Source organism: Plecotus auritus (assembly GCF_963455305.1).
Source record: "Plecotus auritus genome assembly, chromosome: X".
In the NCBI taxonomy this organism is placed as follows: Eukaryota; Metazoa; Chordata; class Mammalia; order Chiroptera; family Vespertilionidae; genus Plecotus; species Plecotus auritus.
Genome location: NC_137784.1, coordinates 73,645,097 through 73,789,275, shown reverse-complemented (window position 1 = coordinate 73,789,275; position 144,179 = coordinate 73,645,097). Strand labels below are relative to the sequence as shown.

At 40.4% G+C, this 144,179-nt stretch overlaps 2 pseudogenes across 2 annotated transcripts; both read left to right on the top strand.

The window, feature by feature from the left end:
* Positions 1-30,959: 30,959 nt before the first annotated feature.
* On the top strand, positions 30,960-31,281 carry LOC308239720 (uridine-cytidine kinase 2-like; annotated as a pseudogene). The gene has a single exon. The product of its transcript is annotated as a uridine-cytidine kinase 2-like (transcript).
* A 15,421-nt stretch (positions 31,282-46,702) lies between these two features.
* LOC308240165 (ATP synthase subunit O, mitochondrial-like) lies at positions 46,703-135,935 on the top strand (annotated as a pseudogene). Its single transcript has 5 exons — positions 46,703-46,715; positions 47,873-48,459; positions 48,711-48,819; positions 94,901-95,075; positions 135,589-135,935. The product of its transcript is annotated as an ATP synthase subunit O, mitochondrial-like (transcript).
* The last annotated feature ends 8,244 nt before the right edge of the window (positions 135,936-144,179 follow it).

The window sequence follows — 144,179 nt, the reverse complement described above, 5'->3', positions numbered from 1 at the left end:
CCCCTGCTTTGAATACTTACCTTTTAGTAAAAAAATATATATCTAATGTATCTTCAAGTTCTACAAGTCCTTAAGTACTTTGTCACAAGATAATAAAAGAACCTCTGTAAAATACACAATAGTTTCTGAGTCACTCACCATATCTATATTTCAGAGATTCCATTATTTAATGGTCTGGTTTTTGTAAAACTATGTTGATGACATCCTGTAAATTATAAGCAAATGGTTTTTCTTCTCACATCCCAGAGAATTATTTTACACAGCACTTTGAAGGCCACTGTTATGTAGAAAAGTCAATGGCTGTACTCTCTGAGCCAGATACCATAGTAATGTCCTTAGAATTAGTTTAAATGGCCCTGGCCAGTGTGGCTCAGTTGGTTGGAGTGTTGCCCGCTGAACCACAGGGTCGTGGGTTTGATTCCCAGTCAAGGCACATACCCAGGTTGTAGGTTTGATCCCTGGTTGTGGGAGGCAACTGATGGATATTTCTTTCTCTCTTTCTCTCTTCCTCTCTTTAAAGCCAATTTAAAAAAATTAGTCTGGGTGGTCTTTGTCTTTTGAAAACTTTAAAACCTTTTCATGGTCTACTTTGTAAGTCTCTACACATTGAAAGTCATATCTTTGTGTTTTACTTGGCTTTAAAAGATTGATTCCAGTTAATCTTGCCAAGGACCTCACATACAGTTTCAGAATATCTACCTAAAGTGGATACATAATTTTATGTGCCCACATGCTTTTCCCCTTTTTCTTGGTAATGGACCTCTTTTGTTCTTAGGAATAAAAATTCATAAAAAGTTCACTAGTAGAATTGTCAATATGGGAATTTATTTTATTATTTTTAATTTTATTTTTCCCCTTCCTGCCATGGGAGTGCACACATGAGCCAGACCTGGCCAATCAGAGCATTTCATTACCATAGAAAAGGTAATTAATTCAAGGTTGGTTCCTGTGATGCAAACCAAACCAATCAGAGCCATTTATAGGGATTAGTATGAATTTTGATAGAAAATAAGGCTCTAAAATGGATCTCTAGCCTTCAATGATGGTATTATAAAAGATGTTAAGTCAGGAGCTGCAAGAGAACATCTTTGCCATATTGTGAAGAAAATCTGCCTCAAAATGAATCTAATGCAGAGCTAATCAGAGAAGAAAAAGATAGACATTGAGTCTTGATTTATTGCTGGAACACCTGGGATCCAGCCATGCCTGAAGTGAGACTTATTCTAATACATTTTAGTTATATAAGCAAGTAAATATCCTTTTTAATCTCAGCAAGATTAAACTTTTATATTGCATACAATTATAACTTGGGAGTGACTGCCCAGTTAGAAACTATAATTCCAGGCTACTCCAGTACCTAGATGGGGTCTTGGGACCAGTTATTGCCAATAGAAGGAATGAAGCAGGGCCAAAGCAGTAAAAAAAAAAAAAAAAAAAAAAACTAACAAAAAACAGAAATGCCTTCTCCGCTTGTTCTCTCTTACCTTTAGTCAGCTGGATACAGATGATTCTGGGGCCCTAGAAGATGCTAAAACTACAAAGTGAAAGGTCCCAGAGTACCTGAATTGTCATATGGAAGGCCAATACCTGCACGGGATCATTATATAAGCAGACATAATTTTGTAAAGCCAGGGAAATTGTGGAATGTGTTTGTTAGAGCAGTTAGTATGACCCTAACTAATATACCATATATTGTGTTATATTAGAAATATTTATTTGTCTCACTATTAGATTAAGATTACCCTAAGGACAAAGACTGGGACTTACTCATCTTTGTAGACCTTATAGCAGAAGCATTCAATAAATGTGCATATACCGAAATGAATGAAATCTCAGAGTGCCAAGAAAGTTTAGTTCAATATAACTCAAGAATGGCTTATGCAAGTTAATTATTATGTTTTTAATAACTGCTTTATAGATATATAATTCACATACCATACAATTCACCCATTTAATGTGTATAGTTTTTAGTATATGCTCACAGTTGTGTAACCATTACCAAATCAATATCAGAACAGTTTCATCACCAAAAAATAAACTCCTACTCAACATTTTCCTTTGACTCTCTTCTCTCATCCCTAGGCAGCCACTAATTTACTTTCTGTTATTATAGATTTGCCTATCCTGGACATTTTATTTTTTAAAAAAATTTAAAAATATATTTCTCTATTGATTTCAGAGAGGAAGGGAGAGGGAGAGATAGAAACATTAATGAGTGAGAATCATTGATCGGCTGCCTCCTGCATGCCCCCTACTGGGGATCCAGCCGCCAACCCGGACATGTGCCCCTGGCTGGAAATGAACCCAGGACCCTTCAGTCCGCAGGCTGACACTCTATCCACTAAGCTAAACCAGCCAGGGCCCTGGACATTTTATATAAATAAAATTATGTAATATGGGAACTTTTATGTCTGGTTTCTTTCAGTTAGCATAATATGTTTAAGGTTCATCCATGTACTAACATATACTGGTATCAGTATTTCATATCTTTTTATTGCAGAATACTATTCCATTTATGAATATACCAATTTTTGTTCATTCATCCATTGATGGACATTTGAGTTGCTCCTACTTTGGAGCTATTATGAATAATACTATTATGACATTTGTATACATGTTTTTGTTTTGGACATATGTCTTCTATTCTCTTGAGTATATACCTAGGAACAGAATTTCTGGGTAATATGGTAACTATATGTTTTAACTTTCAGGAGTTTCCAAACTGCTTTCCAAAGCCTCTGTGACACTTTATATTAAAAAAAAAAAAAAGAAACAAAACACACACACACACACAAAAAAAAAAACACCAAAAAAAAAAAAAACCCACTGTATAATGGTTCCAGTATTTCCAACTCTTCACCAACACTGTTGTCTTCTTCATTACAGCCATCCTGGATGGTATAAAGTGGTGTCTCATTGTGGTACTAATTTGCATTTCTCTGATAAATAATGATATTGAGCATCTTTTCATGTGTTTATTGGTTATTTAAATATCTTCTTTGAAGAAATGTCTATTCAGCTTCTTTGCCAATTTTGAAATTGAGTCATTCACCTTTATGTTTCTGAGTTGCAAGAGTTCTTATAATCTGAATACAATTCTTTTATCAGCTAAATGATATGTGAATATTTTCTCCCATTCATTTTTAAATTTTATTTATTTAATCTGTATTTTTGAGATTATTACGATATCCCTTTTCCCCCATTACCCCTCCCATTTGGTTCCAGCCCCTACACCAGGTCTTCACCATCCTAATTTTTATGTCCATGGTTAATCTTTACCAGTCCCTTCCACACTGTCCTCTGAGACTCATCAGTCTGTTTCATGTTTCCATGCCTCTGCTTCTATTTTATTCATCAGGTTTCGTTCATTAGGTTCCTTATTTTTATTTTTAGATTCAATTGTTATGTATTTATTGCCATTTTATTGTTCATTTTTTAATCTTTTTCTTCAAGAACACCCTTCACTATTTCATCTAATACTAGTTTGGTGATGCTGAACTCTTTTGCCTTTTGTCTGGGAAGCTCTTTAGCAGACCTTTAATTCAATGGTTGCTTCTTGTATTGTGCCCTGATCAGGGATCCATCCGCAACATTAGTGTATCTGGAAGATGTTCTAAGCAATTGAGCAACCCGGCCAGGGATACTTTTTCCTTTAGATGTTTCTCCAAACATTTTGATAACACACACCTAAAGAGTTTAAATCACGTGCCCCAAATATATGTATATTTGTTGATAAACTGCATAGAGGTTGTCAACCAATGGTCATTGGCGCCAATTCAAACAGGAAACTCCAACTTGCGGTGCAGTGAAGAAGGAAACATTAGTGCAAACAGCTCCATGATAATGCTGCGTGGCCATGGAAATACCACTGCTGTGGAACAGCTCCACAGTGCTCAAGATCAGCTACTATGAAAACAGCATGGATCAGCGGTCCTCAAACTGCGGCCAGCGGGCCACATGCGACCCACCGAGAACATTTATCCGGCCAGCTGGGAGCCGCTGCCTGTCCTGCTTAGCAGCAGACTCATCCCAGCCTGCAGTGTGCATAGGAATTTGTTCATAGTTTTTTTTTGTTTGTTTTTTTTTTTAACTATAGTCCGGCCCTCCAACAGTCTGAGGGACAGTGAACCGGCCCCTTGTTTAAAAAGTTTGAGGACCCCTGGCGGATGCACGGAGCAGAGTAACAGACCTCAGTGGGGTGGGATGGTTTGTGGGGAGGGGACAGGAAAAGATTACCATAAAACAAAAATGCATAACCCCTGGATACAGACAATAGCATGAAGACCTGGGGTGGGGAGGGGGTGGGCTAGAAGGGGACTAAAAAAAAATGGGAGACCTGCACTACTCTCAACAACATAAAAACAGCAAGTCTGGTTTGGAAAACAAAACAAAAACAAACAAACAAAAAAACAGCATGGCCATACTGCTTGAGCCCAGCTGCCATGAGGCTTGGAAAAAAAAATGTCCACCTTACAGCTCCTTAGTGCTTGTGCGCAGCTGCCGTGAAAACATCATGGCCGGCCTGAGGATGCCAGGTGTCAGCCTGGTCCGCTGCTCCTCAGCTCTGCTGCTCCTCAGCTAGCAGCTCTGATCTGATCTGGTCCACGCTGATCCGTTGGATCTGTTCTGCTCCGGAACATCTTCAGTGCTTCAGCTTCCACTGGAAAAACCCAGTCTTCAAGAAAACCGCAGACAGAGGAAAGCTGGCTTATATAGACAAAAGTCCCCACCCCTGGTCCCTGATTGGCCAGAAAAGGACCACTCTGATTGGTCAGAGCTGTGCAATTGTGATTGGATGGGGAAAGTCTCCATCCTATTGGTTGAAATAGAATTCTAGGCACTCCTTTATAAGATGGAAGAAACACAGTGCAGGCAGGCAGTTTAGCAGTGCACAGACAGGCAGTATAGCACAGAGGCTTCTCCATTAAGTTAAATTTGTATGAGAGGCCCCTGTGCAGAAATGGCTGGTAGGCTCTGCTTCTTTCTTTTTCTTTTTGAGCCCACTTAGCCCCCAGGAACCCTCATTAGCCCTCAGGGTTCACAGGGTATTACTATGCCAATATTTTATGCACCTATAAAACACAAAAATAGAAATATAAAAAGATAAATGAAATATAAATGAAACTTCTAAATCTTTTTTTCTTGCAACCTAATGGATTCTTTTCCATAGCCCTTGCTGAAGTATGTGTACCCCTCTTTGAACTAGTTTATAGTAAGAATAATGATAATAAAATGTTTTAATGTATAAATTACATTAATTCAACAAATATTAATAAATTCCAACTCTATGTTATAGACTCATCTAGACACTGGAGATACAGCAATGAGTAAGACATTCCTGTTCTTGAACTTACATGTGTTGGTGGGGGTAAATAAGACACTGGGTAATTGTATAACTTGATTATAAACAGTTTAAAGGGATGTACGTAGTACAGTGAGAAATAGCTAGGTTTTAGAATTAGGCATACATGGATCAAACTCACAATTGAGTATTTACAAATTCAGTGACCTGAGGCAAGTAATTTAACTCTAAACTTCTTTCCTGCAAAATGAGGATAAGTTTCATCTCAATAGCATGCTTTAATAATTAAAAATATATAATGGTTATAGTTTCTGTCAAAAAGGACTAATTGGTTGTACTTTTATAAAGCCTTTGCTGCCCCCAACAACTCTGCCTTTATTGCTAACACTGTCCCTCATATGTGTTGTGCATTCCACTTGGGAGACAAATTCTGTATTTTGCCCATATGCATCTCTAGGTCAGGAAACATATTTTGTATCTCTAGTGCCACAGTTCTTAGACTATAGTAAACATTTCTTAATTGTTTGTCAAATAAACATATAAGTACATGTTTTTAATCAATCATTAATGGGAAACTGATCCAGCCATTTCCCATCAATCCTCCCAAATATTGGTTTTAAATCATATCAGTGCCCCTTGAAATTAGGCTGGAGTATTTTTTTTTAATTTTAATTTTTTTATTTTTAAACTAGAGGCCTGGTGCACAAAATTCGTGCATGGGGGTGTGTGTCTTTCAGCCCAGCCTGCACCCTCTCCAATCTGGGATTCCTCGAGGGATGTCCGACTTCCCGTTTAGGCCCGGGCCTAAACGGGCAGTCGGACATCCCTCCAACAATCCAGGACTGCTGGCTCCCAACTGCTCGCCTGCCTGCCTTCCTGATTGCCCCTAACCGTTCTGCCTGCCAGCCTGATCACCCCCTAACCACTCCCCTGCCAGCCTGATTGATGCCTAACTGCTCCCCTGCAAGCCTGTTTGCCCCTAACTACCCTCCCCTGCAGGCCTGGTCAACCCTAACTGCCCTCCCCTGCAGGCCTGGTCAGCCCTAACTGCCCTCCCCTGCAGGCCTTGTCCCCCCCAACTGCTCTCCCCTGCAGGCCTGGGTTCCCCCCCAAGAGGCCTGGTCACCCCTACCTGCCCTCCCCTGTAGGCCTGGAACCCACCAACTGCTCTCCCCTGCAGGCCTGGGTCCATACCAACTGCCTTTCCCTGCAGGCCTGGTTGCCCCCAACTTCCCTCCTCTGCTGGCTTGGTCACCCCTAACTGCCCTCCCCTGCAGGCTTGATCACCCCCAACTGCCCTCCCCTGCAGGCCTGGTCCCTCCCAACTGCCCTCCCCTGCTGGCCATCTTGTGGTGGCCATCTTGTGTCCACATGGGGGCAGGATCTTTGACCACATGGGGGCAGCCATCTTGTGTGTTGGAGTGATGGTCAATTTGCATATTCCTCTTTTATTAGATAGGATAGAGGCCTGGTGCACGGGTGGGGGCCAGCTGGTTTGCCCTGAAGGGTGTCCTGGATCAGGGTGGAGGTTCCCTTGGGGTGTAGGACAGCCTGGGCGAGGGGCCTGTGGTGGTTTGCAGGCTGGCCACGCCCCCTCGTGCTCCAAGTGGAGGCTCTGGTATCTGGGGTTTATTTATCTTCTACAATTGAAACTTCGTAGCCTGGAACGGAGCCAAGCCTTCTGCTTGCTCCATGGCGGCAGCCATTTCTATTGGGATTTATGTATCTTCTATAATTGAAACTTTGTAGCCTTAAGCGAGGCCTGCGCCGGCCAGGGTGTGCGGAGAGCTTGGCTTCCTCCATCGCCAGGGCAACCCTAGCCTTCTGCTCTTTCCAGCTCCGTGGCTGCTGCCATTTCTGTTTGGGTTTATGTATCTTCTATCATTGAAACTTTGTAGCCTTGAGTGGAGGCCTAGGCTGGCAAGGGCAGGCGGAAAGCTTGGCTTCCTCCATTGCCAGGGAAACCCAAGCCTCCCTCCTGCTCTCTGTGGCCGTAGCCATCTTGGTTGGGTTTATTTGCATATTCGTTCCTGATTGGCTGATGGGTGTGGCTGGTGGGTGTGGCTGGTGGGTGTAGCGGAGTGATGTTAATTTGCATATTACTCTTTTATTAGATAGGATAATCTTTATTGTTGTATTACAGATATCCCTCTTTTCCCCCCTCACTCCCCCTCTCCACCTGTATGCCACCCCACCTCAGGCCTTCACCCCCTATTGTCTGTATCAATGGGTTATGCATATATGAATATGTTCTTTGGTTAATCTCTTCCAACCCACCTCCCCCTTCCCTCTGAGATTTTTCAGTCTGTTCCATCTTTCCAAGCCTCTGTTTCTATTTTATTCACCAGTTTATTTTGTTCATTAGATTCCTTGTTAGTTTATTTTTATTTTTAGATTCAATTTTTGATAGATATGTATTTATTGCCATTTTATTATTCATATTTTTTTATCTTTCTTTTTACATCTTCTTCAAGAAGACTCTTTAGTATTTCATGCAATCCTTGTTTGGTGTTGATGAACTCATTTAGCTTTTTCTTGTCTGTGACACTCTATCTGACCTTCAATTCTAAATGATAGTTTTTCTGGGTAGAATAATTTTGGTTGTAGGTCCTTGCTTTTCATCACTTTGAATATTTCATGCCACTTCCTTCTGGCCTGCTGTTTCTGTTGAGAAATCAGCTGACAGTCATATGGGCTCTCCCTTGTATATAACTAACTGCTTTTCTCTTGCTGCTTTTAAGATTATCTCTTTGTCTTTAACCTTTGTTATTTTACTTGTGATGTGTTTTGATGTGGGCCTCGTTGGATTCCTCTTGTTTGAGATTCCGTATCCTTATGCTTCCTATATTTGTTTGTCTATTTCTTTCACCCAAAAGGGGAAGTTTTCTGTTATTATTTCTTCAAATAGGTTTTCAATTTCTTGATCCCTCTCTTCTCCTTCTGGCACCCCCGTGATGAGAATGTTGGTAGGTTTGAAGTTGTCCCTGAGGCTCCTTACAATATCTTCATAGTTTTGGATTCTTTTTTTCTTTTTGCTCTTTTGATTGGGTCTTTTTTGCTTCTTCATATTCCAAATTGCTGATTTGATTCTCAGCATCCTCTACCCTATTGTTGATTTCCTGTAAATTATTCTTCATTTCAGTTAGTGTATGCTTCATTTCTTACTGGTCCTTTTTCATGTTGTTGATGTTCTCTCTAAGTTCCTTGAAGTTGTCACTAAGTTCCATAAAATTGTCACTAAGTTCCTTGAGTATTCATATAAACTTTGTTTTGAGATCTGTATCTGGTAATTTGCTTGCTTCTATTTAATTTAGGTTCATGTGAGGTTTTTTCCTGGAAATTTTTTCTGTTATTTCATTTGCAACATGTTTCTTTGTTTTTGCATTTTGGCTGTTTTTCTGTATTGTTTTTTTTTTCTATGTATTAGGTAGAGGTGCTATGCTTCCTGGAATTTTAGAGTGGCCTTGTATAGTAGGTGTCCTGTAGGGCCCAGTGGCACAGCCTCCCCACTCACCTAAGCTGGGCACTCTAGGTGTGCCCCTGTGTGGGCTGTGTGCACTGTCCTGTTGTAATTGGCATCACTGGGATGGATTGACCCCCAGGCCAATTAGCTGTGATGACCAGCTGTGACTACAGTGGAAGAGCTGCTGGGTAGGAGATACCCCTATGGAGCAGGATTTGCTTCAGTGGGCCTTTGGTGCTCTCTGAGTTGGCCCCTTGAATGCGTCACTCATGGATGTGATAGGGTTGAAATCTGGCATGGTCTGAAGCTGAACATTAAGTGTACTGGATCTTGAGTCTCCTGGTAGGTACAAAGTCAGTCACTGTCCAGGCCCTGCCTAGGACGAGCTACAAAGTGATCTGCAGATGGCTGCTACTTTTGTTGGGCTTGGAGGAGCTCAGGAAAGGCCAAGCTGTGAACCAAGGCCTGGTGCTAGTACTGAGCCTGGATCCTCTTATTGAGAGGTATGGGGCATGCTGAAGCTAACTCACCCTGAAGCCTGAGCCAGAACAGGCTATTCATATGGAGAGACCACTGCAAATAGCTTAGGTGGGGCTGCAAATTGGGTGAGGCAAGGTCTCAGGGAATCATCAGGGTGGAGCCAACAGTGTGAACCAAGTTGATGGAGACTCATATATGGCACCTGCCAGTCAACTCTGTGACAGAGGAGGTCTCAGCATAGGAACAATGACCTCAACCAGCACTTTTGTCTGGGAGAAAGCTGCCCCTCCAGTTCTTGCCATGATGCCAGACAATTTAGCTCCTCTGAGTATGTCCCTAGATCTTTTCAAACTGCTATCCTAGTGCTGGAGCTCAGAGGGAGTGAGTCTGAATAAGTCCATGCACCGGCCCTTTATAGAGGAAAATCTGGGACTCCAACAACCTCCATCTCACTCAGCCACAATTCATGCTGGTTTTTAGAGCCAGAAGTTGTGGAGGCTTCTCTTCCTGGCACTGGAACCCTGGGTTAAGGGGTCTGATATGGGGCTGGGACGCCTTGCTCATTACTTAGTCCTCTGCAGCCAAGATATCCCTCCCAATTAAAAAAAAAAAAAAAAACACATGTGAGTATCAGACAGCCCACTCTGAGCCTCTGCCCCTCCTACCAGTCTCAATGTGGCTTCTTTATCTCTCTAGTTGTACGTTTTCCATTCAGCCAGATTTCAGGCAGTTCTGAATGAAGGTTGTTATGTGGTTTAGTTGTAATTTTGATGTGGTTGTTGGAGGATGTGAGTTCTGGGTTTACCTACACTACCATCTTGACCAGAAGTCTGAAGTCTTTTTTGAAAGAAAATTTGAGGATTTTTCACTTGTATCTTTCTAAAACAGATTACATGTCAAGTTGCTTTGTAGTCACCACTAAATCAGATGCATCATGAAAGTTTAACACTTTCACTTTCTCAACTTTACTATTGACCCTTCCTGTTTCACTGACCTCAGTTTATACAAAGAATTTTTTCTCTTTCAGAAATACAGGTCTTTCTCAATAATAAAATGCTTGTTCAGAGCGTACTGGGTACTTGCTGATGGGGTGGAGGTAGCCCAGTACCGGGTCATAGAGAATGATAACCTTCTTCCTTTGTTCTCCTGCTATTTCCTTTGCGTTTCTGCCTTTTCCCTTCTTGTCATGTATTTTAGGTAGCATAAAACTGGGTATCTTCAAAACTGAAGTAAAAACTTAAAACAGTAGAAGAGTATTCCAAATACTTACATAATCAGCACCCTAATTGGTGGCCTGATGGCCAAGAGACCAGTAGCCCACTCTTAGGATAGGAGTTACTATTTCTCTGAGCACAGGGTAAATTAGGCCTCTGCTGATCCTGTTTAACAATCTCATTTCTTCAAAATATATGCAAGTTAGTGCTTCCAAAAGAGTCCAGAAATATCTATAACAACATGATTTTAAAGCATAACTGTCACAATATTAATCAGGTTCCCATTTTAGACTTTGGAGACTTTAATTTTTTTTACTTAACTTCTTATTTTGATATAATAATAGATTTAAATGCATTAGCAAGAAATAATACTGAGGAATTCCCTCCCCTTTATCAAATTTTCTCCAGTAGTACAACTTTTAAAATTGATAATATACCTTAAAACAAAATGTGGTTTAACAAAATATCAAAGGAGAATCTTACACTTGATAGCTTATTTTTGTTCTTTGTGAAAATTTAGCCACAATTTTTAAAGTGTATGCCATGAGAAGAATGAGAGCCCAATCATCTGGTCTTCTTTCATCTGTATACTCACTTTCTTATCCCCTGACCATGCCTCATAGTGTTCCAACTTTATGTCATTGCTTATACTGTCCCTATCATCATCTTTGTACCACCTCACAACTCTCTCAAATACCATGTTCTTTTCAGGGTCTAGACTAAGTTCTTTCCCCTGACTTAACAGATCTTATTAATTATAACCTTATTTTAGCCCATTCAAATCTCTTTTGGAGCAAGCAGAGTTAAATTTTATAAATGATTAAAAAGCATGTTAAAATAACTAAAAGCATTTGTCTTAGTCTGATCAGGCTACCATAACAAAATACCATAAAATGGGTTTAGACTTAACCAATAGAAATGTATTTCTCACAGTTCTTGAAGATAGATGCCCAATATCAGGGTGCCAAGATGGTCAGGTTCTGTTGAGGTCTCTCTTTCATATTTGCAGATGGCTACCTCATTACTATGTGCTCACATGACCTTTCCTCCATTAGCATGCCTTGTGAGAGAATCTCTTTCTCTCTTATAAGGCCATCAATCCTATTAAATTAGGACCTCACCACTACTAATATGACCACATTTAACCTTAATTATCTCCTAAAAACCCTATCTCCAAATACAATTACATTGAGTGTTAAGGCTTCAAGGTACGAATTTAGCGAGAGATCCAATTCAGTCCATAGCAGTATGTTTCTGATTTGAAAAGTAATCATGCCTTGTAACATCTTTCGTTCTTAGGTGCAACTTTTAAAAACAAACCATCATTTTTCCCATTACAAGAAAACTTATGTTCCTAAATATTACTTATTTAAAAATAAGTAAAAGGAAGATAAGCCAAAAGAAGAAAACAAAAACAATAATAGTCTCACCACCCAAATAGATCAACTGCTAACACCCTGTTGCACATATAAACAAGGCATTATTTTAATGTATACATTCATAGTTTTAAAAATGGAAAATATGATGTATGCTATGCCTGTTTTTATAACCTTACTTTTTATTGTTTGATATTCATATACAACTTTTAAAGGTTGCATATAAAAACCATAACTTATTGAAAAACTTTCCTACATTTTACTTTTAATTTATAATTATTATAAACATGAACATTGTTGTACATTAATTTTACCCACTTATTCAATAATATCCTTAAGATAAATTTCTAATATTTAATTATTAAAAAAAAGAGAATGCATTTTTGCAAAGTTTTTTTTTTTTTTTTTCCATAGCATTGCCAAATTGACCTACAGAAGAAATGACTAATCTCTACAAACACTAGCTGTGTAGGTGTCTAATCCAACCAATTCTAAAATTATTACTTTTAAATATTTGACAATTTACCAGGCCAACAAATACTTTCTCATTTTAGTTTTCATAGTATTGATTTCTGGTATAAATAAACTTTTTTTTTTCATATCCTACTGGGAGTTCATTTATCTCTCTTTTTTTAATTGTCACTCAATGATATGTTTTCATTGAATTTTAGAGAGAGAAGGGAGAGGAAGAGAGAGAGAGAGAGAGAAACATCAATGTGATTTGATTAGTTGCCTCTTATACATGCCCCAACTGGGTATGAGCCCTGACCAGGAATGGAACCCACCACCCTTTGGTGCATGGGACGATGATTCAAACAACTGTGCCACACCATCCAGGGCTATCTTGTTTTGAAGTTTCTTGTTTATATGCTTTGTTTATCTTTTATAAAAAACTAGAGGCCTGGTGCACGATATCGTGCATGGGTGGGGTCCCTAGGCCTGGTGGGTGATCAAGGCTGTTCAGGGCCAGGCCGATCAGGGCCTGAAGGCGCTGACGGCATTGGGAGAGGAGGTGACAGTGGCCGGGCTGGTGTGGAAGAAACAGACGCTAGACACTGACACTGCCTTCGGCACCCTGCCACCCCATAGTTCCCCGCCTCCCCCCACCTTCCCTTAATGCCGTGCTGCCAGTGGGGGCCTGCTGGCTCAGGGAGAGATGGGGGGATGGTCCAGAGAAGGTTTCAATCCCCAGTTTGGAATGTGCAGGAGGCAGCCAATCAATGATTCTCTATCATCATTGATGTTTCTATCTCTCTTTCCATCTCCGAAATCAATCAAATTTATATTTTTAAAATGCAAGGTTTTTAGAGGAAGAAAGGTAGGGCAAGGGAGCTATTGACAGGGGGGCATTTGGGATCTTGCTCACATTTCAGAAAGGATAACATAAGGTGGTCCTCAGGGGGTGACAGGTGAGGAGTGGCAGTGGGTGGAGCAGGGCACTGCGGGCTGAGGAACTGGCTGTAATGACTGGGAATGTCTGTGACAGTGACACCGAGCATGTGTTGGGGCCATCGCTGGGATCATTCATCCCCAAGAGGTTTTGATTCCGGATGGGAGGAGAAACATGGAGATCAGCGGGCCTTTCTTAGCCTAGAAGGTGAGGTGGGCAGCAGGAGCGGGCTGCCCTGCTTCCCTACAAATGTAAACATGCAGTGTAACTGCACATGGACATCAGTCACATGACCAAATCAATGCCCAGTCAGTGCTGGTGGCTGTGTCCTGCTACTCTCTGGCTGTGCTGTGGCACTATGGGTTGGGGGTAAGAGGGGGGTGAAACCACGCCCCCAAGCACACATAGTATGCGGAGGGGTGGGCAGGAAGCCAGAAGCTGGAAGCCAGAGCTGATGTGGTGCTATTGGCCAGGGAAGCCGAAGCCATACCCCCAAGCATACATAGTACAGGAAGGGGCGGGTGGGAAACCAGAATCTGGAAGTTGGAGCTGAGGCGGCCTGGCAGCACTGTCTGCCATGGACGGGGAGCAGCTGTTGGTGTGACCAGCTTTGGAGTCTGAGGGGCTGCGCTTCCTGCATATCACCAGTGAGTCCCTGTGAACCCGCAGTGCACCAGCCAGGCAAGGCGGGGAGCCTGGGGAGGCCTTTCCCTCCTGGAGCCATTCTTCCCAGGGTGGCAGCATTGGCTGCTTTTTTTTTTTTTTTTTTTTTTTGCTTTTTTTTTTTATTGAAAAGCAAGCTCTGGGATTGTGGTTCCTGGGATCCCTGGGCCATAGTGTGTGCCTCCAGGACTCACTGCACCCCCTCCTCCTCCTCTTGCATTGAGCACCTGGCCCCTGGTGGTCAGTGTGCATCATAGTGACTGGTCCACTGGTTGTTCTGGTCATTCCGCTGTTATGGTCACTGGGCTTTTATTATATAGGATGGCATATTTGTTCTTCTTTTTTGCTTTGTTAAACATTGAGTAATTTCTTTTTTTGTTTTTTTTTTTTTCTTATGGGGGCAGGATCTTTGACCACATGGGGGCAGCCATCTTGTGTGTTGGAGTGATGGTCAATCTGCATATTACTCTTTTATTTATTTATTTATTTTTTAAATAAATCTTTATTCAGATTATTACAGTTGTTTCTCCTTTTCCCCCCCATAGCTCCCCTCCACCCGGTTCCCACCCCACCTTCTGCCCTTACCTCCCCACCACTGTCCTCATCCATAGGTGTATGATTTTTGTCCAGTCTCTTCCTGAACCCCCCATACCCCTTTCCCCCTGAGAATTATCAGTCCACCCCCTTTCTATGCCCCTGATTCTATTATATTCACCAGATTATTCTGTTCCTCAGGTTTTTAATTCACTTGATTTTTAGGTTCACTTGTTGATAGATATGTATTTGTTGTTCATAATTTTTATCTTTACTTTTTTCTTCTTCCTCTTCTTTAAGAATACCTTTCAGCATTTCATATAATACTGGTTTGGTGGTGATGAACTCCTTTAGCTTTTTCTTATCTGTGAATCTCTTTATCTGCCCTTCAATTCTGAATGATAGCTTTGCTGGGTAGAGTAATCTTGGTTGTAGGTTCTTGCTATTCATCACATTGAAAATTTCTTGCCACTCCTGTCTGGCCTGCATAGTTTCTGTTGAGAAATCAGCTGACAGTCGTCTGGGTGCTCCCTTGTAGGTAATTAACTGTTTTTCTCTTGCTGCTTTTAATATTCTCTCTTTGTATTTTGCTCTTGGCATTTTAATTATGATGTGTCTTGGTGTGGTCCTCTTTGGATTCCTTTTGTTTGGGGTTCTGTGGACTTCCTGGACTTGTAAGTCTATTTCTTTCACCAGGTGGGGGAAGTTTTCAGTCATTATTTCTTCAAATAGGTTTTCAGTATCTTGCTCTCTCTCTTCTTCTGGCACCCCCATAATTCTGATGTTGATATGCTTGAAGTTGTCCCAGAGTCTTCTTACACTATCTTCAACTTTTTGGATTTTTTTTTTTTTTTTGCTTTTTGCTTTTTTGGTTGAGTGTTTTTTGCTTCTTTGTATTTCAATTCTTTGACTTGATTCTTGAATTCCTCTAGTTTGTTTTTGGGTCTCTGTATAATATTTTTTATTTCAGTCAGTGTATGTTTAATTCTAGTTGGTCCTTTTTCATATCTTCGAGGGTCTCATTATATTTATCGGCCTTTTCTAGGATATTCTTGAAAAGCCTTATAACCGTGGTTTTGAATTCTATATCCAGTCGTTTGTTTTCCTCCATTTCTTTCGTTTGTGATCTGTTTCTTTGACGCCGCATTTTCACTGCTTCCCTGAGTTGGCAGGGTAAATTTGTGTGCTAGGTTTCCTATATGGCCCAGTGGGCCGGCCTCCCCAGTTAACCTGAGGTGGACACTCTTGGTGCACCCCTTTGTGGACTGTGTGCTCAGCCTTGTTGTAGTTAAGTCTTGATTGTTATTGGTATCACTGGGAGGAATTGACCTCCAGGCCAGTTGGCTGTAAGGATCAGCTGTGTCTATGCTGGGAGAAGTTCAGTGCTGGAGACAGCCTTATAGGATTAGACTTGCCAAATTGCAATAGCCTCTGTGCTCAGCTTGGATGGGGTGGAGTCTCAGTCTTGGCTTCCCGTCAGCCTTGCCCTTGCGCCCACATGCGCGCCTTCAGACCTCTGCCTTCCCCGGCTCCCGAGTCTCCGCCCGAGAGTCCAGACTCCCCCGTAAGAGCGTGGGTCCCCAGAGGCTCGCCCGGAACTGGGGTTCAGTGCAGTCAGAACTGGGGTTCAGTGCAGTCGGGTGCTTCCTTCCCCCTTCTGCCAGAGAAAGTCAGCCAGGCTCTCAGCTGCCCTTCCTCTCTTGCGCGCACAAAGACCCTTTGCCGTACCTCCAATTCTCTGTGAGCTTTTCTCTTTCCTTCTAGTTGTAGAATTTTCACTCAGCCAGCTTTCCTGTGCTTCTGGATGGTGTCCGTTCTGTCTTTTAGTTGTAGTTTTGAAATTGTTGTGTGAGGCAGCAGTTTGGGTGCTTACCTATGCCGCCATCTTGGTTTCTCCTTGAGTAATTTCTTGAATTGCTACTAGTATTTTTATTGAGCGTTTTGGGGGAACTAAAGCCTTCCTTTCCTGACTATATGGTAAAGTCACTAATATATGTCCTTTGATTCTAAATGATAGCTTTGTTATGTAATCTTGGTTGTTGGCCCTTGCTTTTCATCACTTTGAATATTTCATACCACTCTCTTCTGGTCTGCAAAGTTTCTGTTGAGAAATTAGCTGACAGTATAATGGGAGCTCCCTTGTAAGTAACTAAGTGCTTTTCTTTTTCTACTTTTAAGATTCTCTCTATGTCTTTAGCCTTTTGCATTTTAATTATGTGCTTCATGTAAGACTCTTTGTTTCAGACTCTCTGCACTTCATGGACTTGTATGTCTATTTACTTCACCAGGCTGGGAAAGTTTTCTGTCATTTTTTCAAATAGGTTTTCAATTCCTTGATCTCTCTCTCTATTCCTTTTGGAACCCCCATGATGTGAATATTGGTAGGCTTGAAGTTATCCCAGTGGTTCCTTAAGCTATCCTCATTTGTTTGGATTCTTTTTTCTTTTTGCAGTTCTGATTGGGTGTTTTTTGCTTCCTTATATTTCAAATCATGGATTTCATCCTCTCTTATACTCTGCTGTTGATTCCCTGTAAATTATTCTTCATTTCAGTTATTGTATTTTTCATTTCTGACAGGTTCTTTTTTTTTTTTTCTATCTCCATTTTAATTTTTTTCTTTCTCTTTGTTGAAGTTCTCACTGAGTTCACTGAGCATCCTTATAACCAGTGTTTTGAACTCTGCATTGGATAGATTGCTTGTTACCATTTTGTTTAGTTTTCTTTTTCTGGATTTTTGTCCTGCTCTTTCATTTGCAATATGTTTCTTTGTCTTCTTATTTTGGCTACCTCCCTGTGTTTGTTTCCACATATTAGGTAAAACTGCTATGTCTCCTGGTCTTGGTAGAGTGGCCTTATGTAATAGGTGTTCTGTAGGGTCTAGTGGCACAGCCTTCCGGGTCATTGGATCTGGGTGCTCCAGGTGTGCCCCCCATGTGGACTGTGTGCATATCAATGGGAGTGATATTCATGCAGGCCAATAGGTAGTGAGGGCTGGCTGAGACCACCATGGAAGGATCTGTTGTGCAGGGGCTGACTGCAGGGAGCAAGACTTGCTTCAGTAGGGCTCTGGTTCTTGATGAGTTATCCCTTGAGTGTGTCACTTGTGGAGATGTTTGGGTGGTGCTTTGGCATAGTCTGAAGCTGTCTATCCAGTGCACTGGTTCTGTGACCTTATGGAAGGCTAAGGTTATCAGCTGCCTCCGCCCCGCCCAGGGCCACCAGGAATGAGCTACAAAGTGATCTGCTAATAGATTCTACTTGTACTAGGCTTAGAGGTGCTGTGGAGAAGCCAAACTAAACCAAAGCTGGCAGCTGCTAGTGCTGGGCCCGAGGCCACTTAACAAGAGATAGGGGGCACACTGAAGTCAATGCTGATTATTTGAAAGATTTTAGCAAAGTTGAAACATGGGACAAGACAGACCATTTGTATGAAAAAAAACAAAACAAAACCAAAACCTATTAGAAACAACTTGGGTTGACCAGCAATTTGGGTAAGACTGGGTCTCAGGGAATTGCCAGAGCAGGGTGAACAGTGTTAGACAGGTTGATAGAGACTCAGATATAGTGCCCACCTGATGGATCTGTGGGGTGAAGGCTTAACAAAGGAACAATGGCCTCTTCCAGCACTTCTGTCTGGGAGAAAGTTGCCTCACCAGCCCTCATCATGATGCCAGACAATTCATTTCCTCCCCATATGTCTCTGGCACATTTCATGCTGCTAGAGATCAGAGTGAGTGAGTCTGAGTAAGTTGTGGGCCCTTTAAGAAAAATGTCTAGGACTCCAGAAGCCTTCCATCTCACTCAGCCATAATCCCTGCTGAGTTTCACAGCTAGAAATTATGGGGAATTCTCTTCTTCCTGGCACTGGAATTTTGGGTTTGGGGCCTGGTGTGGGGCTGGAACCCCTCGCTTCTCAGGGAAGACCTCTGCAGCCAAGAAAACCTTTTCAATTTTTAACTGACAAATGTAGGTGTGAGACCAGCTCATTCCACATCTCTGTCCCTCCTACCAGTCTTAATGTGGCTTCTTCTTTATATCCTTAGTTGTAGGACTTCGGTCCAGCTAGATTTCAGGTGATTCTGAATGATGGTTGTTCTATAGTTTAGTCATAATTTTTATGTAGTTGTGGTAGGATGCAAGTATCACATTTACCTACTTCACCATCTTGATCAGAAGCCCTGTTACAAAAACTTTGAAGAATTATTTCTTACAGCTTTGTTGTTAAAAGTAAATTTAATTCTGAGGGAAGATATCAAAATGACAGCACTAGACACTGAAGTTCTCTATCAGTGGCTATCTAGTGAGGTAAGGCAAAGAGATTGCACATTTCTCATGCAAGGTGCTGCACAGTTATAGATCTCTAAGTATTTAAAACATTCTGAAAAATGATGGATTAGTCATTGTTGAGTATAGCATGTCTGACTCAATATTAATATACTAATAATATTACAGAATGTGGTCAAACTCGCATCCCCATAAAAGGCATATTAACTATGCTAATTTTTATAATGTGTAGAAACATATAATCACCACTTTAGTAGCAATCAAGTCAGTACCATAGAATAGTACAATTAGTTGAGTAGTTAGTATAGGAGTACAAAATGTACTTTGATAATATAGTGTACATTCCTCTCTGTAGCTTCCACAAATGAGAACAAATGAGAAAAAAGAATGACTGGAAGACCCCTTTCTGTCAGAGAGCATCTTTTTTTCTGTTAAAGGTGTTAAAGACAGCTTGCCAAGGACTATCAGGAGCACAACAGTAGTCAAATTCAGGTATATTAGGCTGATCAGCAAGAGAGAGTACATGAAAGGGGACCATGGGTGTCTTGAAAGAAAGGGTTTAGGGAGGAGGACTTAGGAGCTTTTGAAGGCTGAAGTAAGGAAAAGGATGGTTTTGGCAAGAATTGGACCAAATCTATGAACTATAAAGAGTAGTTACAACAGTCAGTGAACTTTTTAGAGCATACACATCTGTTCATGTTACATTGGTTTATCTGTGGTCTCCCCTAGAAAATATGGGTTTGAAAGAGTTCTTGTTAATGCTTCACTAGTTTGTGATTATGGTTTGGTTGGGAAGAGTTTGTTTTGTGAGTCATTGCATAGTTTTTCAGGTGTGTTTTCTGTCTTTTATTTTTCAGTTACCCCTCATAGCCTAGCAGCTAGCAGGCCCATTTTTCATTTTAATGCCCTCTTCTTCCCACCCCTCCCTGTTCATTCTTCAACCTAAACTGAAGGACAAACCATTATCTTCTGGGGACCTGATCAATCCAGATCTGTACCACTATTTGTCGGATCATGATGATGTAACGTGCTTCTGATGGTAGTTGTTTTGATCTCTATAGGCGTCAGGCCTTTTTCTTATTCTTTGAGTTGGATGATCAATTGTTGTATCATCGGGCATGACAGCAGAAGCACAATAGCATTTAAAACTCTGGATTTCACATATCTGGCCACTGCACACAGACAAACACTAAGACAAGGATTATTATTAAAGTTCGAAAGGCACTTCAATGCCACAATCCTAAACGTCCAAATACAGGCCATGGAAATATGTCCAGAATCTGTTTGAATTTTTATTAGAAAAACAAGTGCCTTATTTTTCTTTGATTTTGCTATGTATTGCTCAACTTTTCCAGTTTATTTCTCCAGAATTACTATGTGTGATGCTGAATTAGGACATGTCAAATTTGAAGAGAAGAGAATCAACTCTGAAACTTAATCTAAAAACTTTTGGCTGAATATTTTCAGTGGCCAATTTCTAATTCTTATTTTGATGTTAGTTTTAAATTTTTGTTGTTTTATTTTATGAGTGATCCAATGTCACTGAGTACATATTTATTTGAGGGCCAAACAATATTGGAACAATTTAATGTCATAGAGTGTTTGTAGAAGAAAGAAGTAAATACAGACTAGGGTTTCTTAGACCTGGTTTACTAGCTATGTGAACTTGGGCAAGTTTTTTTTTTTTTTCTGTTTTTATCTTATTTTTTTTAAGCATCTCTATGACTCAGCATCCTCCTCTGTAAAATGGAAAGATAAATAGTACCTACTTCAAAGTATTGTTGAGGAGATAAATGAGTTTGTAAAGTACTTGGTCAATGACTGGTACAAGGTAAGCAAATTAGGAATACTTGTTGAATAAGTTTTTTAAAAAATACACTGAACATGTTGTTCTGCCATAAGTCTTTTTTATCAGGTCCCTAAGTAAAAAATATATATATATATATTGAAAACTGATGGTTTTCCAATTTTAATGGCCATTAAAATTACCTGAGAAAATTTTAAAATATTCTTAAACATCAATCAGGCCTAGTATATCAGACTCTCTCAGAGTGGAGCCTAGCATCTTAAGCAAATATCTCAGGTGGTCTCTGAACCATCTAGGGCAGTGGTCAGCAAACTCATTAGTCAACAGAGCCAAATATCAACAGTACAATGACTGAAATTTCTTTTGAGAGCCAAATTTTTTAAACTTAAACTTCTTCTAATGCCACTTCTTCAAAATAGACTCGCCCAGGCCAAAAACTGACTTCTGCACATGGGCCACAAAGTTTCAATAGCACTGTATGCATGCCCACACGTGTTATTTTGTGGAAGAGCCACAGTCAAGGGGCCAAAGAGCCTCATGTGGCTCACGAGCCGCGGTTTGCCGACCACTGATCTAGGGTAAGCACTATAGGACAGCCTTGTCTGGCTAAAGGGAACCATTTAAGATTATCACAAATACATAGATATCTGGATACTAGAGGCCCAGTGCATGAAATTCATGCAAGGGGAGGAGGATGTCCCTCAGCCCGGACTGCACCCTCTCCAATCTGGGACCCCTTGGGGGATGCCTGACTGTCAGACATCCCTCTCACAATCCCAGACTACTGGCTCCTAACCACTCGCCTGCCTGCCTGCCTGATTGCCCCTAACCGCTTCTGCCTGCCTGCCTGGTCACCACCTAACTGCTCCCCTCCCCTGCCGGCCTGATCACCCCCAACTGCCCTCCCCTGCTGGCCCGATGGCCCCCAACTGCCTTTCCCTGCCAGCCAGATCACCCCCAACTGCCCTCCCCTGTGGGCCCGATCGCCCCCAACTGCCCTCCCCAGCTGGCCTGATTCCCCCCAACTGCCCTCCTGATTGCCCCCAACTGCCCTCCCCTGCATACCTGGTCACCCACAACTGCCCTCCCCTGCCGGCCATCTTGTGGCAACCATCTTGTGACGATGTGAGGCAGCCATCTTGTGGCAGCCATCTTGTGATGACGTGAGGGTGCAAGGGTGCGAGGGCCACCTAGGCTTTTATTAGTATAGACTAGTGACCTGTCGTGAGAAATCGCACGATACCCAGGACCCCGCGCCATGGAACCCCCGTTGAGTCCCAGAGTCCCGCCCCACATGGCTAGCGTACCATGGGACATCCCCGAGTCCTGGAGTGCCACCCCAATGACCCGCCTCCAGGACACATGCAGAGGTCGCTAGGAACTGCCTCCACGGTGCACACATGGGGCTACAGAAACCCCAGCAGAAGTTGCGCCAACTGGCAGCCAGGACCTCCGCGGCTTGTGCGTGGAACTGCAGAAACCCTGGCAGAAGCCACGCAAAGTGGCTGCTGGCCCCACCCCAGCTGCCCCGCCCCTGCTGTGCACACCACCATCTTGTGACGGCATTACGGTGTGAGGGCCAATTTGCATATTACCTCTCTATTATATAGGATTATGATATTTTCTCTTATGAACTAACTGAAAAAGAGGAAACTGACTATATACAGTTGACTCTTAAACAACATGGATTTGAACCATGCAAGTCCCCTTATATATGGATTTTTTTCAATAAATACATACAGTACTATAAATGTATTTCCCTTATGATTTTAGTAATGTTTTCTTTTCTCTAGCTTACTTTATTGTAAGAATGCAATATATAATATACATAACATACAAAACATGGGTTAATTGACCATATATGTTATTGGTAAGGCTTCTGGTCAACAGTTGGTTGTTAGTAGTTAAGTTTTGAGAGTGTCAAAAACTCTACCTATATTTTCAACTGCACAGGGGGCTCCTCTAACCTTAGCATTGTTCAATGGTCAACTCTACATATAATGTCAAGAAAATATGAGCAAAGTTATTTATAAAACTAAAAATAAAAGTTGTGCCTTTAAAAGAAAAGGTATATATTATGTCATATAATAACTATAACTCTAACTTAATTTTCATAGGTTCATTCCATAGATACTTATTGAGTGCTTACTATGTGCTAGGCATTGTGACTATCTCGATGAATTAAAGGGAGATGAAGATAGGACATGGTCCTAGCCTTCATAGAAGGCACTCATAGTGATAGCTATAAATAATGATAATTCCTACCTGTGATGGTTCATTTTATTGTCAGCTTGACTGGGCTAAAAAATGTCCAGACAGTGGGTAAAACATTATTTCTGGATCTGTTTGTGAGGATGTCTCCAGAAAAGATTAATTATCATTTAAATCTGTGGGCTGGGAAGATCACCCTCACCAGTGCTGGTGGGCATCATTTAATCCCTTCAGGGCCTGAACAGAACAAAAAGGCAGAAGATGGGAGAATTTGCTCTCTTGCATGAGCTGGAACATCCATCTCCTGTCCTCATAAATAAAAGCTTTGGGTTCTCAGATCTTTCAGCTTGGACTTGGACTTAGACCCTTGGCCCCATTTCTTGGGCCTTCAGACTCTGATTATGACTTACATCATTGGCTCCCTGGTCCTCAGGCCTTTGGCTTTGGACTGAAGCTACACCATTGGTTTCCTGGGCTTCCAACTGGCACATGATATGGGGCTTCTCAGCCTTTGTATCATGTGAGCCAATCCCTCATAATGAATGTCTTTCTCTATATTGGGTTATATCCTACTGGTTCTGTTTCTCTAGAGAACCCTATGACTAATATACTATTGTCCAGTAGACATATCATAAATGAAGATGATGCAATGTACTATATTTAAAGTCTTTCCAACTTTTAAGTTGTATCTTTCACTAAATGAACACATTTTGCATTTACTAAAGTACTCCGTAAAATCTTTTCATAATCTTTCTGTAATTGATTCCAGCCAAACCTGACTTTGATCCCCTCCTAAATACTATAAAAGGTATATATTTAAAATAAACAATAAAGCTGTCCTTTATTTATCTGATCTTTCCCCACTCCTTCATTGTGTCCTTTCAGATGTGTTCTATACATATACCTGCATGTATATTTCTGTGCATATGTGCCTTTCACAAAATGGCAATACAATGTACAGACTATTCTATACCCCTTTTTCCCTTTAATTCTATATCTTCTTATACTTTTAATACTATACCTTGGCCAATCTTCTATTCAGTCCTGACAGATATGCTTTATTTAATGATGGTGTCACAGTGTCCCATTACATGGATGAACAATAATTTAATTAATTTCCTACGAATAAACATTCAGTTTGTTTTAAATTATTTTGGTATCGAAAATAATGATACAATAGATATTTTAGTGTTTATATGAACAAGTGTGTGTGAGAAATAAATTTTTCAAAGTAGAACTGCTGGGTGAAAAGATATCTGCATTTGAAATTTGGATATAAATTGTCAAATGGCATTGTAAAAAATTCATACCAATTTACCCTCATTCCAAATATATGAGTGTCATACACTGATACTATGCTAATCTGAGGTGAAAATTTATATCTCTTTGAAGTTTAAATTTGCATTTACTTGTAATGAATGAAGTTGAGTATATTTTCACATCTTTAAAAGACATTTTTATTCCTCTTCGGTGATGTCTGCCTTTATAATCTTTGCCTACTTTCTATTGCATTATTGTTATTTTTTCTATTGATTTGTTCTTTATATATTAACAAAAAATTCTCTTTTTTCACATCACAAATATTTTATTACCAGCATATTTATTTGCTTTATACATTATTTGGATGCTTTATCTTGTAGAACAATTTTATTGTATCCATTCAAGTTTGCATGTTTTATTTCCTGTGGTTTTTATATTCTGTGTTGTGTTTCTAAAGTCCTTCCTTATACCAAGATTATTTTTAAAATTATACCATATTCTCTCCTAGTACTTTTATGGCTTTATTTTATTTTTAAAAATATGGCTTTATTTTAATGTTAAAAATTTTTATCTACAATTTGCAATGTCACCTTACTGTATACTAAATTTCCTTGTGTACTTGGGTCTATTTCGAGCTTCTCTATTCTGTTTCATTAATCTGTCTCTTGAGATTTATGTGTATCTCATTCTGTAATTACCATAACTATTTAATATGTAGTATTATTTGATAGTGCTAGATTCCACTCATTCATCATATTTTTTAGAATTTACCTGCCTCTTCTTTTTTTAATATATTTTATTGATTTTTTATAGAGAGGAAGGGAGAGGGATAGAGACCCAGAAACATTGATGAGAGAGAAACATCAATCAGCTGCCTCCTGCACACCCCTAAGGGTGTGCCCGCAGCCAAGGTACATGCCCTTGATCGGAATTGAACCTGGGACCGTTGAGTCCACAGGCCGACGCTTTATTCACTGAACCAAACAGGCCAGGGCTTACCTGCCTCTTCTTACACATTTATTTCTCCATATATAGTTTTGAGTCAGCATATCTAGTTTGAAAAAATTCTCTTGGAATTTTATTGGGAATTTATAGATTCATTTTTAGAGCACTGATATCTTTAAAATGTTGAGACTTCTTAGCCAAGAATATGGTGCCTTCCATTTACTAAATTCTTCTGTTAAGTCTGTCAGTGGCAAAGTGACCAACAACAAAAGTTTACTGAGATGAAGATGTCGGGCTAAATCACTAGGTAAATGACTGATTTCAACATAGAAACCAACTCAGCATTATGTGCATTTCATATTTGGGCTTTAGAAAAATTTTAAATGACTCTAGATAATGGACATGTTAAATTTGTAAATGCTAAGGCTTTATTCTAAAATCAGTCATACATTTTCCTTTTTAGCCAGGAAAGTTACTAAATCATAAATACCATAAATCATAATAATAAATAATTGCAGTGAAATGATTCACATTGCTTGTGAACATTATTTCAAATTTCATTGTCAAATACTACCAATAAAGGCTTCTCAAATTAGCTTTATAGGTGTGCTTGCCAGTTAATTAGTAATTGTTAATAAATTATATTAACAGTAGGTTGCTGATGTAAGAAACGTCCAAACCTATAGAGAATTTTTGTAAGAATTTATTTGAGTCAAAATGACAATTGCTGGGATACAAGATCTCAAACTCTCCCAAGAATGAGTTTTGCAGTTTCTTTCATACATTTGGAATTAAGAAGGGAGTGTAAGGAAGATTATATGAATGTGGGTAAAAGCAAGGTATAGGACAATTAACAAGATTATGTGATCCCTTGAGGGTGGTTATAATAAGCAGCTAGACAGATATGACTAGAGTAGGAACACTAGGCCAAGTATGGAATATCACCAGTGCAGAAAACTCTGGGTACCTAGAAGCAGGAAAAACAAGGACCTCGCCATTAGGGTGACATTTCCCTTGACCTTTCATATGGCTGGCCATGCTGTTGTACCCTTCCCTGAACTTTGCTCCCCTGGTATGTCACTAATATGTGGTAGACCCCCTTAGAAGACAAACAAGGGGGCTGGAGAATAGCCTCATATGACTCTCATACAAGCCCTTGCATGACCACTCCCTTAAGTATTTAGTCTTCAAGGCAGTGAGGTTCTGAGCCAAATAAAGTACCCACTGGAACAAAACCTCAGGTCTGTTGACCACAGAGACAGAGTTTTGGTCAAACTAGAGATAACATCTAGGCCTCAGTTGTGTTTCAGCTTCAGGCCCAGAAAAGCAGCAAGGTCAAGTGGGGTGACACATGGCTGATATTTAGACCAGCTTTGATGACTAGTGAACCCCTGCCCTGCCATAGACAAATGAGTATAGACCATGACCCTGAAAGCTGATGAATATTCTATTGAGATCCTCCCCTGGGACCACCCCTAAGATTCCCCACCTTTAGAGAGGAGATAATAACTCTTAAGACAAAGGACTCAGATCTCTCTCTCTCTCTCTCTCTCTCTCTCTCTCTCTCTCACCACCCACATTTTCTTCCTTTAAGCGTGTCTTTGTTTTCTTTCTCCTAAGCTCCAAGGGCCCTTTCTTTGTCTCTGTAACTTGTTTAATGAGCCCATACAACCCAGCTGGCTCACTTCTTCCACAGATCACTTCTTCTACCTCTGTGATTTTTTAAATAAACTTTTGCTTGTATCTGAGTCTTGCCTCTGAATTCTTTCTTAGTCAGAACTCATGTACCAAAATTGCTAAACTGAGGTTCAATCATTGGTAACATTCTGATGCCATTTTAGCACTAACAGTTACACCTTCCAAGGATCTGGGGAAAAAGAAAAGACTACTCTGGCACTTCAAAGGTGGGTAACCTGGATGCACATGAGAAATGGACATGACTTGCTTAAGGAAAAGATAAAGCTCTTACAAAAAAGTTATAAGCAGAAAAAGATGGCGACCAGCAAGAAGGTAGGGAGGGAGATTGTGTGAGAGAGTGAGGGAATGATAGAGGATTGTGTGGACATGTGGTGTGTGTGTGTGTATGTGTGTGAGCTAGGGACAGTTAGATCCTGCAGATCTTCCAGGGGGCTGCCAAACTGGTCAGTCTTAGATGGTGAAACCCCGATGCCTTCACAAACACTCCAGGGTGGTCAGCACTGGCACAGAAACCACACCATCTTGAAGAACAGAACTGCTTGAGACTAGGATCCTAGCCTCACCACCACCCAATCTGGTCTCAGATGCAAATCGGGACCCTACAGCCACTCAGGACAAAGACCTGCGACCACAGCTGCAGACCCACAGACACCAAGACTAGATATCCCGGCCACAGATTTTGTGAGTCACAGAGCCCATCCCCCTCCCTGCAGGCCCGATGCAGTGGCATAGGAACTGCTAGACCTGCTCCGTGCAAGCAGCCCTCCTTCCCACACAGGGCAGTTGCGCTACCTGACTTTGAGCCTCGGTGCGCCAAGGCGGTATTCTGTTTCCTGCAGTGTGCAGACCCCATGCCCACACAGGGCAGCTGTGCCACCTGACTTTGATTCTGGGAGAGCACACATGAAAGCCTGTTTCCTGCAACACAGGAGTGGACCTCCTGCCAACACAAGGCGGCTGTGTAATCGATCCACAAAGCAGACCGGGGACCCTGATTCTCCACGCAAGAGGCAGCACTGAGCACCAGTGACTTGACTCTGTTTCTCATCAAGCGCACATGGGATACTTGACTCCCAGCGCATGCACATTAAGAGCCAGAGACTCCAATTCTCGGCACATGCACATACAGGGACCATAATTCTCAGTGCGAGGCTGCACTAAGCAACAGAAACTCTGATACTTGATTCTCAGTGCAGGCACAGGGGGACTCTTACTCCTGGCATTTGCTAGGGGACTCTGATTTTTGGCACACACCAGTGGAGTCTCTTTTTCAGCACAGCACAGGCAGGGTCCCTGCTTCTGGGTGTGCACACAAGGCCGCACTGAGCACTAGTGACTCTGATTCTGGGTGAGCGTGGCTACCACCAACCCATGAAAGCCACACATCTTAGTGTCAGAGCTCTTCACTGACACTTGGTTGGCGTGAAGCTTCCACTGCACACAGCCCAGGCCCCTGCAACTCAGCATTTGGACCTTCTGGTGATAGTTAGAATGGGGAGACAACAAAACAATTCCCAGAAGAAAGAAAAAGAGGAATCACCAAGAAAGGAAATAAGAGAAACGGAGGCATGCAATATGACTGAAAAAGAATTCAGAGTAATGGTCGGACAGTTCATAAACTGATGGACGAGAAAATCAATAACCTATGCAAAAATCAGGAAGAAATCAAAAGTGATATAGCTACAATCAAAATACCATGGAAGGTTTCAACAGTAGACTAGAAAAAGCAGAGGACCAAATTAGTGAGTTAGAAGGTAGAGAAACAAGCCCAATCTGAACAGCAACTGGAGAAAAAAATTAAAAAGCAGGAGGAGAGCCTAAGGGAGCTTTAGGACAACATGCAATGAAGTAACATACATATAATAGGGGTACCAGAAGGACAAGAAGAGCAGCAAGGATTAGAGAATCTATTTGAAGAAATAATGACAGAAAACTTCCCTGATATGGGGAAGAAAAAAGTTACATAAGTACAGAGAGTCCTAAGCAAGATGAATCACAAGAGACCCACACCAGACACATAATGACAATGGCAAATATCATCAACAAAGAGAGAATCTTAAAGGCTGCAAGAGAAAGACAGAGTTACCTACGAAGGATCCCCCATCAGATTATCAAATGATTTCTCAACAGAAACACATCAAGCTAGAAGGGAATGGAATGAAGTATACAAAGTGATGCAAAGGACTGAATCCAAGAATACCCTATCCAGCAAGACTAACAATCAAAATTGAAGGGGAAATCAGGAGCTTCACAGCAAAAAAAAAAAAAAAAAAAAAAGCCCTAGGTAGCCCTACCAAGCCAGCAATGCAAGAAATGCTAAAAGGAATTCTGTAAAAAGAAGAAATAGAAAGGGAGGAAGGAACACAGAGATAACATACAGAAATGGCTACAAACAAGTACCTATCAATAATAACATTAAACGTAAAATGGATTAAATACTCCAATCAAAAGACATGAAGTGAATGAATGGATAAGAAAACATGACCTATATACAATATATGCTGTCTACAGGAGACCCACCTCAGAACAAGGGACTCACACAGACTGAAAGTGAAGGGATGGAAAAATATCTCTCAGGCAAATGGAAAAAAAAAAAAAAAAAGCTGGGGTAGCAATACTGATATCTGACAAAATAGACCTCAAAGTGAAGACCATAACAAGAGACAAGAAAGGCCACTTCATAATTCTAAAGGGATAGATACAACAAGAGGATAAACTCTGGTAAACATTTATGCATCCAATGCAGGAGCACCCAAATACATAAAAAAAATTTCTGGAAGATATCAGGGGAGAGATTGACAGCAACACAATCATAGTAGAGGACTTTATTACCCCATTAACATCACTGGATAAATACTCTAGACAAAAAATTAGCCAAGAAACATCAATCCTAAAAGACTCACTAGATCAGATGGACTTAATTGACATCTTTAGAATATTCCACCCCAAAACTACAGAATATACATTCTTCTCAAGCACACATGAGACATTTTCAAAGATAGACCACATATTGGGACACAGGCAAAGTCTCTCCAAATTCAAGAGGATGGAAATCATATCAAACATCTTCTCAGATCACAATGACATAAAATTAGAAATCAACTACAGTAAAAACAATCACAAAAATTCAAACACTTGGAGGATTAATAGCATACTATTAAACAATGAGTGGGTTACCAAAGAGATCAAAGAAGAAATAAAAAACATCCTGGAAACAAATGACAATGAAAACACAACATTCTAAAATGTTTGGGGCACAGTGAAAGCAGTCCTGAGAGGGAAGTTCATAGCATTACAGGCCTACCTAAAAAAAACAAGAAAAACTGGTAATAAACCATATAACTCTGAAACTTGAAGAATTAGAAAGAGAGCAACAAGAAAATACCAGTGTGAGCAGAAGGAAGGAAATAATAAAGATCAGAGTGGAAATAAATGACATAGAGACAAAAAAATAAATACAAAAGATCAATGAAATCAAAAGCTGGTTCTTTGAGAGGATAAACAAGATTGATGAACCTCTAGCCAGGCTCACCAAGAAGCAAAGAGAGAGGACCCAAATAAAAAAAAATCAGAAACAAAAGCGGTGAAATAACAACAGACCCCACAGAAATATGAAAAATCATAAAAAATACTATGAGCAACTCTGCTCCAACAAACTGGTCAACCTAGAAGAAACGTACATATTCCTAGAAAATATGACCTTCTAGAGCAGCATCACGCTGCCCGCTGCCAGGGATGTAAGGGCCGCTGTATGCACACAGGTAGGTGCTCGCTCCTCCGGGACCACAGCCCACACAGGATCGGAGAGGCTGGTGGCAGCTCGGCGGAGGGAGCCGGCCACAGCGGGTGGGTGGGGAGCAAGGGTATGTGTCTTGGCGCACAAGGCACGGAGGAGGAGCTGCGTGACTCATGGCTGGGGACAGTGAGTAGACCCTATAGAACCAGCAGCTCAACAGCGGTGAGCGGGGGCATGGCCATCGGCAAGCCCGCCCTCTGTGCGAAGATTGTGCAGCTGCTGGGGCAGAACAAGGTAGACAACCACCACAAGTAGGTGGTCATCCTGAACCAGCACAGCTTCTACCGTGTCGTCACTTCCGAGCAGAAGGCCAAGGCCCTGAAGGGCCAGTTCAAGTTTGATCACTCGGATGCCTTTGACAATGAACTCATCTTCAAAACAAAGAAATCACCGAGGAGAAAACCGTGCAGATTCCCATGTACGACTTTGTTTCCCATTCCCGGAAGGAGGAGACAGTGACCATCTACCTCGAGGACGTGGTGCTCTTTGAAGGCATCCTGGCCTACTACTCCCAGCAGGTGCGCGACCTATTCCAGATGAAGCTCTTCGTGGACACAGACGTGGACATCTGGCTCTCCCACAGAGTGTTGAGACATCGGCAAGAGGGGGACGGACCTGGAGCAGACCTTGTCCCAGTACATCACCTTCGTCAAGCCCGCCTTCGAGGAGTTCTGCTTGCCGACAAAGAAATACATGGATGTGATCATAGACAATCTAGTAGCCATTAACTTCATCATACAGCACATCCAGGACATTCTCAACGGAGGGCTATCCAAGCGGCAGACCAACGGCTATCTCAATGGCTACACACCCACATGCAAGAGGCAGGCCTCCGAGTCCAGCAGCTGGCCACACTGACCCGCGCCTCAGACCCTGCCCAGCTCCTGGACATGGGTGGCAGCAGGGGCTTGGCCACCTGTACATAAGGTTTCCTGTGACTCTGCTTATTTAAGAAACAAAACGGAAAAGAAATGCCTTTGATCTTGAAATGAAACTTGACCCTGAGCTTACACGATGAACTGTGCCAACTACCACTGGTGATGCCTAATCATGCCAACCTGTACCAGTTACAAACACACACACATTTAAAAAAAAAAAAGTAAGAAAATACGACCTTCCAAAACTCAACCAGGAGGAGTAAAAAAATCTGAATAGGCCGATAACTATGGAGGAAATTGAATCAGTCATCAAAAAACTTCCAACAAACAAAAGCCCTAGACCAGACGGCTTCACAGGGGAGTTTTATCAAACATTCAAAGAAGAACTAAAACCTATCTTCCTCAGACTATTCAAAAAAATTCAAAAGGAAGGAGCACTTCCAAGCTCATTCTATGAAGCCAGCATTACCCTAATCCCAAAGCCAGATAAAGACAATACAAAGAAAGAGAATTACAGGCCAATATCCCTCATGAACATATGCTAAAATCATCAACAAAATTCTAGCAAATCGGATGCAGCATTACATTAGAAAGACATACACCATGATCAAGTGGGATTTATTCTGGGGATGCAAGGATGGTACAATATCTGCAAATCAATAAATGTGATACACCACATAAACAAACTGAGAGATAAAAGCCATATAATCATATTCATTGATACAGAAAAAGAATTTGATAAAATCCAACACCCTTTCTTGATAAAAACTCTCAGCAAGGTGGTAATAGAAGGATCATACCTCAACATAATAAAAGCCATATATGACAAACCCACAGCCAACATCATACTCAATGGGCAAAAACTAAAACTATTTCCCCTAAGAACAGGAATAAGACTGAGATGCCCACTCTCACCACTCCTGTTCGACAAAGTACTAGAAGTAGTAGCCATTGCGATCAGACAAGAAGAAGAAATAAAAGGCATCTAAATTGGAAAAGAAGATGTAAAAATGTCCTTATTCGCAGGTGACATGACATTGTACATAGAAAACCCCAAATACTCCATCAAAAAACTACTAGACTTAAATGAATTTGGCAATGTAGCATAATACAAAATTAACACCCAGAAGTCTATGGCTTTTCTATACACCAATAATGAACTCACAAAAAGAGAAATTAAAAAAGCAATCCCATTTACCATTGTAACAAAAAAAATTAAGATACCTAGGGATAAACTTAACCAAGGAGACAAAGGACCTGTACTCAGAAAAGTTCAGGTCACTGAAAAAAGAGATAGAGGAAGACATGAACAAATGGAAGAATATACCATGTTCGTGGATTGGTAGAATCAACATCACTAAAATGTCCATACTATCCAAAGCAATCTATAAATTCAATGCAATCCCCATTAAAATACCAATGGCATACTTCAAAGACCTAGAACAAATTCTCCAAAAATTCATCTGTAATCAAAAAAGACCCCAAATAGCTGCTGCAATCTTGAGAAAGAAGAACAATGTTGGAGGGATCACAATACCAGATATCAAGCTACACTACCAAGCCACTATTTTCAAAACTGCTTGGTACTGGCACAAGAACAGACATATAGACCAGTAGAACAGAAGAGAGAACCCAGAAATCAGCACAAGCCATTATGCTCAATTAATATTTGACAAAGGAGGCAAGAGCATACAATGGAGTCAAGACAGTCTCTTCAATAAATGATGTTGGGAAAACTGGACAGATACATGCAAAAAAAATGAAACTAGACCACCAACTTACACCATACACACAAAAAAAACTTAAAATGGATAAAGAACTTAAATGTAAGATGGGAAACCATAAAAATCTTAGAAGAAGCCATAGGCAGCAAAATAGCAGACATTTGTCGTAGCAATATCTTTACCGATACAGCTCCTAGGGCAATGGAAAATAAGGAGAAAATAAACAAATGACACTACATCAAAATAAAAAGCTTCTGCACAGCAAAAGAAACTATCAACAAAACAACAAGAAAGCCCACTGCATGGGAGAACATATTTGCCAATGTTATCTCCGATAAGGGTTTAATCTCCTACATTTACAAGGAACTCATACAACTTAACAAAAGGAAAATAATCAACTAAATATGGGCAAAATAACTAAATAGACACTTTTTGAAAGAGGGTATACAGAAAGCCAAGAGACATATAAAAACATGCTCAAAGTCACTAATCATCCAAAAGATGCAAATCAAAACAACAATAAGGTACCATCTCACACCTGCCAGAATGGCTATCATCAACAAATCAACAAACAACAAGTGCTAGAGAGGATGGAGAGAAAAAGGAACCCTCATGATCTGCTGGTGGGAATGCAGACTGATGCAGCCCCTGTGGAGAACAGTATAGTCTTTCCTCAAAAAACTAAAAATGGAACTCCCATTTGACCCAGTGATTCCACTTCTAAGAATATACCCCAAGGGAAAAAAAAAACACCAATGGGAAAGGATATATGTTCATAGTGGCACAATTTACTATAGCTAAGATTTGGAAATAGCCTAAGTGCCCATCAGCAGATGAGTGGATTAAAAATCTGTGGTATATGTACAAAATGGAATACTACACTGCTATAAAAAAGAAGAAATTCTTACCATTTGCAACAGCATGGATGGAACTGGAGAGCATTATGCTAAGTGAAATAAGCCAGTCAGTGAAAGATTTACCACATAATCTCACTCATTTGTGGAATATAAAGAACATTATCAACTGTTGAACAAAAATAGATACAGAGGCAAAGAAACTGTACAGAGGCAAACAGACTGTCAATCTACAGCGGGAAGGCTGGGAAAGGTTGGGGTGGGGAGGTAAGAGAGCCACCGAAGGACTTGTATGCATGCATATAAGCATAACCAATGGATGCAAGACACTGGGGGGTGGTGAGGGCAAGTGCTGGGGGGTTAGGAAAGGCCGGGGGGGGGGGAGGTCAATGGGGGAAAAAAAAGGAGACATATGTACTAATATTTGTAATACCTTAAACAAACAAACAAAAGTTATAAGCCCTGGGATGATTACCCACCTTGATCTGCCCGGCTAAGAATTCATGAGCAGCTTACTGTGTAAGGTTACTTACTCTTACTGAACTTGTCAGTTTTATTACAGAACCCCTTTTTTCACACACCAGGTGAATGAATGATGTTTTGGCTGGCTTTCTCTTTGACCTCAACGTGCAAACTGATATTGTGGTTAATGTGTAGAGGGGTAAAAAAATAATTTCCCCTTTACCCTTCTGGGTTCTTAGCTGAAAAATCCCTGTAATAAAAGATTGATAGGAGAAAAACAAACCAAAGTTTAATAACATGTATACTTCCTGTATACATGGTAGAAAGCCAGGAAAACTGAGTAACTCTTCACCTTAAATACTATCCTCATCTAAAATCAGATGTTGGAGGTCAAGAAAATCGCTTATGGGAGGTTACCAGGAAAAAGTCATAAATAAGGATAAGGTTGTTATGCAGATTTACCTCATGGCCTTCTTTGTTAAGGTTTCTAGAGATACACACTTACAAATAAAGATTTCACCCAATGTAAATATCTGTTACCAGGGGTAACTTCTACTTGGTTTTCAGAGCTTCTCCCTGGTCTGCTGTTTATTAAAAATAACCAGCTTAAATTAATCTTTATGCCTAAAACATATGTTGGGGTGACAAATTCTGTTCCCCTACAAGTGCAACATAACTTCCATTTATGGCTCTTGTCTTACATTTGAAAGCAGGTGAAATCGTTGTCATAATCTATTTTACCTTCTTTTCTCACCTGTTAGAGCACACACTATCACACACTATCACAATATGCTATGGTAGGAAATCTGACTTCAATGTACTCTTGTCATATGGAGAAAACTTTTCCTATATTTTTCAAATCACTGGATGTCCTTCATTTTGTTTCTGAGAAAGTACACATGGTATTTGTCCAGTGTATTCTCCATAATACTATCACATTTTGCATTTAAAAATAAAAACACAATAAAGACTTTCTCTCTTTAAAACTCTTCATTTCTTTCCCTTCCTCATCCTAACAAATTCAAAATTTCTTATCATGGATTACAAAGTGCTTTAAGATCTCTGGCTCCTACTTATTTTTCCAACTTCATTTTTTACAACTCCAGCCATGCAGACTATTTTCAGTCCCTTAATTTACTATGCTGTTACTCACTTCCTGTGTAGTGCTAGTAAATTAGCTGGGAGGTGGGGGTAGAGATATAGGAGGGAAAGGCCCTTATTTGTAGCATTTTCTGATTTCTGCAGGATAACCACTTCCATGGCCTGCACTATGCTAAAAATCCTATATAATAAAAGAGGAATATGCAAATTAACCATCACTCTGCTACACCCACAAGCCACACCCACCAGCTAATCAGGACCAAATATGCAAATAAACCCAACCAAGATGGCTATGGCCACAGAGAGCAGGAGGGAGGTTTGGGTTTCCCCAGCAATGGAGGAAGCCAAGCTTCCACCTGCCCTTGCTGGCCTAGGCCTCCACTCAAGGCTACAAAGTTTCAATGATAGAAGATACATAAATCCAAACAGAAATGGCAGCAGCCATGGAGCTGGAAAGAGCAGGAGGCTAGGGTTGCCCCCGGCGATGGAGGAAGCCAAGCTTTCTGCACACCCTGGCCTGCCCAGGCTTCCGCTTAAGGCTACAAAGTTTCAATTATAGAAGATACATAAATACCAACAAAAATGGCTGCTGCCACGGAGCAAGCAGAAGGCTTGGCTCCGCTCCAGGCTACAAAGTTTCAATTGTAGAAGATAAATAAACCCCAGATACCAGGGCCTCTGCTTGGGTCGCCAGGGGGCGTGGCCAGCCTGCAAACCACCACAGGCCCCTCACGCCGCAAGGGAACCCCCACCCTGATCCAGGACACCCTTCAGGGCAAACCAGCTGGCTCCCACCCATGCACCAGGCTTCTATCCTATCTAATAAAAGAATAATATGCAGATTGACCATCACTCCAACACACAAGATGGCTGCCCCCATGTGGTCAAAGATCCTGCCCCCATGTGGACACAAGATGGCCACCACAAGATGGCCAGCAGGGGAGGACAGTTGGGAGGGACCAGGCCTGCAAGCGAGGGCAGTTGGGGGCGATCAAGCCTGCAGGGGAGGGCAGTTAGGGGTGACCAAACTGGCAGAGGAGGAAAGTTGAGGGCGATCAAGCCTGCAGGGGAGGGCAGTTAGGGGTGACCAAGCCGGCAGAGGAGGAAAGTTGGGGGCGACCAGGCCTGCAGGGAAAAGTAGTTGGTAGGGACCCAGGCCTGCAGGGGAGAGCAGTTGGGGGGGACGAGGCCTGCAGGGGAGAGCAGTTGGGGGGACCAGGCCTGCAGGGGAGGGCAGTTAAGGGCAAACAGGCTGGCAGGGGAGCAGTTAGGCATCAATCAGGCTGGCAGGGGAGTGGTTAGGAGGTGATCAGGCTGGCAGGCAGAAGTGGTTAGGAGCAATCAGGAAGGCAGGCAGGCAAGCAGTTGGGAGCCAGCAGCCCTGGATTGTGAGGTGCACGGGCAGTTGGACATCCCTCTAGGGGTCCCAGATTGGAGAGGGTGCAGGCTGGGCTGAGGGACATCCCCCTCCCCTGTTCATGAATTTCATGCACCAGGCCTCTAGTGGCTTAATAATTGGTTTGCAAAATTCCCTCAGCACACTACTATTTTTCTGCTTAGAATAATCCCCCCTGGACCCAATATCTCGTAATCATTCTTCAGGTCTCAGTATTTATATCAGTTAGATTCCTGCAGGAAATCATCTCTGACTGTCTTGTGGGTAGGTGAGAGGTCCACCCTGTGTACTCTTATAGAGCCTTTTTTCCTCTTCATGGACTTGATTATGTTACAACTATCTGTTTTCTGCATTCCTCAATGCCTAAAAGCTCAAACAGGGCAGGAAATACTATATTCCTAAGACCGTATTCAATATGTTTCTGGTATATGGTAGGTCAATAAATACTTGTTCAATTAATAAGTGAGAATTTATTAATAAATTGATTTAATTATCTTAAATTCATATTATTTCATTACACTATGACAAATCAGTAACAGTAACAAAAAGGAACTTAATATTACAATTGCTAAAAATCAAATAATATAAGAACAAACATGTTATCAAAGAATAAGTGTTTTTATTAAAAATAAAAAATGATGGTCATAGGTTCATTATTTAAAACTTAATTTAAAAATTTGCTAGAACTAAGTGAACCCTGGTACTGAATATGCTAGCTAATATTAGCAGGTTATCCTAAGGTTACTAAGTACATAGTGGCACTTGAGAAATTTGTGGAGAGCTGAATAACTAAACCAGCAGAATGAATGCTTCCTTCAAGTGAACAGGATACTGGACTGATGGTATTCTTTCGCTAGGATGTGGCAATGAACCAGTTTGACTTTATTGTATAAAATCCAGACATGAGTTATTAAAATGAGAGGAATAAAAAGAAATACGAGCTAAGAAGTTACAGCCACTCATAGGCCAACTCAAAAGTCATTTCATGTGAGAAGTGAACGGAAATCAAGGGCTAATATTGGGAAGAGGCCAGTGAACTTTGGCAGCCCAGTGTGTTTTCTCTTAGTTACAGCAACGCAGATGGAAAAAAAAATGTGACTCAGTTAAAATAAAAGTTCTGCTTTATTAGGAAAATGCAGAAGTTCTGCCATTGGGGCCTACTTAAACCTGGGTGATCTGGAGCAGGATGATGGCCATGACTAAATGCAGAATTATTGGACCTTGAAAGATACTCAGAAAATGTGGGTAATTTTTTGCTAATACTCTATTGTGGATGGAAAATCAAGCCACTTTTATTTTATTCTTTATATCTTGAGCTAGGTGTCTGTGGATTTAGAATAAATAATAGCGAATCATTGATCTGTGGTCCTTTGTACTAGAACGTGATGTGTAGGTCCACATGGAATACTGGTTGATAGAGTAAACTGAGAGAAATATCACTAGGCCTTTAACATGTTTTTTAGGATTCAGCCAGCACAGTGTTCTGAAAGTGAAACTATGGCATTTGCATCTTTGACTTTTCATCACACAGGAGGTAAAGTTCTTTAGTCTCTGGGTCCACACCCCTTGAAGAAGTAATATTGAGATATACATTGATGAGGATCAGCTCATGGAGAATGCAAATAATGCCTCTCGTTGCTTCTTTGTTTTTCGTGCTGCCATCCTTAATTTCATTATTGTGCACTACCCACTTCATTGCTGTTTCATTATTGTGCACCACCCACTTCATTGCTGTTTCATGAGCTTATGTACAAAAATCTAAAGCAGTAACAGAAATTTAGGAGATCAGGTGGAGACTCACAGAAAGATCAGGCCCCTGCCACCACCAGAAAGCCTTCTCCAGGACCCACATGACTGCCAAAGTAGGGTGGACCTGGTGGAGGTGATACTGAATCATCTGCCAGTCTCTCCAGGGAGCATCTAAGAAAAGTGGGACCCTCATAATTAAAGACATGGATATCTCAAGCAGGTTTACTCCTTCTCATGCATTTTAAAGTCCCCCAGATCAGCTGTGGGCAGCAGTGAGTCAAACAAAATTTTCCTGGATCTTCCCCTAAACCCCTGAGGCAGCTACAGCCAGCATTGGGTATGGATTGATATGCAGTATCCTAGAAGCAGCTTACTGATACCTTGCATGGCCCACCTCAGGAAATTTAACAGCACTGCCTCTAAGACAGCACAAATGGAAGCAAAAGAACTGAACATCTGCCTCTTTTTGCTGGCCCAAGAAATCTCATAGCAGGATCCCAGGAAAAAAAAACCAAAATGTTCTAAGTTCTCTCCTTTAGATACCAAAAACCTATTGTGTGATGCATTAATAATTGGTCTTTCTTACATTGGGATCGCTTCTCCTCCTCTGTGTAGGTTCCATATAAAGGTTATATGCAGTGCCACATCTTCTGACTTGGTCATATATTCATGGACCCAGTTAAAAGGTAAACTATTTGAAGATTAATGGATGCTACCACTTCTTCATTGCCCTTTCCCATTTATATTTCTATTTTCTTTATACATTAACTGTACCCAATGCCCCAACCACAACTAAGCCCCAAATATCTACCTATTTGCAAGCCATTTGTTTATTTGTGACTCAGGAAAATGTGCTTTCATAAACTTGCTGCTGAATTAGCCAGATGGTAGGATGAAAGGGAGAGAATGAAAAGAATACATGAAGTAGCAAGGACAAGAAACAATGTGGGAGATGGATGAAAGCAAAATACAGTAGTCTTCCCTTTTCTATGGTTTCAGTTACCTGTGGTCCAAAAATATTAAAGGAAAAATTTCTGACATAAACAATTCATAAAGTTTAAATTGCACACCATTCTGAGTAGTGTGATGAAATTTCACACCATCTCACTCTGCCCCACCAGGTATGTGAATCATCTCTTTGTCTAGCACATCCATGCTGTAAATGAACTACACGAGAGTTACTGACTTAGTAGCTGTCTCAGTTATCAGATCAACTATTGCTGTATTGAGTGTTTGTGTTCAAATAACCCTCATTTTACTTAATAATGATCCCAAAGAACAAGAGTAGTGATGCTGGCAATTGGGGTGTGCCTAAGAGAAGCTGTAAAGTGCTTTCTTTAAGTGAAAGGTTGAGTGTTGTACAATATGATAGAGAGAGAGCACACATAACTTTCTAACAGTATATTCTTATAATTGTTCTATTTTATTATTAGTTATGCTTGTTAATCTGTTACTGTACTTACTTTATAAATTAAACTTTATTATAGGTATGTATGGATAGGAAAAAACATCCTCTCTAATAAAAGAGTAATATGCAGATTGACCATCACTCCAACACACAAGATGGCTGCCCCCATGTGGTCAAAGATCCTGCCCCCATGTGGACACAAGATGGCCACCACAAGATGGCCAGCAGGGGAGGGCAGTTGGGAGGGACCAGGCCTGCAAGGGAGGGCACTTGGGGGCGATCAAGCCTGCAGGGAAGGGCAGTTAGGGGTGACCAAGCCGGCAGAGGAGGAAAGTTGGGGCGACCAGGCCTGCATGGAAAGGCAGTTGGGAGGGACCCAGGCCTTCAGGGGAGAGCAGTTGGGGGAGACCAGGCCTGCAGGGGAGGGCAGTTGGGGGTGACCAGGCCTGCAGGGGAGCGCAGTTAGGGGAAAACATGCTGGCAGGGGAGCAGTTAGGCATAAATCAGGCTGGCAGAGGAGTGGTTAGGGGGTGATCAGGCTGGCAGGCAGAAGCGGTTAGGGGCAATCAGGAAGGCAGGCAGGTGAGCAGTTGGGAGCCAGCAGTCCTGGATTGTGATAGGGATGTCTGACTGCCCGTGGGATCGGGCCTAAACGGGCAGTCGGACATCCCTCGAGGGGTCCCAGATTGGAGAGGGTGCAGGCTGGGCTGAGGGACACCCCCCCACCCCCATGCATGAATTTTGTGCACCAGGCCTCTAGTAGTATATAAAGGGTTTTATACTATCTGAGATTAGAGACTTCCAGTTAAGATCTTGGAACATATCCACCATGTAGAAGGTAGGACTACTGTAAAAGATAAACCAAGTACTTCAGAGTTAAATGGTACGATCATGGAAATAATAATTGTATACCTAAATAATTTTATACTTTTTAGAAAAAAGAAAGTTTTCCTTTTACATAGGTAATTTAGGTCACTTCAGTGAAGGGGGACAAAAAGGGATTAATGGTTCAATGTTTTCTAGGCATAAATACCTGATAGTAAAGTGTTTTTGTTGTTTGTTTGTTTTTGTTGTTTTTTTTTTTAGAGAAAGGAAAATCAAAAGGAGGATGCAGAAAAAAATTTAAGTCAGTTTTATGTGGGGTTTAAAAGGCCAAACTCCATGTCCAACTTGCTTGAAGCATCAATTGAAAGTCATTTATGTAAGATTCAAAATAGACTTCTTAGTTCCTAATCTTTCCATTTGTTCTTAATCATCAACATTATTACAAAAAAACAAACTAAATTAATTGTCAGAAAAATATGGTATTTTTAAAAGTGACTCTGTTTTTTTAAGTAAGTGATTCCAAACCACAAAATATTGTGTCAAAATAAGCACCCTGTGGAACAGAAGAAAACATTTTAATTATTTTGATATTTTTAAAACCCCCCACAAATGATCTTGGCAAGAAACTGGTACTTCTTTCAGGTTATTTTTCTTTACGCTTATTTTTTTTTTTTAAAAAATCTAGCAGATGGAAGAATTTTGAAGGTTAAGCTTTAAAGTACTACCATCTTCAAACCTGAAAATCTGTTTTTAGGAACAGACTTAATTTCACATCTTGATTTTACACAAATCTTCCCTTTCTAATCTCAAATAGAACTTGCTTGCATTTTTTTTTTCTTTTGGAATAGTTTATGATCACTGATATTGAGCTACCATGTTATTAGAAGAAAGTCATATGTCCCAAATTACCTTGAAAAATTGTATGACTAGAATTTTAAAAATAAAATACCTGTACAAAATATGAATGAGTTAATGCTTGAGTTTTTCTGTTTAAATAAATATATTGCCCCATTCTGTGTTGCAATAATCACCTGGAAAGTTGAAGAAACTGGAAGTAATTACTTGGTCAGAGGGTATAAAATAAAGGCTTGCTAGAGAAGGGAGTCTCTTCCCCTTCCTTAGGGAATGAAAAATGGGTGAACTACTGATTGAGGAACGGAATTAAACACTTGATAGTTGGGACGTTAACATTTGAAAATGTAGAGCCCCTGATCCAGGGAGGGTGAGGAATGAGATTTCTTACTAATATCCAAGGGCCCTGTGGATAGTGCAGTTGGTGTAGGTGGTGTAATGCTTGACAAAGCCTGGAAAGGTAACTGATACTCAGTTCCTTGACCTGCATTTTAAGGGCAGCCCAGGCAGACACACGCATAGGGAATGAAGGTGACCAGAAAGAATTGCGCTTTCCCCAATCTGTGTTTTAAAATAATTTGGCCTCAGTTTCCAATGGCAGCTCATCAAACTCAATAATTTCAGTATCATTCAATTTCTAGAAAAATAATCACTTTGTTTGGTTACATTACAGATGAAAAAATTAGCTATCCATTTTAAAAGGGTGTAGATCACGTTGGGGAATTGGTAGTGGGGGTTTGCCATTAGTTTATTCCAATAAACATGGTCTGTTTGCCACCATTAGAGAGCTGTGCAATGACGATTCAGAATGAATCCCTGGTCTCAAGTCTAGAACCTAATGGACAGGTGTTCATTTCAGTATAAAGAAGTAAATTAGAGTTTCAACTGAAATTCTAACAGATGGTATTGTCACAGATACTAAATTACACTATAAATGGTAGATATAATTCTCATATTAAACCAGAGATTAGCATTAAGGCAAAATGTAGTAGGGCATGGTAAGAGCATATGCACTAAGGAAGAAAAATTCTAATTTTTGAAATGAGATTGGGAGGATAAAGGGCCATGAGTGTGTTTTAGAATCACTCAAAGAAAATTACTTAACAAAATCAATGTGAATTGGCACAAGATAATTATCCTAATTTTTTTAATATATATTTTTATTGATTTCAGGGAGGGAGAGGGGAAAGAGAGATAGAAATATCAATGATGAGGGAGAATCATATATCGGCTGCCTTCTGCACAAACCCTACTGGGGGGTTGAGCCCACAACCCAGGCATGTGCCATTGACTGGAATCAAACCCAGGACCCTTCAGTCTGCAGGCCGACGCTCTATCCACTGAGGCAAACCAGCTAGGGCAATTATCCTAATTTTTTAAAAAAATATATCTAGTCTACTTATATATTGTATAAGCATAATTAATACCTTGTTAATTATTAAACATAAATATTAAAATCTGAAAAGAAATTATACAAATATTTAATAAGCAGAAAATGACTCACATTAAATTTACATAGTAGAGTTTACCACTTAATAAACTGTCAAACAATTTATTGTTTATCATCACAACAATATTTTTTTTCCATATGTGTTATATTAGCAGTACAGTTGTGATGTCTATTTTAGGGATGCTATTGAGGAATTTAATGATTTTTAGGAATAGTTAATTATTTTCACCATGAATCTATTTGCTAAACCTTTTAATTTCCTATTTACTTTTCAGCCATTGAACATACAGAGAACTGTGCTTTGGTTACTAATGTAGAAAATCTAAACCATTTCCATTCATAGCAAAGTTTAAGTTATGCCCAAACTCAAGATATTGTGAAAGCAACTTAAAGTATAATGTTTAGTCCCTTCAAATGACCTTCTGTTTACTCAAAGCAAAGGAATTTTGCAATAAATATCAGCAATATTTATTCTATATTAAGAAACACTACAATGTAAGTGAGATGTGAGCAAATCATGTGGCTTCAACATTTCCCTCAGATAGCTGTACACAAAACAGAGATAGAATGTCCTATGACAGCTCTGTGTATGGTGGAGACTTTTCCTTGTCAAGATACAGGAACGTTTCTCTGTTCTCAGAACTACTGTAAGTGATTTGCAGATAAGATGCTTTGTAGCTACTTCCAGGTTATTTCCATTTGCTTATATGTAGAAGCACAGAGTAGTGGATATATCATTTAGCTATCTGCCTCTGAAGAATTGTTACTCAAGCACCATTCCCTCTAATGTTGAACTGCTGTAAGGATCAAGGATCTAGAAGCACACTTCTGTGTTTGGGTCAACAAACTTGGATTTGCTCTCTCAGTAAGGAAATTTATTTAATCTGCATAGTGTGAGAGTTTAGGGACTAATTCATAGATTTAAATGGTGTTTTCATTTACTGCACTGCGTGAGGTTCTTCCTAAGTTTGATTTTATATCATCTTCACATATGGCACTTCAGCATTATCACCACTGGCCTTTCCCCATAGGAGCTGTGTACTCATGCTCCATGGCTCCTGATGTGACAGGGTGCACAGAGAGTGGCACTTGAGAACTGAGCCTGTCAAGTAAGGATGAATAGAGAATAAAGTGGATGTACCATTCATTTGTCATTCAGCTGCACCACGGAGCTATTCTCAAAAAATGGGAGTGGTTATTTGGTGAAGGATGAATTTCTATGAATGATACAGTGGCATCTTGATCCTATATAAACATGAGTATACACTTGATTCTTAGTAATATGCCACTGCCTCATCTAGATGCAGAATCTCAGGCTACCAACATTCATGTGATGGGACAAACAGCTCAAGGTCCAGCTTGGAGACATCAATTTATGATCATCATCCTAATTACAGCACATATACTGTATTTATTACTGTTGACACTATCTATTGATACTTTCCATGTTCTAGGCACTGAATTATGCTCTGTTCCAAATATAATCTCATCTAATCTTTGCAACAGCTCTGTAGTTATACTCAATTATTACTGATAGAGGAAAATGAGGGTCAGAAGAGTTAAGTAACTTCCAAAAAGTTCATGACTGAACGATAGAGCCAGAATTAGAACCAAACTCCAGACCCCAAGCTATGTAGTGTTGCTACCTATGGCTATGCATTTTATTTTTTACGTATCTTTTAATTGTATCACAAAAATAGAAATAAATGATTTTTTAAAGATCATCTACATGTCCTCTATCCATTCTTTCCATAAGCATAACTATTTCAGGAGTTGACTTTGTCTTGAAAGATGGTATGTCAAATTTCATACTCAGATAAAGGTCGCTGAAGTAGTACGCATGTGCCAATGGGATGAATTTGTCTACTGTGAATTGTAGCTCATCCCATCACTGTGGTTAGAATGACTATATTTATTAAGTGGACTGGGGTGGCAATAAGGAGTGGGTAATTGTGCTCCAGCACTAAAAATCCATTACAAAATTTGCCCGAGAATTCATGATGTAGTTTCCAAAAGATTATGCAGTTATATTCATATTCCTGACTATTACTAGATTCTTCACTTATTTAAGTATCCTATTTGAAAGCTATATGTGATGCTGATGCGTTATGCTCTATGAATTGTTTGACATATGGCCAATTGTGTATAAAACTCACAAATCTGCCAGCTGTGTTTAGGAAACAACAATATTTTGTTTTCAGACAGCTTGATAGAAATCCTGAAGTTTGTGAGAAAACAGAACTTAAAAATGGGGGTTTTCTTTGAAGCACTGGGAAACTGAGGTGATATTCAGAAAGGAAGAGTTCCTAATTTTACCATAATAGAAGCTTTGTTGATTTTCAATAATACTAATGTGTTGCCAACTTGTATTGAGCTCATTTTCCCTTATGACTTCTAGTTAGTAGTCCCTTCACTTTGTGTTTCAGGATCTGACAGAATAAAGAATGCATCTCCAATCTAGCCCAAACTGTGCTTTGTTGTGTTTATCACAAAAATAAAATTTTAGGATCCACAGAGACTGGTCAAAGTGATTTAAACCCTAAGAAATGTAATGTCTCAAATGTAACTAAGTGTCGTTTTCAGTGTTTTCTTCCCTCTGCTTTGAGCTGCTGTTTGGGGCAGATGGCGGGGTGGGGAGGAGCTGTTGCCCTGACTCTGGGCCTTGGATCTCTGGCTCTTCAGGTTCCATCTGAAGATGGAGGGAGTTCTGACCCCTTTTACTACCCCTACCAACGAAGAGGCTGGGGACCTATGATGACATAGACTTCCAACCTTTGCCAAGGGAATAATCCTATTAAACTATTACTTTGCAAGTTATGGATTGCAACCTATTGGTGCATTCTGAAATTAATGAGTTTGACCAGCATTTAAAAAATTTTGGAATAGAGTATATTGTACATTTTCAAACTTTTGTTTCAGTTGTATGTACATCTGTGTGCTGTGTCACTATATAAAGTGATGAACTTCTGCCCTTAACATATCAATTATGACATTCATTGGCTTTATTTCTGAAGTAAAGGAGCCTTTTGTTTCCTGGAGTAAATTGGGGAGATCAATAAATAAGTGGGATTTCTAAGCAAGGGGCTTCAGGCAGCCAGTCTGCATATCATGCTTATTCTTAGCGCAGATATGCACTTATGGTAGCATGCAGTCACCTCTGCTTCATAGTAAAAAAGCATGTTTTACATAAGAAAAGCAAACAGGATCGATTAATAGCCTCTGTTTACATAAGGGGAAATCTAATTGTACTGACAGTCAAGAGATTCAGATCTATTTCAACCAATCCTTACAACTGAACAACACCTATAATGTGCAAGCACAGTATTAACAGGGGAAGGAGGTCAGAAATACAAAACGGTATGATACTCTGGCTCTACTGTCAAAGATATTTATAGTCTAGTGAGAAAGATGATTTGTAAAGCAGTAAGTCAAGGGAACAAGCAATGTGGGATTGCACGAGTCCTTGATCCATTGGCTCTCAAATCCATTCCCTGCTCTGCTCTGTATTGCCAGGAGGTGACCCCTACAAGTGACATTTCTAAGGTTCTTTTGTCAAATAGCTTTTACATGGGTTTGAGCAATGAAAGCCCCTGGTAAGATATTGGAGGATAGGAAAATAAAGCCAAAATATTATTTCCCTCCTTCTTGGCGTCTGTGGCTCCAGCTCCAGTTGAAGAATCCTGCCATGGTTTCAGGCTCCTCTCAGTGGCCCTGAACCGTGGTTCTGATTTTGGTTACGTCTGCTCCTCCCCTTGGCCTTATACTCCAGCACTGTTGCAAAGTCCTGGTTTTGCTAAACTCTTGATTACTTCCCCATTCCCTTTTGTCCTCTCAGAGACTATCCATAACCTGTGCAACACTTTTCTGCATTAAATTCCCTGTGCTTTAAGTACTGAGTTGTTTCTGTCTTCCTGATCAGACTCTGGTTAATACAAGAGTTTAGAATGAGATATTTATGCATCATCATAATCATAATAACTGATATAAATGTAATGCTTACCTATGTCAAATATTATTCTAAGTGCCTTTCATGTATTAACAGCTCTATTTCACAGATGAGGAAACTGAAGCATAGAGAGGTTACTTGCCCTATATAAATATCTATATCTCTATATATAAAAGCCTAAGCGACCATTACTACTGGTCAACTGAACGACCAGCTGACCAGTCACTATGACGTGCACTAACCACCAGGGGGCAGAGGCTCAATGCAGGAGCTGCCGCCTGCTGGTCAGTGCACTCCCACAGCCAACCTCCCATGGCCGGCCAACCTCCTGCAGTCCCTTCCCCAGGCCGGCAGGCCAATCTCCCTCTTCCTCCCAGCTGGCCTGCCCTGATCGGCCCCGATTGCCCACCAGGCCAAGGGACCTCACCCGTGCAAAAATTCGTGCACCAGGCCTCTAGTTATATTATAATCCTCTAACTACTAAAGCACTGTCTTGCCTTGATTTTCAATTTGTGGCTTTTTGTTTGTTTGTTTGTTTTTTGTTTAACTACCCAGTGCTTCACCTGTAGAATTCTTCTGCTAGGTGCAACCATTCCTCAAAGTTATTGTGTGTTTTGTAAATCCAAGTATCTTCTGATATTGATGGATTGCTTGATCAATAAAATGAATAATCCTTGATCTTCTACTCTATACCAAACTCTATGATAGGAGCTAGGTTGAAAAAATCAAAATTACCGAGCTCTATAAATAAACAGCTCCTCTCATAACGTGCTACTTAAATATGATGTGACTGCTAAAATCAAGGGCTACTCTCTCCTAACTTGGGTTTGACCTACAGCCCCCGGGAGGAGATAGCCTCCCCAGCAGTGTTGGGCTCTCCCAGCAGGTGCGATGACTCAGCACACCTATAGCCAGGCCGTTTGCCGAGCTTGTGCCGCCACCTGTTCAGGTATATGGTATCGAAGGTCACTATGCCACTGCTCTTTATTTTGCTACATATAAACAGAATAAACTGGAACAAGTAGAAAAGGAATTGATGAGAGTAGCACAAATCCTGAAGGAATCCAAAATGGTTGCTTGATTTTTAATCCCTTTGCAAAACGTTCTGTTAAAGTGAAAAGCCTGAATCGCATGACTGTGAAAGAAAGATCTTCTCCCCTCACATCCAACCCGATCAATGATCAATTTGCTTGCTGAAAATGGTCCCTGAACCAATACCCCCTGCATCATTTCTGCCTTTCCTACCATGATGAGTGTCCACTGTGGAGAAGGCCCATGCACGGTGACCACTGCATCTCCTTTAGATGAAGCCACTCTTTCTGAATTAAAAATGGTCCTGATAGCTTCCTAAATAAAAGCCAAATATCGAAATTAGAAGTTAAGAGTGACCAGTCAGCCTTGGCTGGTTTGGCTCAATGCATAGAGTGTTGGCCTGTGGAATGAAGGGTCCCAGGTTCAATTCCCGGTCAAGGGCATGTACCTCGATTGCAGGCCTGATCCCCCATCCTGGTCAGGATGGGTATAGGAGGTAACCAATTGATACACATTGATGTTTCTCTTTCTCTGTCTCTCCCCCTCCCTTCCACTCTCTCCAAAAATCAATGGGGGGGAAATAACCTTGGGTGAAAATTAACAACAACAGAAGAAAAGATTGGTCAATCATGGGTGGAATGATTGTCTGTACTGGGGAGAAATATGTTGATATGTCTGCAAAAATCAAGATTCAGAACCTGAGCAAAGTTATATGGGAGGTTTTTCTGGAAGTGTTGATTTTTCTGGCAGTGAAAATTCTTAAACTTGGAGCAACAATAAAATGTTTCCTGAACAGGAAAAAAAAAAAAAATCAAGGGTTAAAATCAAGTACAATAGACTTCCAAACTTTCCATCCCACTGAGATCAAGATGGCAGCCCAGAAATACCAGTTTACTTTAGAAATAAAGTTGCATTCAGAAATATTTCCCTCTGATCCTCAAAGAAATAATTTGCAGCCTTATCCTAAAACCTTAATTTGTCCATTTGAAATAAACATACATTTTAGTACCAGGGTAAATCAGGTCTGGGAAGTCATATTTCTTTTGTAGCTAAATAATCATCAATGTACAACATTATGATTGTTTCTCATTACTGTAGTTTGGGGAGCTACTTTTCTCAAACTTTCTCAATCAATAGAATATAAATCTATCAGCTACCATCCAAACAACCCTCTGGGTATGGATTACTCAGTATGCATACAAGGCTACTCATATTATGGACTGAAATGTACAATCAAGCAGAATGATGTGCACACAGCTGTTTTATATTTAGCTGGCTTTGTAATGTGAGCTAATTTGTCGGAGGGACTGAGGGCATTACTAAGATTTATTTCAAGTTTAGGATGAGATAAAATTATTGTTTGAAGGTGAAACTTTAGTCTCCACTCAACTTTAGCAGACATTACTTTTGTGTGTTTTTTTTTACATTTCGGATGAAAGAAAGTGATATATTAGCACATATAAAGATAATAAGGCTTCACAACACCTCCTCCCTCCCTGAAACCAACATCTTTAAACCCCTACTTTCCTTTTATAATGATAAATGTGAACAAAAGCAAAGGCGATATGAATATTACTTAGACTTGAAAACTGTCTGTGTGGAAATTAGATGGTGACTGCATAACCAAATACAGAATTCACCTTGCTCTTAGATTTACATCTTAGCTAAATGCTCTGACAGAAGGTAGAGCTGTTCAATAAATACATAATGTGTGGAAGTTGCTTTCATTTATGCATGTTTTTCCCTTGGGCAAAGATGAAGCACAGAAGATGGAGAAAAAGACCTTGAAGAGAGTAAAATGTCATCCTCTGGTTTCAGAATAAATTGGTGTTACCTTCTGAAACTATAGAACAGCAGAAAACCTCGTAAGAGAACCGGCAGAAACCATTTTGCAGAACACCACACTATAACTACTCAAAGAGATGAAGTTAGTGACTCCAAATGGAATTGTATTGTGGTTGTGAAGCCTAAATATACTTCGTCAGGAGGTTAACAGGATGCAGAATGTTAATTGTAACAGCCATGGGAAATAGGTGCACCAGAATCATTGAATTTTATCGATGAATATTGTTAACTTATTGAGAAGTTGAAACTTTAGAACAATTCTAGTTGTTGGATCATTAATGAAACCCTGAATGCTCTATTTAATTGAAAATACTAACAAATAGAGTACATATCCGTTTTGTGCTTCTAAGTAAGCAAGAAGCAATACATTAGCCATATTATGAAATAAGATTTTATTTTAAGCACCTACTACATTAGTGACCGCTTCACTGTGTAATGATACAAATGTTATCATTGAACAAGGCAATCCTATATAATACAAGAGTAATATACAAATTAACCATCACTCTGCTACACCCACAAGCCACGCCCCAAAGCCACTTCCACCAGCCAATCAGGAGCGAATATGCAAATAAACCCAACCAAGATGGCTATGGCCACAGAGAGCAGGAGGGAGGCTTGGGTTTCCCCGGCAATGGAGGAAGCCAAGCTTTCCGCCTGCCCTTGCTGGCCTAGGCCTCCACTCAAGGCTACAAAGTTTCAATGATAGAAGATATATAAACCCAAACAGAAATGGCGGCAGCCATGGAGCTGGAAAGAGCAGGAGGCTAGGGTTGCCCCTGGTGATGGAGGAAGCCAAGCTTTCTGCACACCCTGGCCGGCCCAGGCCTCACTTAAGGCTACAAAGTTTCAATTATAGAAGATACATAAATCCCAATAGAAATGGCTGCTGCCACGGAGCAAGCAGAAGGCTTGGCTCCACTCCAGGCTACAAAGTTTCAATTGTAGAAGATAAATAAACCCCAGATACCAGGGCCTCTGCTTGGGTCGCCAGGGGGCGTGGCCGGCCTGCAAACCACCACAGGCCCCTCACCCAGGCCACCTCACGCCCCAAGGGAACCCCCACCCTGATCCGGGACAACCTTCAGGGCAAACCAGCTGGCCCCCACCCTTGCACCAGGCCTCTATCCTATCTAATAAAAGAGTAATATGCAGATTGACCATCACTCCAACACACAAGATGGCTGCCCCCATGTGGTCAAAGATCCTGCCCCCATGTGGACACAATATGGCCACCACAAGATAACCAGCAAGGGAGGGCAGTTGGGAGGGACCAGGCCTGCAAGGGAGGGCAGTTAGGGGTGACCAGGCCTGTAGGGGAGGGCAGTTAGGGGTGACCAGGCCTGCAGGGGAGGGCAGTTGGGAGGGACCAGGCCTGCAAGGGAGGGCAGTTAGGGGTGACCAGGCCTGCAGGGGAGGGCAGTTGGGAGGGACCCAGGCCTTCAGGGGAGAGCAGTTAGGGGTGTCCAGGCCTGCAGGGGAGGGCAGTTAGGGGCAAACAGGCTGGCAGGGGAGTGGTTAGGGGGTGATCAGGCGGGCAGGCAGAAGCAGTTAGGGGCAATCAGGAAGGCAGTTGGGAGCCAGCAGTCCTGGATTGTGAGAGGGATGTCCAACTGCCCGTTTAGGCCTGATCCCACCGGGCAGTCGGACATCCCTCGAGGGGTCCCAGATTGGAGAGGGTGCAGGCTGGGCTGAGGGAAATCCCCCTCCCCCGTGCACGAATTTCGTGCACTGGGCCTCTAGTGTTTCTTGATAATAGGAAACCACCTGTACAGTTCAAATATGATTATAGGGTCTGAAATAAATCAAGATGCAAACAAGCTCAGGTTGTAACCCAAAATTAATATTTCAACTTCCATTATTACCCTTTGATTTACTTACCCACTCGTGTTCATTGAATCCTAACAGTTACTATCTCCTGAATAACTTTCTAATTTTGTGCATCTCCCTCCATTCTCTTAGTCACTACACTGAATCCAAGCCACCTCTTGCTTGAATCATAACAAGAAAATTCCAAACAGTACTACTGCTTTCATACTTGCACTTCTTTAATCTCTTCTAATCCATTCTCTAGTCTTCAGTCAATGTGGTATTTCTAGTACATACATTTCATCATATAAATTTCCTACTCAAAACATTCCAATGTTTTCCCTTTCCCCTCAGGGTAAAGTTCACATTTCTTAATATACTTTATCAGCTCCTGCCTGGTCTGACTTTGGTTTATTACCTCTGAGGTTTAAGTACAATAAGGCAGGTTTAGGTACCTGTGTTAAATTGAAATGGGCATTTTTTTAGGTCTTCCTAATAAAAAGTGGAGTCTATTTCCCTATCCTGTGAATATGAGTTGGTCTTGCAACTTTTCTCATCACTAGTATATTAGAGATGTCAGAGTGTGTGAATTCTGAGCCTAGTCCTCCAGAAGCCTTACAACTCCTCTGTTCTTTCTCTCTGGGAAGCCTGCCTCTCCTACATGAAGAAGCCTGCTCTAGGCCCTGGTTTTGGGTTTGACTCGCAGTCAGGGAACAAACAAGAATCAACCAATGAATGCATAAATAAGTGGAACAATCAATCTCTGCTCTCTTTCTCTCTCTCTCCTCCCTTTCTCTGTCTCCCTCTAAAATCAATAACATTGTTTTTTTTTAAAAAAGAAGCCCACTCTAGCCATCTTGCAGATGAATGGCTACATGAAAAGAGAAGCCTAGCATTGACAAGTTAGCCTAGCTATGTCCAGACCAAATTTCTGACCCACAGAAGTATAAGCCACTAAGTTTCAGGATAGCTTGTTATACAGCAAAACCTAACACCATCTTTTTATTTTTTGCTTTCCATTTCCATTTTGATAAAAATATATGATTTTTCATCTCATCATAAAACAAACAGAATCATGACTCATGTTCCACAAATTATATACCTCTGTAATAGTCTATCACATTTTTATAGTTCACCAACCCTCCATGTTCTGGGAGGTTGTGGGGATAATGGTGACTTAGGGGTATTAGAGTGGGGAGGAATGCTCCATAGTGTTACACCTAGTCAGTGCTAGTACATATGTATGAAAATCTTTGAATGGGTGGCCTGTGAAATAGGGACAGAACAATACTGGCTCCCACAGCTACAGTGTAATTATGAGTGAGCCCAAACCCATGAAGTCACATTTAACAATAAATCCAAAAGTAATTGAGGGTACAGACATGAAGTAATACCTGTGTTCCCTTTTCTTAATACAAAGCATTACTTTACATTTATTTTTACTCTAAGTGGAAATTAAGTGAAACTGGGAACATTTCAGTTATGCACAAATGTATAAACACAAAAGTATAGCATTGCTTGAAAAATAAACTGTCTAGAGTTAAAAAAAAATAAAAACATATTCTCAGTCCTTTAAAAACCATACTACATTATAACTAAATACCCAAATATTAGGCACTCTGAAGGTCATGAAAAAAAGAGCAGAATTCAGGTATCATAACTTGTAGGTGCACTGCTTTTTCTCTCTGGAAATGTATTGAATTGATTCTCTCACTATTGAATATCAAATTCACTCTCATTTTTATATGTTCATTGGTACCTCACTATTTAAAAATATTTAGGGATTATTATTATTAAATGCTTAATAAATGTTAAATATTGTTCAAATAATAAACAATTTGCCATTTATCCTTTTATCATTGAAAATAAAAATGAGGCCCTAACCGGTTTGGCTCAATGGATAGAGCGTCAGCCTGCGGACTGAAGGGTTCCAGGTTCGATTCCGGTCAAGGGCATGTACATATGTTGCAGGCACATACCCAGTGGGGGGTGTGCAGGAGGCAGCTGATCGATGTTTCTCTCTCATCGATGTTTCTAACTTTCTATCCCTCTCCCTTCCTCTCTGTAAAAAAATCATTAAAATATATTTTAAAAAAATAAAATAAAATAAAAATGAGTCCCCGGCCACTGTTGCTCAATGGTTGAGCCTTGACTTATGAACCAGGAGGTCATGGTTTGAGTCTCAGTCAGGGCACATGCTGGGGTTGCAGGCTTGATCCCCAGTGTGGGGCGAGGGGAGGCAGCTGATTAATCATTCTCTCTCATCATTGATGTTTCTATCTCCCTCTCCCTTCCTTTCTGAAATCAATAAAAATATATAATAAAAAAGAGCCTCAGTCTTACTGGTAAAGAAAATAAAATAAGAATGAGGTTGGAATAAAATTACTTTACCTCTAGTTTTAATTTTTAACAAAAAATTTAAATGCCCAGGAACTTAGCTGGCTTAATTTTTAATTTATTTATGTCATATTTCTACCCCATAATTTAAAAATATGTAATAACTGACAGTAATTGAATATTTACTAAATGTCAAATATTATTCTAAGCATTTTAATGTGTTCCCCCCAAAATTCTTTGAGTCAGATACTGATAAGCTGGATTTAGAAAGCTGTTCCAAGTTATATTGAAGGGGAAATGTAATACCTGTCTTCATGGGAATGTACTAGTATTCTGAAGAACCTCAAATTCCATTAAAGATGTGCTGAATATTCTCTTCCCTGAGTGAAGGATAAATCTTGGGACACTATTCTGTCTCACTTTTATTGGGGACATTAGGGAATTGCTGGGGAGGGATGTGTCTCAACTTTCAGGTTCTCCAAAGGAATTCAGTCAAGGCAAAACAGAGTGATGTAAAGCTCCTCCTCAAGGATTCCTGAGACACTGCCTCCCCTCTGGACTCTCCAGATTTCTAACCAACGGGCAGTAAGCCTAAAAATCTACCTTTCAGGATCTCTTTCCTTTAGCCTGACAGCTGTTTTCTCTTCTTACTTTTGTTCATTTGTTTGGGGTCTTACTTTTAATTAGAATAGTATCTTAGGTACTAGGTCAAATCACCTCCACTGGGTTTTCTTAAGCAACTTTTTCTAGCTCCAACTGACATGTAGCAATCTGACTTGGAGTCTTACTGACATACATGAAAGTTCTATTCTGGTATAATTAGCAGAGTGACCTTGGATAAGTCATTTAATCTCTCTGGAGTATTCTATAAAATGAGTCTACTACCCACCTCACAGGTTTGTTGTGCTCCAGTGACTTCATGCTGCACTAGAACTGTCCCCATTTACCATCTCCTTCAGAACCATTTATTTTTTCCTTCAGTCAGTCATTCAACAATATTTCTTGAGTGTCTACTCTCTGCTAGACATTGATCAAGGTAATCAAAGCAAATAAAAATTACTATCCTTGAAGAGCTTATGATCTAGTAGGGGGACATAGACAATCTATAATAATAAAAGGGTAATATGCTAATTAGACCAGACATCCTTCAGTACGTCCTTCCTTCCAGATAAAGCCACAGCAGGCTGGGGCCAAGGCAGAGGCAGCAGAGGTCCTTGGCCATGGAAGCAGTGGGCAGGAGCCAGGCCCAAGGCCCTTGCACGAATTTCGTGCATCAGACCTCTAGTAAAGAATATAAATAAGTATAATATATAGTATATAGAAAATGATAAGCACTATCAAGGAAAAAAACTTAGAGCAGAATAAGGAGAGTTACAAGAGCCAAGGTAGGGTGGGGCTTGCAATAACCAAGGCAAGCTTCACTGAGGAAAACATTTGAGGAAAGATTTGAAGGAAATGAGTGAATTAAACAAATGGATATTGGGCCAAGAAAGCTCCAAGCAAAAGTAACAGGCCCCTAAGGCAGTGGTCCGCAAACTGCGACTCGCAAGCCACATGCGGCTCTTTGGCCCCTTGAGTTTTTAGTAAAGGCCAGCTTAGGAGTACCCTAATTAAGTTAATAATGATGTACCTACCTATATAGTTTAAGTTTAAAAAATTTGGCTCTCAAAAGAAATTTCAATCTTTGTACTGTTGATATTTGGCTCTGTTGACTAATTAGTTTGCCAACGACTTCCCTAAGGGGATAGTATGCTTGGTAAGGAGGCCAGTGTGCCTGGAGCTGAGAGAATGAGTGGGGAAATAATAAAAGAAGAGGTCAGAGAGATCATGGGGACTCAGTCATCTAGGACCTCATGAGCTATTGTAAGCACTTTGGCTTTAACTCTCATTGAAATGGAAATATTTGGCACACACAACTGATGTGTCAGATTTTTATTTTTATAAAATCACTTTGATTTCTTAGTTGAAAATAGACTATGGGGGCGGGGGGAAGGACAGAGCAGGAATGCCAGTTGGGAGTGGCACATGATGGTGACAAAGACCAGGGTGGTAGCAGTGGATGTAGTGAAAAGTGGTCAGTGATACATTTTGAAAGTAGGCCAACAATATTTCCTAATTAATTAGACTTGCAATGTGAGAGAAAAGAGTCAAAGATGACTCTAAGGTCTCCACCCTCCTCACAGTCTCCCATTAAAGCTTACTGGCTTTATGTGCCATTCAATCAAGGTCTCAATGCTCCCAACTAACAAACTGATTAATGAATGCATGTTATTTTAGTATAGTTTTGTTTTTAAGTTATTGTTTTGGACTGACCCTAGTTTAAGCAGCCAAGGGGTGGGGAGATGGTTGATTTACTGGGTTGAGGTTTAATCAAGGATTAAGGCCTATTAAGTCACTTCCTAGGAAATCTTTCTTTATGCTTCAAGCTGAACTTATTGTGAAAAGCTTGGTTCCAGGCCCTACCATGACAGCTTGCTTTTGTTTGGACTCAGAATTTCTGTGGCTCTGAACTCTCTTAGGTATATAAAGATTAAATTTAAGTTCTTTTTGTTGTTAAGTCTTACCTGAGGATATTTTTCCATTGACTTTTAGAGAGAATGGAAGGGAAGGGGAGAGAGAGAAACATCCATGTGAGTGAGACACATGGATTGGTTGCCCCCCGTATGCACCCAGACCAGGGCTTGGATCAAGCCTGCAACCTAGGTATGTGCCCTTGACCGGAATCAAACTCGGGACCCCTCAGTCTGAGGGCTGACACTCTATCCACTGAGCCAAACTGGCTAAGGCTAAATTTGAGTTCTTAAAAAGAGCTCAAAAGGCAAGTCCAAGCTGTTTTAAGTGGTAGGAAAAGTTAATCCTCATTTATCTTAACTCATTTTTTAAAATTATATTTCTGTGGGTTTTTTGCTTATTATTATAATTACTAGAGTCCCGGTACATGAAATTCGTGCATGGGGAGGGGGTGTTCCTCAGCCTGGCCTGCACCCTCTCCAATCTGGGACCCCTCGGGGGATGTCCGACTGCTGGGATTGGTCCTAAACCTGGCAGTCGGACATCCCTCTCACAATCCGGGACTGCTGGCTCCTAACTGCTTGCCTGCCTGCCTGCCTGCCTGATTGCCCCCTAACCACTCCATTGCCGGCCTGATTGACACCTAACTGCCTTCCCCTGCCACCCCGATCACCCCCAACTGCCCTCCCCTGCCGGCCCGATCACTCACAACTGCCCTCCCCTGCCAGCCTGATCTCCCACAACTGCCCTCCCCTACTGGCCCGATCACCCACAACTGCCCTCCCCTGCCGGCCTGATTGGCCTCCTCCACATGAGGCAGCAGAGATGCCAAGACTGACCTCCTCCACACTGTGCAGAGCTGCGGGACCCTTAGGCCTCACCACACAGAGCAGCCACTGGGACCCGCCTCCACTGTGCGTGCGGCCATCTTGTGGCGGTCATCTTGTGGTGGCCATCTTGTGATGGCCATCTTGTGGTGGCCATCTTGTGATGATGTAGTGCGTGAGGACCACCTAGGCTTTTATTAGTACAGATTACTAACAGTATTATAGATATCTCCCATTTTCTCCCTTTTTGCTTTCCTCTACCTAACCCCTGCCACACCCCAGGCCTTCCACATACTATTGTCTGTGTGCATGGATTATGCATATATGTTCTTTGGTTAATCTCTTCCTGTCCCATCCCCTCTAACCTTCACTTGCCATTGAGATCTGTTATTCTGTTCCATGCATCTATACCACTGGGCGTATTTTATTTTTTTATTTTTATTTTAATTTAATAAATCTTTATTGCTCAGATTATTACAATTGTTCCTCTTTTTTCCCCCCCATAGCTCCCCTCCATCAGGTTTTTACCCCACCCTCTGCCCTTACCTCCCCGCCACTGTCCTCATCCATAGGTGTACACTTTTTGTCCAGTCTCTTCCCGTACCCTCCACTCCCCTTCTCCCCCATGAATTGTCAGCCCACTCCCTTTCTATGCCCTTGATTCTATTATATTCACCAGTTAATACTGTTCATCAGATTTTTTATTCCCTTGGATTTTAGATTCAATTGTTGATAGATATGTATTTGTTGTTCATAATTTTTATCTTTATCTTTTTCTTCTTCTTCCTCTTCTTAAAGAATACCTTTCAGCATTTCATATAATTCTGGTTTGGTGGTGATGAACTCCTTTAGCTTTTTCTTATCTGTGAAGCTCTTTATCTGACCTTTAATTCTGAATGATAGCTTTGCTGGGTAGAATAATCTTGGTTGTAGGTTCTTGCTATTCATCACTTTGAATATTTCTTGCCACTCCCATCTGGCCTGCATAGTTTCTGTTGAGAAATCAGCTGACAATCGTATGGGTGCTCCCTTGTAGGTCACTAACTGTTTTTCTCTTGCTGCTTTTAATATTCTCTCTGTCTTTTGCTCTTGGCATTTTAATTATGATGTGTCTTGGTGTGGTCCTCTTTGGATTCCTTTTGTTTGGGGTTCTGTGCCCTTCCTGGACTTGTAAGTCTATTTCTTTCACCAAGTGGGGGAGGTTTTCGGTCACTATTTCTTCAAATAGGTTTTCAGTATCTTGCTCTCTCTCTTCTTCTGGCACCCACATAATTCTGATGTTGGTACGTTTGAAGTTGTCCCAGAGGCTCCTTACACTATCTTCAACTTTTTAGATTCTTTTTTCTTTTTGCTTTTCTGGTTGAGTGTTTTTTGCTTCTTTGTATTCCAAATCTTTGACTTGGTTCTTGCGGTCCTCTAGTCTGCTTTTAGGTCTCTGTATAATATTTTTTATTTCAGTCAGTGTATGCTTAATTTCTAGTTGATCCATTTTCATATCCTCGAGGGTCTCGTTAAATTTATCAGCCTTTTCTAGAAAATTCTTGAAAAACCTTATAACCGTGGCTTTGAACTCTATATCTAGTCATTTGCTTTCCTCCATTTCTTTCATTTGTGACCTGCCTCTTTGTCTCCGCATTTTGGCTGCTTCCCTGAGTTGATGGAGTGGCTTTGTGTGCTAGGTGTCCTATAGGGCCCAGTGGCTCAGCCTTCCCAGTTACCTGAGGTGAACACTCTTGGTGGGCCCCTTTGTGGGCTGTGTGTGCAGTCTTGTAGTAGTTAAGCCTAGATTGTTGTTAGTATCACTGGGGGGAGTTGACCTCCAGGCCAGTTGGCTGTGAGGATCAGCTGTGTCTCTGCTGGGAGAGCTTCTGTGCTCAGCTTGGATGGGGCGGAGTCTCAGGGTGGAGCAGACAGCCTTGGTTTCCCATCAGCCCCACTCTACGAGGCCCCTGTGTCTCAGTGTCCCGCGGCAATGGCTGCGCACACCTCTGAGAGAAGGCTGCCCTCGAGTTCTGCCCGCTGCCAGACAGTCCAGTTTCTCCCCGAATGAGTCTGGGTACCCAGGGTCTCACCCGGAACTGTATTTCAGTGCAGTTGGGAAGTTTTGTTTCCCTCCCGAACGAGAAAGCTAGCCGCGTGCTTGCTGCCTGCCCTCTCCGCGCTGTGAGTAAGCCAGGCGCGTATTCAGCCGCCCACCCTTTCCGCACTTGGGTCTCCGCACCTCTGTCCTCCACAGCTCCTCTGGGTCTCAGTGTCCTTTTATCTTTCCTTCTAGTTGTAGAATTTCCACTCAGCCAGCTTTCCGGTGGTTCTGGACGATGTCCACTCTGTCTTCCAGTTGCAGTTTTGAAATTGTTGTGCGAGGCAGCAGTATAGGTGTTTACCTATGCCACCATCTTGATTTCCTCCACTGGGCGTATTTTAATTAGATTTTATATTCAATATTATTTTATATTAGTTTCAAGTATACAGCATAATAATCAGATAATCATATACTTTACAAAGGGTTTCCCCTGACATTTCCAGTACCCACTTGGCACCATACATAGTATTATAATATTATTGACTATATTCCATATGCTCTACTTTAAATTCCAATGAGTATTTTGTAACTACCAATTTGTACTTATTAATCCCTTCACCTTTTTCACCCATTCCCTCAACACCCCTTCCCTCTGGTAATCATCAGTCTATTCTCTGTATCTCTGAGTCTGCTTTTATTTTGTTGGTTCATTTATTTTGTTCTTTGAATTCCACATAAAAGTGAAATAATATGATATTTGTCTTTTTTGGCTGATATTTCACTTAGCATAATACTCTCTAGGTCCATCCATGCTGTCAAAAATGGTAAGATTTCATTCTTTTTTATGACCAAGTAATATTAAATCGTATATATGTACCTCAACTTTTTTATCCACTTATCTATTGATGGAGACTTGGATTTCTCCCATAACTTGGCTATTGTAAATAATGCTGCAGTGAACAGAGGGGGTGCATATATTCTTTCGAATTATTGTTTTGGATTTCTTCATATATAACCCCGAAGTGGAATTGCTGGGTCATAAGGCAGTTCCATTTTTAATTTTTTAAGGAATCTCCATATTGTTTTCCATAGTGGCTTTACCAATGTGAATTTTCACCAGCAGTGCACAAGGGTCCCCTTTTCTCCACATCCTCACCAACATTTAGTTTGTTGATTTATTGATGATTTATCTGACAGGTGTGAAGTGATAACTCATTGTAATTTTAATTTTATTTCTCTGATGATTAGTGAAATTGAGCATATTTTCATATGTTTATTAGCCATCTGTATGTCCTCTTTGGAGAAGTGTCTATTCAGATTTCTCTGCCCTTTTTAAATTAAATTATTTGCATTTTTGGTGTTGAGTTGCCTGAGTTCTTTATAAACTTTGGCTATTAACCCCTTATCAGATGTATTATTGCTGAATATCTTCCTCCATTCAGTGGGTTGACTTTTCATTTCATTGATGGTTTCCTTTATTTTACAAAAATATTTTAGTTTGATGTAGTGTCATTTTTTAACTTTTTCTTTTATTTTTTCTTACCTGGGGTGATATATTAGAAAAAACATTGCTGAGAGATGTGTTAGAGATTTTACTGCCTATGTTTCCTTCTAGGATTTTTATGGTTTCGAGTCTTATATATAAGTCTAATCCATTTTGAATTTATTCTTTTATATGATGTAAGAAGATGGTCTAGTTTATTTCTCTCCCCCCCCCCCATGTATTTGTTCAATTTTCCCAGCATCATTTATTGAATAGACTGTCTTTACCCCATCACATGTCCTGGCTACCTTTCTCATTTATAAATTGACCATAGAGATGTAGGTTTATTTTTAGGTTCTCTATTCTGTAGCATTGGTCTTTATGTCTGTTTTTATGCCAGTACGGTGTTATTTTGATTACTATGGCCTTGTGGTATACTTTGATATCAGGTAGCATGATACCTCCAACTTTGTTCTTCTTTCTCAAGATTGTTGTGGCTAATTTTGGGTCTTTTGTGGTTCCATTAGCATTTTTGGATTATTTGTTGTACTTCTGTGAAAAACTCCATCAGTGTTTTGATAGAAATTGCATTGAATCTATAAATTGATTTGTGTAATATAGACATTTTAATGATGTTAGTTTTTCCTATCTATGAGCATGGTATATGCTTCCATTTATTTGTATCTTCTTCAGTTTTTTTCTCCAGTGTCTTATAATTTTTTGAGTACAGGTGTTTTTTGTGTGTGCTTTTTTAAAATCTCCTTCCTTAAATTTATTTCAAGGTGTTTTATTTTTGTTGATGTAATTGTAAATGGCATAACTCTCTTAGTTTTTTTCTTTCTTTTTTTAAAAATATGTTTTTATTGGATCTGTATCTGGTAGATTGCTTGCCTACATTTAATTTGGTTCTTTTTTCTGGGAATTTCTCTTATTCCTCCATTTAAGGCATATTTCTTTGTCTCTCAATTTTGGCTGCCTTTCTGTATTTGTTTCTGTGCATTGGGTGGATCTGCTATGTATCCCAGTCTTGGTAAGTTGGCCTTATGTATTAAGTGTCCTGGGGGGCTCAGGTGTGCAATCTCTCTGACCACCTAAGCAAGATGCTCCAGGAATGACTCTTGTCTGGGTTATGTGAGCCCTCCAGTTGTAGTTGAGTCTTGAGTGCTATTGGCCCCTTATGCTTGGGGTCAACCCTCAGGCTGGTTGACTGCGAGGATCAAACTTGACCACAGTGTATGAGCTGCTGTGTGGGGGCTGACCCCACAATGTGGAATTTACCCCGGCAGGATCTGGTACCTGCCAAGATCTTCCTTTGATTGTGCCACTTGTGGAACTAATTGGGTCATGCTGATATGGTCTGAATCCTGTCACTGGGTCTGTTGGTTCTGAAGCTTTTTAAAAAATATTTATTATTGAAAGTATTACAGATGTCCACCATTTTTTCCCCCATTGCTGCCTTCCACCCTGTTCCCATCCCGCTCCAGGCCTTCACCACCCTACTGTCTGTGTCCATAGGTAAGATCTCTGTTTAATCTCTTCCTGACCTCCCCTACCCCCTTCTCTCTGAGATTCATCATTTTGTTCAATGCTTCCATGTCTCTGATTCTATTTTATTCACCAGTTTATTATGCTCATTAGATTTTTTGTTCATTTATTTTGATTTTTAAATTCAATTGTTCATAGATATGTATTTGTTGCCATTTTCTGTTCATATTTTTATCCCTTCTTCTTCTTCTTCTTCTTCTTCTTCTTCTTCTTCTTCTTCTTCTTCTTCTCCTTCTTCTTTTTTTCAAGAATACCCTTCAACATGTCATGTAATACTGGTTTGGTGGTGATGAACTCCTTTAGCTTTTTCTTGTCAGTGACGCTCTTTATCTGACCCTCAATTCTAAATGAGAGTGTTGCTGGGTAGAGTAACCTTGGTTGTAGATCCTTACTATTCATCAATTTGAATATTCCTTGCCACTCCATCCAAAGTTTCTGTTGAGAAACCAGCTGACATTCATATGGGAACTCCCTTATAGGTAACTAGCTGCTTTTCTCTTGCTGCTTTTAAGATTCTCTCTTTGTCTTTAATCCTTGGAAACTTAATTATGATGTGACTTGGTATGGGCCTCTTTGGGGTTCTCTGTGCTTCCTGGACTTGTAAGTCTATTTCTTTCACCAGGTAGGGGAAGTTTTCTTCATTCCTTCAAATAGGTTTTTAATATCTTGCTCTCTCTCCTCTCCTTCTGGCATGCAAGTGTTGCATGCTTGATGCTGTCCCAGAGGCTCTTTACACTATCTTCATATTTTTTAATTTTTTTTTTGCTGTTCTGATTGGGTGATTTTTGCTTCCTCATATTCCAAATCTTTTATTTTATTCTCATAATACACTCCTGTTGAATCCCTGTAAATTATTTTTTTTTATTTCAGTTAGTGTATGCTTAATTTCTGAGTAGTCCTTTTTCATGTCTTTGCCATTCTCACTAAGATCCTTGAAAGTTTCACTAAGTTCATGAAGATCCTTGAGTAACCTTATAACCATGGTTTTGAATTCTGTATCTAGTAGTTTGCTTACTTCCATTTCTTTCATTAGTGACATGTTTCTTTGTCTTCACATTTTGGCTGCTTCCTCGTATTTGTTTCTATGTATTAGGTAGAACTGCTGTGTCTCCTAGAATTAGTAGAGTGGCCTTGTGTAGTAGGTGTCCTGTAGGGTCCAGTGGCTCAGTCTCCCCAGTCACCTGAGGTGGACACTCTAGGTGCATCCCTGTGTAGGTTGTGCGCAGAGGTGAGGCCCTGCGTGAAGCAAGGCAGGCTGGTGTTAGTGCCGGGTCTTGGGCCTTTTATTGATAGGTTTCGGGCATGCTGATGCCAGCTGCAGCTTGTTTGAGAGATTTTACCAAAGTCTGAAGCCTGAGCCAGGACAGGCCATTCATATGGAAAAGCTGCTACAAACAGCTTCGGTGGGCCTGCAAATTGGATGGGGTGGGGTTTCAGGCAATCCCTAGGGCAGAGCAAACACTGTGCTCCAGGCTGATGGAGACTCAGATATGACTGCAAGTCAGTCCTGTAACAGGGGAGGTCCCAGCACAGGAAAAATGACCCCTGTGAGCACCTCTGTCTAGAAGAAAGCTGCGCCTGAGTTCTTGCTCTGATGCCAGACAATCCAGTTCCTCTCTGTATGTGTCTGGGTCCCCCAAAGCCACCCAGTGCTGGGAGTCTGAGTAAGTTCATGCTCAAGCTCTTTAAATGTAACACCTGGGTTTCCATCAGCTTCCATGTCACTCAGTCACAATCCCCATTGATTTTTACTGCCCGTAGTTTTGGGGACTTCTCTTTCCAGCTCTGGAACCCTGGGCTGAGGGGCTGGTCCCCTTGCTCCTCACAGGCGGTCTCTGCAAAGAGTATCTCTCTCTCTCTCTCAATTAAAAAAAAACAAAAAACAGCACATGTGGGTGTTGGACCAGCCCGTTCTGCACCCCTGCCCCTCCTACCAATCTCAATGCACTTTTTTCTTTATCTCTCTACTTGCAGTCCTTCCATTCAGCCAGCTTTCAGGTGGTTCTGAATGATGGTAGTTCTGTATTTTAGTTGTAATTTTTATGTGGTTGTGGGAGGCAGTGAGTACAGGTGTTTACCTACACCCCCCTCTTGGTTCTGAGTCAGTTCTGAGTTTTTTTTTAGAGGAACTCTGGTGCAGGTCAATGTCAGATGCTGCCTGTGACCAGTTGTGGGCTGCCTGATAGGAGCTACAAAGTAATCCATAGTTTGTGTCTTTCTCTGTACTGAGGCTTGCTTCCATCAGTACTGAGCCTGGGGCAGGCCAGCAAAAGGCCCAAGGCATCCCAAGATCCACCTCTGCCTACCAGCTGCCTCTTAGGCTGTCACTGGAAAAGCCTTTGGTGGTAACCTGGTTGCATGAGCTAGGATCTCAGTGAGTCACCAGATAGGGTCAAGTGGTGTTCACCAACTTAATACAGATTCATACTCAGTGCCAGTGTTATGTCTGAGGCTACTCAGAAAAAGTCCCAGGGTACACCAAGGCTAGCCACCACCCAGCTGGGGCTCAAAGACCTTTACAATGGGACTGGGACTCCAGGTGAGGCCAGTAGACTTCATAAGGCCAAAACAGATTAAGGGAGTGCTCTCTACAGGAATGATGGTGCTGGTCAGGGTGTGTGGTTAAAAATCATCCTTGCCCTGCAACCACACAACTCAGTCTCTCTTAGACTGGAAGGGAGTGCTCAACCCAGGACAGATGGCATCTGTGGGTGGTGTGGGAGAGAAACTCAGCACAGGGACATTGGTGGTTGTCCCTCAAGACCACAGGGACATTGGTGGTTGTCCCAAAAGCCACAAAACACAATTTCTCCCTAAATGACTCCAGTCCACTCAGAGCTGCTGTCTTTCCACTGGAGCTTAATGTGAGTGCCCATGAATAAGATTTTGTGTGCTGGCCCTTTAAGAGAACACCTGGGTTTCTAGTAGTCTCCTGTTTTACCCTAGCAGACAATCCTTGCTGATTTTCACAGCCAGATGTTATGTGGGCTCCTCTTCCCAGCACTGGTATTTCAGCCTGTGGTTGAGACCCCTCACCCCACAAGGGACCTTTGCAGCTTTTATATCCCTCCAGATTCTCAACTGCTGCACGTGGGTGCAGAGCCAGCCCCCTTTGCAACTTTGTCCTTCCTATCAGTCTTGAAGTGGCTTCTTCTCTAAATCTTTGGTTATAAGATTTCTGTTTGGCAGGTTTTCAGTTTTGTTTTTTTTTCAGGTTCATTTATCAATAATTTAGTTGTGGTTATGATTTGGTTTTGGAAGGAGGTGAGTGTAACTTACACCTACTCTGCCACCATCTTGGATCCAAAGAGAGCCATAATCCATTTTAATGGCCTTCCAAATTAAGTACTTTATACCTAACTCTTAAAGCAAAAACACACACTCCAGCCCAAGAAGTCTATGTTTGAAGCTCCAAAGGCTTGTAGGTTTTTGAATTAAGAAAACAAATGCTTTATACCTTAAATGTGAGAGCAAATTATTCTTTGTTGCATCAATCTCAGAAGCATGATCCTTTATTTGGTTCCAAAAGTCATTACTTAAGGAAATCCTTGGGAAAAGGAAGTTAAAAAGCACCTTAATGTATTTACCATTTGCGTTAACCCAGAGAATTGGTTTTCTAGGTTTCATATCTTGACTTCAGAAAAGAAAGAAAATCTGGCATTTAGTTATCTCCTTGCTCAAGAACATGCTGGGACCAAGAAGGATTTGGCCATTGACCATATCTTCTCATGTTTTATAGATGTTAAAGGGAAAAATAGTATTCATTAGTATTTTGTGATTCCTTGTTTTAGAATTTTCTATTTCAAAGTCAGCCTAAAATTATTACAGCAATATTTTAAAATTGTTTTCAGGGAGAAACCAAGATGGCAGCATAGGTAAGCACCTAAACTGCTGCCTTGCACAACAATTTCAAAACTACAACTAAAAGACAGAACGGACACCATCCAGAACCACAGGAAAGCTGGCTGAGTGGAAATTCTACAACTAGAAGGAAAGAGAAAGGCTCACAGAGAATTGGAGGTACAGCAAAGGGTCTTTGTGCGTGCAGAGAGGAAGGGCGGCTGAGAGCCTGGCTGACTTTCTCTGGCGGGAGGGGGAAGGAAGCCCCCGACGGCACTGAATCCCAGTTCCAATTGCACTGAACCCCAGTTCCGGGCGAAACCCCGTGGACCCAGGCTCATACAGGGGGAGTCTGGACTGTCATGTAGAGAGAAAGGCACCCGGAGACTCGGAGACCCGGGGGAAACCCGGGGGAGCCCCGGCAGGCAGGGGTCTGGAGGCGTGTGCGCCAGTGCGCACAAAGGCTGCGGAGGTTGCCACAGGCTTTCCCTAGCAGAAGGGAGTCAGAAGATACTGACTGTACTGAACCCCAGTTCTGACTGCACTGAATCCTAGTTCCAGGCGAGCTCCTGGGGACCCACGCTCTTGCGGGGGGGGAATCTGGACTCTCGGGCGGAGACTCGGGAGCCAGGGAAGGCAGAGGTCTGGAGGCGCACGCGCAAGGGCAAGGCTGACGGGAAGCCAAGACTATCTGCTCTGCCCTGAGACTCTACCCCATCCAAGCTGAGCACAGAGGCTTTTGCAATTTGGCAAGTCTAATCCTATAAGGTTGTCTCCAGCACTGAACTTCTCCCAGCGTAGACACAGCTGATCCTCACAGCAAACTGGCCTGGAGTAGATTCCTCCCAGTGATACCAACAACAATCAAGACTTAACTACAACAAGGATGTACACACAGTACACAAAGGGGTGCACCAAGAGTATCTACCTCAGGTTAACTGGGGAGGCCGACCCACTGGGCCATATTGGAAACCTAGCACACAAACCTACCCTACCAACTCAGGGGAGCAGTAAAAATGTGGCAACAAAGAAACAGATCACAAACAAAAGAAATGGAGGAAAACAAACGACTGGATATAGAATTCAAAACCACGGTTATAGGGCTTTTCAAGAATATCCTAGAAAAGGCCGATAAATATAACGAGACCCTTGAAGATATGAAAAAGGACCAACTAGAAATTAAACATACACTGACTGAAATAAAAAATATTATACAGAGACCCAACAACAGACTAGAGCAGCCGTGGGCAAACTACGGCCCGCGGGCCGGAGCCGGCTGTTCTATCCGGTTCTCTTGCTCTCCCCTCCACTCCTTTACTTTGAATTTATATTAGTTCACACAAACACTCCATCCATGCTTTTGTTCCAGCCCTCCGGTCCAGTTTAAGAACCCATTGTGGCCCTCGAGTCAAAAAGTTTGCCCACCCCTGGACTAGAGGAACACAAGAATCAAGTCAAAGAATTGAAATATAAAGAAGCAAAAAACACTCAACTGAAAAAGCAAAAAGAAAAAAAAATCCAAAAAGTTGAAGATAGTGTAAGAAGCTTCTGGGACAACTTCAAGCGTACCATCAGAATTATGGGGGTGCCAGAAGAAGAGAGAAAGCAAGATACTGAAAACCTATTTGAAGAAATAATGACTGAAAACTTCCCCCACATGGTAAAAGAAATAGACTTACAAGTCCAGGAAGCATACAGAACGCCAAACAAAAGGAATCCAAAGAGGACCACACCAAGACACATCAAAATTAAAATGCCAAGAGCAAAAGACAAAGAGAGAATATTAAAAGCAGCAAGAGAAAAACAGTTAATTACCTACAAGGGAGCACCCATACGATTGTCAGCTGATTTCTCAACAGAAACTATGCAGGCCAGACAAGAGTGGCAAGAAATTTTCAAAGTGATGAATAGCAAGAACCTACACCAAGATTACTCTACCCAGCAAAACTATTATTCAGAATTGAAGGGCAGATAAAGAGCTTCACAGATAAGAAAAACCTAAAGGAGTTCATCACCACCAAACCAGTATTATATGAAATGCTGAAAGGTATTCTTAAAGAAGAGGAAGAAGAAAAAAGTAAAGAGAAAAATTATGAACAACAAATACATATCTATCAACAAGTGAACCTAAAAATCAAGTGAATTAAAAACCTGAGGAACAGAATAATCTGGTGAATATAATAGAATCAGGGGCATAGAAAGGGAGTGGACTGATAATTCTCAGGGGGAAAGGGGTATGGAGGGATTCAGGAAGAGACTGGATGAAAATCATACACCTATGGATGAGGACAGTGTGGGGGAGGTAAAGGCAGAAGGTGGGGTGGAAACCGGGTGGAGGGGAGCTGTGGGGGGAAAAAGGAGAAACAGTTGTAATAATCTGAATAAAGATTTATTAAAAAAATAAAATAAATAAAAAATTAAAAAAAATAAATAAAATAAAATTGTTTTCAACTTGCTTTAGGGAAGGTCTCTATTTCATTTTCCGACTACTCTTTACCTTCAAAACTTGTTTATTCTTTGTTTGTCCAGAAAATTCTTCCTGGCCTTTGTTTTAGTCAGCATAAGACCTTTGGAACACCTTCATCCTTTTTATGAAAATGATCTTCCACCACAATGAAATATAAAATAGGTACATTATTATGTAATATGATAGGATAATTAAATTAATATAAATATGGAGTATTTTTTCTGTAAGTTTTATGACTGAGCTTAGTACCTAAAGACTCCAACTTCACCATCAACTAATTTGATAAAAATTAGAAAATGAAAACAATATTTTGGCCTAGACTCTGTGTATAAAGTAAGGAAAGTTTGATCTTTTCTTTCATTATATAGAGGCCCAGTGCAAGAAAATTTGTGCACTTGGGGGGGGTCTCAGCCCGGCGTGCACCCTCTCGCAGTCTGGGACCCCTTGGGGGATGTCCACCAACCGGCTTAGGCCCACTCCCCAGGGGTTCGGGCCTAAGCTGTCAGTCAGACATCCCTCTGGCAGCCCGGGAGCCCTCAGGGGACGTCCACTTGCCTAAGCCACAGTCGGACATCCTTAGTGCTGCTGAGGAGGTGGGAGAGGTTCCCACCACCACTGCTGGGCTCGCAGCTGTCAGCCCGGATTGTGGCTGAGCAGCGCTCCCCCTGTGGGAGCACACTGACCACCAGGGGGCAGCTCCTGCATTGAGCACCTGCCCCCTGGTGGTCAGTGTACGTCATAGTGACTGGTCGTTCCTGGTTGTTCCAGGGTTAGGGTCAATTTGCATATTACCCTTTTATTATATAGGATTAGCTTTATTCCCCCCTTACATTGATTAACTACTTACTTTATATACAACTCCATTGGAATAAATAATATAAAGTAGACAAGTCTTGATTGAGAATAAATAAATTGACTAATTCTTATAGAAATATTAACTCTTTCAGACCTTTGGAACCCTTATTAAGATATTATAGACCTAAAAAATAAACAAACAAAATAACAACAACAAAAGACACCAACTCCAGGAAATGTTCCCCCATATCTATGTTGAATATGTCTTCCTCCCCTGAGATCCCTCAACCCTTGTGAATATAATTCATTCTGCTACTTTGTCCTATATATTACCTTTTGTTATCTTTCCATTTATCTTATGGCAACTAAAAATTTGAGTAAATGATTCACCCCTTAAATTGTATTTTAAGATTTTGTATATATTATTCACTTGTTATGTAATTCATACTCCAGCATGTGTGTCATATAGTGTTATGGCTGAATAGTGTCCCCCCCAAATTCATATGTTGAAGTCCTAACCAGCAGTGCTTCAAAATGTGACTGCATCTGCACATAGGATCTTTAAAGCAGCAATTATGTTAATGTGAAGACATTAGAGAAGACCCTACTCCAATGTGACTTGAGTCATTATAAAAAGAGGAGATTAGGATAAAGACATGTACAGAGGGATAAGCATGTGAAGACACATGAAGAAAAAGGCAATGTATAAGGCAAGGCAAGAGGCCCAAGAAGAAACCAACTCTGCTGACACCTTGATCTTAAACTTCTAGCCTTCAGAACTGTGAGGAAATAATTTTCTTTTGGTTAAGCCACCTAGTCTGTGATACTTTGTTACAGCATCCCTGGCAACCTAATACTTACTGCTAGCCATATGTTTATTAGTTTGTGTGTAAAGTGTAAGTATCATATGAGAGGGTTTAGAAATATAGTACTTTGTGAAGTATTTGTAGACCAAGATATGTTTCATTTTCATCTCAGTGTCTTTCAAAGTATTTCCTTTAACATTGACCTGTTTAAGAGTTGAATCACAGGCACCGCTGTTCATTTTATTTGGTTGTCAAGTCTAGATGTATACCTCCATTCAGCACCTACTGGTTGTATGTTTACGGTGTGGCAGATTTCCTCTAGATGTTGAGGCTACAGTGGTAAATACCACAAAGTCTCCCTCCTGGTAGAGGTTGCATTCGAGTGGTGGCAATAGTCAATGAATACCAGTGATTCATTTCTTCACAAGACTAGATTTTCTACCTTAATGGCTTCAGAGGCCTGGTGCACGAATTCGTGCACAGGTGGGGTCCGGCCGGCCCACCCTGGTTGGGGTCTATTAGGCTGGGCCATCCAGGGGAAGGGCCCCGGGCAGTTGGTTGGCCAGCCCCGCCCCCTGATCTAACTCCCAGTTAAACTCCCTGTCGAACTCCTGGCTGAGGGGACAATTTGCATATTAGCCTTTTATTATATAGGATTGATTTATACTGCTACTTTAATGCATTTTTAGAGTTGCGATCTTTGTAAAGGCCCAAATATTTTGAACTGCTACATTTTAATGACATTTAACAGTGCATGGTATATTCTATATATTGGTTCAATAAATGCTTGATAAATTATTAAAATTGATCCTTAAATTTGCCGTGGTAGAAAATGTTAGGCAGTGCCACACTCACTATTTTCCACAATGTTAATCATAGTAATTGCCACTGTTTTCTTTTACCACATTGAGTTGTTACTTGGTTTGTGTATTTACTACCATCCTATATAATAAAGAGCTAATATGCTAATTAGACCAAACAGCAGAATGACCATCTGGATGACCTTCCAGTCGAAGCCAGGGCTGCGAGGGCCGGCCGAGGCTGTGAGGGCCGAGCCCCTTGCACGAATTTTGTGCATTGGGTCTCTAGTCTATAATAATTTCTACCTTATTTTTATATTTATTTGTAAGATAGTAGACCATAGACAGACTTGATTTTGGATATTTTTAAAAAAATTATTTTAGACTCTGGTGTTAGCCTGCCTTCCATATATTATAAGCATCACTAGTGAAATATCGTCTGATAATGTATTGTTGAAATCAAAATCTCCTAATGTTATGGCACATGTTTAGTAAACTGTCTTCTGAATTGTGAAAACATGATGAATCTCCTAGATTAATGAAATATCTAAGCTGTTCTTATGGGGAAATGAACACTCAGTAACTGACATTATTTTTATATCTGTTAGTTTTAACATTTTTTTTTGCCACTGTCTGTAGAATCCTTGTAGTTGCCTTTTGTTTTTAAATTTTTTTCTTTTCTTTTTTATTTGTTTGTTTTTGGGGGGAATAGGAAAAAAAGTTTTATCTTTGCTAAGTTAACTTCCATCTGATTAACAGACATAGCAAAAAGTTCCATTGCTTTGTTCCATGCATTGATTTTTACTATACTGGTTCTGATGTGGATTTGAATATGATGCCACTAATACATTTCGAAAGGGAGACAAGAAGAGTAAATCTTCACTGCTTTATGACTGTATTAATAATAGGGATTTTTGAGGATGATACAGATACACACTGAAAATTCAGCAGATGACCTTAAAGTGCACTAACATTTCAACTGACATTTTCCTACATGATTTATACTTTGCCCAGTGGTCAGACAGTGAATTAGTCAAGCTGACTTATCCTGATTCATGAAAAGGTGAATAGGTGTGTTCTCTGTGACTCGACACCTTCCCTGGGGAGATTTTGGAAACAATTTTCAAAGACTTATTCTAACTTTTTTTGGCTGACTCTGAACTTCAAAGCCCTGAAAACAAAGAAGTCAAAACTACAAAATGATAAATAATATTTGGATATTATATTTGTATAACAAGAATCCTTCAAGATTGGATTTTTTAAAAAATTCATTACCTCTTTTTCTTCAACAAATATATACATTTTTATTTATTGTAAGAACTGGTCCAATGACATTTTTGTTTCATATTTTAGATATGGGCTGGGGAATTATGCACATATTTGAGAATCAGGAGATACTTATAATTCCAAGAAGATTACTCAAAAAAGAAAAAAAAATGGGTCCAGAAAAATTTGACATTAGAAAACAAAGCAATTTATTCCTAAGAAGAGGTAGAGAGCACTAAGAGGATGACAACCTAAACAGATTTAACTGTAAAGAACATATTTTATTTTTTACTTTTATAAAAAAAATCGAATTCAGACAGGAGCTATAAATAACAAGGGCATCTCCTTAGGTGAGAGAGCCTATTTATTTTCTTTGAGTAAACACATGCGTGCAGATGCTCTTGCCAAGTGCCAAAGTTTTGGGAAGTGGGTGCAGAAAGAAGACATAGGCTACCCTTGCCAATAAGAAACCGCAGTCACAAGTTCCACAGATCTCATAGCAATAGAAAATGTATTTGCTGTCTTGAAGAGTATATAGGTTCAATCATAGTAGTGCATTATTCAAAACCAGGTAAAGTCCTTCCAAACTGATGGAAAGAAGACTGTAAATACAATGATCATCAAAGACCAACAAAAAGCAAATAAATAACTGTGTTCTATTAACCTCTCCTTATGTCAAACAAAGTCAGTAGTGAAAGGAAAAGATAAAGCTGAAAAAGAATGAAAAAAAATTCTAATTCTATAAACAACACACCTAACAGAACTGCTAAAAGCATAAAAGAAAAAAATCAATTCTTTCCCCACATCATCTAGGACTGGAAAGCAAAGTAATATATAGCACTTGCTTACTATATACAATGAAAAAATATTAATAGTGTTTCAAATGATAGTGAACTTTTATTGCAATTAATCACTCCATCAGTATGTCAGGCCTGCAACTTTGTGTCCTGGTGATAAAAGTCAGTCTTGTGTTTACAACAGAAATGGAAGCCACAGCAATGCTTTATGAAAGAAGAAAAGTTAATGGCCTTTTCACTGTGCAGCAGGTTCATAATTTCAAAGTATCCTATCTAATAAAAGAGTAATATGCAAATTAACCATCACTCAGATACACCCACAAGCCACACCCACCATCCAATCAGGAGCGAATATGCAAATAAACCCAACCAAGATGGCTACAGCCACAGAGAGCAGGAGAAAGGCTTGGGTTTCCCTGGTGATGGAGGAAGCCAAGCTTTCCGCCTGCCCTTGCCAGCCTAGGCCTCCACTCAAGGCTACAAAGTTTCAATGTCAGAAGATACATAAACCCAAACAGAAATGGCGGCAGCCACGGAGCTGGAAAGAGCAGGAGGCTAGGGTTGCCCCGGGTGATGGAGGAAGCCAAGCTTTCCGCACACCCTGGCCGGTCCAGGCCTCGCTTAAGGCTACAAATTTTCAATTATAGAAGATACATACATCCCCCCAAAAATGGCTGCTGCCATGGAGCAAGCAGAAGGCTTGGCTCCGCTCCAGGCTACAAAGTTTCAATTGTAGAAGATAAATAAACCCCAGATACCAGGGCCTCTGCTTGGGTTGCCAGGGGGCGTGGCCGGCCTGCAAACCACCACAAGCCCCTCGCCCAGGCTGCCTCACGCCCCAAGGGAACCCCATCCTGATCCGGGACACCCTTCAGGGCAAACCAGCTGGCCCCCACCCGTGCACCAGGCCTCTATCCTATCTAATAAAAGAGTAATATGCAGATTGACCATCACTCCAACACACAAGATGGCTGCCCCCATGTGGTCAAAGATCCTGCCCCCATGTGGACACAAGATGGCCACCACAAGATGGCCAGCAAGGGAGGGCAGTTGGGAGGGACCCGGCCTGCAAGGGAGGGCAGTTGGGGGCGATCAAGCCTGCAGGGGAGGGCAGTTAGGGGTGACCAAGCCGGCAGAGGAGGGAAGTTTGGGGCGACCAGGCCTGCAGGGAAATGCAGTTGGGAGGGACCCAGGCCTGCAGGGGAGAGCAGTTGGGGGTACCAGGCCTGCAGGGGAGGGCAGTTAGGGGTGACCAGGCCTGCAGGGGAGGGCAGTTGGGGGGGACCCAGGCCTGCAGGGGAGAGCAGTTGGGGGGACAAGGCCTGCAGGGGAAGGTAGTTAGGGGCAAACAGGCTGGCAGGGAAGCAGTTAGGCATCAATCAGGCTGGCATGGGAGTGGTTAGGGGCTGATCAGGCTGGCAGGCAGAAGTGGTTAGGGGCAATCAGGAAGGCAGGCCAGCGAGCAGTTGGGAGTCAGCAGTCCTGGATTGTGAGAGGGATGTCCGACTGCCCGTTTAAGCCCGATCCTGGTGGGGTTCCAGATTGGAGAGGGTGCAGGCTGGGCTGAGGGCCACCCCCCTCCCCCGTGCACAAATTTCGTGCACCGGGCCTCTAGTAGAGTATATTTCTGGTTGTTAACACAAGTCTTTAGTAGACAGTCACTTTGAGCTATGGGCAACTTGGGTTAGAGAAGGGATAGGGATTTCAATCGAATCTCCAAAGAGTAAGACATTGCAGAAATTACTGCATATACTTCAGAGACATGTCATCATTGACCATAAAATTAATACCTATCATATTACCATTTCTTAAAAATTACAATTCTGGGTTTATTATGTGTAAAATCATACTTTGTATTTGGCATGGGAGAAATACCACTATTAAAGTATTACATGTTTCTGAAAACCTCAATTATTATAGGTACCTATAAGAGCAATTAATGTTGCTATTCAATTATTCCAATTTCATCTTCAGATCTCAAACAATTGAACAAACCAAAAGAAGACAAGTTTGGAATCATTTCTTTTTAGTTTAGTAATACAAAAGCTAAAAACAGAAACATTCACTTCAATAATAATTGAAGTAAGCTTAAGTCTTGGGAATCATCAAAGTCAAGATGTTTTTAATTTTAAAAATTATTATAGATTGTCTTGACCTGGTTCATATACAAAATGGTGGATGAAATGACACACATGGAAAAGATCAGATGCAGCCAAAAAATAAAACATAAGCCCAAGAAAGAAAACTCAGGAACAGAATGACAACAATGTTAAGTTGGCAAAACCAAGGTTAATTTTTATATTAAAGTTGTATGCTCGATATATGTCACATGAAATGTAAATTGCAAGGGCATAATCTTCAACTATCAATAATTTAGGTCTTGGTAATGCATTTTGAATCATCCATAAAATATGCTCTTTTTATTCTCTCCTTATAGCTCTTTATGGATTCTGGAGACAGACTGCCTGGGTTTGAAACCCAGCTCCACCACTTATTGGCTATGCCATCCTGAAAAAGTCACATAATCTCACTGTGCTTTGATTTCTGAAAAATGGGAATGCAAAGTTTGTTCTGAGTATTAACTGAGTTGACATATTATAAAACACTTAAAATAGTGCCTGACCTGTAGCAGGTAATTATAGATAGATGAAAGATGATAGATAGATAGATAGATAGATAGATAGATAGATAGAGATGTAGATATTTGTGTTATTATTATTACTAGTAACAACTCCATTAAATGGTAGATAGTAGAAGAAAAAATATCTTAACATACAGATTTATTTTCTTAAATTTTAAAAATACTCTGTTGTTAAGAGTATTACAGATATCCCCATTTTTACCCCCATGACCATCCTCCCCCTGGCTCCCACCTTGCCCAAAGCTTTCACCCCCTATTGTCTGTGTTCATAGGTAATGCACATATGCATTTAAGTTCTTTGGCTAATATCTTCCCACCCACCTTCCCCTCTCCCTCTGAGATTTGTCAGTCTGTTCCATGTTTCTATGTCTCTGGTTCTATTTTATTCATCAGTATCATTTATTTTGATTTTTAGATTCAATTGTTGATAGATATGTATTTATTGCCATTTTATTGTTCATTCTTTTCCTCCTCCTCCTCCTCCTCCTCCTCTCCTTCTCCTCCTCCTCCTCCTCCTCCTCCTCCTCCTCCTCCTCCTCTCCTCCTCCTTCTTCTTCCTATCTACTTTCCCCTTATGCTTGTAAGATTCTGTCTTTGTCTTTAAACTTTGGCATTTTAATTATGATATGTCTTAGTGTGGGACTCTTGACATTCCTCTTGTTTGGGAATCTATGCTTCCTGGACTTGTAAGTCTATTTTTCTTCACAAGGAAGGAGAAGTTTTCTATCATTATTTCTTTGAATAGGGTTTCAATTTCTTGCTCTCTCTCTTTTCCTTCTGGCACCCCCATAATGGAAATGTTGGTGTGCTTGAGGTTCTCCTAGAGACTCCTTACACTCTCTTCTTATTTTTGGATTCTTTTTTTTTTCCTCTTTTGCTTCCTCATATTACAAATCATTGATTTGATTCTTGGAATCCTCTACTTTACTGTTGAAACCCTGTAAATTATTATTCATTTCAATTAGTGTGTACTTCATTTCTGACTGGTTCTTTTTCATGTCTTTGAAATTCTCATTAAGATCCTAGAGAGTCCCACTAAGTTCCTTGAATCTGTGATTAAGATCCTTAAGCAACCTTATAACCGTAGTTTTGAACTCTGTATCTAGTAGTTAGCTTGCTTCCATTTCTTTCATTTGTGACATGTTTCTTTGTCTCCACATTTTGGCTGCTTCCCTGTGTTTGTTTCTATGTATTAGGTAGAGCTGCTATGTCTCCTGGAATTGGTAGAGTGGCCTTGTGTAGTAGGTGTCCTTTAGGGCCCAGTGGCTCAGCCCTCCCTAGTCACTTGAGCTGGACACTCTGCGTGTGCCCCTGTGTGGGCTGTGTTCACAGTCTTGTTATAGTTGAGCCTTGATTGATCTTGGCATCACTGGGAGGAATTGACCTCCAGGCTAATTGGCTGTGAGGACCAGCTGCAACTACAGTGGAAAAACTGCTGTGCAGGAGACACCCTTGTGGATCAGGACTTGCTTCAGTGGCACTTTGGAGCTTACTCAATCTGCCTCTTGAGTGTGTTGCTCATGGATGTGTAAAGTTGTAATCTGGTATGATCTGAAACTGTCCACCATGTACACTGGCTCTGGGGCCTCCCAGGATGTACAAAGTCAGCTACTGCCTGGGGCCACCTGGCAGGAGCTACATAGTGATCTGTAGATGGCTGCAACTTGTATTGGACTTGGAAGTGCCCAGGAGAGGCCAAGCTGTCTTGGGCCTTTATTTTTTTAAATATTTTTTAAAATATATTTTTATCAATATCAGAGAGGAAGGGAGAGAGAGAGGGAGAGAGAAACATCAATGATGAGAGAAAATCATTGATTGAATGCCTCCTACATGCCCCACACTGGGGACTGAGCTGCAACCCAAGCATGTGCCCTGACCGGGAATCAAACCATGATCTCCTGGTTCATAGGTCGATGCCCAACCACTGAGCCACATCAACCGGGCTGTCTTGGGCCTCTTATTGATAAGTATGGGGCACACTGATGCCAGCTGCTGCTTGTTTGAGAGATTTTAGAAAAGTCTGAAGCTTGAGCCAGAGCAGGCCATTCATACAGAAAAACCACAGCAAATAGCTTTAGTGGGGCTGCAAATTGGATGGGGTGGGGTCTCAGGGAATCACCAGGGCTGAGTGAACAGTGTGATTCAACTTGATGGAAACTCAGACATGGCTATCACTCAGCTCTGTGATGAGGGAGGTCTCAGCATAAGAATAATGACCCCTGTAAACACAATTGTCTTGGAGAAAGCCACCCCCAAGTTTTTGCTCCAATGCCAGACAATCCAGTTCCTCCCCAAATTTCCCTGGATATCCCTGAGCTATTGTCCCAGTGCTGGAGCTCAGAGTTAGTTAGTCCATGTAAGTTCATGCACTGGTCCTTTAAAAGAACTGCCTGGGTCTCCAGCATCCTCCTGTTACTCAGCCACAATCTCTGCTGGTTTTCACAGCCTAAAGTTATGGAGACTTTTCTTCCCAGACCTGGAATCCTCAGCTGGGAGTCTGGTGTGGAGCTGGGACCCCTTGCTCCTCATGGGAGACCTCTATAACCAAAACATCCCCCCTGATTGGAAAAAATGTCAAATGTGGGTGTTGGACCAGCCTGTTCTGCACCTCCACTGCTCCTACCAGTCTTGGTGTACTTTCTTCTTTATTTCTCTATTTGTAGGATTTCCATTCAGCCAAATTTCAAGTGGTTCTGAATGATGGCTGTTCTGTATTTTAGTTGTAATTTTGATGTGGTTGTGGGAGGCAGCAAGTACAGATGTTTACCTATGCCGCCATCTTGGTTCTCTCAACATACAGATTTATACTCATTCATTTAACATTTACTGACGTCCTAGTGTGTGCTAAACGTGACATGAATTGCTAAGGATACCTAAATAACATAGGGTCTGTAATTATGAGCAATTATGAAATAGTCTGATGAGTGCTCCATAATAGTGGCACCTAATAGAACCTAGTGAACCAGTGAATGCTGCATAAGTGCAACTACTCATTCTGAGAATTGAAAATAGTTCAGTGTGGCTAGATTATAGAGTGTAAAGGGAAAGTGTTGAGATATGAGTATGAAAAAAAAATCAGCAGAGACTTTGAATGCCATACTAAAGAGAGTAGATTTCATCCTGAGAGTGATAAGAAGATACCAACGAATTTTAAATATTAAAAATGTCATTACCTGATTTATTTTTTAAGATAAAATTGTCAGGAGGTTGGAGGATGGATTGAAGGTAGAGTATAGGGGAGCTAAATTAAAACCTGAGGTTGGAGATGAGGCCATTTGTATAATATGGGCATAAAATTATAAGGATCTAAATTAAGCAATTGTCAGAGAGATGGAAAGGAAAAGGCAGATTCAAGAACTGTTTAGGAGACATATTCTACAGGATTTGGAGGTCAGCTTGGGTTGGTGGGCAGTGTGAGGGAAAAGGTTTAGTGAAGGATTATGTCAAGAATTCTACCTCAGAGAAATGAAAGAGAAAACAAAGGAAGAAAAGTAAATTCTGGAGAGGGAAATTGTGCCTTCAGTTTAGGTCATGTGAGTTTAAGTTGCCTGTTGAACCTCCACATAGGCAGTTTTATATATGAGTTTAAATGTCAGGAAAGAAACCCGAGTTGGAGATAAAGACTTGAAAACTGGCAGCATGTGGTGCTAGCTGAAGAGAAGGGAATGTGTGGGTTTAGCTAGAAAGAGAGAATAATTATTTGGAAGCAACAATACTTAACGGATACATTTAAAAAGAGAAAATCTGGAAAGAGGGTAAGGAGGAGTATACAGAGATATAAAAGAAAATTACCCTGGTTTATGTTAACTTTAATAACAGAAACAAGAACACAGAAAATTTTATAGTGAGGATGGCAAATGATCTTTGATGTTAAGTAAGATTAATTCACTTTACAAACATGTTCTGAGTGCAAACTATCTTCCAAATCCTGCTGTAGGGATATAGAGGACAGAAAGAATCCTTTGAATTTAGCAACAGTGTGGTCAAGATGACACTTCAGTAGAGCAGATTTGGGACTTGATGAGGGTAACATCAGGTGGCAAAAATGGCAGTGAGTTTAGGAGAAGATGGTACTGACACAGTGAGTACCATAACTGACACAGTGAGTACCATAACTGACACAGTGAGTACCATAATAGTGCAGCCCTGGCTGGTGTGGCTCAGATGGTTGGAGTGTCATCCCATGCACCGAAGGGTAGCAGGTTTGGTTCTTGGTCAGGGCACATACCCAGGTTGTAGGTTCCACCCCCCATCTTCGATCCCTGGTCTGGGTGTATATGGGAGGCAACCAAAGGTTCTCTCTCACATTGATGTTTCTCTCTCCCCCTCTCTCTTCCTCTCCCTCTAAAGTCAATAAAGACATATCCTCAAGTGAGGATTAAAAAAAAACACACATAATAAAGCAATTCTGGAACCTTGATGGACTGAGCTAGCATGGAAGCCTTCCTACTATAAACACCTGAAAATGTTGGCTAAAAGATAACTGAAGTTTTAAATATATGGTGAAATATCTGTGCTCTCAAGAAACAAAGGGAAATTCCTTTGTGCCCAAGGAAACTGATAGGTAGATTGGTAAGTACACAAACCAATACTTTGGCAGCTTTGGCATAGGATGAATAAGTAGTGAGCAGAATAAAAGAGAGCCCATACTAACTAGGGGTTTCGGTTTTAAATACCCACAGAAAGAACCAGAAAAAAATTCTTGGGCCCATTCAAGGTGGAGGCAACATTATTAGATGCGTGTGATTCCAGAAGAAATAAATTATAATAGACTATTGAATAAACACATGTTGTTTTCACACACAATTTCAGTATCTACTCTTTTACATGTAAGGGCAATAATAATCACTAACAAAATAATGGCATGATTATAAGTTTTTTTCCCCAAATATCAAAGATCACTGAAATACACAAACTCTTCAGAAGTTTGAAATTGAGTTCAATCTCTCCAACTCAGTTTTTAGAACTGTTGAACTAAGGACTGTACAAGAAAGGACAATTACAAGCTATCTCATTCATAAACACAGGTGCAAAATGCCAAAATAAAATTGCAGCAAACAGAATTAAGGTAAAAATAAATTACTTAATTAAATAAAAACCATCACCAATTAAATTTTAACCCTGGGTGTCCAGAATTACATTATTTTTATTAACAGCCTTGCCTCTCTTAAAACATACATACCTAGCTACAAGAGTTGTTCTTTAAAATAACAAGTACAGTGATCATGTGTTTGTTTTTTTCTGCCTAGGGTCAAAATAAGTTATGAGTTAGAAGCTACCTAAAAAATAACCCATTCAACTGACTAGCTAAATGGGAAATACCTTTCTAGAAGAAGTTCATGTTCCTTCAATAAGTTAACCAATAGGCTGTAAATATTTATTTTAGTAGAAAGAAATCTTAGAATCACTGAAGTGTTTTCTTCCTAACAAAAGACCCCTCTCCATCTAAGCATCAAATGACTTTTTACATCAAATGACTTATTTACAAACAACCAATATATTTTTTAAAGTCTCAGAAAAGTGTTAAGGAGTGTATGAATACAGACGATTATAAATTTCTATTATATAAAAACACATGTAGCTTTCACACAGAAAGGCTACAATGTTCCCTTAATTTTATACTCAAATATAAACTACAGCAACTATCCATGTTGGAGATAAGCTCCTGTTTAATGCCACAATTTAAACTGCATATCTTTATTCCATAAATCACATTGGTTTTCCATTTTGAAGGGAAAATATTGGTGTGTGTTTTTCCTCTTTGTGAAAGAAATTAATTCTCTCTGGTTCCTTGGAATGGAATATATTTGGAATGATGCTTCCATTTTTAAAATTTATGCTTACAGGTTACAAATCTAAAGGCTCTGAATGTGGTTGACACACTGTAAGTCTTCAGATTATATTGCAATGTCCCAGCTAACTTGAGAGAAAGAGATCATCTGACAGTCTTCATTTTCTTCATTTGTCTTTTGAAAATAAAATTTTAGAAGTGTTATTTAAGAAAGGACACATAGCTTGTTAGAACTGTATCAGTTAGTCAACATGTATTGAGTGAACACCTTACTTTGTACCAGATCTGATGTTAACTGTGGAAGACATAGCACATACTATGTCAGACCTCACCCTTACTCTCATGGACTTCATGGATTAGAAACACTCTTGCTTCCAAACTTTCCAGACCTGCCCAGCCATTGAAAGCAGCCAATCATATATTTTCTTCTTTTGCCTCCCTCCCAGGGACATGCTTGGTTTGATGAACCATACAAAGAATATGCTTTGACCAAATAAGATCTGAGTCCTTTCATCTTGTCATAATGGTTTCTCATCACTCACAGAAAACTTTGTACCTGAGGTAAGAATTACTTGTAATTTATCTGAAAGCATTATTAGTTATCCATTCCCAATTCCTTTCAATGTTTAAACATGTTTAAAAGGAAAAAGAAGAGATTTTTGAGATACCTAAATGAAACCTGTTTCTTAAGACTGGAAAGGAATCCAAAAGTGTGTCAATAAAAGGGATGATTAAAACATTAAAGACTTGTAAACTTGAGGCCTCAAGACCAAATGAAGTATAGCACACATGTTAAATGAGTGAGCACATAAAAATGCATTATTATTTTAATGGATGATTTTGAAAGTTTCAGGATTGGATTTTGGGAATAGTCTAGATAGGTTTCATTAGAATGTATTGAACTGTTAGAGATTAAGCTAGATTCAAAATGTCAGAGTACCAGAAGTCATGACTACTTCACTTATTTTCTTTGAGGGGTACATTGCAACCACAAAAGCATGCAGAGTGAAGAAGTCAACACATTTAAAAAAAACATTGAAGACCTATACCAAGTGTGCTTTACCTTCAGTTATAATAATAAAGAAGATAACTAATCTGTGTCCATTTTGTGGTGAATTATAAAACTTGGCTAGCTTTTGAAAATTGTGTTCTTGTCCATTCTGTTCATAATCTATACCATCTGAACTATAAAGGAAGACCACAGAATCAAAGTAACCTGTTTTAATACCTTTTCATCATCATTTTCCACTAACTTCAGGCACACATTTAGCTGTAAAATTTATTTCCATTGTATTTACTTGGTAGCTATGTCACTGATCTGTTCAGAATATTAAACTCACACGCTATAAATATTGTAATAATAGAGAGAGTTCATCTTAGTGTAAATTACAAATTTTTCCTCTGGTTTGAAATACTCTCAAATAATGCCCACATATGAAAATGGAATGCTGAAATTGCCTACAGTCTTATGAGAAAATTTGTATTAAAAAGCACAACAATAAATTAGACAGCAATTCCTAAGACTGTTTGTTTAATGAAGAAGATATTGATTTGTATCTTGGGTAGTACAAGCTCTATTCAAAAGAACTTGTTGCTGAGACAATAGCTATTTGCAATAATATCTTAGGTGAGAGACTGGGATAGCAATGTTTCACGCTTTGGAGCACAAATAGAATATCTTTTTTTTTTTTTTTCTGATAGCTTGCTATCAGGTCCCTTTACTTTGGTTTCTTGAATCAGGTTTTATACTTTGTGATCCAGTAGGCGACATTGGTAGACTCATTGGTAGACTAAAATAGGTGTATACCTCCCATAAGGTCTAAACTCATCCAACGTTTGCTAGTTCCTATTCAACTGAAAGTGGTATCTATGATCAAATAAAATACAAAGAGTCAACCAGTTAAACAAGAAAAAAAAAGGAAGTGGTATCTATGGCATCATGCAGGACTGCTAGGGTTTGGCTAAGTGGGTTTCCAAATAGGGTCTAACCCTGCAAGGATCAATGCTTCTGTTTAAATTTCTTTTTCTCAAAAGGATCTTTCTAAAATGTATTGTACTCTATACGATTATAATATAAACACAATTGAATCCCCTCTTAATTACTCATAGTTATCATTCTCAAATATATAACTAGTACGATATATATTCAGTTGCTAAATAAAATTGTACAAATACTAAAGTCAGGAACTCACTCTCTTGAAAATTACTGTTATTGGACTGGATTTTGGTAATTTTCCTCTTTCTCATAAAGTGAAAGAAAAGATTGTGCAGCAGTCTGATCTCCGTTGGATGAAGCATGACTACTTTTCTGCAAAATTGTTGAATCAAAAACTAAAGAAGCCTTCTCCTGCCATGGTTTGCTTTGTAGAAATCTTTACTGTTGCTATTGGAATCTTTTTTTACTTGCTGGTAGCATTTGGAACATCATCCACTGTTTCTTAGACTTATCACAATGCACCATAGTGTGCTTTTTCAGAAAAACTCTAACTCTTGCCCTAGCTGGTGTGGCTCTGTTGGTTGGAGCGGTGTCCCATAAGCCAAAGGGTGGAGGGTTTGATTCTCAGTCAGAGCACATACCCAGATGTGGGTTCGATACCCAGTTGGGGCACAGTTGGGGCGTGCAGGAGGCAACTGATTGATGTTTCTCCCTCCCTCCCCCTTCCTCTCTCTAAAAATCAATAAAAAACTTTTAAAGCCTGTAACTCCTACGATTGAAAAAAAAAGTGTTCTATGGCTGATGTGTTTATAATGGGACACGGTGATGTACCTAAGGACTATGGAGATAGAGAAGCCTTATTCTCCCCGCCACAACCATCAGATACACACACACACACACACACAGTTTTATTGCCAAAGAGAAAGAGCCGAGAGCCTAGTGCCTTTGTGTTTACAGGCCTCCTGAAAACTACTGAAAATGAAATGGCTGTTAGACTCAGAAGACTACAGAGCATGCTGCAATGTGATGTCAATTATCTTTTAGCCACTGGCCTTCTGTTTCCCTTTCTCTGGTTGTTCATGTTTTCTCCATGACTTCTGCTTTTTCAGATTTTGTACCTGGAAGACTGACTTTTCCCAACTGATAAAATGTATTCTCTACTGATGAACAAACCAATCACAATATAAGGGGGCGACCTGCTCTTGGCTCTTTACTATATCCGTTCCTGCCTATTGTAGAAAGGCACTGTTTTGGATATTTGAGATCCTGGGTATCTGTAAAGCATTCTTGTAGTTTTAAACTTATTCCATCTTGATATTTATTTATTTTAGAAAATACCGAGTAACTGTCATGCACTGTCAGGTATCGGATATAAAGTTAAGAGCAAGTTAGCTATGATGCCTGCTTTCATAAAGCTTCAAGTCCCAGGCAAAAGATAGAAAAGCAAATATTGGCACTAAATTATAACACTACATGTAGCTCTCTTTCTCTCATGCTAACAATGAAGTGTGGTACCTAAAGAAGTGATAAGGAGTTGCCCTGCCTTTGTTACAACAGCTCAGGATTAATTGCTACACTAATTTATGAGAGGGTTTTATCTTGGTTTTGTTTGGTTTTAGCAGAAATGCTAGACATGGATAAGGTTTTGTGACATTACTTCTCTGTCTATAACATTTTGGAAGGCACAATTTCTATGGAATTCCCTGCAGTTAACAAATAAACTGGTTTGAGACTTTTTGTCTTTTATTGCACTTAATAGCCATAAATCTAAGAGGACCTATATGGCATGAAAAAAACTTCTAGGTCCCATTTGAGATTGCTTCCTTCAAAATCAGTGTTTTATTTCACATTAAATATTTTGAATTTGATTAGTATTATATTTTAAGAAAACATAGTCACATTTATAAGTGTCCCTATTTAAAAACAAAAAGAAGAAAAAATATTCCTGAATTTGAGTTTGGTGTGCCTTTATGCATTAGGCGGAAAAAATAGAATGTGCCCATATATAAACTCTAGCTTTCATCCTGTGCTCTTCTTCTTCCCATGTATTGCAGACATTTGTCATAGAGATATTTATTTCCAAACAATTTTTAATAATTTGCAGTTTATAGTCAAAAACAGCTAATAGTGTTTGAAATATCTGGAGCACCTTATAATTATATGCTGCTATGTACCTTGTACTCTAATGAAAATTTAAGCAAGAAAAGAGTTTATAATTCATGTCTGGAAAAAAACCATGTATCAATAAAATTGATGTATCTTACGGGTGGTTTTAATATCTCAGATTCCTAAATCTAGTCCCACTGTCAAATTGAAAAGTAAATGGAAATACAAGCAGCTTATTAGATTGATTATTAATTATGTCTTTTACAACATAATTAAGACAAATACGTATTTTCTGAACACCTATTGCACAGCTATGGGCAGTATATTGCTAGGAGTTGATAATGATCAAGAATTAGATGTCTGGTAGATGGTGCATTCAGAAAGGTAGTGATCTTAGAGAGAAAACTAAAATTTACTGAAGAGTTGAGGTATTTCCTAAATTCTGTTGTAAATCTGCAGGCTGGATGTATAGATAGCACACTAAATTTGACCAAACTGATTTTGATTCCCATAATTTTAGGAGCAGTGCAGTTGACAGGAAAAGGATTGGATTTGCAACTAGAGACCTGAGTTTCAGTTGCTACTTTTTATATTTTACCTTCGGTCAAGTCATTTCAGCTCTCTGAGCTTCAGTTTCTTTGTTTTTAGAAGAGAGAAAATATAACTTGTCCTGCAAACCTCACGAGATGGTTGAATCATATAAAAGAATGTGTTTTGTGATCTAAGCTTATTTCTTCAACTGTAATGTTATCTTATTCCCATCCTTATTTATTAACAAGTATATGGCGGTTACTTTGGATTGTTTATTTAGAATGAAAGAACTGATACTGACTTGTACCATTACACAGCCTATCCATCCCTTTTTCAAATTTGATGGAGCTTGACATATTCTAGAGTTCACAATTGGTGCTACACTGCTATATGCCTTGTACTCTAAGGAAAACACCTAGAAGAATGTCTTCACATTTGAGTAATAGTTTCGTTTTCTAAACACAGGGAGACTCCTGTTTCAATGTGCCAAACATGTGCATCATTTAAAAACAAAGCAAATCTTATATAATAAAGAGGTAAGATGCAAATTGACCGTCACACCCTCACAAGATGGCTGCCTACGACCAGGCTGGCAGGGGGGTTAGTGAGGGACGACCAAACAACTGAACAGCAGGTTGCGTGGGGTGACCAGGCTGGCAGGGGGGTTAGTGAGGGACGACCAAACGACTGAACAGCAGGCTGCGTGGGGCGACCAGGCCGGCGGGGGGTGAGGGCATGAGGGATGACCAGAAGGGCAGAGAGGGCAGTTGGGGGTGACCAGGCCAGCAGGGGGGGGGCAGTTAGGGGCAACCAGGCCAGTAGGGGGGGCAGTTAGGGGTGACCAGGCAGGCAGGCAGGTGAGCGATTAGGAGCCAGTGGCCCAAGATTGTGAGAGGGATGTCTGACTGCTGGTTTAGGCCCAATCCCTGGGATCAGGCCTAAACCGGCAGTTGGACACCCCTGGGGGTTCCTGATTGGAGAAGGTGCAGGCTGGGCTGAGGGGACCCACCCCATGCATGAATTTCATGCACCAGGCCTCTAGTGTATCATATTCCTCTAAAAGTAACCAAATGCTATGTTTTAAAAGGTTAGGTCTAGTGGTGTTCTCTGCTCCCAAGAATATACGTATATTGCTTTTTCATTGCTAACAAATTGTCAACCTTTGTCTCTCTTCATTTTTTATCCTGGAAAACTATGTGAAAAATTTATATTCTATATTTAGTGGAAGTTATAATACTAAGCACTAAGTGTTTTGATGCAAGAATATAATTTATCCCCTTCTAGTCAGAGAAATAAATATCCTTTGACATCTGCAGTCTTCTTTTTAATGCTCTGTCTCTTTTCCTGGTTTTCTCCTTCTTCCTCTTGTTGAAGTTTCTCTTTTCTGCAGCCATCCCCACCTCCCAACCACCCCATGATTTCTTCAGATTCCTGTTTTATTGTGTTGGCAAAATTTCCCTCCCCTCTAGCCTTTCTACAGGAGGCTCTTCTTTACTAAATAAGATCTTAATTAAATGAAATTGTCTTCTGGGCAATGGGGGTTTGCTTTGTTCTACTTGGTTTTGTTTTAGTGCTTTTGCAATATGATGATCCATGTCAAGAACATTAAAGTCAGGAAAATGAAACTAAATCATTTCCCCTATCAACATTATCTACAATTTAATGTTTTCTCACCCAAACAGTTTTAGTGTTTTTTTGTTTTGTTTTGTTTTGTTGTTTGTTGGCATGAGGGAGGAAGAGAAAAGAAAAAAAATACAAGTAGGATCAAGAAGGTGTGAGGCCAAGGAACAGAATGGAGTGCAACAATAGAACACTGGCCACTCTTTAACACCATTCTATCAAAGAATGGCTAAGACTCTCACAGAATCACTGGCCTGGGGTTTGTCCATTTTGCTTCCAATATAATTTTCATAGTTCCAGGAGGAAGAATAAGGTGAAATATAATCTCTGCCATAACTCCTTTCTTTCCCCATAGCCCCAACGCTGTGCTGACAGCAGTTCCATTATTGTAGAATGTCATGCTGTTCCCACAGGAGTGTCCTTGCTCGTGGAGTGTTGCAGTGTAGAACTGAGCCTGCTTCATGCAATGACTTTACAGAGCTCCTTGTCTAAAGGCTGCTGTGGGTATGACTATAGCAGATGATTGTACAGTCTCAAGTTGAGAGTTGTTTTCAGAATATATTTTTTTCTATTTATTTGCTATCTCTGTGATCCCTCATAATAGAAACATTTTTAAATGACATTTTGAAAAATGATGCATAGTTCATTTGCATAGTTTGTATATTCAGGAACATCTTAGAATATATATAAGTACAACCAAGTATATGGACATTTGAAATAGTTTGTGGTTAAAATGTGCATGGCATTCAGAGATATGAGAGAAGCAGAAATGTTTAAAAAACAAGCATAGAATAAGGAAATTTGAGTCAAAATTAAATAGCCATCTTTTTTATTTCTTCAGAAAAACAAATAGAGGACATCTCAATATTGCTTCTAAGCAATTAAAGGATTTGGCATTTGTGGCTGCAAAGCACAGATTATGGTATGCTTTTTGCTAAAATGGATTCTGGTTCAATCTGTCTCACTAGCTTTTTTCCTTCTTTCTTTGACACACACATGTGCGTGCACACACACACACACACACACACACACACACTCCTCTTAAAGATATACTTTATTCCTCCCATGTGCCAGAGTAAATCTCTAGTGTGAAGGAGTATTTAAGCACTGAATTTAAGTCTCAGCATTCCCTTCAGCCCTGCTGCTCTGACCAGTGCTAGATAACACAACAATGACCTGAAACGAAAGTTTCAAACCCATAGAAACTTCTCCTGGCTGTGACTTACTGTCACTGACATTTCGATGCTGGTATACTGTAGATGAAATCCGTAAATGCAATCTTAAATTTCAAGCATTTGGATTTGTCAGTTTAATTCAGGCATCACCTTAGTTAAAGCTGAACTTACTGTATTTATGCCAAAAGAAAGGGGGAGGACAGGGGCAAAAGACATTTCATCCTGTAATAAATATTATCAGAGCTCTGAGGCATTAAAATCAGTGCATACAGAATAGTGCAACGCCAAACAGCCAGCTGGAGTTGCAGTCTGGCAAACTAAGCCCTTCAAAGCTCATGAGCTTACTGCTATTCACCTGGTGGATTCTCTCCATCAGGAAGCTGAGGGAGTCTATTAAGCTTATGTAACACAAGCTTAAAGGTAAAATGGAAAGCTCTTAAAAAATAAACTATTTAAGTTGCTACATCAGGAGTGTGCATTATGTGCTAAAAACAGAACTATGCCAGTAGTGCCACATACATTTGTATAGTAATGACAATCACTTTCACATTTTAAAGTAAAACGTTTAAAAGTACATTTCCTTGACAGTACTAAAAAAATGGAAATCAGTATTCTGTCTTTGCTCAAAAAGAACTGAAGTGAGAGCAGGAGTCAGGGAATGCTCCATGCTTTGCAAGTGCTGTCATCAATTCTTATAAATCCTTAATCCAGCTCTTGATAGGCAGGTGAAGAATAAATTGATTTTTTCAGATGTGTTGCTATAATAAAATACAGAATACAAGAAATGTAGGAGTGTGTACATATTTTCATAGATATAGGATCTTATTTATTTTAGTACCCAACTTAGTGCAAGGAAAATAGTTCTAGTCCATCCATCCAAAGTAGTCAAGTGGGTGTTAAAATGTATGTGTAGACCCATGACATTATCAGATAAATTGAACAGTGCTGGAGTTGGTTACCTGCCCAAGCACTTTAGAAAGCATGTCAGCCACAGGCCCAATCCTAGAAGAACAGGGTGAGGGAGAGAGCTATTCCTTTAACTTTCAGAGAGCTCGTGTTCTAATGGACCCTTGGACTAAGACTTAACCGATTCAGCCAAACTGAATTGACTGTAGCAAGAATGTCAGGGTCTATAGCCAAGTGTAAGTGAGTGAAACTTTCTTCCAGGTGTCTTCTGACCTTCATGCAATTTCGATCAAAATGGTAGTAAAACAACTCAAGAGTAAGAACACTATTGTTTTACAGATTAATCCTAGATTTTGGAAGAAACTGTCATTAAGAAAAATTAACCTTCTCAACAGACCATGGATTGCTACACTGTTCTGTTTGAAAGGAGTGTCTTTGGAGCTTTCATCTGTTAAAGATGATGTCTTCTTTGGAACTAGACCCACTAGGTCAGTGGTCGGCAAACCGCGGCTCGCGAACCACATGCGGCTCGCGAGCCGCAGTTTGCCGCTCTGTTGATTAATGAGTTTGCCGACCACTGGACTAGACTAAATGTTACCGAGTAGTTGGAAGCTGTGAGGATTAGGCAATTGTGGCATATTGTGTACAAAGAGGTAAAGGGTAGTATATGACAGTGGTCGGCAAACTCATTAGTCAACAGAGTAATGACCTAGTGACTAGGTCAACAGTTTTGAGTGGTTAGAAAAATGAATAATTTGCTTCCAGGGGAAAAATTGTTTCTTATCCTGTTATAAAATGAGCTTGAGCTTTGTTCCCCATGACCCACATTCCCATGACAACAGCAACAGTGACCTTGCCTTAAGGTCCAAGAGCAAATGAAGCAATAGAACAGAGTGAACTCAGATTTCTGTTGTTGATTTTTTCAGGTGTGTTTTAATGTTTGGGTCTCAAATTTCTCCCTTACAAGACAGATTATTACAATCTTGACAAAAGATATCTCTAGCTAGTATTCCTTGTATCAGATCCACCCAAGCAAAAAGACAGATTTTTTTCCCTTTTGGAACAGGCAGCCAAAAGAGTGACAAAAATCAGTTTGTAGGGACTTTGGCACCAAATATAGTCCAGGAAATTACTCCAAACCTCAGTATTGTAATGGACTCTAAATTTTCAGCAACTGAAAACCACACTGCACTGGCCAATTGGTAATAAATTTAAAATACCAGAAGATGATTTCAGAGAAAGACATTGCAGCCATGGAACAACATATTTCTAAGATCAATGGGACATATCTGTCTTACCAGCATGGGATACACTTCTGGAAAACAAAGTAATGATCGTAGAAGGCAGAACAGAGACTCTTTTTAATATATTTCTCCTACTTCATCTTAGAGGAATGGGATGAGTGTTACATGTTGTAGGTCTCTTGCAGGTTTTAAGAAGGAAGCTAAAGAATAGCATTTGTAATTCAAATCTTCCTGACTCTGAAATCTTTTGAATTTATGAAAAATGCATAGCATTTATATCTGCTTAATGTACTACACATATAAATCAGGTATTTGAGAAATTCCCATTGCAGTAGTTAATACTTCTTTATATTATGCACACATAATAGATAAGCATTAACACATGAAAATAAAATATTTCCTGGTTACCTAGTGTACTAGTAAGTAAAATTAACATTGATAGACCCTGTAACAGGTCAATAAACCAAGGTTTTGGCAGTTGGGAGAGCAAGGAGATTCAGACATCACAAATCATTTTGGGAAAATAGCATATTTTTTCTTTAAATTTTCAATTACAAAAACATAAGAGTGTTCTTTTTAAAAAATATATATTTTTTTATTGATTTCAGAGAGGAAGGGAGAGGGAGAGAGATGGAAACATCAATGATGAGAGAGAATCATTGATCGGCTGCCTCCTGCATGTCCCACACTGGGGATTGAGCCTACAGCCTAGGCCTGTACACTGACCAGGGATTGAACCTCGACCTCCCGGTTCATAGGTCAACACTCAACTATTGAGCCAAACTGGCTGGGCAAGAGTGTTCTTAGTTGTCTCATCTTTTCCATAAAAAGAACTTTTAAAGAAATGTGGCATTTGAAAAATATAAAGTGATATCTATGTTTTTACAGATTGAAATCAACATGTAATATTTTCCCAGAAGTTTATAAGTAATTGATTACATAGATTACAAAATATAAACGAATTCCATACAGTAACAAATAAAGCAAGTGAGCTCTCACATACCAGCCATTTTCCTTAACACTTCAGGCCATTTATTCATTCATGTTGCAAATATCTATTCAATATTTATTTATCAGAGTGGCCACCATGACTGACAGTATGGATTCAAAGCAAAAATAGGGCATGCCTCTGTCTCAAAGAAACTCACAGTTTTGTGGATGAGAGACTAGAGGCAAAATTTACCTTGTTCATCCTGAACTGATGAGATTAAAGCCTTTGGGGTTCAAGTTTGCCTCTAGAGAATACAAAGTCAAATCATGGATCAGAGACCACCTTGAGAAATTCATTAATAAGCAAAATGCTCTCGATACTTGATTTTGAAATTTGAAGGAAAAAAGAATGAGCTCCATACAACCTGAGCAAATTCTCTGAGCAAAGAGCAACCACTGCCAGTACTGATCTATCTAATCCCAGGATTACAGGAGATCCCAAGAGGAAGGGAAGGTTTGTTTTAAGTGGGATTTTGCTACATGAGAATTGCCTGAAGCCCTCTGGGCTCCCTTGCAGAGTTCTTTTCTCCACACAGAGGTATTTGCTATGCTTTTGCTCAAACAGGTTTATTACCTATTTGAACCCTCCAGGTGGTGATATCAGTTGCAAAGAACATAGAATTTCAACCACAGATTTTTTAAATGCAATTTTTGTTTTCTCAACCTGTTGTGCACTGCATGTAGTTACACATTTGGGGAAATACTGCCACTGAATGAAGTGTTGTAGGGCCTTTACAGAGTGCTTATCTGATACAATTCAAAAAATGGAAACTCTGCTCAGCCCTATAAGATAAGGGCAATCTAACCTTGCCTGTGGTGGCACGTATCTTATTTAGAGGATGTACAATCGTTGCATTGTAGGGAATTATGAAAAAAATGTGGATTTCTGCTAAAAGGCTGTTACCACTCAAATGTCATTTGCCAAAGCAATTTTGGTGCATGAGGAGTTGTATTATGGTGTGTAAACAAGGTACATAGCATTTAAAAATGTAAAATGAAAGCATGATTTTTTTTGAAGATATTATGAGACTAAAAGAAAAACACATTAAAAATGTTAAACATTGTGAGATACTTCCTGCCCTGGAAGAAAAAAGAACTGAAATTACCAGTTAAGAGCTAAAAAGCTATCAAATTCATTTGTTCTAGAAAACGCTGTCTGATTCATTGTAGGTTGTTAAGATCATTTATAATTTAGGGATTAATCATCTTCTGATGACTTCACTCTGTTACTGAATGCTGGCTGCTTTCTTCTGCCATTTCACTTTCTGCTTCTTCCTTTTGCCTCTTTTAGGTTAAGTCACAGGGCAGGGTTTATATTCAGCCGGTATACATATTCCATCATACAGGATGCTTAAATAATGACATACTTCACACCAGTTCCTAAATGGCTACTGCCCTGCACTGCCCAAGTGCCACCCCGTTACCATGCCAAGGAAGGACCTATACCTCCCTTTCAAAGCCCCATCCTCCCTAGAGCTCTGTAACTAAAGGGGTAAGGCCTGGCAAATTTGAGCATTAGAGGTGCTAGTACAGGACCCTTTCCCAGGGTTCTGACTGGCTTTTGTTCTGATGAGTTGGTATCTATGTTTTCCAAGTTGCAACATACAGGGTGGGTGGGAAAGGGTAGGCTTACAGTTGTTTATATAAAAAGATTGGCTGTGTACCAATCAAGAGGAATACCTGTCTCTCATGTGTACAACAAATGGAACTACCATTGTTAAGAGAGTATTACAAGGGGCAGCAGATATCAGATTTCAAACATACTCACTAGTGGAACTGCTCATGACTGGTGAAGAAGGTGATGCTCAAAAAGTTCATAAGCTGTGTGTGTACTTTATCAAGTTGTTTTCATGACACAGTGATGGTGTTATATATATGAGCAGCTCAACTAACTGCCAAAGTTTTGGCCCTCCTTCTACTGGTAAAACCAACTTAGCTTCATCTATGTGTTATGTTTGTATTAATTGGACCAATGACAACTCTCCATTCAATGATGTATTGATAAAAAATTAATTTGGTGGAAGAAAGAAAAAACTCATGATAAATAATTCCATGATTGAAACTGCAAAAGTAGTTCTAGAAGAAACTACTTGCTGAATCAATAAAAAGGGAAGAGAGAGTAGGGAGATAACAGCTATCCAGTAGTTACTAGTAACACCAACATGCCTACATTGGCAATCTGGCCACTTTATTCATCAGCAAGCTTTATGAGACTGACTGATTAAACTTAAGTTTCAGACCCACTTACCTGGTAACTGGGGAGTCACTGGTGTTCCTGCTATAGTAGCAATCTTCAGAGAGAGTGATGCCTCTGCAATGATGAGTGGATCCCTGTCATCGATCACGCCATAGAGAGGCGTAGTCCAAACTTTTCTATTGATGACATAGCTTTAAAACTTGGTGAATCAATATTAGACAACACACTGATGGGATCAGACGATTTTCTCCCCTGTCTACAAGATTTGCCTCCCGTCATGGAACAAGCCTGAGAGTTACACTTTTCTGCTTCTTCCGACTTGATGCACCAGAGCTCAGGTGAATGGCCGAAGAACCCTCCCAAGATTGGCAACAAGCAAAATGGGAATTAGAACAGTTTCTTAATCTCCATCAGCAAGGTTTGTTTACTTGGAAGGGAATTAAATATATACTGTAGCTTCTGCTCCTCAGGTACAGACTGCACTAAGTATTGTTTGGAATCATTTTAAATAGTTTGAAGAAGAATCCAGCCAGTGGCTTACTGTGCAGAGTGATTTGCATTCTGTGCTTGAGAGTGAAGAGCACTTACCAATTTTGAATCTGCATCAAGAACTTACTGAGAGGAAGGGTATAGCAAGACTCCATTCTGCATGTCATCGCTCGGTGGTTGCACACCACGTTGCTTCAGGTGAGTCTCACACTGGTCAAACCAACCTGAATTGACTGTGGTGGATGTAAACCCATGAGGGGTCTGTTAACACAGGTACTTGGTTAAAAAAGAGAAATAGAAAAGATTGAGCATGATTTGCCTGCTATTATAGGCAAAAGCACATTTATCTTTAAAGACTGAAAGACCAGAAACTGTTTCAATGTCTGTTGCTAAACCCAAACCAGATCCTAACTAAAATATGGCTCCTCACGGACATGAGGATTCCAATCCTATAACTGTTAGTGTATGGATTCAGATGCACCCAAAAGGACTTGGTCCCATGAACAACAAGGTAAGCGTGGGCAAGTTTGGTGGTGGTGGAGGCAGTCTGGGTATCACTGTATAACAATATTTCAGGTAACTATCTCATTTCAAAGTTACTGGACTTATTTAGGGTGAAATGATAGTTGCCATGTGATAAAATTTAAGGACTATCATGAAAGGCTTCCCATCCTCTCTTTCTATTTTAACCAATCTGAAATCTCATGTTTGCAATCCATTCCCTTTAAAAATAAATCACTGTCGTCTTAAGTCTTTTGTGACATGTGAATATTTCATCTGCTCATTTTAATACAGCAGGTCCTCAAACAATGTCATTTCATTCAACTTTGTTGCATTTGTAACATTGATGAGATACCATTGTTTATATCAATTTAGCCTATACCATTTAGCCTAAAATTGGTTTCATTATGTGTCGTTTTGCTTAAAGTCACAGAATCTATCAATGACATCAAGTGAGGACTTACTATATAATATTAAAGCATCAGCATTGTAGCATGGCTTGATTCATCATTCACTTTTGTCAACAAGTAATTGTTGTGCACCTATTATAGGCCAGGAAGTATGACAGGTGCTGCAGAATATATAGAGAGAAAGAAATGAAGAAGATATAAACTTCATTTCCAAGGAGTTAAAAAAAAAACACAGTGAAAATGAGACATGTATGTAGATATCTATAATGAAAAATTGAAATCAATAAATACTATGAGAAGATTATAAGTGTGATACTAAAACTTCAGTGAGGAGTTCAGTTGGTAGAATGATTCAATCTTACATTTAGTCATTTTTTAAAGGAACATTTGTAAAGTACTTGTTATGCTGGGTTCTGAGGAGATAACAGATAAAAGGGATGATCTCTGCTCTTGAGGGATTTTTTTAGAGGGAGTCAGTGAACAAATAAACAGATCAAAACAATAAAGTAAATAACTTACAAATGTAAGAATAAAGCTGTGCAGAGTGAGCTTGAAAACACAAAGCAAGGTCATCTCGGCCAGTCCAAGATTAGGTGAAGGTGGACTTTGTGATGGGGGGAAACTTTATGGAGGAAGAAACTATAGTGCTAAGGACTGAAGGACAAGAGGAAATAAAAGTCATTGAAGGAAGCCCTGGCGAGTGTGGATCAATTGGTTGGGCATCCTCCCCTGCATGGAAAGGTTGCCTGTTCCAATCCGGTGGGGCACAGGCCTGAGTTGCTGGCTCGACCCCCGGTAGGGGGTGTGCAGGAGGACAGCTCTTCAATGTATGGTGCTCACATCGATGTTTTTCTCTCCCTCTCCTTTCCTATCTCTATGAATCAATTTTTTAAAAAGTTATTGCAGGAAGAGATGAGAGTTGGTTCAAAAGGATAGAGATGTGAGAGAGCATGGGGGATTCAGGAACATGCCCAGAGTTGAAAATACAAGTGGAGTTAATACAGAACACAACACAACGTAGGTGATCAGGCTTAAGATCATGAAAGGCCTTAGGCTTTTTCCTGGAAGTAAGAGCATCAGAGAAGGGTTTTATGACAAGGGAGAAATCCAATCCTGAAGACATCGGTGTAGTTGCAAATTGGGAAAAGAGAGAGAAAAGAGATAATTAGAGAGTGAGAGAAAGCAAGGGATTGAGAAAAAGAGAGGCTGAAAATAAGAGACATTAAGGAGAGCATGCTATGTTGGGGGTCACCATTCTAAGAAGCAGTAGAGAGCAATACGAACCTGAAATTTCATTCAATTATTCATTCATTAAATCAAAAGAAAATGTAATAAATTACTAGAAAGTGCTAAACACTGTTCTAAGTGTTGGGGATATACTCTTTGCTTCCCTGGAGCTCACAGCCTGGTGAGGGTGCAGACATAAACCACATAACCAAACAGAATGTATACTTACAAAGTAAAATAAGTGTTATTAAGGAAAGGAGCATGTACCATAAACCCCATAACAGAGAGGTACGATTAGGTTCTTTGGAAGCAAGCAACCAACATTTATTTGGGTTAACATAAGCAAACATGAGAAGTATTTGGAAGATGTGAAGTAACTCAGTGTAAAGATGGAATGACTGATAAACCAGGGGCTGGTGAGACAGGAAGCAGAGCCACTGCAGGCATCCAGGCAGCCAGGATAAACACACAAGGTCTTCAATGAATTGGCTCAATTTTCCTTCTCTGCAATGTTGCTTGAGGTACCTATTTCTGTGAGGGAGAGTCGGGTGACCTCGTGCAGGTCACAGTTCCATTACTTGTTTAAGTAAAAGGAGATCACCTTGATTAATAGTCCTATCAGGCCTGCATGCATGGGGAGAAGGAAGTTCTCAAGAAAACCCAAAAGCAGAATGGTTGTTGTGCTGGTTAAAACAATAGATTTCTATGAAAGAGAAGAACTAGATGAAACCTCAGTGGAGGTTTCCTGGAGGAGAGTGATTATTAAACTGAACTATGAAGAATGAGGAGGAATTAACAAGAGAGAATGGGTGTGCATATCATCTGGGGGTGGCTTCTTAGGCACAGCGAATGCACAGAGTGTGCTCACATGAAATGCTAATTAAAGACAAAGTTAACTCCTTAAAAAATGTGCCTTGTAGGTGCCTATTCCATGTCATGCATGGATTATTCATTAACAATCATTTCCATTATCAGTAGCATCACCACTACCTCTAAGTATGGGGACAAAGCACACAGTCTATGTAAGTCAACAAAATTATCTACACATTCTCCCTTTTAAGACACTTGCTTGTGGCTTTTAAGAAAATGTTGGTGAGAACCACTGTTCTGTAGACTAATATCCCCAAGGTGTATGTCATCCTTGTCATCTTGTTGTAGAGGATTTCTTAGGAAGGGGATTATTGTAAACTGTGGAATGATAGGGAATTCCTCCTCTTTGCCTGTTATTGTAGTGAGGAAGTAGATCTCACTGTGCTCTGCAGCATGTTTATAGTGTATTCTTGTCTTTCTTCTTTTGAACTGTGTAGATACTTACCTCTTGCTAGGCAGGTTACATCATCCTTGGAGACTAAAGCAGCTTCTCTCTACCCCTTACTGTGCAATGTTGACCAAAGCAGTTTACCTATCTCTGCTTAGGTTCCTTCGTTCATGCAAGTGGTGACGGAGCATACTCTGCAGAAACCCTGCAAAAATGAATAATCCCCTTATTTTATGGACAAGGAAATGAAGGTCTAGCGAAGCAATATGTCCTGTCCAATATCACTCAGCTTTTGTGTGAGAAAACTGAATTTAGAACACGGGTCTGTCTTTTATTCACCATTCTTATTATGGGAGAACTTGGAAGTGTAATGTAAAGAAAACATCGTATGCAAAATAGAAAGCAGGGTTTTGAGTCCTCAGTGTAACACTTATTAGCTCTGTGACCTTGGACATTCACTTAACCTTGCTAAACCTCACTTTTCTCATTTTTTAAAGGAAGATAATAATGCCTGCCCGACCTCATTCAGGGTCATTTTAAGGATCAAAAGAAGAGAACATACATATGGCTACTTTGCACACCATAAAGAGAAATGCAAAGATGTGACATTGCTGTTATAAACTATATTTTGAAAAATTAGAAAATTGAAGCTCTGAGATGCTGAATAACTTACCCAAGTTCTCTGGGTCATTTTCTGTCTAAGGACATCTCTGAACTTCAAGTTCATTTACCTTTCCTCTAAACTCTGCACATTCTCTTTTGTCTGGAAATACAAAGTGTCATATGCTAATTCAAAAAATTTTAGTCTTTAATTAAGTAGTACCTAGAGTGTTACAATATGGTAATAAATGTGTATTTCTTTTAATTAACTCTATTCCCAAATCCCTACCTTGTTAAAATTGAGCAAGAAAAAAATTAGTCATATAAACTAGCATATTGGAAAAAAATTAAGAATGTTTTGAAAGTTCAGTTTTGACCTTCAATTGAAAGGGGTGGGGGACATTTGCCAAAGTTATTACGCAGGTTAGAAGCATAAGAATTCCCTCCTCCTGCGGTATTTGGCATTGATAAGGATATTTCTCCTGATAGAAATACTACTAGTGACCCACAAGGAAAGGAGAATCCAATGTCTAGCCAATTAATCCTTTGCTTCAGGCCAGAGTCCGTAGACTCTCAGGGAGGATGCACTGGTCTCCTACCTTTTCACTATCACCCTTCCCTTACATCAAGCCAACATCATCTTCTTCACCATAATCACCATTGTAATTATGCTCATCCCCTTCCTTATCATTGATAAGATTTACTGAGCATTTACTATGTCCCTGGCATGATACACACATAGTGTGTTACATCCATGATCTCATTCAAACCTTATTATAGCCCCAAGCAATAACTACTATAATTATCTCAGGTTTTTAAGGGCAAGCCATGTGCATCTCAGACTGCTTCTATTTCCTCTTCTGTAAAATAGAGATAATAATAGGTCTCTTCAGGAGATGCTGAAAGGATTATATAAAACCCCATAAAGCATCTAATACCATGCCTGCCTCAATAACTCTTCAATAAATAATATTTATCACTTAGATGGAAATTAGAACACACGTTTGGGGAGTTTATGAAGGAGAGTAACCCCCCAAACCTAGGGATGAGAAATTTTAAAAATTTCTTAGCCAATTTAATCTCTCAGTGGTAACCATGGGATACATCAGACTCTCTGAAACATTGTTTCATAGGGTTTCTATCCCATTCCAGACACTCTCTTTGAACTCAGGCTAAAATCTACACTCTTCATTCTCCTAACTAATGAAGAATTGCTAACTAATGCAATTCTATAAAAACAAATTCAATTATAAAAATTACATATTATAGAATTGTATTCAGTTACACACAAAGATTCTTAAGCATTAAGTTAAAATATGTGTGGTGTGTCCTATATATGCGTGTACGTATAGGTATATGCACACATATATATTTATGTGTGTGTGGGTGTGTGTGTACATAATTATATACAATAGTCTGGTTAAAATACACAAAATGCTAGAGGTTGATTATAGATGACATATTCTTTATCTTTTTATTTTTTATTTATTTATTTTTAAAATACATTTTATTGATATTTTACAGAGAGGAAGGGAGAGGGATAGAGAGCTAGCAACATTGATGAGAGAGAAACAACAATCAGCTGCCTCCTGCACACCTCCCACTGGGGATGTGCCTGCAACCAAGGTACATGCCCTTGACCGGAATCGAACCCGGGACCCTTCAATCCGCAGGCCGACGCTCTATCCACTGAGCCAAACCGGTTTCGGCTTCTTTATCTTTTTTTTTTTTTTTTTTTTTTTTTTCTTTTTTTTTTTTTTTTTTTTTTTTTAATATATTTTATTGATTTTTTACAGAGAGGAAAGGGAGAGGATAGATAGTCAGAAACATCGATGAGAGAGAAACATCGATCAGCTGCCTCTTGCACACCCCCTACTGGGGATGTGCCCGCAACCAAGTTACATGCCCTTGACCGGAATCGAACCTGGGACCCTTCAGTCTGCAGGCCGACGCTCTATCCACTGAGCCAAACCGGTTTTGGCTTCTTTATCTTTTTAATATTTCACAATGCACCTATATTGTTCTCTATTTTTATTTTTATTATTTTAATTTTTTTAGTTTTTATTTTTTTATTTTTTTATTTCTTTATTGATTAAGGTATTACATATGTGTCCTCACCCCTCCATTAACCTCCACCCCCCCCCCCTCATGCCCTCACCACCCTGGTGTTCGTGTCCATTAGTTAGGCTTATATGCATGCATACAAGTCTTTGGTTGATCTTTCCTCCTTTCCCCCACCCTCCCCTATCTTACCTCTGAGGATTGGCAGTCTGATTGATGCTTCTCTGTCTCTGAATCTGTCCCTGTTCATCAGATTATGTTGTTCATTATATTCCACAAATGAGTGAGATCATGGGGTATTTTACTTTCTCTGACTGGCTATTTCACTTAGCATAATGCTCTCCAGTTCCATCTATGCTGTTGCAAATGGTAAGAATTCCTTCTTTTTTACTGCAGCATAGTATTCCACTGTGTAGATATACCACAGTTTTTTAATCCACTCATCTGCTGACGGGCACCTAGGCTGTTTCCAAATCTTAGCTATGGTGAATTGTGCTGCTATGAACATAGGGGTGCATATATCCTTTCTGATTGGTGTTTCTAGTTTCTTGGGATATATTCCTAGAAGTGGGATCACTGGGTCAAATGGGAGTTCCATTTTTAGTTTGTTGAGGAAACTCCATAATGTTCTCCACAGTGGCTGCACCAGTCTGCATTCCTATCAGCAGTGCAAAAGAGTTCCTTTTTCTCCTCATCCTCGCCAATACTTGTCATTTGTTGATTTGTTGATGATAGCCATTCTGACAGGTGTGAGATGGTACCGCATTGTTGTTTTGATTTGCATCTCTCAGATAATTAGTGACTTTGAGCAGGTTTTCATATGTCTCTTGGCCTTCCTTCTGTCCTCCTTCAAAAAGTGTCAATTTAGGTCCTTTGCCCATTTTTTATTGGATTGTTTATCTTCCTTTTGTTAAGTTCTATTAGTTCCCTGTAAATGTTGGAGATTAAACCCTTATCGTTGATATCATTGGCAAATATGTTCTCACATGCAGTGGGCTTTCTTGTTTTGTTGATGGTTTCTTTTGCTGTGCAAAAGCTTTCTATTTTGATGCAGTCCCATTTGTTTATTTTCTCTTTAGTTTCCATTGCCCTAGGAGCAGTATCGGTGAAGAAGTTCCTTCGGCATATGTCTGAGATTTTGCTGCCTGTGGATTCCTCCAGTATTTTTATGGTTTCCTGTCTTATGTTTAAGTCCTGTATCCATTTTGAGTTTATTTTTGTGTATGGTGTAAGTTGGTGGTCTAGTTTCATTTTTTTGCATTATCTGTCCAATTTTCCCAACACCATTTATTGAAGAGACTGTCTTGACTCCATTGTATGTTCATGCCTCCTTTGTCAAATATTAATTGGGCATAGTGGTTTGGGTCGATTTCTGAGTTCTCTATTCTATTCCATTGATCTATATGTCTGTTCTTGTGCCAGTACCAGGCTGTTTTGAGGACAGTGGCTCTGTGATACAGCTTGATATCTGGTATTGAGATCCCCCCTACTTTGTTCTTCTTTCTCAGGATTGCTGCGGCTATTCGGGGTCTTTTTTTATTCCAGATGAATTTTTGGAAAGTTCGTTGTAGGTCTGTGAAATATGCTGTTGGTATTTTAATGGGGATTGCATTGAATCTATAGATTGCTTTGGGTAGTATGGACATTTTGATGATGTTGATTCTCCCAATCCATGAACACGGTATGTTCTACCCTCTGTTTATGTCTTCCTCTATCTCTTTTTTCAGTGTCGTGTAGTTTTTCACATATAGGTGTTTTACCTCCTTAGTTAATTTTATTCCTAGGTATCTTAATTTTTTTGGTGCGATGGTAAATGGGATTGCTTTTTTAGTCTCTCTTTCTATAAGTTCAGTATTGTTGTATAGAAATGCCATAAATTTCTTGGCATTAATTTTGTATCCTGCTAAATTGCCCAATTCATTTATTAAGTCTATTAGTTTTTTGATGGAGTCTTTAGGGTTTTCTATGTACAATATCATGTCATCTGTGAATAAGGACAGTTTTACTTCTTCTTTTCCAATTTGGATGCCTTTTATTTCTTCTTCTTGTGTGATTGCAATGGCTAGTACATCCAGTACTATGTTGAACAGGAGTGGTGAGAGTGGGCATCCCTGTCTTGTTCCTGTTCTTAGGGGAAATGGTTTTAGTTTTTGCCCATTGAGTATGATGTTAGCTGTGGGTTTATCATATATAGCTTTTATTATGTTGAGGTATGATCCTTCTATTCCCACCTTGCTGAGAGTTTTTATCAAGAAAGGGTGTTGGATTTTGTCAAATGCTTTTTCTGCATCAATTTAAATGATTATGTGATTTTTGTCTCTCAATTTGTTTATGTGATGTATCACATTTATTGATTTGCGGATATTGTACCATTCTTGCATCCCCGGGATAAATCTTACTTGGTCATGGTGTATGATCTTTCTGATGTACTGCTGGATCCGATTTGCTAGAATTTTGTTGAGGATTTTGGCATCAATGTTCATGAGGGATATTGGCCTGTAATTCTCTTTCATTGTGTTGTCTTTATCTGGTTTTGGTATTAGGGTGATGCTGGCTTCATAGAAGGAGCTTGGAAGTGTTCCTTCCTCTTGAATTTTTGGAATAGTCTAAGGAGGATAGGTTTTAGTTCTTCCTTGAATGTTTGGTAAAACTCCCCTGTGAAGCCATCTGGCCCAGGGTTTTTGTTTGCTGGGAGCTTTTTGATGACTGCTTCAATTTCATCCATAGTTATCAGCATATTGAAATTTTTAGAATCTTCCTGATTGAGTTTTGGAAGGTTGTATTTTTCTAGGAATATGTCCATTTCCTCCAGGTTGTCTAGTTTGTTGGAGTAGAGTTGTTCATAGTATTTTTAAACAATCCTTTGTATTTCGGTGGGGTCTGTTGTTATTTCGCCTCTCTCATTTCTGATTTTGTTTATTTGGGTCCTCTCACTTTGCTTCTTGGTGAGCCTGGCTAGGGGTTCATCAATCTTGTTTATCCTTTCAAAGAACCAGCTCTTGGTTTTGTTGATCTTTTGTATTGTTTTTTTGGTCTCTATGTCATTCATTTCTGCTCTGATCTTTATTATCTCCTTCCTTCTGCTCACTCTGGGCTTTTCTTGTTGCTCTCTTTCTAATTCTTTGAGTTGTAGAGTTAAATGATTTACTACCATTTTTTCTTGCTTTTTGAGGTAGGCCGGTAGAGCTATGAACTTCCCTCTCAGGACTGCTTTCATTGTGTCCCATAGATTTTGGATTGTTGTGTTTTTGTTGTCATGAGTTTCCAGCATGCTTTTAATTTCTTCTTTGATCTCATTGGTAACCCAGTCATTATTTAATAGCATGCTATTCAGCTTCCAAGTGTTTGAGATTTTTGCATTGTTTTTATTGTAGTTTATTTCTAATTTTATGGCATTGTGGTCTGAGAAGATGCTTGGTATGATTTCAATCTTCTTGAATTTTGGGAGACTTTGCTTGTGACCCAATATGGGGTCTATTTTTGAAAATGTCCCATGTGCACTTGAGAAGAACGCATATTCATGGCTTTGGGATGCAATGTTCTGAAGATGTTAGTTAAGTCCATCTGATCTAGTGAGTCATTTAGGATTGCTGTGTCTTTGCTGATTTTTTGTCTAGAGGATTTATCCAGTGATGTCAGTGGTACATTAAAGTCCCCTACTATGATTGTATTATTGTTGATCTCTCCCTTGATATCTTCCAGGAGTTTTGTTATGTATTTGGGTGCTCCTGCATTGGGTGCATACATGTTCATCAGGGTTATATCCTGTTGTTGTATCGATCCCTTTAGTATTATGAAGTGGCCTTTCTTATCTCTTGTTATGGCCTTCATTTTGAGGTCTATTTTGTAGGATATAAGTATTGCTACCCTGGCTTTTTTTTCATTTCCATTTGCCTGAAAGATATTTTTCCATCCCTTCACTTTCTATCTGTGTGAGTCCCTTGTTCTGAGGTGAGTCTCTTGTAGACAGCATATATGGGTCGTGTTTTTTTATCCATTCAGCCACTCGATGTTTGTGATTGGAACATTTAGTCCATTTATGTTAAAAGTTATTACTGAAAGGTACTTGTTTCTAGTCATATCTATTTTTGTGTCTGTGTTCCTTCTTACCTTTTTATTTCTTCTTTTTACAGTATTCCCTTTAGCATTTCTTGCATTGCTGGTTTGGTGGTGATAAACTCCCTTAGCCTTTTTATGTCCGCAAAGCTCCTGATTTCCCCTTCAATTTTGATTGATAGTCTTGCTGGATAGAGTATTCTTGGATTCAGTCCTTTGCTTTGCAACACTTTGTATACCTCCTTCCATTCCCTTCTAGCTTGATGTGTTTCTGTTGAGAACTCATTTGATAATCTGATGGGGGATCCTTTGTAGGAAGCCCTCTGTCTCTCTCTTGCCACCTTTAAGATTCTCTTTGTCATTAATATTTGCCATTGAAATTATGACGTGTCTTGGTGTGGGTCTTTTGGGATTGATCCTGCTTGGGACTCTCTGTACTTGTGTAACTTTTTTCTTCCCCATATCTAGGAAGTTTTCTGTCATTATTTATCCAAATAGATTTTCTAATCCTTGTGCTCTTCTTGTCCTTCTGGCAGCCATATTATATGTATGTTACTTCCTTTCATGCGGTCCCAAAGCTCCCTTAGGCTTTCCTCCTGCTTTTCATTTTTTTTTTCTCCAGTTGCTATTCAGATTGGGCTTGTTTCTGTACCTGATCTTCTAACTCACTAATTTGGTCCTCTGCTTCTTCTAGTCTACTGTTGAAACTTTCCATGGTGTTTTTGATTGTAGCTATATCACTTTTCATTTCTTCCTGATTCTTGCGTAGGTTGTTGATTTTCTCATCCATCCGATGTATGAATTCCACAACCATTATTCTGAATTCTTTTTTGGTCATGTTGCATGCTTCAATTTCACTAATTTCCATTCTTGGCGACTCCTCATTTTCTTTCCTCTGGGGATTGTGTCGTTTCCCCATTCTGAGTATCACCACAAGGTTCAAACATCAAGTTGCGTGGACCTGGGCCATGTGCCGTGGGAGCTTCGCACCACCTGAGTGTCACTGAAGTGCTCCGACACTAGGACGTGTGGCTGCTGTGGGTTGGTGGGAACCAGGCTCACCCAGGGTCAGTGTTACCAGTGTTCAGTGTGGTCTCGTATGCGCACCTAGAATCATGGATGCCGCCTGCACTGCGCTGTTGGCGTGTGCCAAAAATGAGTCCCCTAGCACTTGCCAGGAGTCAGAGTTCCTTTGTGTCTGCACCAAGAATTGAGTATCAGAGTCTCTGTTGCCTCATGCGGCTTCTTGCTGAGAATCAGGGTCCCCATGTACGCATGCACCAAGAATTGGAGTCACTAGCTCTTAGTGTGAATGCGCTGTGAGTCAGGGATCCCAGGCGCACACGATAAGAAACAGAGTGAAGTCAGTGGTGCTCAGTGCTGCCTCTTGCCGGGAGAATCTGGGTGCTAGTCACCATGAAGGACTGGGTTGCACAGTAGCACTGTGGAGTGCCTGCACTGCAGAAAACAGACTTCCGTGTGTGCTTGCCCAGAATCGAAGTCAGGTGGCACTGGCGCCATGCGTGGGCTTCGGGTTTTGTCACCCGATTCTGTTGCAGGGAGCAAATTCCAGTCTCTGTGCTTGCGCAGATTCAAATTCCCGTAGCAGCGCTGCAGTCCCTGTGCAGGCTCCCAAGCTCAAATTCCTGTATGGGCCCTGAGGCCTGAGCGAGGGGCGGGTCTATCAGTTTCTATGGCACTATCCACGAGCCTGCAGGGAAGGGGATAGGCTCTTTGACTCACAGAAATCTGTGGCAGGATATTTCACAGACCTAGAATGAACCTTCAAAAAATTCATCTGGAATAAAGAAAGACCATGAATAGCTGCAGCAATCCTGAGAAAGAAGAACAAAGTACGGGGGATTTCAATACCAAGCTGTATTACAAAGCCACTGTTCTTAAAACAGCCTGGTACTGGCACAAGAACAGATATATAGATCAATGGAAAGGAATAGAGAACCCAGAAATCGACCCAAACCACGATGCCCAATTAATATTTGACAAAGGAGGCATGAACATACAATGGAGTCAAGACAGTCTCTTCAATAAATGGTGTTGGGAAAATTGGACAGATAATGCAAAAAAAATGAAACTAGACCACCAACTTTCTCCATACACAAAAATAAACTCAAAATGGATAAAGGACTTAAGCATAAGATGGAAAACCATAAACATACTAGAGGAATCCACAGGCAGAAAAATCGCACACATATGCCGAAGCAATATCTTTACCAATTCAGCTCCTAGGGCAATGGAAACTAAAGAGAAAATAAACAAATGGGACTACATGAAAATAAAAAGCTTTTGCACAGCAAAGGAAACCATCAATAAAACAACAATAAAGCCCACTGCATGGGAGAACATATTTACCAATGATATCAACGATAAGGGTTTAATCTCCAACATTTACAGAGAACTCATACAACTTAACAAAAGGCAGATAAACAAACCAATCAAAAAATGGGCAACTGATCTAAATAGACACTTTTCGAAGGACAGAAGGAAGTCCAAGAGACATATGAAAACATGCTCAAAGTCACTAATCATCAGAGAGATGCAAATCAAAACAACAATGCGGTACCATCTTACACCTGTCAGAATGGCTATCATTAACAAATCAACAAACGATAAGTGTTGGCGAGGATGCGGAGAAAAAGGAACTCTTTTGCACTGCTGATAGGAATGCAGACTGGTGCAGCAACTGTGGAGAACAGTATGGAGTTTCCTCAACAAACTAAAAATGGAACTCCCATTTGACCCAGTGATCCCACTTCTAGGAATATATCCCAAGAAACTAGAAACACCAATCAGAAAGGATATATGCACCCCTATGTTCATAGCAGCACAATTCACCATAGCTAAGATTGGAAACAGCCTAAATGCCCATCAGCAGATGAGTGGATTAAAAAACTGTGGTATATCCACACAATGGAATACTACACTGCGGTAAAAAAGAAGGAGTTCCTACCATTTGCAACAACATGGATGGAGATGGAGAGCATTATGCTAAGTGAAATAAGCCAGGCAGAGAAAGATAAATATCACATGATCTCACTCATTTGTGGATTATAATGAACGGCATAGAATGATGAACAAGAACAGATCCAGAGACTGAGAAACGTCGATCAGAACCTCAAACCTCAGGGAAGGAGGGGGTTGGTGGGAGTAAGGGGGAGAGATCAACCAAGGGACTTTTGTGCATGCATATGAGCCTAATCAATGGACACAGACAACAGGGGGGTGCAGCATGAGTGGGAGTGGGGGTTAATGGGGGAATAAGGACACATATGTATGAAAATAATAATATAGAAAAATAATAAAAAAAATAGAAAAGAAATTGTGAGGTAACCAGAACCCCAAGAACGCCTGAGAACGTCTTTCTTGCCATGCTAGCAGTCATCAGCTATACAGTAATATTACCTGGGAAAAATGGGGAAGTATTTTGGACTTATGTTCCTGACCCTTCGTGGGTAAGAGCCCTTACATGGGCTGATCCCCCCCCTAATGTAGTCACCAATAATACCAAACACCTTGGTCAACCAGGAGGACTATGAGTGGGGAAAGGAAGTATAATTACACAGGGCTTGCCACCCAGCCTCCCTTTTGTATGACACAAAATCAAACCACTGCTCCTTTGTAGGTTTCTGGCTTGCGTGGACACCAAAGGAAGGGACTATCACTACTTGCTCCTGGGAGAGGTGCAGAAAATGTAACTAAGACCTTGTCTATACAAAAAGAAATTGACAGCCAGTTTGAAATGGAATTGCCATGGCCTAGAGCAAAGAATATCCTTACATGATATTATTCTACAATGTAATTATATTTTTTCCTAGATTTGTATTACCCCCATTACCTATAATAGTACCTCGCACTCTTGGGAATCAATAAAAAATCATCTTTTTGGTGCTTGGAGACAAAGGTAACACATCTCTTGATATTTTAGAATTACAACAGCATAATGTACAATTATCCCAAACAAACTTACAAACTAATTCCTTGAATGTCTAGCAGTAATTTTAAAAGGACACGAAAGGATTTAATCCCTTCCACTGTGTAGAGGGCCCCCTGGGAAGGCACCTGACCATTCTATATTGGCCCCTCTTGCCCTTTTGGCCAAGAGGGACCCTCTTCTCACAATCCAATTGCCCACATCTGTTGCCTGAGCTTTCTGTTCATGCTGAGGTTGAAGCCTCGTGGTGGCTGGTACCATGGATCTGTCTCTTGCCCAGATGGGTGAGCTGGGCCCTCCCTGGAGAAGAAACCTGGGTTCCCCAAGATATGTGATCAGTGCCGGGGCCCCGCCAGCAGGCGAGGGGATCCCAAGGCTGGTGCTGGGTGTGGAGGCCACAGGGGCATAGGCTACCAAGGAGACAGAACTGAACCTCACATCACCCTGCTTGGCCCCAGAGGATGGCTAGTTAGCCAAAGACAGGTAAGATTCCTTAGGGAAGGAACAACCTAAGACAGGCACAGTCACAGAGGGGCCATCAGGAGAGAACTTGAGGGTCAACAGAGGTGGGGCACAGACCCTCACCCGCCCAACTTTGCAGGGTCCTGAACCCTCACCCCTTCCGAGGAAGGTCTCCTACCCCCATGGCTGCTTCGCTTCCCATGCCCAGCTCAAATCGGGACCCAGGTAACAGACAGAGACTTGGCCGACAGCAGCTTCCCTCTTACTGCAACAAGACTTGTTTGAGTTGTCTTGTACCCATGGTGTGGGGAAGTGGGTTTTTGATATCTAAATCCAGCCTAGCACCAGGAATGCTCAGGGCCTACTCAAGAAGGCAAATAATCCTTTCCACTAATATTTACAGGGTAAAATAAGATTGTTGTGAGAGTATTAAATTTGACAGTAAAATAGTAGTCAAGTTCTCAGACTAATTTAAATTGGCTAATTGAAATAAGCAAATATTCTAGAAAAATTAATGGTACTGGACAAAAAGCTGTTCCTAAAGTGTTAACTAAAATTTTTATTGGTAGTTCATCTCACGGTAAAATTGCATAACATGTAATGAACCTAAAGCAGTCATATTTCAGTGCAAAAAATTAAAATTTAAAAGCTATCAACACCTGCCTTGGGACTACATTATAAAATTTCCAAAAGCCTCCTAATATTTAAATCAAAAAGGGGGGATAGTAGAAGAATATCATGTGAGGAAAAATATCCTATAAGTAAATTACATCTAGAAAATTTTTACTTTAGAAAATTAACTTTCATTTGTAATGCTAATAGCAAGACACCCATGAAAAACACACATGGTGTCAAAACAAGCCAAAGGAAAATTGTTTGGGCAAAAAATGAAAAAGGATCCCAAGTCAAATTTATAGAAACGATTCCTTTATTAACTTTTGGTCGAGAATATGTTTGTATATTTTCAGAAAACACCTCCAAGACCATGTGGATTCCTGCAACAGAGAGGAATTGACAGGACTGCTCCAGCCATGAAGACAGAAGAGAAGCAGTCCAGAGATGGAAGACGCTGACAACGCCTTGCCATACTAGCAGTCAGCAGCTGTGCGTCACTAAAGGTTGCCCAGGATCAAACCAGAGAGGGTCGGACATGCATTACCACCATTTGTTCACCATCCAGAACTGAAATTTCATTGCTGACATGTACACATAAGGAACTGTTTGACATTGAAATTGGGACTCAAAAGAACTGTTGGCCCAGAAAGAAACTCACTACAGACTGATTCATTTGCCTCTCAGCATAACCATTATTGCTTGTCTCATTTTCGGTTCTTATAAGTGTATTTCTAGTATCACATGATCTCGCTCATCTAGGGGAAATAATGAACAACATAAACTGATGAACAAAAACAGACCGGGAGACAGGGAAGCATCAATCAGACTGTCAAACCTCAGAGGGAAGGTAGGGGAGGGTGGGGGTAAGGGGGAGAGATCAACCAAAAGACTTGTATGCATGCATATAAGCCTAACCAGTGGTCATGGACAACAGGGGGGTGGGGGCATGCATGGGGAGGGGTTTGGGATGGGAATGGGGGGATGAGGACAAATATGTGATACCTTAATCAATAAAGAAATTAAAAAAAAACTTGCGGCCTAGAAATCTGGATTCTTGGTGTCTGTGGGTTTGAAGCTGTGGTTGCAGTTCTCTGTCCCCAGTGGCTACAGGGTCCTGGTTTGCATCTGAGATACGACTGGGTGGTGGTGAGGCCAGGATCCTAGTCTCAAGCAGCTTTGTTTCTCAAGATGGCGTGGTCTCTGTGCACGCACTGGCTGCCCAGAAGTGTCCACTTTGTGCACGGGCTCCGCCACCTAAGACTGCCCGGTTTGGCAGCCCCTTGGAGGACCTGCAGAATCTAACTGTCCCTAGCTCATGCACACACACACCACACACGTCTACACTCTCCTCTATGGTTCCCTCACTCTCTCACACTCTCTCCCTCCCTACCTTCCTGCCAGTCGCCATCTTCCAAATCTCTTGTTCTCTATTTTTAAAAGATACTGATTTCTCTTTGAAGGAAAGGATAAAGGGAGGAAGAGAGGAAGACAGGTGATAGGCAGCCTGCAGTGGACCCTACTTGCTGAGGCTTGCACACTCACAGCCCCACCTCACATCTCTGGGAGTCCTGCCACTTCCTTGTAAAGCCATGATTTTTATAACTTCCTTCCAAACTGAGCAGAAATCCTGCTCATTCGCATTCAAGTTTGAGAGTATGATTTTGATGTAGCTTAACATTTATTGAGGGTTTACTGTGTGCCAGGCTCTACCACTCTCCATGTATTCATTCATGTCATCCTCATAATAACCTCAAGAGTTAGGTTCTCTTCATTTAGCAAACAATCTCCCACACTGCAACAGGCACTATTTAACGCATTTGGGAAACAGTGAACAAAACAAAGATTCCTTGAGGGGCCTTCATTCTAGTGGAAGCCAAATAGTGCTGGCAACTTACAAATACAGGAACTGAGGTACAGAGACCTTAGGCAACTTTCTCAAAGTCATAGACAGTAAGTGTTGAGCCTGTGATTTGGACCCAACATCCCAACCCTAATATTTGTGCTCTTAACTGCTACACTGCAATTGGTTAAAAAAAAAAAAAAAAAGTCCCATTGGAAAAATGATCCAGGAGAACTTGGAATGTACAATTATTGAGATGAATCCTGGCCCTGAGTATAAAATCAGATTCTGACCAGTACAGTATTCTATGAATAGATTAATTACTTCAAATTTCTTCTTGAAAATATTTTTTCTTCACATTTTTATTATTAATTTTATGTTATTGTTTAAAGTATTACATATATCTCCTTATTTTCCCCCATTGACCTTTTCCCCATTCGCCAGCCTCCCCTATCCCCTGTCACATGCCCTCATCCCCCCCCCCCAGTGTCTTGTGTCCATTGGTGGTGCTTATATGCATGCATACAAGTCCTTTGGTTGATCTCTTCTCCCCCCCTCCCCAAAACTCCCCAGCCTTCCTGCTGTAATTTGACAGTCTGTTTGATGCTTTACTGCCTCTGTATCTATCTTTTTGTTCATCAGATTATAATGTTCTTTATTTTTTATAAATGAATGAGATAATGTGGTATTTTTCTTTCATTGCCTGGCTTATTTCCCTTAATATAATGCTCTCCAGGTCCATCCATGCTTCTGCAAATGGTAAGAATTCCTTCTTTTTTATAGCAGCATAGTATTCCATTGTGTAGATATACCATAGTTTTCTAATCCACTCATCTGCTGATGGGCATTTGGGCTGTTTCCAAATCTTAGCTATGGTGAATTATGCTACTATGAACATAGGGGTGCATATATCCTTTCTGATTGGTGTTTCTAGTTTCTTGGGATATATTCCTAGAAGTGGGATTACTGGGTCAAATGGGAGTTCCATTTTTAGTTTTTTGAGGAAACTCCATACTGTTCTCCACAGTGGCTGCACCAGTCTGCATTCCCACCAGCAGTGCAAAAGAGTTCCTTTTTCTCTGCATCCTCGTCAACACTTGTGGTTTGTTGATTTGTTAATGATTGCCATTCTGACAGGTGTGAGATCGTACCACATTGTCGTTTTGATTTGCATCTCTCAGATAATTAGTGACTTTGAGCAGATTTTCATATGTCTCTTGGCCTTCCTTCTGTCTTCTTCTGAAAAGATTCTATTTAGGTCCATTCCCCTTTTTTTATTGGATCACTTATCTTCCTTTTATTAAGTTGTATAAGTTCCCTGTAGATGTTGGAGATTAAACCTTTATCAGTGATAACATTTGCAAATATGTTCTCCCATACAGTGGGCTTTCTTGTTGTTTTGTTGATGGTTTCTTTTGCTGTGCAAAAGCTTTTTATTTTTATGTAGTCCCATTTGTTTATTTTCTCTTTAGTTTCCATTACCTTAGGAGCGGTATTGGTGAAGAAATTGCTTCGGCATATGTCTGAGATTTCTCTGTCTGTTTATTCCTCTAGTATTTTATTTTATTTTTTAAAATTGTTTGAAGTATTACAAATAGTAGTACATATGTCTCCTTTTTTTCCCCTATTGACCTCCCCCCGCCCTCCCCTTCCCCCAATACATGCCTTTACCTGCCCGCCCCCCAGTGTCTTGTATCCATTAGTTATGCTTATATGCATGCGTACAAGTCCTTTGGTTGATCTCTTACAGCCCCCGCCCCAACCTCCCCTGCCTTCCCCCTGTAGTTTGACAGTCTGTTCAATGCTTCTTTGCCTCTGTATTTTCCCCCATTTCTTTCCTTTAAAAAATCTTGCCTCTGAAGACTAGAAATAAACATATAATAACAAAAAATGTTTGAGTCCCTATTTCAATGTCCAACAGTTCTGAGTCCCCGTTTCAATGTCAAACAGTTCCTTATGTGTACATGTCAGCAATGATATCTGGATGGTGGGCACATGGTGGCAATGCAGGTCTGACCCTCTCTGGTTTGGTCCTAGGCAACTTGCTGCATTGCACAGCTGCTGACTGCTAGCGTGGCAAGGCGTCATTGGCATCTTCCATCTCTGGACTGTTTCTCCTCTTGTCTTCCTGGTTGGAGCAGACCTGTCAATTCCTCTCTGTTGCAGGAATCCACATAGTCTTGGAGTTGTTTTCTGAAAATATATAAACATATTCTTGACCAAAAGTTAATAAAGGAATCTTTTCTTTATAATTGATTTGGGATCCTTTTTATTTATGCCCAAACGATTTTCCTTTGTCTTATTTAGACACCATGTGTGTTTTTCATGGGTGTCTTGCTATTAGCATTACAAATGAAAATTAATTTTGTAAAGTAAAAATTTTCTAGATGTAATTTACTTATAGGATATTTTTCCTTACATGAAATTACCCTACTATTCCCCCTTATTTGATTAATGGAGGCTTTCCTTACATGATATTATTCTACAATGTCATTATAATTTTAGATATTTTACAACAGCATATTGTACAATTATCCCAAACAAACTTACAAACTAATTCTTGGAATGTTTGGCAGCAATTAAAAAAAAAGGGGGACATGAAAGGATTTAATCCCTTTCAGGAGGAATTAAGGTGCTGTGAAGGCATTTGAGCATTCTATATTGGCCCCTCTTGCCTTTGGTGCCAAGAGGGACCCTCTTCTCACAATCCAATTGCCCTCAACTGCTGCCTGAGCTTTCTGTTCATGCTGAGCTTGAAGCCTCGTGGTGGCTGGTACCATGGATCTGTCTCTCACCCTATCTTGTGAGCTGGGCCCTCTCTGGAGAAGAAACCTGAGTTCCCCGAGATATGTGATCAGTGCTGGGGCCCTGCCAGCAGGCCAGGGGATCCCAAGGCAGGTGCTGGGCATGGAGGCCATGGGGGCATAGGCTACCAAGGAGACAGAACTGAACCTCACATCACCCTGCTTGGCCCCGGAGGATGACTGGTTAGCCAGAGATGGGTAAGATTCCTCAGGGAAGGAACAACCTAAGACAGGCACAGTCACAGAGGGGCCATCAGGAGAGAACTTGGGAATCAACAGAGGTGGGGCACAGACCCTCACCCCCCCAACTTTGCAGGGGCCTGAACCCTTACTCTGTCTGAGGGAGGTCTCCTGCCCCCATGGCTGTTTTGCTTCCCACGCCCAGCTCAGATCGGGACACAGGTGACAGACAGTGACTTGGCCCAGCTCAGATTGGGACCCAGGTAACAGACAGAGACTTGGCAGACAGCAGCTGCCCTATATCTAAGTCCAGCCTAGCACCAGGAATGCTCAGGGCCTACTCAAGAATGCAAATAATCCTTTCCACTAATATTTACAGGGTAAACTAAGATTGTTGGTAGAGTATTAAATTTGACAGTAAAATAGTAATCAAGTTTTCAGATTAATTTAAATAGGCTAATTGAAATAAGTGAATATTCAAGAAAATTTAATTGTACTGGACAAAAAGCTGTTCCTAAAATGGTAACTAAAATTTCTATTGGTAGTTCATCTCATGGTAAAATTTCTGAACATGCAATGAAACTAAAGCAGTCATATTTTTGTGCAAAAAATTTAAAATTTTAAGTTATCAAGACTGCATTATAAAATTTACAAAAGCCTCCTCTAGTATTTTTATGGTTTCCCATCTATGTTTAAGTCCTTTATCCATTTTGAGTTTATTTTTGTGTATGGTGTAAGTTGGTGGTCTAGTTTCATTTTTTAGCATGTATCTGTCCAATTTTTCCAACACCATTTATTGAAGACACTGTCTTGACTCCATTGTATGTTCTTGCCTCCTTTGTCAAATATTAATTGAGCATAGTGGTTTGGGTCAATATCTGGGTTCTCTATTCTATTTCATTGGTCTATTTATCTGTTCTTGTGCCAGTACCAGGCTGTTTTGAGAACAGTGGCTTTGTAATACAGCTTGATATCTGGTATTGAGATGCCACCTACTTTGTTCTTCTTTCTCAGGATTGCTGTGGCTATTTGCTGTCTTTTTTTATTCCAGATGAATTTTTGGAGAGTTCTTTCTAGGTCTGTGAAATATGCCATTGGTATTTTAATGGGGAGTGCATTGAATCTATAGATTGCTTTGGGTCTTATGGACATTTTAATGATCTTGATTCTACCAATCCATGAACATGGTATGTTCTTCCATCTGTTTACATCTTCTTCTATCTCTTTTTTCAGTGTCCTGTAGTTTTCCATGTATAGGTCTTTTACCTCCTTAGTCAAGTTTATTCCTAGGTATCTTAATTTTTTTGGTGTGATGCTAAATGGGATTGCTTTTTTAGTTTCTCTTTCTATAAGTTCACTATTGGTATACAGAAATGCCATAGATTTCTTGGCATTAATTTTGTATCTGCTACATTGACGAATTCATCTATTAAGTCTAATAGTTTTTTGATGGAGTCTTTCAGGTTTTTTATGTACAATATCATGTAATCTGCAAATAAGGACAGCTTTACTTCTTCTTTTCCAATTTGGATGCTTTTTATTACTTCTTCTTGTCTAATTGCAATGGCAAGTATTCCAATACTATGTTGAACAGGAGTGGTGATAGTGGGCATCCCTGTCTTGTTCCTGTTTTTAGGTTTTAGTATTTGCCCATTGAGTATGATGTTGGCTGTGGGTTTTTCATATATGGCTTTTATTATGTTGAGGTATGATCCTTCTATTCCCACCTTGCTGAGAGTTTTTATCAAGAAAGGGTGTTGGATTTTGTCAAATACTTTTTCTGCATCAATTTAAATGATTATGTGATTTTTGTCTCTCAATTTGTTTATGTGATGTTTATTGATTTGCGGATATTGTACCATTCTTGCATCCCCAGGACAAATCCTACTTGGTCATGGTGTATGATCTTTCTGATGTACTGCTGGATCCGATTTGCTAGAATTTTGTTGAGGATTTTGGCATCAATGTTCATGAGGGATATTGGCCTGTAATTCTCTTTCACTGTGTTGTCTTTATCTGGTTTTGGTATTAGGGTGATGCTGGCTTCATAGAATGAGCTTGGAAGTGTTCCTTCCTCTTGAATTTTTTGGTATAGTCTGAGGAGGATAGGTTTTAGTTCTTCCTTGAATGTTTGGTAAAACTCCCCTGTGAAGCCATCTGGCTCCGGGCTTTTGTTTGCTGGAAGCTTTTTGATGACTGCTTCAATTTCTTCCATAGTTATTGGCCTATTGAGATGTTTAGACTCTTCCTGATTGAGTTTTGGAAGGTTGTATTTTTCTAGGAATATGTACATTTCCTCCAGATTGTCCAGTTTGTTGGAATAGAGTTGTTCATAGTATTTTTAAACAATCCTTTGTATTTCGGTGGGGTCTGTTGTTATTTCTCCTCTTTCATTTCTGATCTTGTTTATTTGGGTCCTCTCTCTTTGCTTCTTGGTGAGCCTGGCTAGAGGTTCATCAATCTTGTTTATCCTTTCACAGAACCAGCCCTTGGTTTTGTTCATCTTTTGTAATGTTTTTCTCCTCTCTATGTTGTTTATCTCCACTCTGATCTTTATTATTTCCTTCCTTCTGCTTACACTAGGCTTCTCTTGTTGCTCTCTTTCTAACTCTTTGAGTTGTAGGGTTAAGTAATTTATTACCATTGCTTCTTGGTTTTTGCAGTAGGCTTGTAGAGCTATGAATTTCCCTCTCAAGACTGCTTTCGCTGTGTCCTATAGATTTTGGATTGTTTTCATTGTCATTTGTTGCCATGATGCTTTTTATTGCTTCTTTAATCTCTCTGGTAACCCAGCCATTGTTTAATAGCATGTTATGTAGTCTCCATGTGTTTGATTTTTTTGGATTGTTTTTATTGTAGTTGATTTCCATTTTTATGCCACTGTGATCTGAGAAGATGCTTGATATGATTTCTCTCTCCTTGAATTTGAAGAGACTTTGCCTGTGACCCAATATATGGATAATCTTTGAAAATGACCCATGTGCACTTGAGAAGAATGTATATTCTGTGGCTTTGGGGTGAAATGTTCTGAAGATGTCAATTAATTCCATCTGGTCTTGTGAGTCATTTAGGATTGATATTCCTTTGCTGATTTTTTGTTTAGAGGATTTGTCCAATGTTGATAGTGGGATATTAAAGTCCCCTACTATGATTGTATTGCTGTCAATCTCTCCCTTGATAATCTCCTCCAGAAGTTTTTTTTATGTATTTGGGTGCACCTGTATTGGTGCGTATATGTTTACTAGTGTTATTTCTTCTTGTTGGATTGCTCCCTTTAGTATTATGAAGTGGCCTTCCTGATCTCTTTTTATGTCCTTCACTTTGAGATCTAATTTGTCAGATATAAGTATTGGTACCCCAGCTCTTTTTTCATTTCCATTCGCCTGAAAAACTTTTTTCCATCCCTTTACCATCAGTCTATGTGTGTCTATTTTTATGAGGTGGGCTTCCTGTATACAGCAGATATATGGATCATGTTTTCTTATCCACTCAGTTACCCTATGTCTTTTGATTGGGGCATTTAATCTATTTACATTTAAAGTTATTATTGATAGGTACTTGTTTGTCACCATTTTTATTCTTTATGCCTGTGTTCTTTCTTCACTTCCTATTTCTTCTTTTTACAGCAGACTTTCTTCTTTTTACAGCATTTCCTGCATTGCTGGTTTGTTGGTAATAAACTCCCTTAGTCCTTTTATGTCTGTGAAGCTCCTGATTCCACCTTCAATTTTGAATGACAGCTTTGCTGGGTATAGTATTCTTGGGTTCAGTCCCTTGCTTTGCATCACTTTGTATATTTCATTCCATTCCCTTCTGGCCTGGTGTGTTTCTGTTGAGAAATCAGTTGATATTCTAATAGAAGATCCCTTGTAGGTAACTTTCTGTCTCTCTCTGGCAGCCTTTAAGATTCTTACTTTGTCGGTGGTGTTCGCCAATTTAATTATGATGTGCCTTGGTGTCCGTCTTTTGGGGTTCAACTTGTTTGGGACTCTATGTACTTCTTGGACTTGCATAGTTTTTTTCTTGCCAATATCAGGGAAGTTTTCTGTCATTATTTCTTCAAACAGGTTTCCTATTCCTTGCTTCTCTTCCTCTCCTTCTGGTACCGCTATTATGTGAATGTTGTTTCGTTTTGTGTTGTCCCACAGCTACCTTAGGCTGTCCTCTTGCTTTTTAAATCTGCTTTCCAGTTGCTGCTGTGTTTGTGTGTTTTTTCCTACCTTGTCTTCTAATTCACTGATGCAGTCCTCAGCCTCTTCTAGTCTACTGTTTAACCCTTCCATTGTGTTCTTTATTGCAGCTATGTCGTTCTTCATCTCCTCTTGGTTCCTTTTCATGTTGGTGACATTCTCATTCAACTCCTTATAATTCTCACTGAGTTGTGTGTATTTGTCATTGAGTTGTGTGTATTTGTCATCCATCCATTTAAACATCTTTATAACCATTACTCTGAATTCTTTCTCGGATATGCTGCTAGCCTCAATTTCATTTAACTCCCTTTCTGGTGAATCCTCTTTTCTTTCCTTTGGTGATTGCTTTTTTTTGTCTTCCCATGTTTTGCTGTAACGTTTTAATTGTAGGTCTGATTGGTTTGATACTCAGGTTCTTTTGGGGATGGTGATACTGGTGTGATCTCTCAGGTCTCCTGGGCTTGGTAATTTAGTGTAGTTCCCTACTTAAGCTATTTGGGTTCTCTTGATGTAGGCCTGTGAGCTGGAAAGGTACAATTGCGGTGTCTAGAAGTCAGCAGCCATGGTGGGGGGTGTCCCAATTTTTGCTGTCTTGTGCCCTTGATTGAAGTCATGCGTGTCCAGAGGGGACTCACAGTGGCACCCAGGAACCGTCTGTTGGGGTGAGGGGTCTCAGGAGGCCTGCGTTCTGGAAAGGCATGACTATGGTGTCCAGAGTTCTGTAGTTGTGGGGTGGGCAGACTCAGCTTTTGCTGCTGCACCTGTGGTGGATATGTGCACGCTCTCAGTGGAGGATCACAGGGGCATCCACGGTGCATTTGCCAGTGAGGGGCACTGAAGTATTCTGACAGGCCCTGGCACTGAAGCCCTGTAATTGAGGCGTATATGTGCAGGTATCTAGGATGAGTTAATTCAGAATTTCTACTGCCAGTGGGAGTGATCTTGTCCAAGATCACACCCACTAAGGACTCACAGCAGCTCCCATGAGCGCCCTGTGGATAGATGGGCTCAGGGTGCCTGCCCCTGGGAAATGCACGCTGACTGGAGGTACGTTTGCCTGCGCAGAGCTCTGACACACTTTGAGGGGCCCCGGTGCTGAAGTTAAGCAGCTGGGGTGTATGTGGGCAGTTATTCAGGAGAAAGGAGTTCAGAATTTCTACTGCAGGGCAGCGCTGCCCTGTACAGAATCACACCCAGCAGGGGCTCAAAGCAGCTCCCCAGAGGACCCTGTGGATATATGGGCTCAGGGTGCCTGCCCTTTGGAAATGTGTGTGTCTGTGGTGGTGAGTTTGCCTGGGCAGAGCTCTGATGCACTTTGAGGGGCCCTGGCGCTGAAGTTACACAGTTGGGGTGTCTGTGGGCAGTTATTCAGGCAGAGGAAATTCAGAATTTCTACTACGGAGGAGCGCGCTCTTGTCTGCACAGAATCACACCTGTGGGGGCTCCCAGTGGCTCCCAGGCACTGCCTAGGAGTGGTGTGCCCTGGATACCTGCAAGGCTGGAAATGTGGGAAAGAAAGTGGTGTCCAGAGTTCTGCCGCTGGGGAGGGAGAAGATGCACTTACTGCTGCGGGAATGGTGCACCTTTGAAGGTGGAGGTCCCAGGGTCCGCGGGTCTGCAACTGGGGTAGCAGGATTTTGGCTGGAGTGGCTGCTAGGTCACGGGCAGTGTCAAAGTCATGACTGGGTGGTGGTGCTGATGAGTTCCTAAAAAAGGCCATTCTCCCCTCCAAGATGGCATGGGCTCCGTGCCCGAGTCCTGCAGTCCAGTGAGTGGCCACAGTGGTAGTAGTCTCTCCTTGTCCAAGAGAGCCTGGTCTGCCAGCCCCTGATGCTCCTGTGAGATTTAACTATCCCTTACTCATTCACACACACACCACACACATCCACACACTCTCCTTTCATACCCTCACTCACTCACTTCCTCTACCTCACCTCTGTCCTGCCAGCCGCCATTTTTTTTTCTCTCTTCTTGAAAATCTTTGAGATCAAATGCCATTTGGTTTGAATAAGAAGAGACAGGGTAATCCCTAAATTCCAAGTATTGCTAACAATATGTATATTATTTATATGCCGGAAATATCTGTTAAGGAATGTGATAAGTTTGAAAATGTACTCTGCTTGATTTCATGTTCAAGTGGATTGGAGAGTAGGCTCTCATAAACTAAATCTAATCAAGGTTTATGGAAGCAGAAAAAGAAAGACAAGGAAATGTGTCTCCTCTCCTCCTACCTTGAGACTGAACATGGTTACTATTTCTACAGCTCAACTATTCAACAAGAACAGAGTCTGGGCTGGGATCCAGGGCAGATTCTGGAATGTACCCAAAGAAAGTTTCTGTAGTTCTCTGTACACAAGAGAGATGAGGCTCAGTGTTTGAAAAGGTTAGACTGAGCTGAATTGTGCCACAGCACATCCCTTTTGTGCCTTTGCTAATTAGTCTGTGTGCTTACATTTATGCATAATTGAAAGAAAAAATATCCTGAAATAATACATGAAAAATTAAGAAAACAAACCAAGACATTGTACTTCTAGCTAGGGCCTATTATTTGCATTTACCTTGAGCCTTTGAATCATTTGCATGATTTTTAATTTAAATGCTAAGCTAATTTCCATGACTCAATAAGCAGTTGAGTCTACTGGTGTCCCCACATAAGTGCGCTTTGAACTAGAGCTGACTAGGCTGAACTCTATCAGAGGCCCTTGTAAGCCCCAGGCTCACCTAGATTGTGGTGTTTCACATAAAGTAGCTATAAGGAACCAACCACATCCCCCAGGATTTAAAATAGTGAGTTTCTCAAAAGCGGGGACCTCCAACTTTTTTTTTTTTTTTTGGCATCTTTATTTTTATTTTTTTGAATTTTTATTTTTTTTATTAAGGTATTATATGTGTACATATCTTACCACTGCCACCCCACCCCACTCCCATACATGCCCTCACCCCCCAATGTTTTGCATCCGTTGGTTATTCTTATATGCATGCAACTTCTTCATGGTTATGGCCACTGGATGTAGCATGGTTTCTGGCACATTGTAGACTCTCAGTGAATGTCTGTAAAATGAATGGCTAGGTGCATACTTTTGATTCTTTAAGCATGAATGAAGAGAATTTTCTTTAAAAGTTCTATATCTATTAGGAGCTTTTCATGCTATTTCCACAATACTTTTGCAAAAAAGTAAAAGAATATTTATTAACTCTGTCAGATTTATCAATAGATAAAGTAACTCTTGCTCCAAAAAGTTTGAGTCCAGTGTGAAGTGTAGATACAGCATATCACCAAAGTGAAGCCTTTGGAAGAAACAGAACATGAGTCACAGGAAAAAGAAGTTAAAAGAAGGCCATGGTAATATATTTCGTGTGCAGGGTGTTCCTTCAGTAATCTTGAAATAGTTCCCTTCTGAGGTACAAGCATCTTTCAGCCTCTTCTGTAGCCGAGGGTTACAAAAGCTTTCAGAGATGGTTTGTGAGCAGTACGGGGCCATGGGCAGCTGTTCTTTATGCCGCCTGCCAGCACAGCATCCTGTCTTTCTGATCCTGAGCTTGCTTTTTGTACATCGCTAAGCAGAACATGTAACAGAATAATGGGTTTAGTTTTCAGTGGTCTCAATAGTGCCCTTTCTTACTGTTTTCATTAAAATAATGAATGTCAGTCTTCGATCCAATGTGACTGAAGGTTAATTGGTAAGCTCTTTTCTGGGAGGGGTTGTCAGGCCCTGCTGTGTGCTGCTGATAGCTGCAGCCATGGAGCAAAGCAGCCTGATTAGCCCCGTGATTATTCCATGTACAATATAATCAGGCTGAGATACAAAACAATGAGGTGTCTGTATTCGTTCAGAACAAAGTACAAAAAGTCGCTGCAGAAAAGGAGGGCTGAGGAGAGGGTGGAATGCTTCACATGCAATCAGTCTCCAGTGGTCCTAGAAGAGTCTGCTGGAATCTTGGTTCTACAGAGGTTGGCAACGTGAATTTAAATCAGACACATTAAGAAACAAAGTAATCACAACCACTTTAAACTCTGTTGGGACTAAGCTAGTATATAAACAAGCAAACCGCACACAAAGGGTTTAGTGTGTTTTGTAAAACCAACCAACAAACCAACATTCCAAACCAGATTAAAAAAGTCTGTCCTCTTTTTTTGAATTGATTTTAGAGAGCGAGAGGAAGGGAGAGGGAAAGGGAGAGAAATATCAATGTGAGAAAGAAACGTCAATTGGCTGCCAACAGGGGTCAAACCCACAACCTAGGTATGTGCCCTGACTGGGAATCAAACCCCTGACTCTTCATGCATGGGAGGACGCTCCAACCAACTGAGCCACTTGGCCAGGGCAGCCTGTCCTCTTTATAAGCACAGTCTGACTGACATTTATCTTCTTTCCTTCTCAAGGTGTCCCATAGGCTCAGCTATGAAAAATCAGTCCTACCCAAGAGCCTTGTTTTTCAACTTTCTCTGTAGGCAAGCGTCTTCCTAAGAGTATTCCAAAAGGTTTAGAGTCACATTAATTCAGTCACAGCCATTAAGATTTTATCTGCTAAAGCTCTGGAGTTGCTTACTGCATATATACTAACGTGTCACTTTGTAAGTGGCCTAGTGCGTTTGGACTTTTGTAACAAAATACCAGAGACTGTGTAGCTTAAAAACAACAGAAATTTATTTCTCTCCCTTCTGGAGGCTGGAAAGTCCAAAATCAAGGTGCCAGCATAGTTGCCTTCTGGTGATGTCCCTCTTCCTGGTTCATAGTTGGCACCTTTTTGCTGTGTCCTCACATGGTGGAAGGGGCAAGGGATCCTTCTAGAGCCTCTTGTATAAGGGCCTTAATCTCATTCATGAGAGCTCTGCCCTTATGACCTAATCACATCCCAAAGGTCTCACCTTCTAGTGCTGTCATCTTTGGGGGTTGGGATTTCAACATGAATTTGGGGAAGACAAACATTTAAACGACAGGAGCAAGTTCCTGGTGCAAAACACAGATCAATATATCGTAATGGCCTTCAAAGTCAGTTAACTTCGGAAACTTTTTCAGTCTGATAAGGACACCTTTGCCACCAAGAGAGGGGGGCAGTCACAGAGACCATAATAATTTTGCCAAAGTGACAGGAGCCTTTTAGTCATTGTCTCTCTTTGAACCCATTCACTGTCCTCTCCCATAACATACTGCTTAGTCCTCTAACCATTACCAAATAGCTACTTTCTCTCTTTGGTGCACAGATGTGCTCTTCTCCTACCATTAAATGCCATCAGCATCTGCTTTTCTGCCAAACCTCGCCTTAGCCTCAAAATTTGAGTGGAGGCTTACTTTCTGCAGCAAGCCTTCCAGCTGGCCCTCCTAGCATACAGTCACTCCTACTGTCCAACCTTCTATTTTCATCCCTATTGATCACTTGGCACTGAAAAGTGTTTATTTGAACAACTAAACATGGCTAAACAGAACATGCAACAGAATAATGGGTTAGTTATTTTTTTTTCTTTATTTTTATTTTTTTAAATATATTTTTATTGAATTCAGAGAAGAAGAGAGAGGGAGAGGAAGATAGAAACATCAATGATGAAAGAGAGTCATTGATAGGCTGCCTCCTGCACAGCTCCTACTGGGGATTGAGCCCTCAACAGAGGCATGTGCCCTGACAGGGGATCAAACCGTGACCTCCTAGTTCATGGGTCAACACTCAACTACTGAACCATGCCGACCGGGCTGTTCATGTGTTTTTAGACTCAGTGCTTTTGATGGATTGCATTTTAAGGTATTTTAGAAGTTCCTCTCTGGCTACTAGTTAGTTGCTCCCTTCACACTGACAGATATGACTGGCTAAGAGTTTGGGAAACAATTAATTTCTCAAAACAGAAGCATGGGGGTGGGGGGTGGGGAATCAACCAAGAAAAATTGTCTTCCCACTTTCATCTTGTATTTTGACTTCTCTTTTGTTTCTCATAAAACAACACTCCTGAGTCCACATCACTTTCCACATATTCCCTAAAAATGCCATTACCCTTAAAGGGCCTTGTGATCCTTAGCAGTAATGTCAGACATTTTCATGTTTAGGGCACAAACAATAGTGAGGAGAAAGCTGCACACTTCTGCTCAGATCTAACTAACATAAATATACATGTATATGCGTTCACACACCCACCCACCCACCCATATATAAAATTGTGGTTGACAAGAAAAAAATGTTTAGACATGAACTTTTTATTTCACCATTCTGAGACATGGAAGTATATTTAGGTTTAAGCATTGATGCGTTACATTTTTCTGAGTAAAATTTTATATGTAGAAATAAATATATATTTTAGAATATAAATTGTCAGCTATAGATCCAATACAACCACGGCAGTGCTAAGGAACTAGAAGCTAAATTTGTGGACACTATTTCTATTCTTTATTCAAGCTCATGTATTACCAAGGATTTGGTGCTGTGATAAAAATCTGAAGGGTAATAGTTGCAGAGACAATAATAATTCTGCACAAGTGACAGGAGGCCTTTTAGCCAATGTCCCTCATTGAATCCACTTACTTTTTATTATGGACCCCTGCGGCAGAATTTGAATAAAGCAACAATAACAATATGACTTCACAAACAAAAGCCAACACAAAAACTTAAAATCTTGGAGGGTAGCATTAAATATTCACTACATTCAATAAGTATTCATGACTATCTTTGACTCCATCAAATGAACTATGCTTGTTATTTGCTGTGAAACACAAATTCTACCCTGAAAATGTGAGTTATGTCTTTGTCTCCTAATCTTCTCTTCTGTTTTAGAAAACAAGAGATTTTTGTTGAATTCCATTATGTAGCTTTCTATTAAACCCAAACAAAAATGGACAGGAATACCTGATTCCTTAAACTGATATTAATTGCTTCTGACTATTTTTCTGGTTATCATCAACCAGAGTAATTTTTCACCTTTAGAATTTTCCAAAAGAATGTATCAAATTCATTTACTACTATTGGCCTAACTACATTATGGAAATTTGAACATAAAAGGTAAATTATCACATGCTACATCAGTCTCCTTGGATTATGCAATATTTATTCATATTTTTGGTATATTTGATATTGAGTCATTTTAATATGGGGCACATATTTTTCCCCTCAGCTTGAAGCAATAAATTTTAGGTTCACTCATTTCAAATGTCTTACTTCTCTGCCTCCCAACGCCCCTCCCCCAAACAATCATCATAGACTGTATCTCGTCAAACTTCTAAGGGCAGACCCACAGATTTTATGGTGTTGGGTACATCATGAGGTTTGGCTATTTAGGGATAAAGAAATGACAGAAAAGATGTGTGGTTGCCCTTAGCAACTGCTGCAATCACATGCTATTTGTGTTATCTGTGAGCTGCAGAGCATCACCTTCTTTTTAAGAAACACAAACGTGCACATATAGTATACCTCATGATAGTTTTCAGCTAATCACAGATTTGACAACAATAATAACCTAAGAAGTGGAGCACATATTCCTTTGGTTTCACTTTCCTGTTTATCAGGGGGATATTTTCAAAATATAACACTTCATTTTGTCTTGTTTATAAGAAACAACTCCACTGAATGATACTTTTATTGGGAAAATAAGAGGCAGTGGAGCATTAGATTTGATCACAATACAGCCTGTTTAATATAACAATAACTACTTCAGTCAATAATTTGAGACTCCTTAGTATAAAAATCTGCCTTTCAGATGATTTTCTCTCCAATTTCTTGATGTGTATATATTAATTTTTCTTCTTTAAAGGTCACAACACAGTGTTTGTTGTAAGGAGACATCAAAACAGAAAGATCAATTTTAATTCTAAGTTTTCTGAACACAATCAAATAATCCTATTAATAAAAGCCTAATATGCAAATTGTTCAACCAGGAGTTCGACTGCTCACTATGACGTGCACTGATTATCAGGGGGCAGGGCAGAACATGGTGGGCGATGCGGTGCTGGCAGCTGGTGGCAGTAGAGGTGCTGCCCGCCCCAATGAGTCCTGATGAGAGCGGGACCATGGTGGGATGGTGGAGCAGGTGAGGGGGCAACACCAGGCTACAGTGGAGTGCCAGGCAGGGCTGCATGGCTGGGAGGCTGGGGGTGCCAGCTGGGGCTGTGATGCTGGGGGCTTGAGTTGGGGCCCAATTCCCACAGGCACCCAGAGGGACCCCACCCATGCACAAATTCGTGCACCGGGCCTCTAGTCTATATAATAAAAGCCTAAGCAACCTTCACTGCGGAACAACCACAACGACCAGTCACTATGATGTGCACTAACCACCAGGGGGCAAATGCTCAACGCAGGAGCTACCCCCTGGTGATCAGTGTGCTCCCACAGGGGGAGCGCTGCTCAGCCAGAAACCAGGCTCATGGTTGGTGAACGCAGTGGTGGTGGCAGGAGCTGCTCCCACCTCTGCGGCAGCACTAAGGAGCAGCAAGCAGGCGGGCGGGTGGTAAGGAGCAAGGGGTCCTGGACTGCAAGAGGGATGTCCAACTGCTGGCATGGGGAGCGGGCCTAAACTGGCAGGTGGACATCCCCCAAGGGGTCCTGGACTGCGAGAGTGCACAGGCCTGGCTGAGGGACCTCCCCCCACCACCACCACCACAGTGCAAGTATTTCATGCATTTGGCCTCTAGTGTTTAAAACTGTATAGGCCAAGAGGAAGTTGTTTTGTGCCAATTGAGCTAATTAGACTTTTAATAGTCTCACCTCTGGAAATTAAGTATTTCTCTGTTGGCTGACCTACCTGTCCTTTCAAACAGGCAATTATAATAAGAAATTATTAAAAATAATTTCTGTTATTCCTCAATATGTTGAGCATTTATCACTATAAAAATAAATAATATTCTTCAAAGTTCCCTGTCAAACAAAAGACTTCACCTGAGGTACATTTTTTTTTTTTTAGATGAGGATACATGATGTCAATTTATCACTTTAAAAATGTCTTTTCAGCCTGCGTGGTGTAGCTCAGTGGTTGATTATAGACCAATGAACCAGGAGGTCATGGATTCAATTCCTGGTCAAGGCACATGCCCAGGTTGCAGGTGCACGAGGCAGCCAATTGATGTTTCTCTCTCATCAATGTTTCTAACTCTCTATCCCTCTTCCTTTCTCTCTCTAAAATAAATTTTAAAGAAACATATTTTTTTATATAAAAAAGAATCTCTTCAGTGGAAAACTGTGTAGTCATTAGGGTCATTCATAAGTATTGTATTTCTCCTCTTTCTGGTACACGATAGAATTGGATTGTTTATCCTAGTTTAGTTCAGGCCACATGACTTTATTTGGTCAATAAAATATAAGCAGAAAGGGCATGGGTTCCTTGATGGATGAAGCCTTAAGAGCTGGTGCTCAGTTGGCTTTCCCATTGCTTGCCTCCTCAGCAGTTGTAGAAGCACAGGTGGAGACAGAACTTCTGTCAGCTCAGACTCCTGAGTTACTACTTTGAATATGACCCCACCTGCAGCTAAGATTTTGAGGGTTTTCAGTTACTGCAAATTTGCACAATTTGATGAATACAAAGATGAAAAGGAAGCTAACAAAAACCCTAAGGCTACTAATGTTTAATCACTAACATTAGGAAGTTAGATTGCAGAGGAAGTTAGATTGCTTTTGTTTCACTTCTGGTTTGCACAGTTGAGGATGGGGATGTAGCTTCTCCCAAGGAACCCTGTGGTAGATTACAAACATTGCCTTACCCCGTAGCCCTGACTTTTGTCATGTTGTTTTTCAGAATCTTCTACTCTGATTCTGGGTTTAGCCACATGACCTCCTTTGGGATGTCAGCAAACAGAAAACATAGAATCTTGAAAATTATTGTGCAATTGTGCATGCCCTCTGTCTTCTCTTCCATTGCCATCAGAACATGCCTGGCATAGCCTGCTGAAAGGTGAGAGATGGGTAAACAGAACCACACTGCCCTGCTCATCCCAGCCAAGGTCAGTTTGAATGAGTGTACAGTCAGCCAAATCCCAGATATATTTGCCATGATCAACAAACTGCTTCGAAAGCCATCCTAGGCACATGAGCAATAAACGTTGTTGTATGCCAATGAAGCTTTGTGATCATTTGTTGCAGAACATTATTGTGGAACTAGTGGCCTGGTGCATGAAATTTATGCATGGGAGGGTTCCCTCAGCCCAGCCTGCACCCTTTCCAATCTGGGACCCCTTGGGGGATGTCTGACTGCCGGTTTAGGCCTAATCCCTCTGGCAATCAGGGACTGCTGGCTCCTAACTGCTCACCTGATTGCCCCTAACTGCCTCTGCCTGCCTGCCTAATTGCCCCTAACCCCTCTGCCTGCCTGCCTGATCACCCCTAACTGCCCTCCCCTGCCAGCCTGATCTGGGCCTCAACTGCCCTCCCCTGCCAGCCTGATCTCGCCCCCAACTGCTCTCCCCTGCCTCAGCCCCAACCACCATGGCTTTGTCCAGAAGGAAGTCGGACGTGCGGAAGATGGCCGGTCGACCTGGTCTAATTAGCATATTACCCTTTTAGTATTATAGATAGATTATATAGGATAGGATTGCTTAAATGAGGAGGGGTTAGCCTTTTTCAGCAGGAGGAGATGCTCTTGGCAGAAAAAATACATAATCCCTATATCTAGACTGATAGCCAGCCATATGCACTATACTGCCAAACCAGTCATTAAAAAATTGAACCGCTTTCTTATACCTTACACCAAACAGCTGTTGCCCTTAAAACCCCTCCTCAGCCCCCACCTTAAATTCTGCCTTCGCAGTTCACCCAGAATAGGTTCTGAATGGTCAGGTTCTATGCCAGTCAGGGTCAATAGCTCTGCCTCCTAGGCAGCCATTGGCTCCTCGCACTTCACCCAGATTTGGTTCTGATTGGTCGGTTTGTATGCCAGTCAGTGTCAAAAGCTTCGCCTCCTAGGCAGCCATTGGCCCCTCACAGTTCACCCAGATTTGGTTCTGATTGGTCTGTTTTTATGCCAGTCAGCATCAAAAGCTCCACCTCCTAGGCAGCCATTGGTTCCTCACACGTCACCCAGATTTGGTTCTGATTGGTCGGTTTCTATGCCAGTCAGCATCTCCGGGCCTATCTCTGGGCCTGATCAGAGAGGCAGGGCTGATCAGTACCCCTCGCGGAGGCCTGGAGAAAAAGAGAGGTGTGGCTGCTGGCCAGGCCTGGAGAGAAAGAGAGAGGCAAGGGCTGATCAACAGCTGCCATGGAGGCTACGGATCAGACCCTGCTTCTCTCTCCAGGCCTCTCTCCGGGCCTGATCCGCAGTCCCCTCAGCAGTCAGTGCTGGGTCACTGCACCCACAGTGGCAGCAGTCAGTGCTGGGTCACCACAGCAACCCAGCACTGACTACAGGACAGACTTCCGGTTAAGCCTTTGGTCATTTTGGACATTATGGACCCTGGGTTTTTATATATCAGGATTAGTTTCCTGAAATATACCCTCCTCACCCCCACTCCTCACCAACACTGTCCCCAAGCCCCTCTGCAACATTAGCCCCTAGGATAACTCCATACTTGCCATTTCTTTTCTTTTTCTTAATTTAAATTCTTTATTGTTTAATGTATTACATAAGTCTCCTTTTTCCCCCATTGACCTCTCCCCAGCCTCTCCTACCTCACAACACACACTCTCACCTCCTAACTCCCGCATCTGTGTCCATTGGTTTTGCTCATATGCATGCATACAAGTCCTTTGGTTGCTCTCTTACCCCCTCACCCCCCGCCTTCCCTCATAGGTTGGATGGTCTATTCAATGCTTCTATGACTCTGGTTTTATTTTTGTTCATCAGTTTATGTTGTTCATTGTATTCCACAAATGAGTGAGAGCATGTGATATTTATCTTTCTTCACAAGTTTCCCTTCCACCTCTTTTCTCATGAAAAATAACTGCCTTTGGAGATACATAGTAAAAGTTACTGTTTTAAAACTGGCGGAACTTAATTTTCATCTTTCTAGCATTGTTTGTTCTATTACCAGGCTTATTGGCTCTTCTTACCTAGCTACTCCCCTTGTTGGGACATTGAATTAAAAAAAAAATCTACCCAGCTAGTATGTGTGGGTGTGTGTGTGTGTGTGTGTGTGTGTGTGTGTGTGTGTAAAACATGATGCATCTTTGGAGATTCTCCACATGCAAAAGTGTTTCCAAATCTATGTACTTTTCATTAATCAAGGCATTTCCTCTCTACCAATCCAGACAATTAAGCCTGTATGCTTTATACTTCTGAAAATGCTGAAGTGGCTCATTTATTTTTCCTTGCCCTACAACTGAAGGTAAGTTAAGGGAGGCAAGACACTGCCAGGGGACAAAAGGGACCTGAAATTGTAGTAATATTTTCTAATTTGTTTTATCTTCTTAGAATTGCATCAAAGTGATATTTAATTGGTTGCATTCATATATAAGAAAAGAAAAATGTATTTCTGAGCCCTGGCAGGTGTTCTCAGTGGTTAGAGCACTGGTCCCGGCACCAAAGTTTTGATTTCCAGCCCTGGTCGGGGTGAGTTCAGGAAGCAACAAATCAATGTCTCTCTCTCTCCCCCACTCCCTCCCCTCCACTCTCTCTAAAAATCAATGGAAAAAATATCCTTGGGTGAGGACTGACAACAACAAAAAGTATTTCTGAGAATAATTATAAGCCAAAATACAGAAAAAGATTTAGTACATCCCAAAATATGCTATTTTACAGATTTAAGACTCTCTCAATCCACTGTGATTATTTTTGCTTATCCAAAATATGTTAAAAGGAGAGTTTTTAGATAATATTATGTTGAATCAAAAGTACTGCTAATAGATCCTACCACTACATTATTTTTATACTTTTTGAACGTTTTAATCTCCAGGTTTGCAATGTCCTTTCAAAAACATGAAAATGCTTTTTCTTTCCTTTCATTTTGTCTTTCCCCATGTGAAAAGTATTGATCCCTCTCTTTCCCTTAAGTGTGTATTATAAGCTACAGGCCAACATGATTGCGTTCCTACTTTTTTGTTTTATCAACATCAAAGATGTATTAGTAGCTCTCTAGAAGGAATTTTAGCCATTTTGTACAACCTCTTGGGTAGTGTTACAAAAGGCCAATCTTAAAAACCAAGTCCAAAACCTCTAATGACATGAAGAGGAGAGGCTAAGGTTTTGTTTTGTTTCTCTTTCTTCTATGGTATCAGAGAGCAAACAACTTCATAAGTGGTCTCACTCTGCATGCACTACTGCTTCCATAATGTATTTAATAGGTATATGGATAGTTTCAACTAATTTGTAAAGTATAATAATTTACCTGACAATAAACTGTCATTTTCTTATTGTAATTCCACCAAGTCTATCAAAGCAAATCGTGATTTTGAAGCACTGTTAAACACTCTGCATATTTTCATAGTAAATCAGCACTTGTTTATTTAACACAGGTGTTTCTGTAATTGTGCCACTTTAGGAAAATTCAATGCTCAATGGCCTACAAGTACTTCCACCTGTCAAGAGTATTGGTCCATTATTAGTATATTGAGTGAAAATATAAAATGTGTAAAATGTTAGCTGATTAGAGACTTGGTTTTGCTTATTCTGATTCTGTTTATATTTTTCTTGTCACTTCATTCATGTAAAGCATATTTTCACCACCCTCAAAAGAAAGTTAAACCTGCTAATGATATATTTAGCGAAAAATACAGATGTTGTATTCAAATTAAGACCTTCATTTTAAGGAACAAATTGTCTTCTATGTTATAAATTGAGTCTTGAAGAGGAATCAAGCAACCTAGAAAGGCAGTGGGCTATTGTAGCAATATAGTTTTGTGCTTTACTGTCCTAAATGGTGGCTGGGTTGGTGGTTCATTGCAAGGTGTTAAATGATTTCATAAATCATTCAGAAGCATGTTTGAGTACGAATAGGCAGGGAGACAGAGGCCATGGTGCTCAGTATTGTGCCATGAGAAAATGCAAAGTAAAGTAGAATAAGACTAGGTCCCTGCCCCCTCAAAAACTTTACCATCTACTTTGCAAAACTAAATGGGAAACAATTAGGGAACAGTGAATACTAAAGCTTCTCCAATGAGGTGAATTATAGAAAACTTTAACAGAAAAAAAAAAAAAAAAAAACCTTCAGGGAGAGGAAGTAATTAGCACTAGCAAAGGCATGTAGGCAGTAATAAACATGAAGTCCTTGAACATTGTAGCTTGAGAAACTGAATAAATGAGCTACCATCATTATGCATTCAAAAGTTTTGGTTTTAGTAATTTTTGTTATCATTTATTTCTAAGCACTTCAAGTTGCCATTATGATATATTATTGGTCCCATGAGTAATTTAGAAATATTTTTCATTTCTGAAACTATCTCTGCCCTTTCTTTTTCTTTTTGTGATGGATACTCCAACTTAATTGCATTATCATCAGAAATTAAGCTACTCTCTGAAATTTTTGATAGCTTCTTTATATTTAATACTAGAGGCCTGGTGCACAAAATTCATGCACGGGGGTGTGTATCCCTCAGCCCAGCCTGCTCCCTCTCTACTCTGGGACCCCTCGAGGGATGTCCAACTGCCCGTTTAAGCCCGATCCTGGTGGGATCAGGCCTAAACAGGCAGTTGGACATCCCTCTCACAATCCAGGACTGCTAGCTCCCAACTGCTCACCTGCCTGCCTTCCTGATTACCCCTAACCGCTTCTGCCTGCCAGCCTGATCACCCCCTAACTAATCCCCTGCCAGCCTGATTGATGCCTAACTGCTCCCCTACCAGCATGTTTGCCCCTAACTGCCCTCCCCTGCAGGCCTGGGTCCCTCCCAACTGCCTTTCCCTGCAGGCCTGGCCAGCCCCAACTTCCCTCCTCTGCTGGCTTGGTCACCCCTAACTGCCCTCCCCTGCAGACTTGATTGCCCCCAACTGCTCTCCCTTGCAGGCCGGGTCCCTCCCAACTGCCCTCCCCTGCTGGCCATCTTGTGGTGGCAATCTTGTGTCCACATGGGGGCAGGATCTTTGACCACATGGGGGCAGCCATCTTGTGTGTTGGAGTGATGGTCAATCTGCATATTACTCTTTTATTAGATAGGATAGAGGCCTGGTGCATGGGTGGGGGCCAGCTGGTTTGCCCTGAAGGGTGTCCCAGATCAGGGTGGGGGTTCCCTTGGGGCATGGGGCGGCTTGGGCGAGGGGCCTGTGGTGGTTTGCAGGCCGACCACTCCCCCTGGTGACCCAAGCAGAGGCCCTGGTATCTGGGGTTTATTTATCTTCTACAATTGAAACTTTGTAGCCTGGAGCAGAGCCAAGCCTTCTGCTTGCTCCATGGCGGCAGCCATTTCTATTGGGATTTATGTATCTTCTATAATTGAAACTTTGTAGCATTAAATGGAGGCCTGGACCTGCCAGTGTGTGCGGAAAGCTTGGCTTCCTCCATCACCGGGGGCAACCCTAGCCTCCTGCTCTTTCCAGCTCCGTGGCTGCCGCCATTTCTGTTTGGGTTTATGTATCTTCTATCATTGAAACTTTGTAGTCCTGAGTGGAGGCCTAGGCAGGCAAGGGCAGGCAGAAAGCTTGGCTTCCTCCATTGCCAGGGAAACCCAAGCCTCCCTCCTACTCTCTGTGGCCGTAGCCATCTTGGTTGGGTTTATTTGCATATTCGCTCCTGATTGGCTGGTGGGCGTGGCTTGTGGGTGTAGCAGAGTGATGGTTAATTTGCATATTGCTCTTTTATTAGATAGGATGTCACTGTATTCTGTGCCCTCCATTCACATTTTCCTATATTACTTCTGTGTTTACTTTCCTGCTGTCTGAAAGACATCCTTTAGAAGTGATTTTGTTAATCGTCTGTTGGTGATGAACTATTTCATTTTTTGTTTATTTCAAAATGATGCTTTTTCCCACCCTTATTATAGAAAAATAGTTTTCTGGGTACACAATTGTACATAAACAATTTTCTCAGCAGTTTTAAAATATTATTCCATCTCCTGGATTACATGGTTATACTTAAAACGTGTGCTATTATTCTAATTATCATTCCTTTGTAGGTATTATTCTTCCTCTGCCTCTGAATTTTTGTAAAATATTTTTGACTTTGATGATCTGCAGGTGAATATCAATATACTACAATATTCCTACATCTAGGATTTTTTAAATCATGCTTGATATCTCTCAGATCTTATATCTGTGGATTCAAGGTTTTTTGTTTTTTTAATTAGTTCTGGAATATTTTCATCCATATCTATTTAAATAAAGTTATTATTTATGCTCTATATTATTTTCTTCTGGTAGAGTTATTTACATTAGACGTTCTCACTTTATCCTACATGTCCTTGTATCTCTAGGCTCACTTGGAGTAATATCTGAGTCACTATTTTTTTTCTCTTCAGCTGTTTATAATTTTCTCTAAAACCTATCCAGTGAGTTTCTAACTATTTCGCCATTTCTAAATGTTATATTGGCATTTTATCAAATATTACTACCCATTTTTGTAGTCTTTTATTGTTTACTCAATTATATAGGAACTTTCATATCATTACAAAGTTCATGGATAGTTATTTGCAGCACCTGAAGTTCTTGAAAGTCTAAATCTACAGGAAACAGTCAATCAAGGATTTTAAGTCCATTCAAACTGTCCTTTAAATATAAATTCTATAGACAACCACCTGGACCTCGATGCTTGTGTGTGGTTGGAAGAAGAACTAAAGACTTGTAAGCACATCCTGCTCTTCGTCTTCCATTCCCAGGACTTTCTGAATGCTGTCTATACCAACATCATTCACATGCACAACAAGAAACTAAAGTATTATGCAGGTAATTGCAATGAGCTTGTGAAGACATGGCTGGAGCTGGAGGAGAACCAGATGAAGAGGTTTCACCGGGAGCAAGATCAGATCCTGCACATGAAGAACTACATTGCTAGGTTTGGTCATGGCAGCCCTAAGCTGGCCCGGTGTGGGTTTTCAATAAAAATACTTAACAATGTAACTTTTAGACCTGTATGACATCCACAAAGGGTCGAACAAAGAAAGAAGAAACAAAAAAGAAATAATAAAAATTGAAAAGCATGTAATAGAACAAAGTGGTGCACCAAGGAGTGAGGGGTGAATAGTAGGAGTGGCCCATACATGTCTCTGCAGAAAGGAGTTGTTATCATCGACATAGATTAAAATTTCTGGTGCACGGTAATAATAAAAAACAGATATATTTTCAGTTTTGCTATTGTTTTAAATTCCTTATAGACAATACTAGATGCCCAGTGCACGACATTCATGCACTGGGGGTAGGGGAGTTCCTCAGCCTGGCCTGTGCCCTTTTGCAGTTCAGGAGCCCTCAGGGGATGTCTGACTGATGGCTTAGGCCCATGGGGAGAGGGCCTAAGCTGTCAGTCAGACATCCTCTGCCCTGGAGGTGGGCCACTGCACTCGCCAGCCATCTGCCTGGCTTGTGGCTGAGCAGCACTCCCCTTGTGGGAGTGCACTGATCACCAAGGGTCAGCTCCTGCATTGAGCATCTGCCCCCTGTGGTCAGTGTGCGTCATAATGACTGGTCATTCCAACGTTAGGTCGATTTGCATATTACCCTTTTATTATATAGGATACCCTTTATTGCTACACCTAAGATGACCACTCCCACTGTTTCCCCTTGATAGACCACCAATAGCCAAATAAGCCTATCAAACACTACATAAGAAATTGCTAAAAAAATAATAATATTACTGACAAAAATGTATTGGTAAGAGGATAAATAGAAAATTAGGAGGAAAAGGAGATATACTAATTTTATCACTGCTTCCAGTATGAAACTAACATTTATACTTTGAAGAAATAGAGGACGAAGGTATTACATAAAGTCATTATAAAAACAATTACTTTTACTTGAACAAAAATGTAAACTTTTTAAAGTATCACATGATCTATAAATAAAAATACAATAAAGCAATCTGACACATTGTTCAAGATTTTATTTAAAAAAACAAAAAAGATATAAAATACTGTGATATTATACCATATCTGTTATATCACTAAATGTAAATTGGTTAAATTTAAAAATGAAGTAATTTCTGATTTTATCCAAAAGATAAATCAACTCAATTCTTATGCAAAAATGTCTTCATCAAATAAATTGATTGAGGCAAATTGGAAATAAAAGGATGGACAAACTTATCCTGGGAATAGGCAAACAAAAAGGAAACATATATCATGAGCTTACTACTAAACAAGATGACATTCAGTTTCAGTTGAGATGTAAAGACAGAATTCAAAATTGTAGAAGAATTAAAAAGAAATTACTTGATAGGTTAAAAGTAAAGGTCACTATAACCACATATTTGAGGTATTTAGGCAAAACAAATTTTTTTCAATTACAGTTGACATTCAATATTATTTTATATTAGTTTTATGTGTACAGCATAGTGGTAGATATTTATCTAATTTACAAAGTAAATTATAATACCCACCTGAATTCATACATCATTTTTATATTACTGACTATATTCCCTATACTGTGACAATTCTGTAACTATCAATTTGTACTTCTTAATTCTTTCACCTTTTTCACCCAGCTCCCAAACTGCCTCCCATCTGGAATAATTGGTTTGTTCTCTGTATTTATGAGTCTGTTCCTATTTAGTTTATTTTGTTCTTTATATTTTAGATTTATTTTGTTTTTTAGATTCCACATATGTCTGACTTATAACTTCACTTAACATTATCCTCTAGGCCCATCCATGTTGTGGCAAATGTAAGATTTCATTCTTTTTTATGGTCAAATATATATATATATATATATATATATATATATATATATATATATACACACACACACTATATATATATATTATATTATATATAGTATATATATTATATATATAGTATATATATTATATATATAATATAGTGTGTATATTATATATATACACACTAGTAGCCCTGCGCACGAATCCGTGTGCCAGTAGCTCACCAGTAGCTCTCTGCCTGCTGCCCCACCCTCCTGTAGCTTCCCCCACCCCCCTCCCACTCGCCCACCCCTCATAGCTTGCTGCCCTGCCCCCTCCTATAGCTCTCTGCTACCCACTTGTAGCTTGCTGCCCCACCCTCCTGCTGATCTGTGATCCGGTCATTACATGGTCAGTCATTACACTTCACATTTGCATATTACATCTTTATTATATAGGATACTAGAGGCCCAGTGCATGAAATTCGTGCATGGATAGGGTCCCTAAGCCTGGCCAGCAATCGGGGCCAATCGGGGCCTTCCTTCCTCTGGCTGCCAGCCAGGGCCTTCCTTCATTCCATGCTACTCCTTGGTGGTCAGCACATGTCATATCAAGTGGTCGAACTCCTGGTCTGTCGAACTCCAGAGGGGACAATTTGCATATTAGCCTTTTATGATATAGGACTAGAGGCCCGCTGCATGAAATTCATGCACAGGGGAGGTGTCCCTCAGCCCGGCCTGCACCCTCTCCAATCCTGGACCCCTCGGGGAATGTCCAACTTCTACTTGCAATTCGGGACCACTGGCTCCTAACTGCTTGCCTGCCTGCCTGCCTGTTTGCCCCTAACTGCTCCCCTGCCTGCCTAATCGCCCCTAACTGCTCCCCTGATTGCCTGATCACCCCTAACCGCCTCTGCCTCACCCTGCACCCAGGACCCAGGATTCCCTCCTCCGGCAGGCCACAGGCACCCAGGACGTGGGCTGGCTTTGCCCGAGCCAGCCATAGCCGCAGGGGATCATGGGCAAGCAGTTTCACCTGGGACCACGGAGCGGGCGGCTTGCCCCTCTCCCGGGCTGCAGGCGCAGGCACAGCTGTTGGTGCCCGGGACCGCAGGGACCATGGTGCCTGGGACCACTGGGTGGGTGGCTTGTCCCTCTTCTGGGCTGCAGCCTGGCCGGTCCCCATTCCTTTCTCCCCAGTGTTGAGTGTCTGAGCCATTACAGCACGATGGCGTGAGGGCATGATGACCATTTGCATATTATCTCTTTATTATATAGGATTATATAGGATTGTATATATGTACCACGACTTCTTCATCTAATTGTCTATTGATGGGAACTTAGGTTGTTACCATATCTTGGCTCTTGTAAATAATGATTCAATAAACATAGGGGTGCACATATCTTTTTGAATTAGTGTTTTGAAATTTTTTGGATATATATATATCCAGAAGTGGAATTTCTGGGTCATATGGTAGTTCTATTTTTAAGTCTTTGAGGACGTTCCATACTGTTTTCCATAGTGCCTGCACCAATTTTCAAAAAGTGAAAAGGGCTCTTTTTTTTCTCCATATCATCGTCAACACTTGTTGTTTGTTGGTGTATTGCTGATAGCTAGGAATAAATCTCATTTGATCATAGTGTATAATCTTTTAAATGTATTGCTGAATTCAGTTTGCTAATATTTTGTTGAGGATTTTTGTATCTATGTTCATCAGGAATTTTGGCCTATAAATTTCTTTTTTCTTTTCTTTTCTTTTTTTTCTTTTTTTTTTTTTTTCCTTTGGTAATATCTCTGTCTGGTTTGAAATAAGGGTAGTGGTGGCCTTGTAAAATGAGCTTGGGAGCCTTACCTCCTCCTGAATAGTATGAGAAGGATAGGTGTCAATTCTTTGAATGTTTGGTAAAATTCACCTGTGAAGCCATCTAGTCCAGGACTTTTGATTGTTGAAAGTTTTTTGATTACTGATTCAATTTTGTTGGTAGTAATCAGTCTGTTCAGGTTTTCTGTTTTTCTTGATTCAGTCTTGAAAGATTATATGCTTCTAGAAATTTATCTATTTTTCCAAATTGCCCAATTTGTTGACATAAAATTATAGCATTTTTTATAATCGTTTGTATTTCTGTGATATTAGTTGTCACTTCTCCTCTTTCACTTCTGATTTTATTTATTTGTGTCCTCTTTTATTTTTTTGATGGGTCTGGTTAAAAGGTTATCAATTTTGTTTATCTTTTTAAGAATTTCCTCTTGGCTTTATTGATCATTTGTATTGTAGTATTGTTATTGTTGTTGTGTTTTACTACTTTGTTTATTTCCACTCTAACCTTATTGTCCATTCTTCTACTCACTTTGGGTTTTGTTTATTGTTCTTTTTTTTAGTTTCTTTAGGTGTAATTTTAGATTGTTTATTTGAGATTTTTATTGTTTCTTGAGGTAGGCATATATTGCTATGAATTTTCCTGTTAGGACTGCTTTTGCTGTGTCCCATAGATTGGGGTCATTATGTTTTTATTTTCATTTGTCTCAAGGTATCTTTTGATTTCTTTCTTCATCATTATTAACCCATTCATTGTTTAATGAAATTTATTTAGGCTCCATTTTTGTGCAGTTTCTTTTTTTTAGTTTAGTTTTGTTTTTCATGTAATTGATTTCTAGTTTCATACCACTGTGGTTGAAGAAGATGCTTGATGTCATTTTAATCTTCTTAAATTTATTGAGACTTGTTTTGTGGTCTACCCTGAAAAATGTTCTATGTGCACTTGAAAATAATATATATTCTGCTGTTTGGGGATAAAAAGCTTTAAAGGTATCAATTAAAACCATCTGGTCTGATGTGTCATTGAAGGCAGCTGTTTCCTCATTGATTTTCTGTCTGGAAGAAACATCCATTAATGTCAATGGGGTGATAACATCCCCTACTATGACTATATTACTGTCAATTTCTCCCTTATGTCCATCAATATTTGCTTTATATACTTAGGTGCTCCTATGTTGAATAAATAAAAGTTTGCAAGTGTTATATCCTCTTGTTGTATTGATTCCTTTGTTATTATGAAATGCCCTTCTTTGTCTCTTATTAAAGCCTTTGTTTTAAAGTCTATTTTGTCTGATATAAATGTTGCTACCCCAGCTTTTTTTGGTTTGTTTCCATTTGCATAAAATAAATTTTTCCATCTTTTTACTTTTAGTCTGTATTTGTCTTTTGATCTGAAGTGGGTCTCTTATAGATAGCATATGTATGGGTTTTGTTTTCTTATTCATTCAATTACCCTATGTAAAAAGAAAATTTGGTATTATCTAGAAGATATAGCTGGGCCAAGTTGAATATAACTTTGAAAAACATAGAACCTCAATCAAGTTCTTGTTCTTTCTTTCCTTTCTTCTTTTTTTCCAAATATGTATTGAGTACCAACTATGTGTCAGACACTATTTAGCCATTTGAAAATCAGCAGTGAATAAAACGGATGGAAATTATTACTTTCATGAATTTGCATTCCAGGGGGAGAGACTTCGAATGAAGATGTAAATAAATAGAATATATTCCAAGAATAGATATAGTACCAAGAAGGAGAATATAGCAGGAAAGTGGGACAAGAGAATAGAGAGAACATTGCAATTTTAGGTAGGGTGGCAAAAGAAGGTCTGGCAAAGAAGATACCATTTAAGCAAAGACTTAAAGAATGTGAAAAACAAAACCAGCCACACAGATGTCAGGAAAGAGTGTTGACAGGCAGAAGAAACAGTAGATTCAGTCTCTACGATGGGTATGTGTCTGCCAAATGTGAAGGCTAGTGTGTCTAAACTAATGGAATGAGGATAGGTACAGAAGTAGATGAGGTCAGAGAAAAAATGGGGAGTGTGTAGCAGGGTTTGCAGGGCCTTGTAAGCCATTACAATAACATTGGCTTTGACTTTGAGTGAGATAGGCAGCCATTAAAGGACTTTAATGGGGGCAGTGAGTCAATCTGCCTAAAGGAAGGAGGAAAAGGGAGGGAGAAAGAATCTAATTGGTAAGGAGAAAGGGAGTAATTACATTTTTATCCTATATAATAAAAGCCTAATATGTTGTGTCCAGTCATCCATTCAGCCATTCAACCAATCAAAGCATAATATGCTAATGATATGTAAGGCCACTCAACCACTCACTATGATGTGCACTGACCAACAGGGGGCAGACAGCTGACTGGTCGGCCAGTCACTATGACGTTCACTGACCACCAGGGGACAGACGCTCTGAATAGTAGGTTAGCTTGCTGCAGGGGTCCAGCCAACTGGACTGAGCGAGATGGGCCGGACATGCCCTGCAGCCCTCCCAAGGTCCCTCTCTGGTGGGCCAACCTCCTGCATCCCTCCCCATCCCCGATCGTGCACCAGTGGGGTCCCTCGGCCTGGCCTCTCTCAATCCAGGACCCCTTGGGGGATGTCAGAGAGCCAGTTTCGGCCCGATTCTGCAGGCCAGGCTGATGGACCCCACTGGTGCATGAATTCATGCAAGGGGCCTCCAGTATTATATCTTTAAAGCTGAAGTTTGTATTTTTCTTTATACCTCATTAATAAACTAGTGCCTTTAAAATACATGGGATAGAACATTTATAAAATGTCCGTTCCATGACAAGTTAAGTTGACAATGGTTGAAAATAAAATGTAACATTCTAGAACAATTATCAAACTATAGCATGCATCAGAGTCATCTGGAGGGAGTGTTAAAACAGCTTTCTGGACCTCATCCCCAGAGTTTTTGATTCAGTTCTGCTGTGATGGGACCTGACAATTTGCATTTCTAACAAGTTCCCAGGTGATGCCTGAGCTGCTGGATCAGGGCCTGAACTTTGAAATTCACATAATGCATATAAGTATTACAGAGACAATTTGAGAATTATTGGCATTTTTAGTAATTCTGCTGAGGAAATGACCTTGTGCTTTGGCTTCCAGTATTTAAAACTTTCAAACTCCTACTCTCTGATGACAGACATTTAAAAATAAAATGACTGGGGCCTTTCTGTGTTTATTCATTTACTGCAAATTAATTAAAAAGTGAATAAGAGCCCTAGCCAGTTTGGCTCAGTGGATAGAGCATCAGCCTGTGGACTGAAGAGTCCCAGGTTCGATTCCAGTCAAGGGCACATGCCTGGGTTGTGGGCTCGAACTTCAGTGGGGGCGTGCAGGAGGCAGTCAATCAATGATTCTCTCATCATTGATGTTTCTCTCTCTCCCTTTTCCTTCCTCTATGAAATCAATCAATAAATATATATATATATATATATATATATATTTAAAAAGTGAATAAGAAAGGTACAAGCTTCCTTCTTATGAAAACCTGCTTAACTTTTTGAAAATTTCTGAAAGTGATAATATTGAATTTTTTTAAGAAGCCAAAATACTTTGCTACTAAGCCAAATGCATTCATACTAGAAAATGCTTAAACCAGCTAATTTCTATTATTATTAAACTTAGTTTGTTATTGTTACTCTGACTCTTCAGACATTTATTAATGGGATTCCATTTTTATCATAATTACACTGTTTCTATTCTAAAAAGGAGATATACAATAAGGGCTTATATAAAATAATATCTGGACAGTGATTTATCTTTTTACTAGGTATCTTCTTTTTTAGAATAAAAAGTATAAGAATCTAAATAAACTTTTCCAAGGGGCTTTTGCTGTGATTTTGGAAATAATGTGTCTGGAAACATTTGCCTGTTCCTGGAATGCTAAATATATTGAATGGGCTTGATGTGCTAAAATTATTATAAATATTCTTTTCTATCAGCAAGGTAAATGGAAAAAGCATTTGGTATTGCTGATTTTTAAGGATTTATTGTTGTCACAATGTAACCATAGAACCAAATCAAAATGGTCCTATCCTGGATAATTAGATACTGAATTGCTTTCAGAGACAACAGACCAAAAACATAAGTCATGTAACTGAAGCATGCCCAGAGGAGAGAACTCTGACCTCCAGCTGCACCCAGACCAAAGTCTCACCTCCCTCCCATGACATGGAACCAAAGGACCAGGACATAACCAAACTTACATATCGTAGCCTTTTCCAAAACAGAGGGTCCACTGTACAGAAGATCTGGTGTTGACGCCCTTACAATAAATGGTCAAGCTACAAGGTCCTCCAGTTAAAACTTGCTAGCCATCACTCCCACATACCTGCTCCCCCATACCCTTAACAACCTGCCCTGAACCCTGGATCGGGTAGTTCAGGCATTTGAAAATCACTCTGGTTCTTCTGGGTGGCACTATTCATAACAAAATAGGTGGGTACTGGAAATATCTGGGGCAACACTCTATAAAGTATATGATTATCTAATTGCTGGAACTAATACAAAATAATAGTGAATATAAACTGTAATCCTGTATAATCCTATATAATAAAGAGGTAATATGCAAATTGACAGTCACTCCAACACACAAGATGGCCGCCCCCATGTGGTCAAAGATGGCCACACCCATGTGGACACAAGATGGCCACCAAAAGATGGCTGGCAGGGAAGGGCAGTTGGGGGCAACCAGGCAAGCAGG